Source organism: Lepisma saccharinum, chromosome 3 (genome assembly GCF_977018435.1).
Source record: "Lepisma saccharinum chromosome 3, izLepSacc3.1, whole genome shotgun sequence".
Lineage (NCBI taxonomy): Eukaryota > Metazoa > Arthropoda > Insecta > Zygentoma > Lepismatidae > Lepisma > Lepisma saccharinum.
In genome coordinates this window covers 82,360,408-82,504,586 of record NC_139231.1, presented here as the reverse complement: position 1 = coordinate 82,504,586, position 144,179 = coordinate 82,360,408, and the positions used below count along the sequence as shown (strand labels likewise).

Sequence of the window (144,179 nt, the reverse complement as noted above, 5' to 3'; positions counted from 1 at the left end):
AGAAATTGAAGGAACGATTTGAATTTGAATTGTGTTTTAAGTTAGGTTAATCGGGATTGAACCTACAGTTTAAAGTGGGATCCGAACCACTATGTGCCTCCACCCGGTATCGAACCCGGTATCCCTTGATTAGAAGACAATGACGTTACCAGTACGCCATTGGGGAGGCCTCTTGAAGGAATAAGAAAGAAACAGAGGCTGAATGAAAAGGAGAGAAATGAAACGGGAAAGAAAGTATTAGAAAACAGACAAAGGAAAGAAAGAAGAAGTTGAAATAGAGAGATAAAATTAAGGAATATGGAAAGAGGGAGAGACAAAGAAACTAAATTAAAGAAGACGTATGTAAAAACTTAGAAGATAAAAAGAAGGTTAATTTGATTGATTTGGCTTATTTTAATTCGCTTATCTGCCACTTTTGCTAATCGCGAAGATGAGGATGAGGTGATATGATTATATTGATGAAGGGACGCTCGCGAAGAAAACATATGGATTCGAACCTTGACCTCTGGTGTCATAGCTCCTTGTGCTAACCACTCCGGCATGGAGGTCGGGAAGAAGAAAGAGAAAAACCCGAATATAAAATATGGAAGGTGGTAAGATATTTAATTAAGGACGGTTGAAACAAAGACAGGGAGATCGAGAGAACGATGGAAAGAAAGAGGAAAAGAAACAAAATTAGGGAAAGGGGAGAGAAAGATAGATGAAAGAGAGAGAAAGAAAAGAAAGGAGAAGAGACAAAAGAGAAAAGGTTAGAGAAAGAGCAAGAAAGGGAGGAATGCTAAAATGAAAGAGAGAAACAGAACGGGAAAAAAAAGAAGGAATTAATACCTTGGCAGACATCTGAAATATTTCGCCACCCTTGTGCTCCACTCGAACATAATTCTCAGATGCGCATGCTGTTATGTCGGTCTCTGGCGAGCGGAACACTGGCGTGTGGGCGTGACTAATTCCGCCAGACGAAGGAATCTTTACGAAGCGATCACTTCCTTGTATATCCCAGTCAGATAGGGCTTTCCGGTTGATTAGGTAAGTTATTTGTTTCCTGCATTTCCAAGGATTTTAATTCTTATGTAAGATTGTTAGTTTTGTAGCTCTGTAAATATGAATTTCCGACCTTTCTTTTTCTTTCCAAGTGCAAGATAGTTTAAAGTGGCTCACCTTTTCACAATCTAGATTGATTTAGTTTATTTTACTTCGCGTTTTGTGCCTCTTGGCTAATTTGCGAAGATGGGGATGAGTGATGAAATGATGAAATTGATGAATGGACATTCACAAACATTCGAATCCTGGATCCTTGGCATCGCAGCGCGATGTGCTAACCACTGAGCCGCAGGGTCCGGCTTTCACAATCTAGATTTCCGAGTTTAATGTTACAAGTGCACTGTTATTCGCAACATTCTCTATTTTTATCGGTACGCGACTAAATTTGTGGAGGGTCCCCCAATATCACAGGTCCTTGTATAACTATTCCTCTTGGGCCTCGCCGATGTCATAGTTGGATCGCGGGTTCAATCCCCGGTGGAGGAACATTACCCAGTGGTTCGGATCCCACTTTAAACTTTTGGTCCAGCCCCGAGTACCCTGTGAGAGCACTTAAACTAACTGCCAAATTTGCCGCTGTGTCTTGCATACAATGCTGTTGTCTATTGTCTGGAACATGGATCCTTCGGCGATTGAGTCGACCACTCGACACACTGGGCAACATGTGTATGAACATAGATATGCAAGTACCATGTATGTATGATGCAAACATATTCATGAGAAGATGCTTATATAATAACCCACTATTTACGTGCTTGATGAGTGTGTGAGTATGTAGGTGAATATACATAGTATACAGTATATCAGGGAGCAACCTGTCGAAAAATGACTTATGTAGTCCGTTCGTGTCGTATATACCTTAATAGCGTCAGTGTAAAAAAAATCAAAGTCACCCGTGACGGCCCTGTATCATCCAAAAACAAATGTTTCACAGTTTCTCTCATTTACCTCGTAAAAATGGTTTACTGTAGAGACGACTGTTTAATCAAAGATTCAACGTAAATTTCTCTACCAAAAGAGTGCAACTCGATCTTATCCTTATAATTTATCTGATAATTACGGGACTTCTGATAACTTATCGGCTAACGCCGTCACGTCTCGTAATCAAGAGTCCCGGGTTCGATCCTAGTTGGAGGTCAGTTTAAATTGTAGGACTAATCCCGATTACTTTATCAGAATATAAAGTGCACTTTACATGCACGTTAGTACGGAAAATTGAAAATTTCGACCATTGTATCAACCGTAGAAAATAAGTTTTAACTTATTGATAAATATCAAGGTTCCCCTGAATCTCAATTTTTTAAATGAAATCCAATGTTGTAACTTTATCTTATCTTGTGAGTGAACAATCTAAAATTGTCATTTGCATAAAAATTCAAATAGTATAAGTAATTAAGTTAGAAGGTATTTTATGTTGTTCTTTTTTAAATTTTTTATTCGCTTTTGTTTTTTATTGTGTCCCAACCGTGACACCAAAAAGCAATTAATATCTCCTTTAACTGATCCATTTCTGCCTCAATTCCAATAGAATATACAAAGGTCAATTACCTTCTCTCTTTGTCTTAAATAATTTATTTTTCATCATTTAGCAATTCACAGTAATTAAAATAAATTTCTTATTAAGTAAAGAGGCAGTGTTTCGTCTGTCCCACTCGTGACCCAAAATTGTTCACTTATAGCTATAAATCTGGGAAAGTATTTCAAGGGTAGTTGTGTTTAATCAACAGTATTAAGTTTCATATTTCACTGCACAGAAACTTTAAGAAAAATATTGCAGTAGAATAGTACTTTAATATACTGTCCCGTCCGTGACAATGGAATGTCCCCTCCAGAAAGTACCTGCTAAAAATGCCTAAATGTACAAATCACAACTAGGAATTTTAGTGACAACTTTCCTAATTGTGCAGAACCTCTCCTATTTGCTTTATATTAAACGCTAGAGAACGTTAATAATAATTTTGAAAAGTGGCAGTTACGTATTTCTTTCGCTAAGTATTGACTTGGAATTTATCCAAGTCTTAAAACAAGGGAAATGAATTTTCCGTCTGTCGGTTTCCGAGCTTCATAATGCAAACCGGTTGACGCGTCGACTTCCGTTTCTCGCGAACTTTCTTCGATCTCCCCCATCTGCCCCGCCGAGTTTTCCGAATCGAATATCTCCGCCTGTATTCTTTCTTCGCGCCAATCTGTGCAGAAACGGGGGTGAAAGGGGGGGAGGGGGGTCGATCCGTTTCTTAAGCTGTCTCTTGCAGTTGCTTTTCTCACAATTCAAAATGTAATATAAACCCCAATATTTTCGCCCATCGAAATTCTGGGGGGGATTCGCATCAAATAAATCTTTCGTGTTCTATTACTACAGGGTGAACCGAAACTTTTCTTCTAAGTTTCTATTAGGCACAGTAGATTTATGGGGTGTTGTCGAGATGTGACTTAGAACGATTCAGTTGTCTGTGAAATGCCTGTCCTGCCTCGATTTGTATCATTCTCAGTGTCGTCTCCAATGATTGATTGAGTTGCTTTATTTTACTTCGCTTTTTGTGCCACTTTTGGCTAATTTGGGAAGATGGGGATGAGTGATGATTAGCATGGCCCTTAGTTATATGTGATTTTTTGAACTTAAATATTTTTCATCGCCCAACCCTTAAAATTGTTCCAATATTTCAGCTCAATCAGATAATATTAAAGTGCCCCCCAAAGTCCCTAAAGTTTCAGACTTAAACGAAATCTATATTGCTTTAAGACTAAACTAATATTTCATTTTTTAATCATGTTTTTTTCGAAATAAGTACAGAATTTTATTAAAACAGAATTTAATTTGCAATAAAATAGTGTAGGTTGTAGAACCATCCACAAGATTCTAAAACTATATAGAAAATATAAACTATATAGAAAATTCTGTTGTCTATATGTGGCGGCAGCGTCACTCAACATCATCTTAGTCAAGTCTTAAAGTCAGTAGGACAGTTTTGTAAGTTCAGAAACAGATTTCAAGTTGCAACAGATATATTCATTAAGATTTTAGTGAGAGATATCTTACAACGCTCTGAGAATACAATTAAATCTGTCGACAGAAAGAACACTTCCAACACAGACAAGAAGAATTTAAAGGAAAATTCAGCTAGCAGATTGCAATGCTTTGGTGTTACACTGGAATAACAAGCTGCTTCCAGCTCTATGTGGCGTAAAAAAATGATAGGTTAGCCAGAATTGTAACTTTTCAAGGCAAGGAAATATTAGGTGTACCTGAAATTCCACACGTACAGGGGGAAATCAAGCAGCAGCTGTTTGCCAAACAGTTGGAAAATATGGCATGGAAGAAAAAGTATAGGCGTTGTGTTTCCATCGCATGGTGCTCATATTAAACATGTATTGAAGTATTCGCAAGAAACTTCTAGGTTGACTAGAACTTGGCAATATAAATTTGGTGTTACTATTTCAATAGCTCTTGTATGAGTTTGGGTTTTCTTAGAATGTAAATACACTAAGTGTTTCCAAATTACATGCAAATGTTATCACAAGATTGATTGACTTAGGTTAAAAACCAATATTCTAAGATACTCAGAACAGCAAGGCATGAGTATAATTTACTGACTGGTAACACATACAATCCTTGGAGCTGTGCGCACTGTCGGTTGATGGCAAAGAATACTTATGCCTTTAAAATATATTATTCCAAAATCAATTTAAACTGACAAAAAAGAGAACAATTCAATCACAAGATTATGTATTTTTCTTATCAGACTACATTTACAAGCTTGGTTCCTAGCACTACTGGCTGTGAAAACTCCATATCTAGATTACAATTTTTACTCAATTTAATCGGGTATACGATCAGAAATTAGTAGTGTTGCTGTGAAAAAAATTTGCAAACCTTTTATGGTATCTCTCACCAAGGAAATGCAGCATTCGCATTCTATGATGATGAAGTTCCACTAGACATTAAACAAAGAATGGATATAGAAGACAGCCATGTAGGAAATCAAATGGAACGATGCATAGTTGCAACTGAAAGCCTCAACTGTTTAAAAGAAAAACACTTCTTTAACACTTAGAGTGCTAATCACGTATATATACGGAGTTCCCGAACTTCTCTAGTGTGCGGATCACGTATATATACGGAGTTGAATTCAAAATTTATTTCAACGGTCATTTTCCGAACATTTACGGAGTTAGCAATCCTGAGTAATGTTTGGACATCGTACTTCCTAATACTGCCACTAGATGCTGGGCAAATGCTCATAACGGTTCTGTTCGCGATGTTGTCTGATAGCGATATGCTTCCTTCCCTTTTCTAGTGCCGGCGATTAGGGGGGGCAGTTGCCCACACAATTTTCGCCACTTTTGCCCCCACACTATGCTAAATCTTATATACAAAGGGAAATATGCTGTCTTTGCTCCCCTAGTTTTGGCACCTTGCCACCCCCCCCTTCCCAAGTTTTGGGATCCAATTCGCCGCCACTGCATGTCATATATATATCTTGTCAACTTTTTTATTTTTGGTACATTTCATATCATTTATGATGAAAAGTTCAAGGTAGCCATGTGGTTATAATGTAACATATCATATATCAAAATAAAGAGGAAGAATCAAACTTTTCAACAGCGTGTGATACACACACACACACACACATATATATATATATATATATATATATATATATATATATATATATATATATATATATATATATATTACATTTTTAGTTTTTAAGATACGATTTTTTTAAAAGTAGTGAAAATGGTCAGCATTCTTGGGACGGAAAGCGACTTAGAGGTCAGCACTCTAAGTGTTAATTTTACTTCCGCTGGAATTTTTAACCAACACAAATTTTCTACAAAACTGCCCGTTTACGTGGAAAGATGATGTCAACTTCCACCATGGGTTGGAAACACTGGGAAACATAGTTAACGATGTGGTTGAGAGAGGAGTGAAGGTAATTCAAGAATATCAAGACATTCTGGCCAAGAACGAAAAAGAAAAGCAATACATTTTTCAGATTGTTACTGAACATAGACAAAACTGCCCAAATGCTACCAAAACTGGCTTAGTGCAGCAGTAAAGTCTGGTACCTTATTACATTTTAATTGTTATTATTTTATGAAGTATGTATTTTTCTTTTGGTTTCAATGTTTGCTCAATACTTTGGCTAAAGTTTCTTATAGATAATTGTATACGGAAAACAATTATATTAAAAATTGTCTCTGTTATGCTAGAGAACTATTTTGGTGAAATTTGAACGGCTTTGGGGGTCACCTTAAAATAGTGCAATTGAGCTGAAATTTTTCAATGTATGTACACTTTCTTATATATTGGAACAAAATTAGAGGTTGGGAGCATAGAATTTCAAAAGTTCAAAAATAAGGGCCACCCTAGTGATGATATGATGAAATTGATGAATGGACACTCATAAACATCCATGCCCAGGCCAGGAATCGAAACCGATTACTTTGATTGTAGACGTGGAAATTCCAGTTGATTAATATTTACGCTGCAATTTTTCCGTTAGCCTTTTTCATTGAGCCTGACAGACACAAAATTACCTGCATATGGTTAAATTGATTGATAGTAAGCAACACTGCTGCCTTCCGAACACTTACTTCGGCTGTACTTCCGGCCACGAAGCTGGACTTCAACTCAAACGAGTGTGCCACTTTTTTGAACAGAAGTGTACAATGTTCTGCTTCAAATCGTCCAAAGTCTGGGGGCGTGTGGCGTAAACTGTCTTTTAAGTAACCCCATAGGAAGAAGTCCGGGGTTGTCAAATCCGGAGATATCGGTAGCCACAGGTTGTTGAAAATTATCCGGTCGTAAAAAAAAAACTTTCAGCGAACTCCATGGATTTGTTCGATGTATGGCATGTGGCTCCTTTACGCAGCTCTGCGTCATTCAAATATGAAGCACCTACTGTATCCATGCAACGACAGAGACAGTTTAAGCGACGAAAGCTACCAAATTCTGCACAGTTGCGTACGCTCTTGAGGATGTATGAATCTCCCAGATGTCCTGCGTCATGTGATACTAACTTGGAGAATTACGAGATATTCTTGTTTCAATAAAACTGCAAAGAAATGTGTTAGTTTATATGAATCACCATTTATATAGTGACGTGATGATATAGCTGTTAACAGAACTATCTTTTTTTGTATTACTTTGACTGGAACAGCATACGACCTTTAACGCTTTAACACATCGATAATGATTAGTCAGAACAAAAACTGCAGAAGTGGCTATTCAGCTCGATATTCCAAATGACAAAAGTTTACGTCATTGCCACATTACAAGAAATAATGTAATTGAGCCTTTCTGTTTACATTTGAAGCGTTTACCAATCAAAAACTACTTTGTTTGTTTAAAGTGTCTTTTGTTTCTACATGAGAGTAACCAATTGAATTTTTACTGAATGGGTAAGGAATGGCTGCCATAATTACATTTTAATTTCCAAGGCAAATATAAACCTTAATTCCAGGGGGAAGCTAGAACAATGGCGTTACCTAGCGGGAGAAATGTGAGTTAAAGGCAAGAATCCTTTTGCCACTTCGAACGCTTTTGAAAAGCGTGGTTTTAACAAAACCTCGTTTCGGTGGGTTCAATAATATTACTTAATTAATGAGGATACAGGAGTCTTCTAAAAGTGAGCTGTTTCAAAGAGCTTTTGTTTCGTAAATTGCCCTTCGATTCTTATATAAGTGAAAGTTCGGGCACGAAGGATTTTATCTACGTGATGTTTGCTGCAGTTAGAAGTGTGTTCCAAAGTAGCTGCCGTGGTAATTTCAAAAGGAATTAAAACTCCATTTTTAACTTGAGCTAGCATTTTCCCTTTCTTCAATGCTATTTCAACAGTTCTATTAGCCTAGGCGTACGTTATAAACAGGACCGGACTGGGAACATGAAAATGGCTGTAGAATTTGTTCATTCTGTAACATTCTATTTCCGTTCTATCATTACCTATTAACGTAGAGCACACCCAGGAACATATCAATCCATTTGAGAGAGAATGCATGAATAAGATTAGTATATTATTAGTCTTTCCCACTACCCGATAAATTTGCTGTTGGCTGAACAATTGGTTCGCAGGTGAGCTAGTTGTCACTTGAATTTTCCTTATGAATTTATGGAAAATTGTTCAAGAGTTGAAATTCAACTGCAAAATATAATAATAATGAAGTCAATTACGTTATATTAATAGCCCGTGGCATAACAGCCTATGACCTATCAACTGTCGGCCTCATTGAAAGGGAGAGAAACAGGAAACATCCAACCAGTTACGGGGTGACGTGTGGTCAGCACGACGAACCCCAGTCGTTGTTGTAGGTTTTCATGACCGGGTTACGCTACTCATTCGTAGCTCCCCAATTTCCTCGTAGTGGTGGGTGGTCACCGGTCCCATACACAGGCCGAAATATCTCAGGAGAAAAGTTGTTACGCTTCTGCCAGGAGACTTGAACCTGCGCGCGTCCAGTAGCCGGACCCAAAGCTTGACGCCTTACATTACACTGCCACGGTGCGGGACCTGGGACTCAAATATATATATCTACTGCGTGTAAAATAATTATCAATTTCAAGCTTTACATGGTAATTGTAAACAAAGTATTATTTTGTTTTAATCTTGTGCTACCGTGTATGAGCAAAATGCACAAACTTGATATTCTTAGCGTGTGATTTGAAATCAAATCAGCAAGCGTAAATGGGTTCTTGACCGTAAGGAACCTTTCTATCTTTAAAGTATTTCAATTCGGTCCCGGAACTTTTTTCCGGATCAATTTAAATACGGTCCAAATTCTGTATTGAAATGCAACAATACGGACCGAATTTAAAGGTTCCGGTTCTGTTATGGAACCTAATAAAGCTCATTAGAATTTATGAGTTTCTGGATCTTTAACAACCCTGTTTATAATGTGTGAAATTTACACGTGTAAGAGATTACAACAGTGTGAATAAGGTGTTTTGTGTGTGCAGCTTTTCTGTGACTATAGGAACATTTCACGCCTAAGCGACACGTGTCGCTTTAGGATTTCACTAATCGAACGCAGGCTTACGCTGCTGTTGTAAGAATTAGGTCGAATATGGAAAATTGTTACTTAACTCTTCTTTAAAACTCACGTAATAATAAACTTCTCATAAACGAACTTTCTTAATCAATTTACATAGAACTAAATGTAATAGTTCGTTTCGCATTTTCACTTTGAAGAGAGAGTCTCAATCCACTGAAATATGCTAAATGGGGAACTTTCAGAAAAAGAGGAATAAATGGAGGAAAAGAGAATAAGAAAGACACAGAACCAACCTCCCTGGCGGAAAGGTTAATACAGCACTAGTAAGCCAGGAGTCCCGGGTTCGAATACCTTTGTGTGTGTCCCTTCATCACTTTAATCACATCACTCATCGTCGCGATTAATCAAAAGTGGAAGAAAAGCGAAGTAAAATAAACCAAATCAATCAATCAAGAAAGAAAGACACGAGAAACCGGGGAAGAGAGAAATACGTAAACAGTAATAGAGAAATAGAGAAGCAGAGAAAGAGGAAGAAAGGCACAGAGAAATAGAGAAACACAGAAAATGGTGTATTTTTTACGTAATATGTTTTTAGTCGTAACAGGATCCCCAACTCGTGTGTTTCTACAATAATATTGCTACTCAAGCTTCCCCTTAGAAACGAAAGATGAGAAATTCTCCCGCCAAAGGAACTTTCCTTTCATGTCACTTGGTTTGTCCGTATTACCTGCTGTGCTCCCTTCAATTAAATAAAGAATTTTTCCTTCCGCAATATATCGTTCTCTTGATTGCAGTTTTCGAGGCATTTAAAAATGAAAATAAAACACGATCTCTTCTAATTAGCTCTGCTGTCTTTTAATTTCGTCAAGAAACAAGATTAAATTCTCGTGGTACACTATGAAAAATTAATCTTGAATGTTTAAGGCGTTTTCTTTCACATCAGAGTTTGTTTCATCACAGAAATAAAAAATATATACTTTTTGAGAGCTCGGTGAAAATACGTAGTACTACAGAAGTGCTGTTTTTTTTTTTTTTGTTCTTTTCGGAAATGCTTTCGAAATTACGTTTCTATTGTGTCATTGTACACATTACACGTATTTTCTTTGTATCTTAAACATGTCCATGGCTACAACGCAAAACAAAGCTGATTATACGAATTTAATTGAATCCGATTCAAAGAGTGTTATACAAGAGTTGCCAGTTATACAAGGGCGCCAGTTACCCCACCAGATGGCATAACAGTCGTTGTCATGCAATTTCAGTGCGTTCAGATTAGTCAAAATTATTTTATCTCAAAGTTTATTGACTCTTGACTAAACCAATCTTTGTTTCTGACATGTTCACTCGTTTTTATACAAAGTGTTCTTAGCAGTTTAGCAATTAATTAATGATACTCATCAACTGCCAAATAGGAGCATATAGGCACAGATTTAGGGGGGTGGGGCCTGAAATAATAACCCGAGGGCGACCACTGTGGGCCCCTGGTCATTGTCCACTGTTAACTTAGCAATATTTCTTTTAAACGGATAGCTTAGTAAGCTTTCTTTCTGCAATATTTTAATTAGTTTTGTATGTAATATCCGTGAAGTTCCTGAGATCTAAGGGAAATGACAGGAGGCAGACTTGCCCTGTTCTCTAAACCAAATTCCGTGATGCAACATCCGTTTGAGGGTCAGGCTGCTATTGATTGGGTGACACAGAATCTAGTCCCATCGCCGCTGTTTTCTGGATACCTAGACTGAAGTCCGCTCCTATTGCTTTCTAGCTTCCAAATTATCCTCACTACCCGGGATCGAACACGCTTGCGCTAAAGGTTTACGCTGGGGAGCTCTCAGAAGGTTGCCCATTTTTGACATTTTTCAAAACTCTAGTTTTGGAGCTCATAGTGTTGGAGTATCACTTGTGCAACAATTTGACAATATTTTTCTTTTTAAATATAGTGCATGGTTTAAGAAGTACCAGGGTGGATGATAAAAGTCATGATTTTTATTTAAAAAATCATTTTGATGATTTTTTTAAATCAATTTTTTTAAAAAAGAACAACACTAAATTGTTTTTTTTTTAAAAAAAAAAAAGAAGAAAGGCCTCTTCTGGTTATCGACCCTGTAAAATATTTGAACAGTTTGATTAAAGCAAATAACAAATTATATGTAAATATAGATTTTTCTGTTTCTGCTATGTATGAAATTACTATGGAAATGTTTGTTAAGTGTATTAATGAAACTATAATAATTTCAGTAACTTTTCTTCCAGTGGAAATATAACATTCCTGATGTACTATATAATTATAACTTAAAATATTTTTATAGTCTTTGTAACTGAATTTTGGTTATATTTTTATGATAGCTTACAAAATATCAGTTGCCATGTTTATTTACAGTTTAATGATAATGACACTATTTACTGTTTAACATGATTAGTATTTTGTATATTATTCTACACAAAATGTTTGCTATTTTTTGCTATAAAAATTATTGAACTTTAAATCAAGATAAATTTAAGGGTGTTTACGGTGTACATATTACATTTCCTTTCACCCCATCAATACATATATTTTTGTTTCCTTTCTTAGAGCCTAATAAATATCATTAAATGATTACGAGATTAATATACTTTCACCAAAAGTGATTCTGATATCTACAAAATTCTTATCTACATTATTCTATAGATTTACTCCCATTCCATCGCTTCTCGAAAAGTGGGCGTGGTTTGTCCCGATCCATCGCTCCTGGTAACGAAAGTGTTTTTTCCCCCGATCCATCGCTTCCGAAAATAAGGAAATGAACACTCACAGAATGTATATAAAAATCTGTGCCACACGCACAAACAAAACTAACAAACGTTGTTACATACATAAATATGTAAAAAGAAGTAAATAAACTACTGAGCATTTCATAAATAAATAATAAATAATAAGCAAATAAATAAATAAATAAATAAATGAACAGTAGGTACACAATAAATGTAAAAAATGATTTTGCTATCACGAAAGTAATCTCGACCCTACTGTACGCGTATATGATGACGTGATATACGCCTAGAAGTTTGCAATAGACGAGATTGTTATAGTTGTACATCCCATTCAAGCTAGGCGGCTCCAATAGGAGCCCTGTCACGTTTTTCCTTTGCAAGTAGCAAATCGTCAACGTCCCTAACCTAACCTAAAATTTTGATCGTCTCAAGGAAGTCTGCACACACACACACGATAGGGTTGGCGTGAACAACTGCATACAACTGACGCTTCTAGGGAGATGGATCTGAAACACCTGACCCGGAAAAACCACTTTCGTTATCAGGAGCGATGAATCGGGACAAACCACGCCCACTTTTCGAGAAGCGATGGATCAGGAAGCGATGAAACGAGAAGACACCATTCTATAAATGATTTTTTTTCAAAATATTTAAATCTGGATTTAAATCAACCTGATTTAAATCAATCCACCTTGGGAAGTACTGAGAAGGGGCCAAAGGGGGGGGGGGGGGCAGGCCAACATTATTGTGACCTCGGTAACTGTCGCAGTATTTGAGCTATTGAGCTGAAACTTTCATTGGCGCTAGATACCTCGGAAATCCGGTCTGATTTAGCATTTGAGTGAAATCTGTAAACGTGTTTCAAGATGAAAGACTCTGAACCCAGCTTTAACAAAATTTGGAAAATATTTTTGTTAATGGGTTTAACAGTGTGGAGCTAATATTTCCCTCCCGAGAAAGATTTACAGCTTGTGATAGGCAGATAACGAGGCACGTGACTTATTCAACCTTCCTACCATTGGCTTCAAACTTGCACGAAAAATCGGTCAGGCGTGACTAGAAAACTCCACAACTATAAACATATTCTGATGTAATTACTCCTTTCCTCTAGGTTTCTAGGTCAGCGTATCATTTTTCATCTCGTTGTATGCAGTCAAACTTTACTGCATCGCAGCGAGGCAGTGTTATTAAATATGCGACATAAAAACTGCTACACAGAAAGGTTACATGAAGGTCAGAACAACCCTTCGAGATGATAATTGCTGAAGCGTCATATATTTTTCAAAGGTTAATTTGTAGTTATGAGAACATTACCATTTGAGGTACGTTTAATGCTGAAGTTCCACGACAAGTGAATGATGGAAAGTGAAATGGCTCATTCCCCCCCTCTCTCCCCTCTCTTTCTCGTTTTTCTTCCCCTCCCCTTCTCTCCCTATTTCTCCCTCTCTTTCGTTGTAGGTATCGTCCTTTAACACCCACAAACTTTTCCAGTGCGTAGAAGACATCCAGATGGGCAACTCTTGGTAACGTTCAGGCCTTGTTTCGACGCTACGAGAACTCGAAAGACGTCATTTTCTATCCTGTATGCATGCAGCCGTGTAGCGCAAATCCAGGGTTGCCAGTAAACTTTTTTTCTGTTGGAAAAAGACAAATTATTTAGTACGCTACTGACATACTGTGTGACCAACCAGTGTTATCCGACTTATAAAGTTGAATTGTTGTTTTTAAGTCCACTTTATGCACACCAAACCACTGTGTAATGTGCCTGCACTGGGTATCAAACCCGGGAACCCTTGATTACAAGACGATGACGTTACCACTACGCCATCGGCAAGGGTCCCGACCTATAAAGTGTGAAGTCTTAGGGAAAATTCACACCGAAGAAACACGCGACACGCGACATGCAACATGCGACATGCAACACGCGACACGAGTGTTTCACACCGAAGAGACAAGATGCACGCGGCAAGCGACACTGGTTTCTTTGCTCAGTTTACATGATGGTACCGATATAATTGCATTAATTAGTTTATTAGTCACCCGAAAATAACGTAACAAGAGACATTGTTACATGTTGCATGTTAAATTGTAAAATTTGTGCAAGTTATTGAAACTTGGGAGAGGCATGTTGTGCACGAGAAAATTGAGAAATAATATGCACTGACCTCAAACTGTATACGCTAGACTTTTCAGCCTGAATAAAGCGAATACCTAAACACTAGAGACACTAGTCAATACCCTTAGCCGAAGAATTTTCCTCGTAAATCTTTACAGTATTTAAGATTTTATGCATAATTTAACATGTACCCATGAAATTAAATATTGATAAATAATTGATTGATTGATTGATTTAGTTTATTTTACTTCGCGTTTTGTGCCTCTTGGCTAATTTGCGAAGATGAGGATGAGTGATGAAATGATGAAATTGATGAATGGACATTCACAAACAACCAAGCCCGACCGGGATTCGAACCCGGGATCCTTGGCGTCGCAGCGCGATGTGCTAACCACTCGGCCACAGGGTCGGGCAAATATTGATAAATAAATTCTAGTATAATCATAAGAGTAATAATAGTTTGATTACGTGTGTAGGATTGTTGACAAATATAAAAATATGGAAGACAAAGTGGTAACGTCGTCTCCTTGTAGTTAAGAGATCCCGGGTTCGATAACCGGGGAGGCACTGGGCAGATCCAGTTCTGATTAGTCTATTTGTGCATAAAATGGACTTAAAAAACGAAAACTCACAACTCAAATATGATATTGGGATTATGATAGTTGTCAACCAGTTTCAGCAGAACATTTCGGTGCTCAGTATAGTTGATACGAAGGCATGGTATCGGGTTGCGGCACGGCGGTTGAAAAACAATGCACAAGAGTACTTTACCATGTTGACTAATATATTTTGGACTAAAGTGCCTCCATAAGCTGACTTTTTTAAATAAAAGCAGTCAGGTAAATGTCCAAAACACGGCCTATTTTCACGATGTTGAAGGCAAATTACAGCCGATAGATAACTGCATCAAAAAACTTGATAAAGCGAAATGAACGTTGTGTTTAAAACTTCAAACAATGTTAAAACATTGTACATATCGATACTTTATTATATCAACAAATTAGACGTTCAAACATAATGCCGGTTGGGCTCTCTACTAGAGTCTAAATACAGCTCGTTGGAATGAAGCATTCGCTGCGTATGCGCGAACAACAAACTGAAGCAACACGATGCACGGTATTGAGAAAACGGCACAGTCCGAGATGCACGTAAAGTCCAGCGCTGATATTTCTGCCGTGCGATGCGCGAAACAACTAAAGAAGCAGTGTTGCTAATGGAGCAGATAGAAAAATCGCTGCAGTGCGCCGATGCATAGCTGTTACGTACAACAATAAAATTAGAGAATTCAGGTCTATCTAACGTTGAGTTTTAAACGTCATGCATTATACCAGGACTAGGATTAATATGTACTAATAAGTGGCTTTGTATGTAGCTACATACATATGGACTAAAAATTCGCAAAATATGAACTAACACATAAGTAAAATTACCAAAAATGCTGCAAAGAAAACTTCTTCATACGATTCCTTATTTGAGTGATTTCAAACAAAATAAAAAAAATATATATATTATTTTTCATTGCATTAATGCACTGGTGGCGTTCTAACTTTTCACTCCCAAAACCCGTATACACTGGTATGGAACTGCAACGGCAGATAATAACATGCCAACGTGTTAAACCGCTACAATTGCACCATAACACTCCTCCTCAAGCAGTATTATTATTTCCTCTCTGAGATCGGCGACAGTCGGTTGCCTTTGTTGTACATTTACAAAGGATGCCGGTTTCCACAACAATAACAAGTACATATACTGCTACTAGACGATAAGCTGCGCGGCTTTTTCTTTTGTTATGAACCAGGGCCGGCGCTAGTCATTTTGCCTCCCTGGGAGGTGGCAGCAGGTGCCGCTCTATTCCGACCCCCCCCCCCCCCGGTCATTACGCAGCAACGGAAAATTGAAAATCAATATATTCCTAACTAAAACATCAAAATATAAAATAAATAATGAGACGACTTATGCTATTTCAATACTATTCAGCGCAAAAGAATATCTCGCTCGATCACAGTTTTCAATAGGCTTATTTTTTTCTTCTCTTCAAATTTTGCCGCTCTGGGCGATGGCACGGTTCGCCCTCCCCTTCCGCCGGCCCTGCTATGAACTTGGTCACCCATCAAAGCATGGCAATTTTAACACAGAAAACAATATGTATCGCATTAAGCAGCAAAAATGACAGCCTCCTCTATGCAATTTCTACAAGAACACGTGCCGGAGCCAGAGTTGAAATGATGTTGGAGCCACATAATTTATTTATTTTGAATAATTCCAAAATTATGAAATATGAACAATTTGTGAATTAAACCTGTTGAAATATGTAAAATTAAGTATATTTTCCTTAAATATGTAAAAGTAAGTATTTATTAAAGTTATTGGGATGCTAGCACCTTCACTGGCTTCCTCCTTCATGAACTCGTGCACATTGCTTAGAATTTCCCGAACTTGGCTATGCAAGGTTTTTGATTTCAACTTCGACAGAACTGGAGGCATTATGGAATTTAACGTTCATTAGCAAACACACACTTTTACATACACACACACAATACACGCACACAACGTCAAACCGGTCAAATACTTAGTATAAAATAAAAATATGGTGCTTCCAATCCAACAAAACTCGCCGCCACTTTACCTGCCTTTCCCCTTCCGTGACAGAAATAGTGCTTCATTATTACAGTTGGCAACACTAGTTACTAGCTAGCCAATGAACATGCACTGCATAAAAGAAGCAACCACTACGCCGTGCTATATTGCCACATTACCGTCCCTGCCGAACGGTGGGAACCGCGAGCTGGAGCGCTATTCAATTGTTTTCAATGATGTTTGCGCGAGTGTGTCCAGGAATGGAATGACAATATGGCAACAATAGCGAAGGTTTTCGAGCAGGGTAGAACACGTGATACTAAGAGTGAGGGAGACGAAACGAAAATTCGTTTCTACGCAACGGCAAATTTATGTGTGATGCACTCTAAGCGACACACGACACGTGCATCTTGCCTTGTCTCTTCAGTTCGAAAGGTTGCATTGATTACTGAGTGTTGGTTTCCAAGCGACACGTGTTTCGTGTCGCATGTCACGTGTCGCGTGTTTCTTCGGTGTGGATTCTCCCTTAGACTAAAACGTATGGAATCGTTATCTAATGCAATATCATTAAAAAGGAAGTGAAATGTAATGCACGAATGTAGGCTATATGAATAATTTAGAGGGAAGTCTTGTCTGCTGACCTACGTAGCATATTACCGCTTTTAGTATGTGAGTGGTTAGAGCGATCTTGACTTCCGACGCCCATGCTATTTTGGAACGAAACTGAATTTTGTAGGTTTCTAATTTTAATTACCATTTCGAATATTTTTTTTAAAAAAAATTGTCTGAATGAACAAACGATTGTGACGGTCCTGTGAATCCGCACAATATAATTATATGTTTATTGAAATTATTAATTTCATATTATAAAAAACACTTTATATTAACGTTTAAAAAAATGTATAATTATTACTTTGTACAACGTTAATTATGTTTTATGTTATTTATTGCACTATACGCTGTATAAACGAGATATTTGGAATTCTAACGTTCCTATAGCAACAAGAATCAATAGTCATTATGTGGTAGTGTGTCTGACAAAAATGGAAATATAGGTAATAGTGAACTGCATATTGCTTAGTTATTTCACTAATATATAGACCTATAGAAGTTGTATCTTCACCTTCGCGTTTTATTTCAAATATTTATGAACTAAATGTGATCGTGCAAATTATTGACTTGTGAACGTCACAGTATAATTGGTGGTCCAGTATTGTGGAACGTTATCAGCACGATCTTGAGTGATGTGTTTTGCGTAAGTGTTAACTTACACCATTGTTCTCGTGAGTCTAGTTTGTACATAAATTTATATTATGTACGCATCAAGTAATCCTTATAATCTGAGATCCAAAATAAGTCTTACAGCTAGATCTATCAATTGTGGTGATGAACCTGATGAATCACAAAATAAGAATGGTGCCATGAATATGGTGAAGTGCTGCAAAGACCCCGATAAGGAAAGGTTGGTAGCTTGTGAAAATTGTGGCCATTGGTATCATTTACAATGTTTGGGTTTGTCCGATAAGCATTGGGAATTATACCAGTTAAATGAAAATTATTTCTGTACAGATTGTGATCCTTCTTATGATCCGTTCAGTATTGAAGCTTTCTTGGAATGGAAAAGAAGTCAAGAAAATGTTCAAGAAATTGACATTCGTCCTTCTGTGTTGGCAGAGACGTCAACGGGGCAAAGTAATGTTCCTTTTCAAATGTTTGATCTACTTGCAGAGTTAAGGAAAATCAGCGAGTCACAACAGGTGGAATTTACAAAAATTAGGGAAACTCAAGATTCTATGAGGCAAACTCAAGAGTCTCAACAGCTTGAGTTTACAAAAATGAGGCAAACTCAAGATTCTATGAGGCAAACTCAAGAGTCTCAACAGCTTGAGTTTACAAAAATGAGGCAAACTCAAGAGTCTCAACAGCTTGAGTTTACAAAAATCAGGGAATCTCAACAGGAAATTCAAACTTCACAGCAACTACTCAAGCTTGACTTCCACGAATTGAGTACATCATTACGAAAGGAATTAGCTGAAGTTGCCGAGTCCTGCAAATTAGCAACACGTTCATTACATCAGGAAATGGAAAGAGAAGTGCAAGGACTAACAGAGAAAATCGAGGAAGTCAACACTACTTGTACAGAGAATTCTGATAAACTTTCTGGATTGAATGATCAGATTACAGAATGCCAGAACAATGTTTCAGGGTTGTCTCGGCAAGTTCAAAGACTTGAAGCCGTTGTGAGCAAGGACGAAATAACTAAGCGCGTGGAAGCATGTGAGGAAAATATTTCTAAGTTAACATCTAATATGTCGACTAATGTTGAATCAAGTAATCCTGTACAAGTTTACAGTTCTCATGTGAATAGTAACTGTCAACCTGGTATTCCTGCACGGAACCTAACCTCTCCTAAATCATCTGATTCTTCAGCGTGTGATGTTTCTGATGATGAACACAATCGCATTGCTTCACAAAGAGACAAACGTTCTAGAAATAATCGAATGAGAACTAGTAATACTAACAAGTTATGTCCATCAACCCGTTCTTTATATTCTGATGGTTCTGGTCAGGAAAGAAAGAGGCAAGTAAACCAAAAGTCAGCAAATCCGCAGAATCATCGACGTGACTATCCTGACAATTGTATGCGTTTGCTTACTCAAGAACCTCGACGGTTGGTAAGATTGAATGAACTTACTGTTCTTCCTAAATATTCTGGAGATCCTGAAAAATCAAGCCCACGTAAGTTTATTAAAACTTTAACGTCCTACTTAGACTTACTGCAAGTTCCTGACATGCAAAGGCTTGAATGTATTACTAATTGTTTTCAAGGACCTGCAGAAGGTTGGTATAATACTCATGTCGATTCGTTTACATCATACAAACAGTTTGTTGACGAATTTCTGAATCACTACACGTCTTATTCGTTAACTCAGGCTCAATTATCTGAACTTAGAAGTCGTAAATATGATCCTAAATCGACAAGTAGTATGGAAGTTTTTGCTATTCGTACGCATTCAGCATATTATAATTTAGTTGATCGTCCGAATGATGCAGAAGTTATTGATATTTTAATCAATCAGTTGCCCACATCTATTGCACAAACAATATTAGCTGCTAGATTAGTTAAAATGGATGATGTAATTGCGTTACTAAAGAGGTTGGATTTAGTGAATTCAAGATCAAACAAGAGTTTTAATGTTCATGATAATGTACGTGAAAAAAATTTCCGACATGATGGGAATAATTCTAAAAGTTTTACCGACAATAATAGTGCAAGGACAAAACTGAGAGTTCAAAGTGTTGCTAAAAGTTCATCGTTTGTGAACGATGATGAACCTAATGGAAATCAAGGTTCAAGACGTAACGTAAGACCTAATGATACTGTTCATTTTGTTTCTTCTAGCGATGAAAATAAAAGAAATAAGATTCCACGTACAGATGTTCCGTTTGTTGCTGAAAACCAACAATCAAACTCCAGCCAGAAGACGATGATATTTAATAGAAATAATAATTTTGGGAAACCTAACCTAACTAACAGACCATATAATCGTTACAGACGTAATGGTGCAGGAACTCAAAATTTCCGGCAAAATAGAAGTCCACAAAGCTCACGATACTTCAACAATAATGGTAGATTTATGAGCAACAGTTTCAATGCCAGAAACGAGCAAGAACAACAGCAATTTACACTGCGTCCTAACTCTCAGTTCTCTAACAATAATTTCCACTCATTCCAACCATGCAGTGTATGTGCCAATTGCGGATATTCGTCTTCTCAGTTGTCAACGGGAAACAGTTGCAATGCAACTGCAGTGGCGAATACTCCATTAAATGAAAATGCTCCATCTTTCGATCCAAGAGAAACTTCTTGTAAACAGTTCATTTCTTCTGTCCCTGAAGCAACATTAAACGAACGTCGCGGGTGAACGTGGACCAGTTTGCTCGCACTAACATAATGGAGGGTCCGTCTAAATCATATCGTAGTGATAATATAGGCACAACTTGTCAGTATGCTGTATTAAGTAATTCCGTTTTATCTGAAGTTGATCATTGTTATCCACTTTCAATATTTTTTCAATTAGATTGGTACGAAGATGAACCTACTTGGATTTTAAATGATACTGGTATACCTACTCCTATTACTGATCAACCTCTGATCACAGGAACAGTTTGCGGTATTACGATACAGTGTGTCATCGACAGTGGAAGCCAGTGTAATTTAGTCAGTTATGAATTATGGTGCAGTATAAAATCAATTATTCCGAGTGCCAAACTGGATACAGTGGATCAACTTAAGTTATTGCCGTTTGCAGGACATCAGAAGTTTCGTGTTGCTGGTCGGAAGATTATAAGTATTTCAATTAACTCGGAAGTTTTTACTTTGGAGATGTTCGTATTGAAGCAACTGCATGCTGAATTAATTCTCGGAATACCATTTTTAAGGCAATACAAAGCTGTACTCGATTTTAGAAGAAACGAAATTAGTTTGATGGCGTCTACTGGTTCCGAATTGGTTCAGCCATTTAATTCTAGCAAAATCACAACTGATAGGGATCGCTGCCAGATGCAGGAAGTTACTATAGTCAAAGAAGCAGAAAATTTACTTGTCGTTTCTCTAGATCAGATCACAACGAAGGTGCGGTCGTGTGAATCACTCAACACGGAGCAGCAGTCTCAGCTTGAGAATATAATAATAGAATATCATAGTTTGTTTTCTGATCGACCCCGATCTGCATTCGTAGAACCTTATCAAATTGAACTAGATACAAAGGAACCAATTAAGGCACCTATATACCCAGTACCGTTCGCCAAAAGAGCAGCGTTAGAAAAGGAACTAGAAAAATGGAAAGCCTGGGGAATAATTAGAGAGATGTCTTCGCCTTATTTAAACCCAGTACATATCGTCCCAAAATCTAATGGTGAGTGGCGTCCAGTGGTGGATTTTCGTCGCCTAAACCAACATGTAATTTCACCACTTACCCATGTTGAACCGATAAACGAGCTACTTCAACATTTTAAGGGTGCAAGATATTTTTCTTCGATTGATCTCTCCTGTGGATATTTTCAAATACCACTTACGCCCGACTCATATAAGTACACAGCTTTTTCGTATCGAGGACGACAGCACGTGTTTTGTTACTTGCCATTTGGTATCAAATCAGCTGTTTCTGTTTTTGTTGAAAGAATGAATAAGGTGTTTGGACCAGAGACTCATTCATTTCTGATGATATATGTGGATGACATTTTAATATTTAGCCCAACAATAGAGAAACATTTTGAACATCTTGATTATGTTCTACAGACATTGCAGAAGACGAACATGTCCATAAAATTTGCCAAATGCAAATTTTTCCAAACGGAAATTAAGTTTTTGGGTCATGTGGTGTCTGGTTCCGAGATTAAGGTCGATCATGATAAAGACTCAGCTATTCTACAGTTTCCTGTTCCTCAAAACAAAAGGTCACTTCGCAAATTTTTAGGACTGGCAAATTGGAGGAATCGTTTTATACAGGGATTTTCAGATATCGCTAGTCCATTATATCATCTTTTACGCAAGAATGTGCCATTTTATTGGACACCTCAGTGTCAAGAAGCTTTCTTGTTATTAAAGAATGCTCTAATTTCAGCACCAGCATTGAGTCAACCCGACTTTGAGTTGAGGTTTTGTGTTTCTGTTGATGCAAGCCAGAAAGGATTAGGTTGTGTACTTTGGCAAGTTGATAATGATGAAATTCGTGTCATACAATACGGCAGTCGTTCTCTTAGAGGAGCAGAGATTACATATAGTACACACGAATTGGAATGTTTAGCTATATTATTTGCTCTGGAGAAATTTGCTATATATCTTAAAGGAACTGATTTCAACTTATATTCAGATCATAAGTCGTTGTCTTGGCTTAAAACTGCACAATCACTTAATTCTCGTCTTACGAGATGGGCTCTCAAATTGCAGTGTTTTGATTTCACGTTATATCATGTCCCAGGAGTTTCGAATAATATTGCTGATACGTTGAGCAGATTTCCGCCTTGTACTACTTATTCTGCACTTGATGATAAATTATATATCAATCAAGTAATTGTGGAAGATTCACAAGATGATACTTCGTCTATTTGGTTAAAAGCTCAACGAGCAGATGAAAAATGCAATAATGTAATTTCTCACCTGGAAGATAGTACAACTGATAAAAACTTTTCAAAGTATCTTCTTCACAACAAAATTCTTTTTTATAAACCCAATTCAGATGAAATTTGTAAACTTGTAGTGCCACGTGAGCTTATACCTTTGGTATTGCACAAAATGCATGATTTAAATGGACATTTTGGTTATCAGAAGGTTTTAGCAGCTTGTAGAAGGGCATATTTTTGGCCGTGCATGAGAAAATCAATTAGAAATTACCTGAAAGATTGCTTAGAATGTGCACGAACAAAGATTGTAGGTCGGCCGTTGCGTAGAGATGAATATCACGTCGTTTCTCACCAACCTCACGATTTCCTCTCTATTGATTTAATCGGAAAATTACCAAGATCACGTACATATGAATATCTCCTCACAATTGTAGACGTTATGTCAAAGTTTGTTATGATTTACCCGTTAAGAAAAGCGACTGCCAGGGAAATTATCAATCGTTTTGAAGAACAATATTTTAAACATTACCCTGTATGTAATGTATTATTATCAGATTGTGGAAGCCAATTTACATCAAATGAGTGGAAAGCCTACATGGATTCAAGGAAAATTAAGCATATTACTACCACTACATACAATCCGAAATCTAATCCTATTGAGAGGTACAATAAGGAGATTGTTAGATTACTGCGATTATTCTGCAATGATAATCACACCAGTTGGTATCCAAGAATAAATTCTATTATTCAGTTATTAAATCATTCATGCTCTGCAGTTACCGGATTATCTCCTAGTGAACTTTTCTTACATGAAGATATGAAGGACTCAATATTTGAAGAAATCAGCTGGCCAGAACAAATTAAATCTTTGCCATGGAAACGCAAATTGTTTTTAGCAGAAATCAAGACTAGACAATCTAGAAGAAGTAGGAAGATTAAGAATGCATTGAACTCGATCAAACTTCAAACAGGAGATTTGGTTATGATAAAAAATAGGCAAGTTAGTTCCAAAATTAACAGCCAGATTCATAAATTGTTCAACTTGTATATTGGGCCATTTCTTGTCAAGGAAATTAAGGACAATAATGCAATTCTTTACACAATGAACCAGCAATATTATGACAAGGTGAACTTTTCAAATCTTCGCGTGTTTAACTGTTCGGAAGAAAAGAGGAATCAACTCTTGTCTGAGAATTAAATTTATGAGAGTAGATACTTGAAAAATGAAACCATTCTGTTCATTATTTTGTACAATTGAATGTTGTATTATGTTTTGATTTGTTATTACCAGTTAGGCACAAATCTGTTTATGTGCACGTTGTTGTCGAATGTCAGATAATATTGTCCATTTGTAACTTTGTTGTAGTTATGTTGATACACATCTGACTGATTTATAAATGAAAACTCCTCCTCCTTGTTTCGTAGTTTTCATTTTCCCGGAGGAGGGGAATGTTGTGACGGTCCTGTGAATCCGCACAATATAATTATATGTTTATTGAAATTATTAATTTCATATTATAAAAAACACTTTATATTAACGTTTAAAAAAATGTATAATTATTACTTTGTACAACGTTAATTATGTTTTATGTTATTTATTGCACTATACGCTGTATAAACGAGATATTTGGAATTCTAACGTTCCTATAGCAACAAGAATCAATAGTCATTATGTGGTAGTGTGTCTGACAAAAATGGAAATATAGGTAATAGTGAACTGCATATTGCTTAGTTATTTCACTAATATATAGACCTATAGAAGTTGTATCTTCACCTTCGCGTTTTATTTCAAATATTTATGAACTAAATGTGATCGTGCAAATTATTGACTTGTGAACGTCACACGATACAGAAAACATTAATATTTTACGCAGTTAAAAATATTAGAACTACCAAGAATTGACATTTGAATGCAAAGATTCACTATTTTGTACAACTTCAGTTCTAGCGAAAGTACTGAATACGTGTTTTCTTTTTCTTTGCGGTGGCTCAGTCGGTAACGCGTCTGACTACCATGCTCAAGGTCCCGGGTTCGATCCCCGGCCGGTTCAAATCCCGGAACTTTTCTAACGGTGGAAGCGGCCCCGGCGCCCACCCAGCGTCGAATAACATGGGTACCTGGGGGAAACCCTGGGGGGTAAAGGCGGTCAGGGGCGTGATGCTGATCACATCACCCCCACTCACGACCGGATCAAGAAAGTGTGGGGCGTTACCCCCACACCCCCTATACGCCTTCATGGCGTGGTGCTATGCACAGGGGAACGCTTTACCTTTTACCTTTTTTTTCTTTTACTCGTTTTACATTATTATACAAAGAAGGAAAGATGTGGTTACCGTCGATCATTGTCTTAGAGACGGAGATTTTGCGGTAGGCACGAATTTTCAATCGTGTCCGTGTACAAATAAGGATCATAAGCTGGATGGTGCCATACTGACGAATACTAGTCTCGATATTATCTCTATACGAGACTAAGAAACGAGAATGCAACGTTGAAAAATGAAGTTGGACGAGACTAACTCAAATCGATTGGATTTTTTTTGTTCACTCATAGTGAGAATTTTTCCTAATTTGATACAGTTTCGTGTAAGACTATGGACCAAGGGCGAGTCGAGAGTTTTTTGGAGTTTCAAAAGTTCCCAAAATATTTTTGAAATAGCATTGCTAATAATGAAGTATGAAGAATTGAGCGGCTCTGGAGTAAAACTTGATAACCCACACTCCGTTCAAAATTGAGTTAACATTAGATGCAGTTGCTGCACAGTCTCAGATTGCTGTACAATAGTGAGTGAAGTTCCTTCAGTATCTGGTGATGGTCAGAAACACAAGGGAACTTCTGGATACCCTATAAGCCACAATGTAATGGGCAATCTTTCACCTGCGCTTTTCTCAGTTTCATACTTTTCTGGGTTATCGAGTTTTACTCCAGAGCCGCTCAATTAAGCTTTAAATATTTATATCTCAATGATTTTCACTTCGTGCCGGCCCACAGATTGAAAGGACAGAACGAAAACCTCACTGAACATGGTTAGTCATGCAAATTAAGGAAAATCAATTTGATTTGACCCGGGAAGTGCCGGAGAAAGTGTCATCACACATTTCAAGTTTTTGCAGAGCACTATGTTGATATCGAATTGGAAAATTGCCAGTCCACACTTTACATATTTCTTAGCATCTCAGCTTGTAGAGATTTTTGGTGAGAAAATAGCATCATGTTCAGGATGCGTACTAAAATATTCTCTAGAAGAAGCCTTCTTAATTTGCCCGATATGTTACAACACAACTACATGCTTCAGAAACGCAATACTATAAATATATTGCGTTCAATTTTAAACAGAATCAATTGACGAGTACTGCATAATTGTTTGCGTGTGTAGTTTGTAGTTGGAACTCGAGTTCTGTCTTGTTCCGTTGAGAAAGCTCTTGGAGGGGAAGGTAGGAAACATGTTATTATAAAATACATTGTACAGTCGTGGAAATAAATACTTCCTCCACATAAAACTATCGGTACTAAGGCTCTATGGGGGAAATAATTTTTTCTGCGATGGGTCCTGTTTTAAATTGAACTCCCTTTATATGAAACAATAATGCCAAGTAATTTTTTTTCTGGGCACCCCCTCCTCCCCCGCTGCTATGGACAAGTATTCTAAGTGTTCCGGTGTAATCGAGAAGTAACGATTCGATCCCCGACAAGACAATTACTTTTCATCACTATATTTGTTACTTAGGAAGTTGCATGGAAATGGGATCATTTACTTTATGCATAATGCTGACTATCTATAAGATGGCAAATTGAACGGAATTTGATAACTACTGTACCGTGAAATCGTGAAATTCAAGGGCGTGTCGTCCCTGGAAATGTATTGTCACACACATATAATTCCATTTCAGAAACAGTATAGTTTCGGACAAACTTAAAAAACCCAGGCCTTGTTTTCAATCTTTACGAGGCGAATGGCCACCGAAATTATAATTTGTGTTAATTATTATATGAGGATAATTACAAGTGAGGCTGATATAGATCGTTGCAGGGACATAATAATATTCAACTGAAGCAGTACTTTGGGGAAAAAATCGTCCCAGAGAAAAATCCTGAGGATGCCCTTTGCGAAATCTAACTCGGATCGCACACATGGTAGCCGAACGCCTTGCCGTCTGGCACATAGCCGTTTCCTACATATCCGTATACGAACACCAACGCGGCAATCTCTCAAAGACTTACCTTGTGGCACGTAGACGTGACGCAAAGAAGAGCAGGAAACGATAACACGAGCAAGATGCACGTCGCCCCCTGTCTATCGGAGTTTGTGATTCCTTTCTTGCAGTCAACGTAACTTTAGACTGAAATTGCCAACGAGAAGCGCGTTGGCGCTCGGAGAACTGCGCACGCGCAGTGACTAGCCATTCGTTTCGGCCAATCACGTTGACAACTCCATCTCTAGCCGTACTTTTTTCATCCTGAAACACACGCAACCACACAGAGCAGCATGCGTCGGACCAGATGAATCTTTCTCATCCGTCACTGTACTTCAACGGCTTCTTTCCGAACGATATTCCGATACTGAGCGTTGTAATTGGCGCGACTTGTTGGTCCCACGATCAACGTCAACGCGTTCGTTTTTAAGGATTCCTGCAACAACGAAATATAATGATTACGGTAGCGTTTACCACTGACTGGGAGAATTTGATCGTTAACGAAGGTTCAGACGCTATCTGCATTTCCTTCTCACTTTCTTTCCACTAACCATCCTCGCATCGGTTAACCTAACAGTAAAAATTAACAACCTTAAATAATTCCACAAACAGTAGAGCAGTAACTTCATTTTAAATATTACTTCAATTCTCGGGCAGTATTCTATTTCCGGAAATTCATTTAGTGTGCTTCCTGATTGAACAAATTTCCCTCAGCGGGGATTTAATTCTCTCTCTACTCTCATTATCAGAAAATTTATCACGTCCTCTATTACACGGCTAGCTGTTGCCCACCCTTGTCCCGTGAGTGAAAACCCTCCTTTAGAAAGAGAGCAGAATATAGAAAGAAATAAAGGTAGACGAGAGCTGGAATAAAGAAGAAAGGGGAGAAAGTAGGAAGTAGAAGAAAGGCAAAATTATTTTTGTTAAGTTAATCTCGGGAATTGTCCTACAGAAGTGGGATCCGAACCACAGTGTAATGTGCCTCCACCGAGGATCGAACCTGGGACCCCTTGATTCAAGGCGAGGTTATTACCAATACGCCGTTTGGGAGGCAGAAAAGAGGGGAGGAAATAGATAAGAGAAATATAAAGAGGAGAAAGCAGAGGATAATGAAGAACAAGTGACCAATAGATTATTTTGTTTTGTATGTTTCTTGCTGTACGTCGTTTTTCTGCCTCTTTAGGCTAATCACGACGATAAGAATGAATGATGATTAGATGAAATTGGTGAAGGACACTTACAAAGGAGCCCCGATGCAGAGTCCAGGATTCGAACCTCGGACCGTTGCTGGTGAAATAGGAAGCCCAGCACTCAGAGAGCTCAGCTACGGAGGCGATGAAAGGATAGAGTGAAGAGAATGAGGAAGGAAGGATAGCAGGAATAAGAAGAGAAAAGAATGAATGAGGACAAAGAGAGATGAAGAGGAGAAGAGGAAGAGAACGAAGAAAGGATAGGAAAAAAATGATTAATTGATTTGAAGGGACACTCATAAAGAACACCCATGCCCAGGACGAGAATAGAACTTGTTAGCGTTGTGTTAACCACTCCGCCACGAAGATCGGCGGATAGTAAAAGAAGAGAATGAAGATGTGATAGTAAGATGAAGATAAAGTGCAGGAGAAGTGGAGAACGAAAGAAAGGAGGAGAGGGAGAAAGCACACTTAGAGAAAGGACAGTGGAGACAAAGCAGGAAAGAAAGGAAGTAGGTTTAATGAGTACATACAGAACTCAAAATGTATCAATTGACAAATATGTTTACTCAAGTAACGCATCAAAGTGCATCAACTACTTTTGATAAACTTTTGACAAATGGGTCAAAGAGTATTTTATCATTTCCTCGTGATCCAATAAATATGATTACACATTGATGCATGTATATTGCTTGTATCATTTTTCATTAATCGCGAAGATGAGGATGAGTGATGACTAGATGAAATTTGATGAAGGGATACTCGCAAAAGAACACCAGATCGGACTTCAACCCGGGATCGTCGATGGCGAGATCGAAAGCCTGCCACTTAACCAGGAAGCTCACCGAACCAGCTTGATCTGGTGCATTGCGAATTCTCTGTGTATAGAAAGGTAGAAATTGGAAGAAAAACGACAAGAGAAGAAAGAAAGGAAGGAGAGATAATGCAAGAAAAGAAATGGAATGAAACAAGAAAGGAATTGGAGGAAATGAAGCAAGGGAGGGAGATGGTAACAAATTATAATTAGTTTATTATTTTTATCCCTTGGTTTGTTCCTTTCTTTTAGACGTTCCATCCACGATTATAATTGATTTTCTAACATGGATGCAACTAGCAAGGGACACTCACCCCCCCCCCCCGAAAACGAGTGGTGAAAATTTTCATTCCGTTCATTGTGGTTTTTTTACGTGGAAATTGAGATCAATGTTATTTCCTTTTCAAATAATTTAAAATAATGCGTTGTCCTTCCTGGGAAAGTATTGTTTACCTCTCAGGAAAAAGTGTTATTGGTCCTTCCCCTAGAAAAGTGTTATTTGTCCCCCCCGGAACAAATTATTGTTTGTCCCCTCTAGAAATGTGTTGTTTGCCCCCAGGAAAAAGTGTTGTTTGTTTTACCGCCATTAGAAAAGTGTTGTTTGTCGCTGTGGAGAAAAGGTTTGTTCAATGCCCCTGTGAAAAATGTGTGTCCCCCCCTCCACCCTGTAAAAAAGTCTGGATACGCCCATGCTTTCTAACGTACCGAGAAATCATGTACTAAAACACTTCTGTATTGTCTGTTGTTTCATTAATTTGCTCGTTTGAGGCTAGGGGCGTCTCCTTTGTTATAACAACAGGGCAAAGATAAAGGACATCCCTATAATGCATGTTGTATTGCAGCATGAGCCAATTATAATTTTCTTTGATGGAATGTTACACCGAGAGAGCTCTTTGCGATCCATTCTAGGTTTGTATCAAGTCCAAATGTTTCCCTGTGGCTATGTGGAACTTACAGGTAGCAAGATTCAGAAAGTTGCTACGTAACGTTTGAATCCAATCAAGCGCTGTAATTCCAGTGCGGGGTGATCAAAGCGTGTTGACCAAGTTATAGAAGCTCGTGACGTCAGAAAGGGCAATATAATATATCAAAACTTTTTCCTTAAGTTCCTCGGCGAGTACTTCATTGTAGAACTGCTGGTTCCATTTCGAAAGAGACTTGCCGCATGACTTAGCAGGTAAAACCAATTCAATTGCACATTACAGATAATGGCCATATTTGATTTTGACCGCCATCTTGGTTTTACACCACTTGTGACCTCGAAGACATGCCATTTTGATATATTGAAGACCTAATTCTTAAATTTCAAAATAAATCCGCTCCGGTAAAAGTTTTCCTACTCCCCCCGCCCCGCCCCTCTATAATAGTTAACTTAAATAGCTACTTGCTTTCAACTGTCGTGTAAGAACAAATACATGCTCTGGAACTCAGCGGAATATCTGTTCAATTTTCGAACGTATTTCAACAGATTTAAAATAAACGAGCACCGTATGTGTAAAAATGTACCCTATGAATTTTCACTTGCGGTTGTGTGTTAAGCATATCATTTTGTTTGGAAACTACATTTCCATGTACAACATAAGTCACAATCAATATCGCAACATGTGTCAATGTAATTTTTGGGACACCCTGTAGACAAGAAAGTGACGTGATACGCATTTTTTTTACCTGATTTTTGGATTCAGTGGGTTGGAATTGTTTAAGAATACCCATAAGCGTAACTTCTATCAAAAGTGTGTTGGCTAGTGTTATCCAAGTTCGAATTAAAGAGAGTCCACTGTAAAAGATAGACGCACCTATATGGCAGCTTTCTACTTATGATAATTTTTGAAACATTGCAATAACGAAATTAAAATTATCTTATTGTTAACTGTAACTAAAGAAATTTTATATTCAAAGAAGATTTCTACTAGTTAAAGGTTTAATTATAGAAAACCAAAAGTTCAAATTCCAAGTTATTAATAGATTGCCGTGGCAAAAAGTAAAAAAAAACTCCTGGTATATTGGGGTGACTTTTGGGAATGCACCCAACAGTCAACCTCACTTCCACGTAGTACACTCCGGTAACTGCTGGCCAACGAGGCTCTGGCGTCTGGACCTACGGCCAGTATAATTCTCTGTAGGGTTGTGTGTTGTCCTGTGTTTTGTCCCTGTATGTGCTAAGTGACCCTTTACTGCCTCAGCTTTTAACTTACATAAAGATATTGTAGTCCTCAGATACACATGTTAATTTTAGCTGCGGTAAGAATCTTGGCTCCGTGCATTACCTTCTCAATCTGAAAGCCTGATGGCTTGCTCCGTTCACGTGACTAAACGTCATCAACTGGAGGCGAGATAGCTGCCATGTTTGATTTGCTTCTTCGGAATCATTGTTGGACCTTTTTAGTGAATATGGAATTGTAATGCAAATTTAAGAACTGTAATCGAGTTTACATGACAGTAGTCGGGATTCTACTTAGTGCCAAACAATAGACCCTTTAATTGACATTAATGGCTTTTTTATTTATTTTCGAGGGGTGACGCTATTGTTAATTAATCTAACGCCACGTGTCGGGGATGGAGGTGGAGATGAGTCATCGATGACTCATGCACACGTGTGAGTTTGAAATTAATGGTTTTCCATTAGTGCACAAAAGATACTGTTATGTATTCCGTTTTTACCCTAACCTAACCCTAATGTTGTATTTTATATATGCGTTTCTGCCGGATATGAGTCACAGATGATTTATACAGACGTGGGAACTTGGAATTAATGGTTTTTCCATTAATGTACAAAAGACACTATTGTGGAGTTCGTTTTTTACTCTAACCTAAGCCTATTGTTGTACTTTATATATGAGTTTCAGCCGGATATGAGTCACAGATGATTTATACAAACGTTGGAGTTTGGAATTAATGGTTTTTCCATTAATGTACAAAATACACTATTATGGAGTTCGTTTTTTTACTCTAACCTAACACTATTGTTGTACTTTATATACGAGTTTCAGCCGGATATGAGTCACAGATGATTTATACAGACGTGGGAACTTGGAATTAATGTTTTTGCCATTAATGTACAAAAGACACTTTCGGCCTATTCTAAGGCGTCACGTCCGGCCATTTTGGCGTCGATGATGTCATGTGGCGACGGTGGTGGATTATATTAGCTATAATTAAGGATCTGGATTTACCCGAATTCAACTGGTGCCGACGCGTTCGATCGGAGGTAGAAGATATTATAACACATGTTCGCTTTAAAGGCGAAGAAATTGAACGAAGTAGCCTATATGAAAACGAAGTATTCGGGCAGAATGCATGTTATTAATAATAATTGCTTTTAAAAAAAAGGGAACAATACTGGAAGAACCTGTTACGAGCTTGCATTCTTCGTCACCCCTAAACCGCGAGCGATCATTGACGCGCGAGGGGGAAGAAAGGTTCTCCATTGTTATGTCCCCCATCGGTTTTTTTTCGGAGCTGTATGGTAGGCAGACAGGTGCCGCCTATATTTTTACACGTGGGTATTGATTTTTTTGAGGTTCTAATTTTATTTGGCAGAAGTAATTTACGCGTTCTTTTTTCTTCCGCCTTTCGTAACATTGCAAAGATTATTTAACCTAAGGCGTAAGTAATTTGGCTGAACTAGGAACAATCAGTTCCAGTATCTACAGGTTAAAGTGGATGCGAACCACTATTTGCCCTTATTTCTAGCTTGCGAACCACGGACCCTTTGATTATTGACTTATAAACATCAGGATTTACGTAAAATTGACCAGATTTTTTACTGTTAGGGCCATTATTTCGCATTTTTTGTGTATTTTTACTCAGAAAACGCTATTTGAACGATTCAAGCAAGAGTTCGCATGGCAATTTAGACACACAAACTGTGTTTCTTCAACTTTAGCTGAAGTTTAGGTTTATTTTTTACTCTAATATCACAATTTCATCTATTCAGGCAACATTTTTTTTATTAAATTTTGGACTCACAAAGTCATTCTTTCAACTTTTAACTTGCTATTTTAAAAGTTTATTTCCATTAAACTGTGTTTCTTCAACTTTAGCTGAAGTTTAGGTTTATTTTTTACTCTAATATCACAATTTCATCTATTCTGGCAGGAGTGTTTATTGCAGTTTAGACTTGCAAAGATAATTTTTCAACTTCTTTTATTAATTTTTCTATTTATTGCCTTTTGTATCTTATATTATTAATTTTTTACTTTGAGTTTTGTTCTTTATTTAAAAAATTTCTCTAATCACGAAGGAAGAAGTACTTTTAAGAAAAACTGTACACACAAACTTTATTATTACTATTATTATTAATATTATTATTATTGTTGTTTTTTGTTTTGATGTAGTTGTTGAATCTTGTTGTTGTTGTTGTTAGGGTTTATTGACTTCCAGTACGCTATTTTCGGTTTGCTTCGTAGGTAAGTTTGTTTATTTTAGAGTTTCCTCGGTATTTTCTTACTGTTAGGGTAGGTAAAGTTTCCTAAATATATGAGTAGGGTTCCATATATTCTTGTTCTTGCATGTTTTTCATATGATGTGATCACCACAACTCTCCAAGTGCCTTACTGCATGTTTCCATTTTATTGAGGCTTAGTGATTCCTAGTATTTAGCGCATTTCATTTACATTTCTTGTAATTAACTTATGTTTCTTATAATTAACAAACTAAACTAATTACTTTGGCATGTTAAAAACATTATTTTTTACTATTTCCTATTCTATCAGGTTCTATATTGCTGTTTTTATCAATTTATGTAAGACCACACTCTGGTAAATACAAATATATTCTCTTTTATACACACGCACGCCACACACACACACACACATTTACACACTTATACGAACATACATCTGACGTTTTTCAATATTTTGCTATGAAGTTTGCATCGACGCTATTCAAACAAGGGCAGGCAATGTGTATTTATGAGTATTAGTAATCCCAAAGTGCTGTTTTTTGGTGTCCAAGTTCATGGATTGGATACTTTTTTGGGAACTTAGCAGTTTTTTATGTTATGAAGGAGATTGTTGTAGAATATTTTGCATGGTCTTTTGTGACATTGAGTGGCTGCTGTAATGGTAGTAAGTATCTTTCCTTCTTGTGTTGATGTTATTGTGTAGGTTTCCTATTTTCGGTCAGGTTGCAGCACTTAGAATAATCGCTATTGTCTTATTGATCTATGAAGCTCCATTGAATAATCATTTGCATGGGGCCCTATACTCCCCGCTGTACTTTGTTCTGGGAGCTATCTTTTGAAGCCTTAGCATTCTGCTAGTACAGTATTATTAACGTAGAGGTAAATTTGTTCGTGAAAATGTGTATTTTTCTGATTAACTATAGTCGCTTAGTTGTTCTAGCAGGTATAAGTAGTTACTGCTGATGTTGTTAATTTCCTATTCGCAGATGCTATGTATGATGTAGAGTATTTGGGTAATTATAATTCTGTACTGTAAATAGCCTTGGCTGTCCCTTTTATTCTTATGTTGTTGAGTTTCTCCATAAGCATGCCCTGTTTTACTCTATTCTATGCCTTGTTGCTGCTAGATATGTGTGGTATGTTGCTGGTTCATATCTGAGTTAGCTTGTTTGACTACCTATTATTTTTGCTATGGCTATTACAAGACACAAAACAAATAGATTCAGTAAACAAATAAAAATAATAAGGAAATAAACAAGAAAGCAATCAACAATAAAGTTAAAAAAGGATAGCACTGAAGTCAAACAACCTAACTCAGATAACAAGCAGCAACAAGGATAAACAGAAACCAACATGGAATTCAGAAAGGGACATCAATAGTCACAGCCATAGCAAAAATAATAGGTAGTCAAACAACCTAACTCAGATAACAAGCAGCAACAAGGATAAACAGAAACCAACATGGAATTCAGAAAGGAACATCAATACCCACAGCCATAGCAAAAATAATAGGTAGTCAAACAAGCTAACTCAGATATGAACCAGCAACATACCACACATATCTAGCAGCAACAAGGCATAGAATAGAGTAAAACAGAGCATGCTTATGGAGAAACTCAACAACATAAGAATAAAAGGGACAGCCAAGGCTATTTACAGTACAGAATTATAATTACCCAAATACTCTACATCATACATAGCATCTGCGAATAGGAAATTAACAACATCAGCAGTAACTACTTATACCTGCTAGAACAACTAAGCGACTATAGTTAATCAGAAAAATACATATTTTCACGAACTAATTTACCTCTACGTTAATAATACTGTACTAGCAGAATGCTAAGGCTTCAAAAGATAGCTCCCAGAACAAAGTACAGCGGGGAGTATAGGGCCACATGCAAATGATTATTCAAAGGAGCTTCATAGATCAATAAGACAATAGCGATTATTCTAAGTGCTGCAACTTGACCGAAAATAGGAAACCTACACAATAACATCAACACAAGAAGGGAAGATACTTACTACCATTACAGCAGCCACTCAATGTCACAAAAGACCATGCAAAATATTCTACAATAATCTCCTTCATAACATAATAAACTGCAAAGTTCCCAAAAAAGTATCCAATCCATGAAAGAAATCTGCTTGAAAAGGGAGAACTCTACAGTCTCGCAGAATTATAGGAAAATAACAGCAAAACTTGGAAGCATACACACTCAATAATGCTCAATATGCATACACTTCACATGCAACCCCCTGCAAAAGGCACATAGCAGACTCTCATCTGAACTTGGACACCAAAAAACAGCACTTTGGGATTACTAATCCTCATAAATACACATTGCCTGCCCTTGTTTGAATAGCGTCGATGCAAACGTCATAGCAAAATATTGAAAAACGTCAGATGTATGTTCGTATAAGTGTGTAAATGTGTGTGTGTGTGTGGCGTGCGTGTGTATAAAAGAGAATATATTTGTATTTACCAGAGTGTGGTCTTACATAAATTGATAAAAACAGCAATATAGAACCTGATAGAATAGGAAATAGTAAAAAATAATGTTTTTAACATGCCAGAGTAATTAGTTTAGTTTGTTAATTATAAGAAACATAAGTTAATTACAAGAAATGTAAATGAAATGCGCTAAATACTAGGAATCACTAAGCCTCAATAAAATGGAAACATGCAGTAAGGCACTTGGAGAGTTGTGGTGATCACATCATATGAAAAACATGCAAGAACAAGAATATATGGAACCCTACTCATATATTTAGGAAACTTTACCTACCCTAACAGTAAGAAAATACCGAGGAAACTCTAAAATAAACAAACTTTCCTACGAAGCAAACCGAAAATAGCGTAGAGTGCCACACACGTAAATTTGCCGTTGCGTAGAAACGAATTTTCGTTTCGTCTCCCTCTCTCTTAGCATCATGTGTTCTACCCTGCTCGAAAACCTTCGCTATTGTTGCCACATTGTCATTCCATTCCTGGACACACTCGCGCAAACATCATTGAAAACAATTAAATAGCGCTCCAACTAGCGGTTCCCACCGTTCGGTAGGGACGCTAATGTGGCAATATAGCACGGCGTAGTGCTTGCTTCTTTTATGCAGTGCATGTTCATTGGCTAGCTAGTAACTAGTGTTGCCAACTGTAATAATGAGGCACTATTTCTGTCACGGAAGGGGAAAAGGCAGGTAAAGTGGCGGTGAGTTTTGTTGGATTGGAAGCACCATATTTTTATTTTATACTAAGTATTTGACCGGTTTGACGTTGTGTGCGTGTATTGCGTGTGTTTATGTAAAAGTGTGTGTTTGCTAATGAACGTTAAATTCCATAATGCCTCCAGTTCTGTCGAAGTTGAAATCAAAAACCTTGCATAGCCAAGCTCGGGAAATTCTAAGCAACGTGCACGAGTTCATGAAGGAGGAAGCCAGTCATGGTGTTAGCATCCCAATAAAGCATTTTGGCAAGAGAGCAGCGAACAGCAGCAACAAATTGTTCATATTTCATAATTTTGGAATTATTCAAAATAAATAAATTATGTGGCTCCAACATCATTTCAACTCTGGCTCCGGCACGTGTTCTTGTAGAAATTGCATAGAGGAGGCTGTCATTTTTGCTGCTTAATGCGATACATATTGTTTTCTGTGTTAAAATTGCCATGCTTTGATGGGTGACCAAGTTCATAGCAGGGCCGGCGGAAGGGGAGGGCGAATCGTCCCATCGCCCAGAGCGGCAAAATTTGAAGAGAAGAAAAAAATAAGCCTATTGAAAACTGTGATCGAGCGAGATATTCTTTTGCGCTGAATAGTATTGAAATAGCATAAGAAGTCTCATTATTTATTTTATATTTTGATCTTTTAGTTAGGAATATATTGATTTTCAATTTTCCGTTGCTGCGTAATGACCGGGGGGGGGGGGGTCGAAATAGAGCGGCATCTGCCGCCACCTCCCAGGGAGGCAAAATTACTAGCGCCGGCCCTGGTTCATAACAAAAGAAAAAGCCGCGCAGCTTATCGTCTAGTGGCAGTATATGTACTTGTTATTGTTGTGGAAGCCGGCATGCTTTGTAAATGTACAACAAAGGCAACCGACTGTCGCCGATCTCAGAGAGGAAATAATAATACTGCTTCAGGAGGAGTGTTATGGTGCAATTGTAGCGGTTTAACACGTTGGCATGTTATTATCTGCCGTTGCAGTTCCATACCAGTGTATACGGGTTTTGGGAGTGAAAAGTTAGAACGCCACCAGTGCATTAATGCAATGAAAAATAATATATATATTTTTTTATTTTGTTTGAAATCACTCAAATAAGGAATCGTATGAAGAAGTCTTCTTTGCAGCATTTTTGGTAATTTTACTTATGTGTTAGTTCATATTTTGCGAATTTTTAGTCCATATGTATGTAGCTACATACATAGTCACTTGTTAGTACATATTAATCCTAGTCCTGGTATAATGCATGACGTTTAAAACTCAACGTTAGATAGACCTGAATTCTCTAATTTTATTGTTGTACGTAACAGCTGTGCATCGGCGCACCGCAGCGATTTTTCTATCTGCTCCATTAGCAACACTGCTTCTTTAGTTCTGTCGCGCATTGCACGGCAGAATTATCTGCGCTGGACTCTACTGGAAGTCAATAAACCCTAACAACAACAACAAGATTCAACAACTACATCAAAACAAAAAACAACAATAATAATAATATTAATAATAATAGTAATAATAAAGTTTGTGTGTACAGTTTTACTTAAAAGTACTTCTTCCTTCGTGGTTAGAGAAATTTTTTAAATAAAGAACAAAACTCAAAGTAAAAAATTAAAAATATAAGATACAAAAGGCAATAAATAGAAAAATTAATTAAAGAAGTTGAAAAAATTATCTTTGCAAGTCTAAACTGCAATAAACACTCCTGCCAGAATAGATGAAATTGTGATATTAGAGTAAAAAATAAACCTAAACTTCAGCTAAAGTTGAAGAAACACAGTTTAATGGAAATAAACTTTTAAAATAGCAAGTTAAAAGTTGAAAGAATGACTTTGTGAGTCCAAAATTTAATAAAAAAAATGTTGCCTGAATAGATGAAATTGTGATATTAGAGTAAAAATAAACCTAAACTTCAGCTAAAGTTGAAGAAACACAGTTTGTGTGTCTAAATTGCCATGCGAACTCTTGCTTGAATCGTTCAAAATAGCGTTTTCTGAGTAAAAATACACAAAAAATGCGAAATAATGGCCCTAACAGTAAAAAATCTGGTCAATTTTACGTAAATCCTGATGTTTATAAGTCAATAATCAAAGGGTCCGTGGTTCGCAAGCTAGAAATAAGGGCAAATAGTGGTTCGCATCCACTTTAACCTGTAGATACTGGAACTGATTGCTCCTAGTTCAGCCAAATTACTTACGCCTTAGGTTAAATAATCTTTGCAATGTTACGAAAGGCGGAAGAAAAAAGAACGTGTAAATTACTTCTGCCAAATAAAATTGGAACCTCAAAAAAATCAATACCCACGTGTAAAAATATTGGCGGCACCTGTCTGCCTACCATACAGCTCCGAAAAAAAACCGATGGGGGACATAACAATGGAGAACCTTTCTTCCCCCTCGCGCGTCAATGATCGCTCGCGGTTTAGGGGTGACGAAGAATGCAAGCTCGTAACAGGTTCTTCCAGTATTGTTCCCTTTTTTTTAAAAGCAATTATTATTAATAACATGCATTCTGCCCGAATACTTCGTTTTCATATAGGCTACTTCGTTCAATTTCTTCGCCTTTAAAGCGAACATGTGTTATAATATCTTCTACCTCCGATCGAACGCGTCGGCACCAGTTGAATTCGGGTAAATCCAGATCCTTAATTATAGCTAATATAATCCACCACCGTCGCCACATGACATCATCGACGCCAAAATGGCCGGACGTGACGCCTTAGAATAGGCCGAAAGTGTCTTTTGTACATTAATGGCAAAAACATTAATTCCAAGTTCCCACGTCTGTATAAATCATCTGTGACTCATATCCGGCTGAAACTCGTATATAAAGTACAACAATAGTGTTAGGTTAGAGTAAAAAAACGAACTCCATAATAGTGTATTTTGTACATTAATGGAAAAACCATTAATTCCAAACTCCAACGTTTGTATAAATCATCCGTGACTCATATCCGGCTGAAACTTATATATAAAGTACAAGAATAGGCTTAGGTTAGAGTAAAAAACGAACTCCACAATAGAGTCATTCCATGCGAAATCAACACAGGCTTTGACCTGACCATCTCCGATTTTCATGAAATTTGGGGAGTTGAAACTATGCATGGAACTTAGTAAGTATAAAAATTTTTAGTTTCGTGCGTCTTGTAATTGTTAAATTATTCAAGGTCAAAGTTTGCAGAAATTGCCCTTTTTGAGACCGCTTAGCTATACTAAATCTGCTGTAACTCCGCCACTATTTTGCCTAGGAAGCTCAAATAAAGCCTATTATACAGGGAATTGAACAAGCTTTCCAGTAATATATAAGAAGCATACCTTTGGATAAAAATATAATTTTGTCACGTGACCTTGACTTTTGACCTTGAATATCTCAAAACATGTCATCACCAAAAATCGTGAAAAAAATATATTTGGTCCCTCATACCATACTCTATAACATACCAAAAAATCATTTTGGGACTGCAATGGGATCAGATGATACAAAATAATATGTGTAACTATGTGACTGATAAAAGCCCCATTACATTTACTATGAAGAGTCAAATGTTCCTTAACACCCCCTACAAAATGTGAAGGAGTTATCCTGGGTATAATTGGTCATGAAAGAAATAGGTTAGGCACAGGGAGATCCCTGGCCGTGTGTGTCAAGCGCAGATCCAGCATATTGTTGACTGCCATATTGAATTCAACGCAAAAATTTCAAAGGAAAGGGGGTAATGTGATATATCAAATCAGGCTAGAATTTCACGAGAAATGAAGTGACGAAGGATTTTCCAACGTATCTTATGCCAGCAAAAAGTTATAAGCATATCTTTCACTTACGATATATGCACATTATAATGTTGTCAATGTTCCTGTGAGCACACTCGTTGACGTCTCTCACACTCGCATAGAACATTTGGTAATGTAGCATGTGCAACAACATCGCAAGCAGCAACTATGCCTTCTCTCAGATGGTCAATATCAGGGACTTTTAGTGCATGCACCATTCTCTTCAAATGTTTCTGAAGGTAAAAGTCCTCCTAAGATGTTAGATCTGGGGAATGTGCAGGCCTTTTAATAGATCCCCGTGTGCCCATCAATCTATCTAGAAAATTACCATGAAGAAATTGCGAAAATGTCTATATAGTGTGGTCACACTCTGTCCTGTTTCAAAACTCTCGAAAAGTGCCATATCCCGTAAGCAAGGGTGAAAAAACCTGTTCACTTAACAAATTCAAGAAGCCCTCAACATTTAAGGTTCCGTTGTTGAATATGGACCAACCATTTCCGTTCGCCATACATTATACCACATAATTAGCTTACCAGCAACAACCATTCGACTGAGCAAATCACAGGTATTGCATATTATTTTTATTAACTTCACCGTGAACATAAAAATTTGCCTCGTCACTGAAGAATTTTTCATTCCAATGGAAGTGTCACGTAATTGTTTGAGATACTTTTCCCAATATTCTTCACTATTCAACTATTTGGTGAATGTAGCTGATTAAAATCATATGCAATGGTGCCTATACTTCTTTCTCTCCCAAGATGTCAGCGTGATCTCGATGAGTTCCTAACACATTTAGAGCATTCCAATGCTTTGTTTTTAACACCTCGAAAAGGAGAAAATGGTTACAAGCATGCAGTAATAAATTTTTGCTGGTTAAATATATGTTGGATAAACCTTCGTCACTTCATTTCTCGTGAAATTCTAGCCTGATTTGATATATCACATAACCCCCTTTCCTTTGAAATTTTTGCGTTGAATTCAATATGGCAGTCAACAATATGCCGGATCTGCGCTTGACACACACGGCTAGGGATCTCCCTGTGCCTAACCTATTTCTTCCATGACCAATTATACCCAGGATAACTCCTTCACATTTTGTAGGGGGTGTTAAGGGACTTTTGACTCTTCATAGTTCATGTAATGGGGCTTTTTTCAGTCACATAGTTACACATATTATTTTGTATCTTCTGATCCCATTGCAGTCCCAGAATGATTTTTTGGTATGTTTTAGACTATGGTATGAGGGACCAAATATATTTTTTTCACGATTTTTGGTGGACATGTTTTGAGATATTCAAGGTCAAAAGTCAAGGTCACGTGACAAAATTATATTTTTATCCAAAGGTATACTTGTTATATATCACTGGAAAGCTTATTCATTTCCCTGTACAATATGCTTTATTTGAGCTTCCTAGGTGAAATAGGGGCGGAGTTATAGCACATTTAGTATAGCTAAGCGGGCTCAAAAAAGGCAATTTCTGCAAACTTTGACCTTGAATAATTTAACAATTACAAGACGCACGAGACTAAAAATTTTCATAGTTACTAAGTTCTATGCATAGTTTCAAGTCCCCAAATTTCATGAAAATCGGAGATGGTCAGGTTAAAAATTGCACATATCTGTGTTGATTTGGCATGGAATGACTCATTAGTGTCTTTTGTACATTAATGGAAAAACCATTAATTCCAAGTTCCCACGTCTGTATAAATCATCTGTGACTCATAACCGGCAGAAACGCATATATAAAATACAACAATAGGGTTAGGTTAGGGTAAAAACGGAATACATAACAGTATCTTTTGTGCACTAATGGAAAACCATTAATTTCAAACTCACACGTGTGCATGAGTCATCGATGACTCATCTCCTCCTCCATCCCCGACACGTGGCGTTAGATTAATTAACAATAGCGTCACCCCTCGAAAATGAATAAAAAGCCATTAATGTCAATTAAAGGGTCTATTGTTTGGCACTAAGTAGAATCCCGACTACTCATGACGTGTAAATATGCTTAAATGTGGAAGAGGTATGGTGTATAAGTCTTGTGTACTCAATTGCAGAGGCAATTACAATGAAAAAGGTAAGAGTAACATTCACATTTCTTCAAGATGTTGCTGAAAATGAGAAATTTGTAGGGCAATTCCATGTGATTCAGTCACTACGAAAATATACAAGTAACAAATGTATTATACTAAAAAATAAATAATAGTAATAGTTCATGATGTAAACATTTCATGTGTCCGAAATAGGCATCAAATATACTCGTAAATGTGGACAACATGTCAAATTTTTTTTTAGAATTATCAAATAATTTACCCTGAATTACAAACGTTGGTTAATATTACGTCTACCAAAGCAATTTGTTAGTGTAAATTTTATGCAAGCATTCGATAAATTATTCATATTATTTACACAAATTTTCAGTTTCAAAATGTGCTTAATGAAAGAAAGCTATACAACGGGCAAAGTTGATACATGTGTACATTTATTCTTATTTTATCCCGCTTTATGCTTCTTTATGCTAATCGGAGGCTAATGGAAGATATGTTGTACATTTAAATAGAAAGGTGCAATGTGTAACAAGAACGTCGATGAAATACTCGTGTGTAAAACTATCCAAGAATATATATGTTACTTATGTTTCAAATACAAATGTTTTCACACAGGAAGCATTTTGTTACCTAGCTATGTTAATATGAACTACAAATGTATTAAATTTTTAAAACTGTTTCATATGAACTGCTTTTTATTTTTTGTCTTTGTGAAGCTTCAATGTTCGTAACTTTGATTATTAAATCAGTGATAATGTTTATTGTTTCATAATTTATTAACATTCTTCACGATTTTTCTAACGGAATGTAAAAAACAGTGTAAGGAAATATTCCAAATTTTTATTTCCCAAGTGAACGTTAAAATGGAAATATTAATCTGCTTTTTTCTCAATGAAACTCTTAAGTTATTGTCACAAATCTTACTAACGACAATGAAAAGATTCAATTTGTTTATTATCTTTCGTTCAATAAAGTCAATAGGATCGAAATTACAATGTGACAAATTATTTACGTTTAGTCTTTATACACAGAAATGTAACATTGCCCTTGTACCAATTTCTTTCGCTTTTGCTGCAAGAATATAGAAATTAAGGTTTTGTATTGAGATTGTATAGCTACACAGAATATCTGCAGTATCTGGTTGATTAATTTTGGGTAAACTTAAAGACAATTTAATTGATTAGGTAACTTGGAAAGTTTACGGTCAACCTAACATGTTTTTTATTTAATCAATTGATTTTACATACAAAAGTTCATACAAAAGCGGTTACGAGTTTTACTGTAGCTGACCAATATTCCCGATAATATTTTTCAAAGATATACAATGTTTAAATATTTCCGACAGGAAGTTTCTAACGGTTTTCAACTCTTTCTTTGTGCTATGGTAGGAATTTTTGTGGTGGCCATAGTGACTTCGTCAATGAAAATTTTGGTGTAAATATTCAATATTATACATTTTTCTTCTAACTATATTCGTCGGGAGGGTAAATGTCAAAATTTAACTTCATAAGAGAAATAAATATACCTTAATTATTTACGGTAAAATTACGTCAAGGAGTTTACAGCGTTAAGACGATCCCCTCCAGATGATGACGTCTTGACTAAGCGCTGTGGCCTGAACCTCAAGATGGTCTTGCTCCGTGCCGGTTGCAAATAGCCTAAGTACTGACGCACCCACAATTTAAATTTCAATCAATCCTGGTATATAATGGGCGAAATTTTGGCAATAAAGGGAGACATGTAGGGTTTCACTCACTCGTATGTCTTGAACTCCATGTCCTGTCAATCTGGTTTCGCTCGTTGGTTGATGAGGACATCGCTGACTGAAGCTCTTTGCGGAAACTTGGAAGGGGGAGAGGTTTTGATCTAAACCTAACCGAGACGTTTCGCTCAGACATCGCCATAGTAGAAGGGATAATACTTTAGACCTAACAATGGACCCGTTAATTGACATTAATGGCTTTTTTATTCATTTTCGAGGGGTGACGCTATTGTTATTTAATCTAGCGCCACGTGTCGTGGCTGGAGGAGGGGTGACGCTATTGTTATTTAATCTAGCGCCACGTGTCGTGGCTGGAGGAGGGGTGACGCTATTGTTATTTAATCTAGCGCCACGTGTCGTGGGTGGAGGAGGAGATGAGTCATCGATGACTCATGCACACGTGTGAGTTTGAAATTAGTGGTTTTCCATTAGTGCACAAAAGACACTATTATGTATTCCGTTTTTGACCTAAGCTAACACTATTGTTGTATTTTATTAATGCGTTTCTGCCGGATATGAGTCACAGATGATTTATACTGACGTTGGAGTTTGGAATTAATGGTTTCTCCATTAAGGTACAAAAGACACTATTATGGAGTTCGTTTTCGTACTATTCTAACACTATTGTTGTATTTTATTAATGCGTTTCTGCCGGATATGAGTCATGGGTGCTTTATACAGATGTGGGAACTTGGAATTAATGGTTTTTCCATTATTGTACAAAAGACATTTTCGGCCATTTTGGCGTCGGTGGTGAGTTATATTTGGTATAATTAAGGATCCGGATTTACCCGTATTCAACCGGTGCCGACGCGTTCGATCGGAGGTAGAAGATATTATAACACATGTTCGCTTTAAAGGCGAAGAAATTGAACGATGTATCCTATATGAAAACGAAGTATGCGAGCAGAATCCATGTTATTAATATTAACCTGTTACGGAAGAACCTGTTATGTGGTTGCATTCATCGGCACCCCCAAACCGCGCGCGTTCATGGATACGCGTGGGGAAAAAAGGTTCTCTATTGTTACGGCCCCCATCGCTTGGTCTTCTTCCGAAGTTGAATGGAAGTCAAGTGTCGCCAAATTTTTACACACGAGTATTGATTTTCTTTGAGGTTCCAATTTTATTTGGTGGAAGTAATCTACGCGGTATTTCTGCCGCCTTTTGTAACATTGCAAAGACTATTTAATCTAAGGCGTAACGAATTTGGCTGAACTAGGAACATTCAGTTCCAGTATCTACAGGTTAAAGTGGATGCGATCCACTATTTGCTCTTATTTCTGGGTTGCGAACCACGGCCCATTTGATTATTGGGTTATAAACATCAGGATTCATGTAAAATTGACCAGATGTTTTTACTGTTAGAGACAATATTTCGCATTTTTTGTGTATTTTTACTCAGAAAACGCTATTTGAACGATTCAAGCAAGAGTTCGCATGGGAATTTAGACACACAAACTGTGTTTCTTCAACTTTAGCTGAAATTTAGGTTTATTTTTTTACTCTAATATCACAATTTCTTCTATTCAGGCAACATTTTTTATTAAATTTTGGACTCACAAAGACATTTTTCAACTTTTAACTTGTTATTTTAAAAGTTTATTTCCATTTTTTACTCTAATATCACAATTTCTTCTATTCAGGCAACATTTTTTATTAAATTTTGGACTCACAAAGACATTTTTCAACTTTTAACTTGCTATTTTAAAAGTTTATTTCCATTTTTTACTCTAATATCACAATTTGATCTATTCTTGCAGAAGTGTTTATTGCAATTTTGACTTGCAAAGATAATTTTTTCAACTTCTTTTATTATTTTTTCTATTTATTGCCTTTTGTATCTTATATTTTTAATTCTTAACTTTGAGTTTTGTTCTTTATTTAAAAAATTTCTCTAATCACTAAGGAAGAAGTACTTTTAAGTAAAACTGTACCCACAAAGTTTATTATTACTATTATTATTAGTATTATTATTATTATTATTATTATTATTGTTTTTGTTTTGATGTAGTTGTTGAATCTTGTTGTTGTTGTTAGGGTTTATTGACTTCCACTACGCTATTTTTGGTTTGCTTCGTAGGAAAGTTTGTTTATTTTAGAGTTTCCTCGGTATTTTCTTACTGTTAGGGTAGGTAAAGTTTCCTAAATATATGAGTAGGGTTCCATATATTCTTGTTCTTGCATGTTTTTCATATGATGTGATCACAACAACTCTCCAAGTGCTTTTACTGCATGTTTCCATTTTTATTGAGGCTTAGTGATTCCTAGAGCCACTTTATGCATGAGAGAAAGCTTGAAAATTTCGATCTCAGATAGCCGTCAACCTTATGTCAGAGTATTTTCGAGTATATTTTAGACTTATTATGGGGCAGTAGAATATCACGGCTTGCTTATTTTTTAAGTATGTTGCGCAGTTATTGTATTTTTGCTTTTGCTTTCTAGATAAACTGTATGAAATGTTTAATATTTGTACTTTTTTTTGCACTTATAAGAGGCCAAACTTTTACTGTAACTAAAATTATTATGTCTCTAAGCACTGAAACCCCTTTACAAAGAGTACTATAACTGAATGTTTATTAATATTGTTTCTTTCATCCCTTAAATATAACTACTTAACAATATAATGACAAATCACAGGACAAGACGATGTTAGCAGATGACTACGTGGCTCTTAAGTCCACCTGCCAAACTTTTCTTACCATGCTATTTACCCTTATAGTCTTTTATTCGGGGTACGTTTCAAGTACTACTTGACTTTTTGAGTGTTTGATTAACACCAGGGGTTATTTGTATCTGTTATGCTGTATTATTTGAGGTTTCTTTTTTTATTCTACAATCACTATATGTCCCTGAGAACTAAATTTCCACTGACTGAAGCTTAAAGCTTAGGCTCTACAGCATGTTGAATGGTTAAGCACTGGTCAATATGAATTTTACAGAGGCTAGTAGGAGGCATAGGAACACACGCCAGAGCCTTATTAGCGTGCAAGAAGCATTTTCAGGGAGTACTACGAGGAAACGAAGTTGATTTTTTTGAGGGCTTTACCAGTTACACAGCCAATATTTGCTATTTCAAGTAACTACATGTACCAAAACATTTTACAGCCCAACACTAACTAGACTTCAATTTATATTTTATTAGGTGCTAAATGTAGCAAGAACACTGATTGTACATACTTTTGAGAATCCAACTATTTCAGGATTTTTTCTATGTACGCATATTTTTATTGATTACTAACTTTAACAGACCAATCAGGAAGACGCCAAAATTCACTAAACTTAGTACTATAGTGTATGTGATTGCATGAAAAGTAGAAATTATAGCAACCACAAGATTTCGCTTTTCTTGCTTTTGGGACTAATCGTGACGCTGAGGATGAATGGATGGCCAAAAATCTTAAGGACTGGATGTATTTTACCACTACAGACGCTTATGTAGAAACACTAGAGTACTGTTGGCTTTCAAAATTGAGGTTATACTGTACTGTTTTTTAAATATTTCGTATTTGGCACGTTACAGTTATATCCATTTCAGGACAAATATTGCTAAAACTCTCAAATTTACTGGTACAAGTTGATATTTCTGCTATCAGAGGAATTAACAACCCTATTTTACAAACAAATGGTATTGTTTACACTTTATTTACTTCAATCTGAGACTAATATTTTACAGTAATTGAATCATTCAGCCCTAGTCAATATTTTACTGCATCAGAAAGTTTGTTATTAATCTAATAAGTATGCTATTTTGTGATATTCTAATGCAAACGTTGTTTAATTCACTGGTTATAATGCAAACTTTTGCACAAATTCGTTATATTCACTACCTTCAAACCAAACAATTGTACTTATTTAGCGCATTTCATTTATATTTCTTGTAATTAACTTATGTTTCTTATAATTAACAAACTAAACTAATTACTTTGGCATGTTAAAAACCTTATTTTTTACTATTTCCTATTCTATCAGGTTCTATATTGCTGTTTTTATCAATTATGTAAGACCACACTCTGGTAAATGCACATATATATTCTCTTTTATACACACGCACGCCACACACACACACACACACACATTTACACACTTATACGAACATACATCTGACGTTTTTCAATATTTTGCTATGAAGTTTGCATCCACGCTATTCAAACAAGGGCAGGCAATGTAGTATTTATGAGTATTAGTAATCCCAAAGTGGTGTTTTTGGTGTCCAAGTTCAGATGAGAGGCTGTTATGTGCCTTTTGCAGGGGATTGCATGTGAAGTGTATGCATATTGAGCATTATTGAGTGTGTAGGCTTCCAAGTTTTGCTGTTATTTTCCTATAGTTCTGTGAGACTGTAGAGAGTTCTCCCTTTTCAACCAGTTTTCTTTCATTGATTGGATACTTTTTGTGAACTTAGCAGTTTTTTATGTTATGAAGCAGATTGTTGTAGAATATTTTGCATGGTCTTTTGTGATATTGAGTGCCTGCTGTAACGGAAGTAAGTATCTTTCCTTCTTGTGTTGATGTTCTCGTGTAGGTTTCCTATTTTCGGTCAAGTTGCAGTAGGGAACTTAGCAGTTTTTATGTTATGAAGCAGATTGTTGTAGAATATTTTGCATGGTCTTTTGTGATATTGAGTGGGTGCTGTAATGGTAGTAAGTATCTTTCATTTTTGTGTTGATGTTCTTGTGTAGGTTTCCTATTTTCTGTCAAGTTGCAGTACTTAGAATAATCGCTACTGTCTTATTGATCTACGAAGCTCCTTTGAATAATCATTTGCATGTGACCCTATACTCCACGTTGTACTTTGTTCTGGGAGCTATCTTTTGAAGCCTTGGCATTCTGCTAGTACAGTATTATTATCGTAGAGGTAAATTAGTTCGTGAAAATATGTATTTTTCTGATTAACTATAGTCGCTTAGTTGTTCTAGCAGGTATAAGTAGTTACTGCTGATGTTGTTAATTTTCTATTCGCAGGGGCTATGTATGATGTAGCGTATTTGTGTTGGCTGTCCCTTTTATTCCTATGTTGTTGAGTTTCTCCATAAGCATGTCCTGTTTTACTCTATTCTATGCCTTGTTGCTGCTAGATATCTGAGGTATGTTGCTGGTTCATATCTGAGGTAGCTTGTTTGACTATCTATTATTTTTGCTATGGCTGTGGCTATTGATGTCCCTTTCTGAATTCCATGTTGGTTTCTGTTTATCCTTGTTGCTGCTTGTTATCTGAGTTAGGTTGTTTGACTTCAGGATTATCCTTTTTTAACTTTATTGTTGATTGCTGTTTTGTTTATTTCCTTATTTGTTTTTATTTGTTTACTGAATCTATTTGTTTTGTGTCTTGTAATATTATTTACTATAGTAACAAAATTATTTTCCTTCCATCCCACATTTATTATTCTGAGCAACAGAACTTCTCCTTCTTTCCTATATATTTGATTATTTCTGGTGTAAAGTACATTTTTTTCAAAGTGAATGTTTTAAAAGTACAATTTAATGTATTAAAAGTACAATTTTTACAAAGTTAATGTTTAAAAAGTACAATTCTTTCAAAGTTAATGTTTTAAAAGTACAATTTTTACAAAGTTAATGTTTTAAAAATACTATTCTTTCAAAGTTGATGTTTTAAGAGTACAATTCTTCGGCTATTTGAACTTTTGTACAATTTTGTTATTATTGTTAAAATAAATATGTTAGTTGATATAAAATTACAGTAAATTTTCAGGAATTTATATATTAAATTTCAAAATAGTGTTACTTGCTAAAGATAGCGGACAAAATAAATTAAACTTTGACAAATACTGAACAAGAAATATACAAGTATGGTGATAAATATCAATCTTTAAAAATAATTTTGTTACTATAGTAAATAATATTACAAGACACAAAACAAATAGATTCAGTAAACAAATAAAAACAAATAAGGAAATAAACAAAACAGCAATCAACAATAAAGTTAAAAAAGGATAATCCTGAAGTCAAACAACCTAACTCAGATAACAAGCAGCAACAAGGATAAACAGAAACCAACATGGAATTCAGAAAGGGACATCAATAGCCACAGCCATAGCAAAAATAATAGATAGTCAAACAAGCTACCTCAGATATGAACCAGCAACATACCTCAGATATCTAGCAGCAACAAGGCATAGAATAGAGTAAAACAGGACATGCTTATGGAGAAACTCAACAACATAGGAATAAAAGGGACAGCCAACACAAATACGCTACATCATACATAGCCCCTGCGAATAGAAAATTAACAACATCAGCAGTAACTACTTATACCTGCTAGAACAACTAAGCGACTATAGTTAATCAGAAAAATACATATTTTCACGAACTAATTTACCTCTACGATAATAATACTGTACTAGCAGAATGCCAAGGCTTCAAAAGATAGCTCCCAGAACAAAGTACAACGTGGAGTATAGGGTCACATGCAAATGATTATTCAAAGGAGCTTCGTAGATCAATAAGACAGTAGCGATTATTCTAAGTACTGCAACTTGACAGAAAATAGGAAACCTACACAAGAACATCAACACAAAAAGGAAAGATACTTACTACCATTACAGCACCCACTCAATATCACAAAAGACTATGCAAAATATTCTACAACAATCTGCTTCATAACATAAAAACTGCTAAGTTCCCTACTGCAACTTGACCGAAAATAGGAAACCTACACGAGAACATCAACACAAGAAGGAAAGATACTTACTTCCGTTACAGCAGGCACTCAATATCACAAAAGACCATGCAAAATATTCTACAACAATCTGCTTCATAACATAAAAAACTGCTAAGTTCACAAAAAGTATCCAATCAATGAAAGAAAACTGGTTGAAAAGGGAGAACTCTCTACAGTCTCACAGAATTATAGGAAAATAACAGCAAAACTTGGAAGCCTACACACTCAATAATGCTCAATATGCATACACTTCACATGCAATCCCCTGCAAAAGGCACATAACAGCCTCTCATCTGAACTTGGACACCAAAAACACCACTTTGGGATTACTAATACTCATAAATACTACATTGCCTGCCCTTGTTTGAATAGCGTGGATGCAAACTTCATAGCAAAATATTGAAAAACGTCAGATGTATGTTCGTATAAGTGTGTAAATGTGTGTGTGTGTGTGTGTGTGGCGTGCGTGTGTATAAAAGAGAATATATATGTGCATTTACCAGAGTGTGGTCTTACATAATTGATAAAAACAGCAATATAGAACCTGATAGAATAGGAAATAGTAAAAAATAAGGTTTTTAACATGCCAAAGTAATTAGTTTAGTTTGTTAATTATAAGAAACATAAGTTAATTACAAGAAATATAAATGAAATGCGCTAAATAAGTACAATTGTTTGGTTTGAAGGTAGTGAATATAACGAATTTGTGCAAAAGTTTGCATTATAACCAGTGAATTAAACAACGTTTGCATTAGAATATCACAAAATAGCATACTTATTAGATTAATAACAAACTTTCTGATGCAGTAAAATATTGACTAGGGCTGAATGATTCAATTACTGTAAAATATTAGTCTCAGATTGAAGTAAATAAAGTGTAAACAATACCATTTGTTTGTAAAATAGGGTTGTTAATTCCTCTGATAGCAGAAATATCAACTTGTACCAGTAAATTTGAGAGTTTTAGCAATATTTGTCCTGAAATGGATATAACTGTAACGTGCCAAATACGAAATATTTAAAAAACAGTACAGTATAACCTCAATTTTGAAAGCCAACAGTACTCTAGTGTTTCTACATAAGCGTCTGTAGTGGTAAAATACATCCAGTCCTTAAGATTTTTGGCCATCCATTCATCCTCAGCGTCACGATTAGTCCCAAAAGCAAGAAAAGCGAAATCTTGTGGTTGCTATAATTTCTACTTTTCATGCAATCACATACACTATAGTACTAAGTTTAGTGAATTTTGGCGTCTTCCTGATTGGTCTGTTAAAGTTAGTAATCAATAAAAATATGCGTACATAGAAAAAATCCTGAAATAGTTGGATTCTCAAAAGTATGTACAATCAGTGTTCTTGCTACATTTAGCACCTAATAAAATATAAATTGAAGTCTAGTTAGTGTTGGGCTGTAAAATGTTTTGGTACATGTAGTTACTTGAAATAGCAAATATTGGCTGTGTAACTGGTAAAGCCCTCAAAAAAATCAACTTCGTTTCCTCGTAGTACTCCCTGAAAATGCTTCTTGCACGCTAATAAGGCTCTGGCGTGTGTTCCTATGCCTCCTACTAGCCTCTGTAAAATTCATATTGACCAGTGCTTAACCATTCAACATGCTGTAGAGCCTAAGCTTTAAGCTTCAGTCAGTGGAAATTTAGTTCTCAGGGACATATAGTGATTGTAGAATAAAAAAAGAAACCTCAAATAATACAGCATAACAGATACAAATAACCCCTGGTGTTAATCAAACACTCAAAAAGTCAAGTAGTACTTGAAACGTACCCCGAATAAAAGACTATAAGGGTAAATAGCATGGTAAGAAAAGTTTGGCAGGTGGACTTAAGAGCCACGTAGTCATCTGCTAACATCGTCTTGTCCTGTGATTTGTCATTATATTGTTAAGTAGTTATATTTAAGGGATGAAAGAAACAATATTAATAAACATTCAGTTATAGTACTCTTTGTAAAGGGGTTTCAGTGCTTAGAGACATAATAATTTTAGTTACAGTAAAAGTTTGGCCTCTTATAAGTGCAAAAAAAAGTACAAATATTAAACATTTCATACAGTTTATCTAGAAAGCAAAAGCAAAAATACAATAACTGCGCAACATACTTAAAAAATAAGCAAGCCGTGATATTCTACTGCCCCATAATAAGTCTAAAATATACTCGAAAATACTCTGACATAAGGTTGACGGCTATCTGAGATCGAAATTTTCAAGCTTTCTCTCATGCATAAAGTGGCTCTAGGAATCACTAAGCCTCAATAAAAATGGAAACATGCAGTAAAAGCACTTGGAGAGTTGTTGTGATCACATCATATGAAAAACATGCAAGAACAAGAATATATGGAACCCTACTCATATATTTAGGAAACTTTACCTACCCTAACAGTAAGAAAATACCGAGGAAACTCTAAAATAAACAAACTTTCCTACGAAGCAAACCAAAAATAGCGTAGTGGAAGTCAATAAACCCTAACAACAACAACAAGATTCAACAACTACATCAAAACAAAAACAATAATAATAATAATAATAATAATAATACTAATAATAATAGTAATAATAAACTTTGTGGGTACAGTTTTACTTAAAAGTACTTCTTCCTTAGTGATTAGAGAAATTTTTTAAATAAAGAACAAAACTCAAAGTTAAGAATTAAAAATATAAGATACAAAAGGCAATAAATAGAAAAAATAATAAAAGAAGTTGAAAAAATTATCTTTGCAAGTCAAAATTGCAATAAACACTTCTGCAAGAATAGATCAAATTGTGATATTAGAGTAAAAAATGGAAATAAACTTTTAAAATAGCAAGTTAAAAGTTGAAAAATGTCTTTGTGAGTCCAAAATTTAATAAAAAATGTTGCCTGAATAGAAGAAATTGTGATATTAGAGTAAAAAATGGAAATAAACTTTTAAAATAACAAGTTAAAAGTTGAAAAATGTCTTTGTGAGTCCAAAATTTAATAAAAAATGTTGCCTGAATAGAAGAAATTGTGATATTAGAGTAAAAAAATAAACCTAAATTTCAGCTAAAGTTGAAGAAACACAGTTTGTGTGTCTAAATTCCCATGCGAACTCTTGCTTGAATCGTTCAAATAGCGTTTTCTGAGTAAAAATACACAAAAAATGCGAAATATTGTCTCTAACAGTAAAAACATCTGGTCAATTTTACATGAATCCTGATGTTTATAACCCAATAATCAAATGGGCCGTGGTTCGCAACCCAGAAATAAGAGCAAATAGTGGATCGCATCCACTTTAACCTGTAGATACTGGAACTGAATGTTCCTAGTTCAGCCAAATTCGTTACGCCTTAGATTAAATAGTCTTTGCAATGTTACAAAAGGCGGCAGAAATACCGCGTAGATTACTTCCACCAAATAAAATTGGAACCTCAAAGAAAATCAATACTCGTGTGTAAAAATTTGGCGACACTTGACTTCCATTCAACTTCGGAAGAAGACCAAGCGATGGGGGCCGTAACAATAGAGAACCTTTTTTCCCCACGCGTATCCATGAACGCGCGCGGTTTGGGGGTGCCGATGAATGCAACCACATAACAGGTTCTTCCGTAACAGGTTAATATTAATAACATGGATTCTGCTCGCATACTTCGTTTTCATATAGGATACATCGTTCAATTTCTTCGCCTTTAAAGCGAACATGTGTTATAATATCTTCTACCTCCGATCGAACGCGTCGGCACCGGTTGAATACGGGTAAATCCGGATCCTTAATTATACCAAATATAACTCACCACCGACGCCAAAATGGCCGAAAATGTCTTTTGTACAATAATGGAAAAACCATTAATTCCAAGTTCCCACATCTGTATAAAGCACCCATGACTCATATCCGGCAGAAACGCATTAATAAAATACAACAATAGTGTTAGAATAGTACGAAAACGAACTCCATAATAGTGTCTTTTGTACCTTAATGGAGAAACCATTAATTCCAAACTCCAACGTCAGTATAAATCATCTGTGACTCATATCCGGCAGAAACGCATTAATAAAATACAACAATAGTGTTAGCTTAGGTCAAAAACGGAATACATAATAGTGTCTTTTGTGCACTAATGGAAAACCATTAATTTCAAACTCACACGTGTGCATGAGTCATCGATGACTCATCTCCTCCTCCACCCACGACACGTGGCGCTAGATTAAATAACAATAGCGTCACCCCTCCTCCAGCCACGACACGTGGCGCTAGATTAAATAACAATAGCGTCACCCCTCCTCCAGCCACGACACGTGGCGCTAGATTAAATAACAATAGCGTCACCCCTCGAAAATGAATAAAAAAGCCATTAATGTCAATTAACGGGTCTATTGTTAGGTCTAAAGTATTATCCCTTCTACTCGCCATCGCACGTCCGAAATTTAGGTGGCTCCGGGTTGTAACTCGAGCACCTGATTCGCCTGCTAATTAACTTTTTCCTGATTTACAGATAGGCTATGTCATCAACAAATCTATGCTACACTGAAACTCTGTTATATGAACGTGCAGTATAATCTAAGCAAAGGTCTATAATCAAAATGTATATCCTCCCTTTACGGATAGTATTCTGTGGTTGGTGACGTCGGAAGGTTGATATCCTAAATAAGGTGGCGATAAGAATAAATACACGAGCTTTATGGACATAAAGGCTAATCGGATCTGGACCTACAGTTTAAAATGGGACCCGAACCACTATGTGTCTCCACCGGGTATCAATACCGGTAGTCCTTGATTACAAGGCGACGACGTTACCACTGCGCTATGGGAGAGGTCAGATTGTTATAAGAATGATAGAATCTAGAAACTATCATGAATTGCATTAAACTGTTCAGGAATAGAACAGATAAATCCCGACGTGTATTAAATTCTGACAACTGACCAGGTGCTGTCTTTAGCCCTCACACCAGTACGATAAAGAAAGGTGGAGTCCAGAGAAGCCAGATGTGGTGGGTACGTGACAAATAGTAAAAAATAAAAATCAGTATGGACCAACTTGAAACGGGTAACGAACGAACAAGTGTGGAAAGATAATTGTGTGAATTTTATTTTTTAAGATGGTTATTGTTGATAATAATCCCGCGACGGATGATCTCAGGAGGAAATTAATTCCGACAATGCCCCTGCATGGAGCCCGGCTCTGGGGTTCACCCAGACTCTAACAAATGCATTGCACTGTCCTGAACGCGGTGCTGATCACATCACCTTCAATATGGCAAAGATTGAGAATGTGCCTTCATGACACTGTACACCCAACGGCGAAAGAAACAGTAGGCGAATTGTCCACTACCATTTTCATTCGGTCTGAATTACACAATGTGATGACACTGAATTGAAATAAGGACGTCAACTAACAGAGAACAATGCCTGCTTCGAACCAACATCGTTTCATTCCTTAAAACACCACAGGATGTAGAATAAAAAAAGTAATGAAAATAGCGGTGGACAATTCCCTTACCATTATCTTTGCCGTTTATTGTACAATCCCTTTACTGTACTACCTTTAATAATGATGTTGGTTACATCTCCCTTCAAAAAGGAAGTCAATATAACATTTCTTGTTTCCACACCTGAATCTAGCAATGGATGACCTCATTCCCCCGCAACTCCAACACAAGCAAGTCAATTCACAAACTTACATTTCCGTGTATTTTCTTTCTAAGAAAAAAAAACCTTTGGGGGGGGGACACTAATTCATATGGTGCATTTACACTCATATTTATTCTGTACTGAACAGCATCTTCATTTTAACTAAGAACGAGTATAATTTCCTTGGGGGTTAATGTCTCACCTGGTTACCTTGGTGGAGTCCTGCTCTTTCCCCTGGATGGTCGTTAGGCGGGCGCCTGGAGGACGCAGCGGCACAGGTAGGATGTGGCTCCCCTGTGGGGTGACACGTCGTCGCATGTCACACGCCCATCCTGGCGTTCCCGCGGGATTTCTCTCCGAGGGAGGCTCATTTCGGAGTTTACGTCTGTTTTTACCGCCGCATAAAGTGAAGACTTGACGCGTCTCCTCGACCTGATGCTACGGATAGTTACGTTTGCATTTAACCGGAAGTACGGGCCTTAACTTTTTGGCTTTCGATATAAAACCGAAGAACGTTCATAGTTATCAGAAACTGTATAAAAATGATATGCTTGAACACATTTTTGCATATATAAATAATAAATTGCGATATATCGCGGATTTAATCTATTAGTGTTTTTCGCGACTTTTGACCACTTTAACATGGACAAGTTCACAGTTGTCTCATTTACAGTAAAGGCGTACAGGAAATGGGATGCATTGCTGTCCTCGCCGAAAACTATCAGTTCAGATACCACGTTTAACAGAAACCTCAAGAAAATTTTTGTTGGAACCTAACTGGATGGCACATAGTGGTTCGGATTCTAATTTAAACTGTAGGCCCAGTCCCAATTAGCCTTTCAGTACATAAAGTGGACTTTAAAAAACTAAAAAACCAACGGTATGAGAAAAGGTCAAGGCATGTTTGTCATTCTTTTCTCATTATTGTCATTAATATGTGCTACGAATTCATATTGTACTTTCTCTTTACCATAAAATACCGTCACTATTAGTGTTATATGTATTTTCTGTGTTTGTATTATTGTCACTTTTTATTAAACCCGGGAGCAGTGGCTCGTAGAATTGTGAAGCGAGCGGTGGCGTCTGGGTGTGTTTGACTGGAAACCTTTCTCTACCTGCCGTTCCTGAAGCACCTACATTTTCCACACTAGTTCGATAACAAGTTCTAACGTCTTACCAAACATAAGAATATGTTGTAAATGGTATTTTTAACATTTAGAAAGCGTAGAATAGAATGAAAAAGAAATGTGTTGAAAAGTCTGGATATTTCATATAGCATGGGATCAGAGAACACAGAAAAGCTTCATGGGGAAAATCCCATCTGATTCTATATTCTGCCAATAAATAACATGTTTTGGTACAAATATGATGCTACTACTATATTCCAACAACCATGTGACAACTTCCGAAAGTTTTCTTCTCTAAAAAGAAAATACATGGAAGAATAAGTAAGTATGTGTATTTTACGTTGGGGGTGGGGGGGGGGGAGTTCCATTGCTAGATACCGATGAGGGCACGATCGAGCTCTCCTCTCTTCAGTACGTTTCAGCATCGTCCTTATTTATTTTATGACACGCGCCGATCTCCGTGGTGGAGTAGTTAGCACAGCGCGCTACGACGCCAGGGGTTCTGTCTGAGTTCGAATTCCGGCCTGTTCATGGTTGTTCTTTGTGAGTGTCCCTTCATAAATTTCATATTATCACTCATCGTCATCTTCTTGGTAGCCAAAAGTGGCAGAAAAGCGAAGTAAAATAACCAACTCAATCAACTTATTGTGACACACATTCTATTCCTGTACTCACTGCACGGCAACAAGAACTGCTTATACTCTTAGGTTGAGACCTCCACAATCCACGGCAACAAGAACTGCTTATACTCTTAGGTTGAGACCTCCACAATCCACGAAATAGTGGGGTGCGATCCTAAACCAGACATCCTGGGTACTTTGTATTATTTTGCTCCAATATTTACACACCCTTTTATTTTTGTAATAAATTCTTGTTTGTATGGCATAGTAACAAGACTAAAAAGAATTTCACTTTGTTTTGGCATCGGGTTCCTGTTTTTTTTTTTTGGTAAGTTGTTTGTAATATAAATTACATGACATTTTCGACTGTTTTAATAAACGCGATTTTAAACAGTGCGCCAGGGTGGGCTATGACCATGTGTATTATTCCTCGTGTATTTTATCTCCTCTCTGACTTTCTAATTGATAATGGTAGGTAAGAGTGCCACAAGAGTCGTGACGATAAATATGAAAGATGAAGGAATAGGCATAGTGAAACGTCCATATCTTATCTAAAAACTGAAGTTTGGGTCTCTGGCTTCGTAGCACGTCGCAAGGAGTGTCGAACTGATCAGTCGATCCCCCTGGAAATTGGCATAATTCGTTTCAAATTATAAGAGCTTATTATTTTGACAGTCAACAACAGAAATAAGGTTCATTACTTGCATTCCAGCAAAATAACCAAAGTAAAATATGAGTTAGGTGGAAGAGAGTGAAAAATGCAAGAACCAGGTCAGAACTTGAGGTTTTCATGTTCATCCAAACAATAAATGGTTCTATGAGTTTTCTAAAATCCAAAAATGATATTTCATGGAAGAAGTCGCACAACGTATAATGAGTAGAATTTCCTCCTTTTAAAGATATGTCTTGCACGGGTTGTTTAAAAGTTGATAGTAAAATAGAATAATTATGCATTATTAAATGTAGGAAATGAGAAAAACCTATCTGATATTCGACCAAAATAATACTATTGTATTTTGATGTTAACCGCCAGACCTGCAAGAGTTCTGGCAACACCCTTGTTTGTTATAAAATAAATTGATCTCATTCGCGAGTTCATTTAGGAATCCACAAACACTGAAATGTTGATTCGACAGCTTCTGTTTGATACCCACATGCAGCATCGCATTGACACACAACGCACACCTTCAATTCGTGTCTCTTGGCCTATTTCTTGCAAAATGTGAGCACTGGTTTCTGCGCTTCATTGCCAATGCCCTCTACCGTGAAAAAAATACAAGCTTACATCCTTCCCGAGGCAGGCAACTGTGGGTGTGTGCTGTCTGCATGAATTTCTTTGTCACGATCAGATGACCATTAAACAGGTAAGTTCTCTGCACATTCTCAATTTGTATTAATGCAATAGAGACTATATTGTCATAAAAGATAATAATAAAAACCATAGAACGGCTTACGATACGTAGTTTCTGAACAATTTTCGACTTTGTGAGCTGTCCTATTGAACCGTTTGAAACGAAATGTACTCAGCATGAAAAGCTTACAAGCTAGAGCCTTTGGCTTTGAGCATGCTACGTTAACCATACCGCTATGAAGGCTGGCAGGTATTTGCAATTTTCTGATTTTACGTCATTTGTCTTCCTGTGTAGGCTAATCGTAATAATCACGATGAATGGTGGTCAGATGAAATCGATGAGTGGGCACATACAAAAGAAACTCTCATAGCCATAGTCTCAGACTTTATGGGGTCAAGGCACTTTCTGCCCACCCGTCCTCAAGAAGTACATACATTGTACATAAAAATATATTGTCAATATTTCCCCCTCCCCTCCAATACACGGAAACATCAGTGAGTCTACTGTGCCGATGACCCTCCGTACACCCGCGAGAAAGTGGAAAATTTTGTATTGTTACTAGTGAGGATATTGTTTGATATGAACGCTTGCCGTTGCTGTTAGCTGACGGAGGTACGTTATAACAGAATAATTAGCCTTTATATGATATATTTATAATGTCATGACGTCATATCTGTGTGATATGATTTGCAAATGGAGTGTTACTTTTTGTGCGTTTTTATTTTATTGTACATACGTAAATTATTTGACTCACCAAAGAATAGAAAATATTTTTGAAAGCAGTTGTACGTACTTGTATGTTTCAGTGTATGTAATGTAGGATTATCGTGAGTATCAGTTGTTGAAAGTGGACTATGCTGATGTGACGTCAGCAGTGTCACATTATCTGCTGGTGGTGCATTTACTCATGCAGGTAAAACATTCTTTGGTGAAGTTCGTGCATGGACCGGTGGAAGCCATAATAGGAAGCGAGAAGCTCATAGTTTAGCGGCATAGTAAAAGAAATGTGTGAGGTGTAGAGGACGATATCACAGGAATGTGACAATGACGTTAAGAGTACGTTCGAAGATATGCCATTAGTGTAAAAACTGAAAAGTGATTTCTTTGCCACTGTACACATTTCGTCCCAAAAATGAATATATTCAAGGTATGTGTGTGTCTATTTCTTGCTGATATGATCGGGTTCATTTGATAAGGAGTGTTAGATTTAATGCTGTTAAGTTCGTTGGTGGCTACAGTAGTTTTGAGTTTTTGCCTGGTCTGGTGGCGTTAACATTTGCACGTTCTTTTTGAGTGCATGCAAACGTTTTCTTCTTTTACGGATAAAAAACTGTAAAAATATTCCGGAATACGATAAATTTCTCTTCATTTTGAGACTAAAAATGGACCCCAGTTCCTTTTGTTTTATTGCGATTTCATCATGCTACGAATTCAATTTTAACATGGTTCGATTTCGATTTACTTCTGTTCATACTGCGGAGTTTTAGCGATTACTTAAGATTTTGTTCAATATATGCTTTCGTAGTTAGGCAAGGCAAGCCAGGTTTGGTTCTCTTAGCATTAAAATAAAGTCTCTAAATGCATTCTACTGAGGTTCCGATTTACGATTAATTCCCACTAGTCTACGATACTTAGTCGCTTGCCAACAGAAAACACGTTGTCCATGTGAAGCGCGCATGCTTGCGTAAGGTAATTTTTATTTAAGTTGTTTTTTCAACATAAATAAGTTTATTTCGAAATCCAAACAGTGCTCATTACTTTAAGGAAGGTTCAAATTTCGTGTGACAATGGTTGCCAAAATTCTACGATAATTAGTTTTCCTGCTAGGAGAATTTGAAAAAAAAAATGTTAAAACAATCTGAACCGTTAACCCAAATGTGTGTTACTTGTGGTTCCGCGCCCAAGTTTTAGTTTAAATAAACCATCGGAATTTATCAATTAAAGAGAATCTGCCCCGGAACTGTGAATCTGTAGGGCATTGTTCCATACATTGAGGGAAGTTTCCGTTCTTGAGGATTCGTAGCGTCGAAACAAGGGAGCAAAAAGAAAACGTTAAGAATAGTTGTTTACCTTGACCAATATTGTGAATTCCTGCAGAATTGTTTTCATTAAAAGTTTAGTATCCCCGAAAAGTCTGAAATTCCTTTCTTTTCTTCTTTTTCACACTGGTACTTACGTATTCTGCATTCCTAAGGATTCTTGAAGGTGCCATTTCGTTTTTTTTTCACGCAGATAATCTCAATTTTCGACATCGAGTAATTCCTGTTTGTTCGTTTTCGCTTGCGTTACACGTAATATGGCTGAGAAATCTTGACTAGCGTTGTCGATGATCAGTGGTTATGCAGTGTTGCAACCTTAAAAATACCTACTTTCCTGTTACTGATTTTGTATTTTTTTCCAGGTTCGAAAACCCCACGAACCATGCACGTAGCCCCACAAACCATTCATAAATAGCCCCACGAACCATGCACGGCAAGGTTAGGTTCGGTACGGTTAGGCAAACATAGTTAAATTTGTCATTTTCAAAATTGTCATGTTCTTGGAAAACATCGGTGTGGTTGGAAAACCTGACTGGGGGTTACATCATCGAACGCACGCAACATTTGATTCACGTAGTGGAAGGACATAGAGGCAACAGCTTTCGTGCATTGGAGAGACATTAATCTTCAAAAACACATGATTTACTGGCGAAATAAAGTACGCGATGGAAAAAAAAACACTTCCACGACCTTTCAAAAGTGTACTGAAAGTCAGTTCGGTAAGTACTTTCTCCTGTAACATTGAAGAAATATGTTTCAGGCATACTAAAATTTTACCGGGCCCCACATATTTTCGATATCTGCCATCTTGGAGGTAATGTGATAATCACCACCCTCCAGGTACCATTTGATTTCAGGCTGGGTGAGCTTTGGAGCCGCTTTATGCGGGGACAAAGCCGGAAGAATTCCGACCTTAGATCACCCACCCTGGGTTTCCCGCTTGGCAGTCAGCCTATAATCAAATCAGGCTAGAATTTCACGAGAAATGCAGTGGTGAAGGTTCCTTCAACCTATATTTAATCACGAAAAAGTGATGACTGCATGATTGTAACAAATGTATCATTTTCCAGGTGTGAGAAAACAGTGTCATATATATATCACAACACATCAATGTCGTTGGTGTGTTCGAAGCAGACGTAATGTGGTTCCCCTAAGCCTAACCTGTTTCTATCATGAATTGTATCCAACCTAACTCCTTTACTTTTCATAGGGGGTGTTATTAAAGGACTTTTGAATGACCCTGTAGGCCCTTGTATGTGACTTTGTCAACATGTGATCAAGAATTACACACACACACAATTATATATGTGTAATACTATATATATATATATATATATATATATATATATATATATATATATATATATATATATATATATACACATACACACACACACAGGGTGTCTCATCTAACATTGCGACCTGAAATATTTCGTGAACAACAACAAATGAAAAACTGCTTTCGCAGATATAGGTATGAGAGGGGCTCATGAAATTAGTGGACACAATACATACGTTCAACTACGTAAGGAAGTACGATTTTCAACACAAACTTACTTATTTTTTTAATGGAAACCCCATTTTATTTTCAGCTCATTTGAAAGTTTGGCGTTTGTTACATTGTAATACGTCAAGTAGTTCCCAAGTAAATGTAACCTGAAATTGACGCTTGAAACAAACCTTTTTCAAAAGTTGATTCGTGTGTCGTAACATGCATGTCCCCCTTTTGACGCCATTCGTGTATCGTAACAAACATGTTACTCTTCTGCATAGTATGCGTTGTGCTTAGGAAAGTTGTTACGTTCCCAACAACTGCGGGTTGTACATAAGTAAACTCTAACAAATTATCTGAAAGGTTCTGATACATCTTTCTGTTATCAAATAAGGGTTAATTAAAAGTATAAATTTTAAACATTCCGCCATCAGTTACATTAACATCTTTCTAATTTTTAATTGGCGTTCATTTATTTACGTCATAATTTTTAGTACATTGGAACAATCAACTCTTCTCTCGTTTGGTCATGACAAATCTTTAAGTTTTCAACTTTGAAACTTTGCAGCTTATACATTTTTCCTTCAAATTGATTTATCAAATAAAGCAAGGGCGTAACAAAGTACACTGATTTACCAGATGTTTGTGATAGTGTATACGTACGTCAGAACTGTTTCTGAGAAAATAGTATTTTCAGACTCTGAAAAGGCCGGGATGACACTTATCTATGGCGAGTGTAGGAAAAAAGCAGCACATGCTTGCAGGCTGTATGCATGACGACATTTGCGCTCGGCTCTGCCGACCGGCATATTGAGGGATGCGACTTCACGCTCAACTTCAGGTTACATTTACTTGAGAACTACTTGACGTATTACAATGTAACAAACGCCATTCTTAATGATTTTTTCCGTACTTTCAAATAAGCTGAAAATAAAATGGGGTTTCCATTAAAAGAAAACTAATTTTGTTTTGAAAATCGTAGATACTTCCTTACGTAGTTGAACGTAGTGTGTCCACTAATTTCATGAGCCCCTCTCATACCTATATATCTGCGAAAGCAGTTTTTCAATATTTGTTGTTCACGAAATATTTCAGGTCGCAAAATTACATGAGACACCATACATACATATATATATATATATGTATGTGTGTGTGTGTGTGTGTTTGTGTTTGAAGATAGGTAGGTAGAGGGGGCATTTGGTAATGTTTTGCGGGGGGGCCAAGATTTGTAGATCCGGCAATGCTAGTATGTTTACAATTTTGACAAAATATATTGTGTATTTTATCGCGTCGAAAGCCGGAAATAGTTCATTTGGTAACGTCCGCTTTAGATGTTGCTGTGAGCCATGATATAAGGTCGTTTGTTGTAGTCCCAGTGATTCGATAATAAAGCGGCAGAGGGTCTAATGGATTCCACCAGAAGCCACTCAGGCGTCGGCCATCAGCAACTACTTCCATATCAAGAGACCTCTTGCGGCGTTTACGAGAAGCTAAATGGATTAACCGATTTGCCTAACTAAATTACAAGGTTAGCAAACCGGGTCCTTCCGCATCAGTGGCAAAATGGCATAAAAAAACAAACATCAGTTTGTTTACTCTGTGCAGATACCTAAATTGAAATGAACGAGCATTTGGTCATTGCGCTTACGTTTGTTACCGAAGTAATTACTCCCACTTTGTTATCGGCAGTGGCGGGTTCCAGGAATGTCGTAAAGGGGTAGGTGAGGACAAATCCATACACCCAAGAAGGATTGATGGGGTTGCTGCAGCTCTTCAAATTCATGAGCGGGAAAAGGAATATTTTTAGGAAAACTTTGGGGAAAGCATACATTGGGAAGTACGAAAGCTTCACTACAGCGAAAGTTCCTGCAATATCTTATCACTGCAGTTATAATATAAATTTCGTACTAATTTTCCAACTGATCCGTACTAACGGAATTGATAGGTTTCCTCTACGATTTCTCTTACTCTCACAGTACATATCTAGGGTGCTCGGGAAAAGGTTCATAAGTCACAAGCTACCATATTCTGTTACTTTCTTCTAAGTCTCAATGAATCAATTAAAGAAAATATTCTAAACAGTGATCATCCAACATCTCGTATCATGCCTGTAATGTTTGCTATTGAAAGAATAAACATAAATGTTTTTACATGAGTGCTTTTTCTTCGAACAGCCCATATATATGAATGTCAGTTAACCGAAGAGTACAGTGGCGTTTAGAAGGGACCCCATTCTTACACCCCCACACCCTAGCAGTCTAGAAAAGTTTGATAATTCAAAGAACTTTTATCCCTGAATAAAGTTTATATTTAATGAATAGTTTTCATGTGTCTTTTCGTTTGTTCTGGAAAATCCTATTCATTTTTCTTATAAGGGTTCAAACTCTCCCAGAATAAATTTCAGGGTACTATACACTGTGCATATTTTCGGAAAAGCACCAGTCCTATTTACGGAAAATGTAAATAAAAATAATATAATAGATGGTGTTAATTACGTTTATACTTTTTAAAATTTATTTTACGTCGGTTTTTTTTGCATGGCTGCCCTGTTTTCGAGTGGAGACGAGTCCTTGGTGAGACCGGGGACAAAGTCCCACCCCATACATCACCAATCTCCCAGGGATATCCATTAGATATCCACAATGTCCAGATCAGATCCATGGATATTATGGATATCCATTGGATGTCCATTAGATATCCAATTCTGGATAACCTTGGGACGTCTATTGGATATCCAGAACTGGATATCTAAAACTCGACCAATTCTTGATATCTAATACACAGTCTAAACGTGTGTAGAACTGGCTGTCAGAAACATTGTTCAATTCCGAATATCCAATACGTAGCCAGATCTCTTCCAAAACTGGATATCCAAAACATATCCCGATCTTGTCTAAAGCGGGATATCCCAAACACATCCAATTCTGGATATCCAAAACATATACCGATCTTGTCCAAAGCGGGATATCCAAAACACATCCAATTCTGGATATCTAATACATGTCTAGAACTGATCCAGAACTTGTTATCCAACAATGAACGTAAATAGGATGTGTTTGGAGTATTAGAAAATGGTCATAGTATTCCCGTTGTGTATACTTTCTCATGTTTTGTTAGGCATGCATATTTTGTTTTTGACGAAAACATAAAATGTGAAGTAACACATTGTAATGTTAATTTTTTTGAGTGAGTGAGTGAGTGAGTGAGTGTGTGTGTGTGTGTGTGTTTGTGTTTGTTTGTTTGTTTGTTTGTTTGTTTTTTTTATATTGTGTAGTAGTTGTGGTGTGTGTGTTTATATTGTGTTATAGTTGTGATGTGTTTGTGTGTGTCTTGTGTAGTAGTTGTGATGTGTTTGTGTGTCTTGTGTAGTAGTTGTGCTGTCTAATGTGTTTATGTTCGTCTTGTGTAGTAATTGTGCTGTCTAATATGTTTGTGTTTGTCTTGTGTAGTAGTTCCTCCATTCATATCGGGGGTTAGGCGTAGAGCTGACAACTCTGCACTGTAAAAAGACATGTCAAGAAACAGAAATATAAGGCCATGGATGTTCCCAAGGTAAAATATTCCGGAGGTAAAATAGTCCCCCGTTCGGATCTCCGGGTGGGGACTACTTTGGGAGGTCCCTGGACTAAGGATAAGATCTACGTTAGGAATAAGGATATTAAATTAGGCACCTGGAATGTTCTGAGCCTTTACCGGCCTGGGGCATTTCAGTGTACAGTTAATGAGATAGTGAAGTATAAATTAGATGTAGTAGCTGTCCAGGAAGTTAGGTGGCCAGGAGAAGGGAATTGTAAAACTAAAAATTATACTTTTTTCTATGGTGGTACTGAAAATCATAATTTTGGAACAGGCTTTTTCATAAATAATAGAATTATCTCGGCTCTTAAAACAATAGAATTTATTAATGATAGGATATCATATGCAGTTTTACAGGGTAGGTGGTGTAAAATTATTTTAATAAACATACATGCACCAACGGAAGATAAAGATGATAATACTAAAGATGATTTTTATACAGAGTTAGAACAGGTCTTTGATAAATTTTCTCAGTATGATATGAAAATTCTGTTAGGTGACTGTAATGCACAGATTGGCAAAAAAGAGACATTTAAACCCACGATTGGTAAAGAAAGTCTTCATGAATTAAGTAATGATAATGGTATAAGATTGATTACTTTTGCAACCTCAAAGAATTTAATTGTGAAAAGTACCACTTTTAAACATAAAGATATCCATAAATATACCTGGTCTTCTCCAGATGGTAAAACTCATAATCAGATAGACCATATTCTCATTGATAAGAGAAGGCATACTAGTATAATTGACGTTCGTACACATAGAGGTGCTGACTGTGCCAGTGACCATTATTTAGTAATTGCTAAATTAAGAGAAAGACTCTCAGTGATAAATCATAAGCAACAAAATCTAAAAGTTTTAAAATTTGATACAGGAAAGTTTGCTGATGAAAGAATTAAGAAAGATTACCAAATTAAACTGTCAAATAGATTTGATGTTTTGCAGGATTTAAATGATGATGAAAATATAAATGAAACCGACGTAAATAAGAATTGGGAGCACATACGTAATGCAATAGAATCAGCAGCTAAAGAAACTATAGGATACCATAAACCAAGAAAAAGTAAGCCATGGTTTGATAATGAATGTCATAATCTAATAGAAATAAGAAATCAGGCTAGACTTAGGTGGTTAAATAACTCGGATGATACAAATCTAAGCAATTATAATACAATAAAGCGAGAAGTTAACCGCACGTTTAGAAGTAAAAAAAGAGATTACTTGAAAAGCAAAATTAACGAAATTGAAACAAACAGCAAAAATAAAAATATCAGAGATTTATATAAAGGTGTAAATGAATTTAGAAAGGGGTGGCAACCTAAAGTAAACTTGATAAAAGATAAAGACGGTGATTTTCTAGCTGACCCAAGCGATATTCTAAATAGATGGAAGAACTACTTTAATGACCTTTTAAATGTCCATGTAGGAGATAAATCAGAAGTGAATGAAGTACACACAGCAGAACCTTTAGTTCCAGAACCTAACTTGACTGAAGTTAAAGATGCTATTAAAAGGCTTAAGAATAACAAAGCACCTGGCATTGATTTAATACCAGCTGAGTTAATTAAATATGGTGGAAATTCATTAATATGTCAAATTCATAAATTAATTTGTTTAATATGGAATAAAGAAGAAATCCCTCAACAGTGGAAAGAATCCATAATTGTTCCTGTGTTTAAAAAAGGTGATAAAATGAACTGCAATAATTACCGTGGAATTTCTCTACTCTCAACAACATACAAAATATTGTCTAACATTCTTTTAACAAGACTAACCCCATATGCTAATGAAATTATAGGTGATTATGAATGTGGATTTAAACGTAACAGATCAACTACAGATCAAATTTTTCACATCAGACAGACACTTGAAAAAAGTGGGAATATAATCAAAATGTCCATCAGCTATTCATTGATTTCAAAAAAGCATATGATTCGGTCAAAAGAGATAAATTATATAATATATTAGTAGAGTTTGGAATACCTAAGAAGCTTGTTAGTATGATAAAAATATGCACCAGTGAAACAGAAAGTAAAATTCGTGTGGGTAATAATATGTCTGACAAATTTATAATTCATGATGGGTTAAAACAAGGAGATGCATTATCTCCATTGCTCTTTAATTTTGCCTTAGAATATGCTGTTAGGAAGGTAAAAGAAACTAAAGAAGGACTAAAATTAAATGGTGTGACTCAGTTGTTAGCATATGCAGATGATGTAGACTTACTGGGGGATGATATAAATACGATTAAGAATAATGCTAAAATATTTTTCAAAACTGCTAAAGAGATAGGTTTGGAAGTTAACAAAGAGAAAACTAAATATATGCTTACAGGCCGAAACCAAGTGTTAGGTAATAATCAAAATCTAATTATTGATAACAACTCGTTTGAACCAGTTTCCAAATTCAAATACTTAGGAGTAATATTAACAAATGAAAATTATATTAAAGAGGAAATAAAAAGTAGGCTTAATTCAGGAAATGCATGTTACTTCTCTCTTCATAAACTTTTGTCTTCTCGTTTAATATCTAAGAAACTAAAAGTTAAAATATACAAAACAGTAATTTTGCCTGTAGTATTATACGGGTGTGAAACTTGGTCCCTTACATTAAAAGAGGAACATAAATTGAGAGTATTTGAAAATAAGATTCTTAGGAAAATATTTGGACCTAAAAGGGATGAGGAGACAGGTGAGTGGAGAAGGTTACATAATTTAGAACTACATAATTTGTATTCATGTCCAGATATTATTAGAATAATTAAATCAAGAAGACTTAGGTGGGCAGGCCATGTGGCACGAATGGGAGAGGAAAGAGGAGTTTACAGGATTCTTGTTGGGAAACCAGATGGTAAGAGACCTGTAGGAAGGCCAAGACGAAGATGGAGGGACAACGTTGAGATGGACCTAAAGGAAATCGGTAGGGATGGAAAAGAGTATATAGATCTTGCTCAAGATAGGGACAGATGGAAGGCCTGTGTTGCTGCAGCCATGAACCTTCGGGTTTAAGAAGGCTAGAGAGTTAGTTAGTTTAGTTAGTTATACTTTCTCATACTTTATCTTGGAAGTGATCCGGAAATGTCCAAAACATATCCATTTCTGGATATTATGTATGCGGACAAATGGATATCCAAGGGACGTCCAATGGATATATATTGGATATCCAGAACTTCCGACCCACATATCCAAGGGATATCCAATGGATGTATTTTGGACATTTGTGTGCTGTGTGGGTTGCAGTCGCTAGATGGCACTGGCAAAATGTAGAAAAGAAAAGTTTTCGTAACACAAGTAATGGTATATTTGATTATAGATATAATGAAAAATTGCGTTTTAACACGCTTCGAAAGATGTGTGAACATTAAGCTACAAGGATGAGAAGAACATTGAAAGCAGTGAATAAAAATTAATCTCCCATGACCAACCCTTCTGATTCATGACTATACTATAATCAGAAGCTATAGCCTGTACATTATCAGTGCTTAGTTACAGATCGCTTAGTTCATTGAACTATCCAACTTGACTAGTGCCTATTTTAAGAGGAAACAAGAAAATTAACAACAAACATTGGTGGTTGACTGTTGCATGCATTGCATCTTTTCATATCGAAATAATATCCAAATGTACTATGTAGTCCAAAAATTGTACTTTTCGTGTCCATACAATATCCAAAGTATGTACAAAAATGTCTAAATCAAAGCATAATGTACAGATTACGTCCCACTTGATGTCCAAAAGTGATCCAAAATGTAGAAAACATATCCATTTCTGGATATCTCCGGGATATCACGTATGCGGACAAATGGATATCCAGTGGATGTCTTTTGGACATTCCTGGATATGTATTGGATATCCAGAACTTCCGACACAAATATCCAAAAGATATCCAGTGGATATCTTTTGGACATTTGTGTGCTGTGTGGGACGGTAAGTCTCGAGAGATCATACACCGTAGTTCGAACCCTTGGTAAGAATGTACTACATAGTTTTTGTTCTCGCATCTGTTTCATCATTCATCCTCATCGTCGCGATTATACTAGTGTAACCACAATAAAAATGGGACCAGGGAATTTCCGAACATGTTGATCTCTAAGAAAGATCGAGACCAGACTGCTAGAGTCGAGACTAGTTAAGATGAGATCCGATAGTCTCGTCTCGGTAGTGAATGGAATATATGATATATAAACATTACACTTGAATCTATTTTGACATATGCTTGTGTTGTGTGGTAACATAGCGCTACATATAAATCGACTCCGAAGTGTACAGAACAAGACCCTACGAATAATAACAGATGCAGATATATACGTTTGTTTCAAATATGCAGATACGAGACATGGTCGACCAAGAGACCCTATATTCGACTTTAGGCAGTAAAAAAAAAAAAAAAATCTGGACGAAACAGTCTCACCATCCAAACCATACAATCCACAATACAAGTCAAAGGGAACCAAGAAGACCTATCCAAAAAATGCTGTGTGTTGATCCATAAGAATATGTAACTTCACATACTACGTATCAATTAAGTACTCGTCAAACCCCCAGCCGTTATAAGAGATATCAGTGACCGGGTTACGCTACTCACTCGTAGCTACCCAATTTTCTCACGATGGTGGGTTGCCACCGGTCCTATACACAGGCCGAGTGCCCAGAGACTGAATCCAGGATTTTTTTTAAATCCCAACGTTCCAAACAGTAAAAATATCAATTTCCTGACCAGATCGGGAAATGTTCGGTGTGAGAAATGATGTAAATTTATCGACAATGCAAATCTCGAATCCTACACGTCATTTCACAGTCTCACACGTTAATCCCCCTCCCCTTTCCGAGTATATTAAATTATTAACCAACATATCTGTTCATTTTATATACACACCTATTCATTGTATAAAATTTTCACAAAATTCTGCAACTGTAAACCTGTAGTCAAAATGTATCCAGCTATGGCTTTATCTACGTATATACATATTATTACTTATATCTTTGTCGTATCATTATATTTTTTCAAAAATTTGCTTGCCTATTTCATTGCGTATTGCAGAATTCACAAAAATTCAAACAAGTTCAAAAGGTGACCAGAGAATCGGCGTTCAAACAATCCGTGTTACAAATTGTGCAGAATGTAGAGTTTAGATATATGAAGTGCAACAACGAAGGAGAGTTCTTGATGGAAAGAACAGATGTCGCGTGACAGTGCGCTTCCTTCTTAAAATGCATGCTGTAAAAAAAATATAATCTTTGCAGATCTAAATACAATGTTGTGCATAGTATTTTAAAGGTTTTAATCTCTGTTATTTGTTATATTTGAGGAAAAGTATAAAATAAAGCAGAAAAAGCATTAAGCATAAAGTGTCAAAGGGAGCCAAGAAGACCTATCCAAAAAAATGTTGTGTATTGATCCATAAGAATATGTAACTTCACATACCACGTATCAATTAATTAAGTACTCCATCTAAATGTAGAATAAGTAGATCGGATCTACTCTACACCTATGTATATGTGACTCTTGTCATGTATATTAGAGATTCTTTGGTTAATTACATGGCCACGCATCATATCGAAAAAGATGTTCTAGTGGTCAAGAATGTTTGCTATTTTTCACAGTGTAGTGAATTTACATTGTTATGTACCTGTACTGGGATTTGAGAAAATTGAATATTTGGAAGTCTAAAATTGTATTGAGTTGTGGTTAACATGTTTTTGCTTTGTTTCTAAAGAATTACATTCTCATATGCCGGAAGTTTTGTAAAAAAATAAAAAATAAAGTAATGTGGCCATTCCACATCCAGGTTGATGTCTGAAACATTAATTTTTACATGCATAAATAATTAAAGCAAGTCTAAATCTCTTGTTAAAGTATAGCTTCAGTTCTCATCTTAACCGGCCTTGTGGTTTTCATTGAATAAAAATATATATTTTCTTATTTTAAAACTATGCTTAATTAGGGGGTGATTAAATAAATGTTAAGAAAAAGGGGGGGAAAAGGTCAAGAAAAAGTCAAGAATTTTGGATTTGTTATTTTGGTATACACCCAGACAGGGCATCAAAGTTCCTGAAACTTCAATTTAAACAAAACCGCCATGATATTCTTGATCTTAAAATGGCTTTGATATGCGATGAGTGGCTTAGTGGTTACAGATTTTATGTTGTTTAGTTGAGCTGACCACAAGTTGTTTTCGGCTTGTTTTTATAAACGTGTATCTATATTTTCAGAGACCAAAGACCAGACCGAGAAGAGAACGAAGCAAGAACAATTGAAGAGTTTGTCGAGAACGAGCCAGGAACGTCTTCGACAGCGAATTTCTTTCGACTGGGCTCAACGGTGGACGAAACATTTTTGAGGTAGGTTCTACTTCGGTTGCCTGGGTATTTGGGTGATTGTATTTCTCCCTCCTTCCCACTCTCTTGCTATTCCTCTTTTTATTTCAACGTTATTTGTTCTACCACAAGAGATTCTGAAAATAGGCTATCACACTTTTAAGGTGAGCTAGAGCCCACCCGTTGGCTACGCCAGTGTGCTATGGACCCGTTCCGAAAGTCGCACGAGTTTAACGCGTTAAACGAGTTATGGTAACTGGCTGTCCCATAAGTGCTTCCGTGCGTTTCGTGAGGTTCATTATACTGTCCCAAAAGTCGCATTCCGTGCGTTTCGTGCAAGAACGAGATTCACCAAACGCACGGGCCAGGAAGCTGGTTTGTTTGGTGAGAATCGTCTGTTGCTTGCTAACGCGCGTGCTGATGGATTCAAACTGCACTAGTTCGGAAAATGTATTATAATTTAACAGATAGCGATATAAAGCAACATGCACAAGATGAGTATGCATTAACCGTTCTTAGAATGTGTTGAAAATGAGTGAGTGTGTCCACAATAGAGTTTATTTTTGTCGTAAGGATATTCATTCCGCTGGACGCCATGCGGAAACTTTCTCTAAACAATACGCTGCGCCTGCGCTTTCGCAGTCCCATAAGTGTCCCATAAGTCTGTAAAATAACTGGTTTCACCAGATTCACGAGGCCAGTTATTTTCGTTGAATGCGTTCGTTTCGTTAAGACTTTCGGAACGCACCCTATGTTCACCCTTCACGAGACGAGACCAGATTTGATTCCAAAAATCAACAGATTCGTGTGCTTTAAAAGAGTATTGTTAACGATATAGACTCTGCCAATTTCCCGGGCAACACCCAATCAGTTTTGTGCATGTCCAACGCCGAGCGCATTGCTACTGATGGAAAAAATAAAAATAGTCCTCCACGGGCAAATATGGCGGCGGCAGTTAATACAGGCACGTCTCGCAGCGTGAAATTGGGAACACTTCAGTTCTATTCCAAGGCTTCTAATTAATCCTTAATTAAACGTTGCGTAACAACCTGGAACAATGCTCAAAGTAAATTACGTGCTGATTTGTTCTGGGTTTTTTACGCAAGTCGCAGCAGTGACAAAGCATGCTGCCCCACCTGTCAGGAAGCTACTAAAGTGTAAATCACCAACCCTGAGACCTTCTGTAAACAAACCGTCTCGCCGATTCGATGTATCACTGAACACGGAGACCTTCGCACGCATACAACTCGCCATGTTGAAAGTGACACTACTTCCTTGCTGTTCACATGATTATTTTTAGAAAATAACCAATGTTATAAAATGTCATTATGTACACAAATCTCTAAGCTTATTGAAAGTTACAATGCATATTCCTACAAAATGTTCACACTTATCTTGCCTTGCCATGTCACCAAGTTTTTTGGCGGAACAAAAATCGTTATTAGGATGATTGTCAAAGTTTCCAACCGCAATAAATTTACGAACTTTCTATGTCTTGTTTTGATCATCATCATCATCAATATATTTATTGGACTTACACATTGCATATGGCTGTTTATGCCCATCATATATTTTATTTACATAAGATACAATTTACATAAAAACTAACTAACTCTCTAGCCTTCTTAAACCAGAAGGTTCATGGCTGCAGCAACACAGGCCTTCCATCTGTCCCTATCCTGAGCAAGATCTATATACTCTTTTCCATCCCTACATATTTCCTTTAGGTCCATCTCAACGTTGTCCCTCTCATCTTCGTCTTGGCCTTCCTACAGGTCTCTTACCATCAGGTTTCCCAACAAGAATCCTGTAAACTCCTCTTTCCTCTCCCATTCGTGCCACATGGCCTGCCCACCTAAGTCTTCTTGATATAATTATTCTAATAATATCTGGATATGAATACAAATTATGTAGTTCTAATTTATGTAACCTTCTCCACTGACCTGTCTCCTCATCCCTTTTAGGTCCAAATATTTTCCTAAGGATCTTATTTTCAAATACTCTCAATTTATGTTTATCTTTCAATGTAAGGGACCCAGTTTGGTACAGTCATGTTCAAAAAATCTATCGCATGGATTTTTTCTGAGTCCAACGTCTTACGAAATTATGTTGGTAGCTCTGAAACAAGAAAGTGTTGTGAAATATACGAATCTCTAATCAGAGTGAAGTTCGATTCGGAGGAGCAGGAGGCGTGACTCACGGTCTTGTCCACAGGAAGTTCAACCAATGCAGCATTTCCATATATAAGATAACGTCCCCATTGGTTAAATATTGTTTCAATAATGTGAATCGGCAGAAAGATTGCGCAAAAGTATACTTTGTCGTTTTAATTGCCTTTAATCGTTTCAAATTAGTATTAAATTGTCCAAATTATAGTTCACGAGCTTAATATAATGTATTCATGTATGTGTTTGACAATCATATATCACTCATTAGAATAATTTTCACATTGTTTTCACTACGTGAGATGACATTTCATTTACATTTACGATAAAATAGTGGTTTGGGTGTAATAACAGTTTTCATTAATTAATTTAGAGATGCATTTTTATTTGTTCAGTTAATGATTAGGTTAATTCGTTATTTCTCGCGAAAAGAGGGAACCTCAACTGAAAGAAAATACACAACTTGTATTATTGAGGTCAAGAGTTCGTTTTAACATCACTTTTTGCACACATAGGCTAATCACGACTCGGCATACATTTAAATTGGAATCTGAAACATTATGCGACCTGACTGGAACTCGGAAAAGGACACACTGATTACAAGACGTCGATACATTACCACTTGGTCTGGCGAACACCAATAATAATGAGGGGTTGTGGGAGTGGGAGAGGGTGGTTTCTGATATCTTCTATAGCGGCTGAGGGTTCGACGTGCTGACCAACGTCACCTCGTTGCCAGTTGAAGATAACTCTAGGTCGGGAGATAGCCCATGGCCCTTCGAGGTTTTAAAATATGAAAACTATTCCTTCCGTAAATCTAATTTCTCGTCATTGTTACGTGAGATTTCTTTTCAGTATGACTCCTGCAATACTAATTAGTTCCTAAGTGAGATAATGCGATGGACAGATAGATATTAAAATATGAGTTCACTGTTTAAAAAACAAGCATTAACACATTTTTATATTCACATACCTCTTAACAAATTCCTGAGCACGTCACTACAAATGAACCAATCTAGTGCACACTAGAGCCTTGGCTTATCGATATCTACCTATCTACCTACAATTACAGTCAAACCACAACCTCAATTTTCGAAGCTGTAGCCTCTCCATGTAAAACGATTGCGTCGTAAATATAGTAGATTTTGCTTAAATGTTCTGTGACATTCATACCACCTTTATTTCATTTGCTACAAAGGAGCGTTTGGGTGTGTTGTTTATAAAGAGGCGGGTGGGGATTATATTTCTAATGCATATTGAACGAATTGGTCTTGACACATAATCATGCCGTAAGAAGGAACAAGCTCGTGGTGTAGTGGTTATCGCACTGGGTAGTCACTCTAATGGTCGTAGGTTCAAATCCCCACGGTGGCAAAAACTTTTCGTAAACTTTATTCGTTCCCATTGTTACTATTTGAATTAGTCTTCTTTGAAACTAACAACGGAAGATTATACAATTAACTCTCTCTCTTTCAAAATGGTAATATGAGGACAGGTTTCTTATTAAAAGAATTGGAAATTTTAGTGGTCTCAACGCATCTAAAATCCAAAATACTAGATCGACGTTATTTTCTACTGAATTCTAAATCCACGTTATACACAGATAGGCTAATGGAGCCTGGACCTACAGTTTAAAGTGAGATACGAACCACTATGTGTCTTCTCTTGTTATCCTGCACTGAACCCCATTTTTAAAACAAATTTACATTAAATATGGTATTTATAAGATAATCATCATTGATTTGATTGTTTTTATTACTGAACGTCAAATAAAACATTTTCCACAATCGCCTCTTCGTCCCATCTCTCCCAATATCTTTCTGTCCCTCTCTTTTCCCCCTTCCCCACCCCCCACACACATGTATCAAAATAAATATTTCTTAGGTTTGTATGTGTATAAATATAACATTAAATACCCCCAAAAATACTATTTATTTTCTACTTTCCGTCACCCCTCTCCCACTCCCACAACCCCTCATTATTATTGGCGTTCGCCAGACCAAGTGGTAATGTATCGACGTCTTGTAATCAGTGTGTCCTTTTCCGAGTTCCAGTCAGGTCGCATAATGTTTCAGATTCCAATTTAAATGTATCCCGAGTCGTGATTAGCCTATGTGTGCAAAAAGTGATGTTAAAACGAACTCTTGGCCTCAATAATACAAGTTGTGTATTTTCTTTCAGTTGAGGTTCCCTCTTTTCGCGAGAAATAACGAATTAACCTAATCATTAACTGAACAAATAGAAATGCATCTCTAAATTAATTAATGAAAACTGTTATTACACCCAAACCACTATTTTATCGTAAATGTAAATGAAATGTCATCTCACGTAGTGAAAACAATGTGAAAATTATTCTAATGAGTGATATATGATTGTCAAACACATACATGAATACATTATATTAAGCTCGTGAACTATAATTTGGACAATTTAATACTAATTTGAAACGATTAAAGGCAATTAAAACGACAAAGTATACTTTTGCGCAATCTTTCTGCCGATTCACATTATTGAAACAATATTTAACCAATGGGGACGTTATCTCATATATGGAAATGCTGCATTGGTTGAACTTCCTGTGGACAAGACCGTGAGTCACGCCTCCTGCTCCTCCGAATCGAACTTCACTCTGATTGGAGCATCGTATATTTCACAACACTTCCTTGTTTCAGAGCTACCAACATAATTTCGTAAGACGTTGGACTTAGAAAAAATCCATGCGACAGATTTTTTGAACATGACTGTACCAGTTTCATAGATCGGAGACACATTAAAATCGCATATTTTGTGTTTCGCATGGTTTGTACTTACCAATTGTGTATTGCGGAACATAGTTCAAGTGGCCATTATGCTTTTTACACGGAAACAAACTCAATTTTTCACATTCTGAGTATTTTTTTTATTCCTTTCTTCGCTTCCGGAACACACACTATGGCGGGCACATCTTGACTCAAGTTGTGGGTATGCAGTGTTTCAACCTTCTTCACCGAAAAATACCTACTATCGTGTTCGTCACCGGTGGAAATTATACATTATGCACGGGTAGCTGACGGATAGGCCCACGAACTATTATGTACCATAGCTGACCGATAGCCCCACGAACCATTCACGGATAGCCCCACGAACCATTTCCGATAAGGTTAGGTTTGGTTACGTTAGACAAGCATAGTAAAAAGAAAAAGGTGGTTGAAACACTGACAGGGGCTTACGTCATCAAACGTACGCAGCATCCGGTTGTCATAGGGCAAGCAAATGAAGGCAATGGCAATTGTGCGTCGGTGAGATATTTCTCTTGAAAAATACATGATTTCTCGGTCAAATATATTCCACGATGAAAGAAAATACCTCGACGAACGTTGTAAACCTTAAAGAAACTCATTTCCGTAAGTAGTTTCTTGTGTAAAATTGAAGAAATGTGTCTCCGATGTATGAAACTGTTATACCAAGTTTCACACCCATATAATACTACAGGCAAAATTACTGTTTTGTATATTTTAAATTTACATAAAATCTACAAACAAATTTCAAATACACTCCTATCTATATCAAACCTTAGAAATGTACATTACCATGTTATATCATTTTGTCTAAAAAAATGCAAGTAAAATATATTCAATTCGCATGCAAGAAAGAAGCCAATTTTATGGGAAATGATTACTGGTGCAAAGAGTTAATCATAAAGGTGAAGCAATAAGTACAAAAGAAAGAGCATTGGGAGACGTCATTTGCTGCAGCGTATCCCATAGGTACTAAAATTGGTCGTTGTTTTACCTTACTTAATGAATCCTGTAACAATGCTGGATCTTTGTGTGGATTATTTTACTTCTATGAGTTTGCAATGCTTTCTGCATGCACGTGGTTTTGTTTACGGGTCATTCCACATCAAATCAACGCAAAAAACTAAGATAAAAAATATAGCTCTGATATTTCATTGCTTACCTACTAAAAAAATATCCTATACATTGATTTCCCTTCAAAATTGAATATCAGTGAGTCTTGACCCTAAAATTCAGCCATTTGCATTAGATGTGGTGAAAAAAGATACGGAACATAAAATGTAGTTTGAAATGTACTGAAAACAATGTTTTTTACCCTAGATTTCTATAATTTTTCTTAGCTGAGTTATCATAATTATCGCAACTGTCCGCATAGGCCAAAAATGTTGCAAGTCATGAAACAAAAATGGCCGCCATTTTCAAACTAAGTATAGTTTTAGAAAAATAATGCCTGTTTTGAACTACCCTTGTACAGGGGTTACAACGACAAACAAATGAAAAATCTTTAAAATGGTCGAGCGACCAGTGCTGGACCATTTGGTACGGATTGACCCTGAAATTTTAGGCAATTTCCAAAAAAACGGAAAATTTTCGTTAGAAGGAATAAAATAAACAAATTTGATTTTTTGTAGAGATAGAGCATATCTTTGCATTGATGTACTGATTTGATTTTCAACATCAAAAGTTTTTGGTTCCATCATACCCACATGATGAAAATTCAGATTTTCGTAACCTACTTTTCCCACAACGAAAATTAGGCTACAAATCCATTATTAGTCTTTTTATAGGCATATGTAAATTTTTTTGAGTGCTAATGTATTTTTTCTGAAATCCTCATTATTTCATTGGACTTTGTCTAAAATTTCAGAGAGATCTGATGTTTGGTTAAGGAGAAAAGAAATAAAATATAAGCAAGGGTATCTTGTGTCGAGGGTCTCAAAAGTGACAGGCAACACTGATTTGATGACATTTCAAAGTGCTGTAAAATGAAAACCGTTTGAGATATTGAAAAAAATTTAGGGGGTTTCTTTCTACTTTAAAGGAAAGCTGTATACCAAATTTCATCGAAATCGAAGTTGGTGGGTGTCCTGACCTTGTTGAAATGGCGTGGAATGACCCTTACAGAAGGTGTCAGGGTTGGTGATTTGAACTTTAGATGAAGCTTTCTAGTTTGCAGCCATCCAGGATATAACTGCTTATTCTCCATTTACTGTAAGAATAAAGTTAATGTAAACAAAAGCACGTGACTTCTGAGAAATAGCTCCTTCCCTGTGTGTTGGTTCTCATGTTTTGCCCATGAATATATTGGTCGTAGCTGAACAGGCCATAATGCAATTCCCAGGATTTCTATAGCTAAATGCAGCTTGAATGATATGACTTTATCACATCTGCTATATTCATGCGCGTAAGACTTCTGCACAAGTGCCATTGGAATAACCAATGAGATTTCTCATAAGCCACGTGTATTTGTTGCACCGATACTAGCCGATACCATTGTTTTTGAGTTGCTAGAAGCGAGGCCAAAACCAATTGTCTTTTTCCATTTCAAAGTTTCGTTCACCTTTTCCAACTTACCTTTGTTTTTTTAAAAAAATGAAAAATATTTGTGCATTTGTTAAATGAACCTGTACTCAAGTTTCGAGGAACAGCAAGTGCGTGACACAAAGATCTGTACGCAGATAAGACTCGCAGTCAAGTATCTTGCAAATCAAGCCTAACGTGAAATTATCCCCATAGGAGTTCGCTGTTTCTGTTTAGTTCTCTCCGAACGAAGTCTACCAGCTTTTTTGTTCGTACAGATGCGGTCTCGTGTAACACAATAACCCAATGAGGTCCCGAAAGCCAACGATGCACCTGTTGGTATTTCTTCCGCACTTTCTTTGGTGTTTGCAAACATCCCTCTCTTTAGTGACCTCCCGCAGTCAAAAAGGTCATCGTCTTTGAAAGTGGTGGACGTGTCTCAGACATAGTACATAGCATATACCTGGAAATCTAAATACCTGGGCTAATCACCCTTTACCTTTCCAACTTTAGACTTTCGTTTGTCCAGACTGGGTTTCAGCAGGCGTGTTTCGGCACAAGAAACGCGGCAGGGGAATAATTTTCTTTGAACGACAGATGACGGCAATTAGTTTCTGGAAAGTGTAATGATTGGTCTGGATTTCCTCCCACGCCAAGCGATAGAAGTGTTGTCACGTACACAAACTGCGTTGCTTTTCTTTGAAATAAAGGACCATAGATGGCAGCATGCAAGAGGAACAACGGTTATAAAAGATGCTGCATAAATAAGTTTGGAAAGTGGGTAAGAGATGGCACCACCCAGGAGAACTTATACGATTGTAAATAGAGACAACGGAAAGAGCAGATGTGATGAAATAACGATTGTATATATTAATACTAATTATAAGGAAATAAATAAATAAGTTTAAAATAATAACAGGATATAAATAAGGAGAAAAGGGGAATTATCATTCAGTAATGACATAAGCGATTAATATACAAAAGTAAAGAAGTCGAATTGCAATTTCGATTTTGTGTCTATTACAGTTCCCACGAACTGAGAGTTTCGTGCGGCTTTTGGGTTGTTTTCCCCAGGTGTAGCGCCATTTCTCGGCAGCACCCAAGCACATTTGGAGGCGCATACATTGTAGCTCCAAGTTAAGGTTAGCGCCGGCCAGGCGGCGATCTTTAACTAACCCCTTTCTCTTTGTTTATTTGGAAGATCGATATTTACGTCAATTGGTATAAAGGGATGCCAAAGAAACGAGGAAAGAGAGGAGGTAGAAAAACAAGAGAATCTATTCTGGCAAGACGAGTAAGGGAAGGAGGAGAAATAATACAACCTCCAATTATCAATTATGATCCACTGGGTCTTTTGCACGACGTTTCTAAACAAGAACGTGGATATAAGTTGCAGCATATAGATATACATACCGTTCCAGGGAGTGTATACAAAGATATAAAGGGAAGCTCATTTAATGATCCACGGACAAAGAATAATCCAGATAGCAAGGATATAAAATGTTCCTTAGAAAAATCAAGGAACGAAACAAAAGATGTAAATAAAGAGTAACGAAAGGATGAGGAATAAAGATGTAAATATACAGAAGAAGGAATATTAGCGATTATAAGAAGAAGAAGCCTTATTAATTGCAAGAAGAAGGCAATTTAATGATTAAATACAAGGAGAAGAAGATTCATTAATCATAAGAAGAAGATGCCATATTAATTATAAGAAGAAGATGCCATATTGATCATAAGAAGAAGAGGCTATAAGAAGAAGAAGACATATTGATTATAAGAAGAGGCTATAAGAAGAAGACGCCATATTAATTATAAGAAGATGACATACTGATTATAAGAAGAAGAGGCCATAAGAAGAAGATGCCATATTAATTATAAGAAGAAGATGACATACTGATTATAAGAAGAAGATGCCATATTGATTATAAGAAGAAGCCCAAGGAAGATTAGTTAGAATTAATAAAAAATAAAAATAGAAGAAAATTACTGTATGAAAAGACTTCAAAAGTTATTTAATATTTGTACATAATTAATCAAGAATATAGTACGAATTGTACCCTCAGTAGTGTGTTAAATCCATTGTTTCTTTCCATATATTTGTAGCGTTAGTAACCCTGATCTGTGCCCAGAGGTATCTCATTGTATCTCCCCTGTGCTAAGCTGGTAGGTGTTTACGCGAGGGACGTGGCAGTGTGCATTTAATTTTTCTTAGAAAAAAAATCATTTGCCGAAAGTATATCGAAAGCAAAGTTACTTCGGAATATCACTGTACTGAAGTCAATCGCCTGATATAGAAGCAAGAGACAGGTAAGTTCTCACTCTCCCCTTATATTTCGTTTACTAATTATTATTCTCTTTGTTAAAGGACGAAAAAGAGACGAGATTGGTTTCACATTACAGCTTTGCTGCTAGTTTTAGACGTCGTGTCCGGGGCTGGTAAATCGCCAATTATTCGTGTTCACGGATGATTTATGTTAGTTTGAGAAGAGTGATCCCTTAGTTTCAGAGGAGGTTGAAGAGGCATGATGTCATTTTTCAACATTGGGGGAGAGGAGGTCGACGACCACACAATTTCCTTGCTCTTAGCTTAACTTAATATTTCTCTAATATTTGAAACATCTGATGGATTGTCACTTTAAAAAAAAATGTAAAGTTGAGATGCATCGTTGCAACAGAGCATCGTTTGATGGATTAATTTATTCATCGCCCCTCGTATCGGTGGGTATCGGTGAGAGTATCGGCATCGGTATCGGTTCAAAGTGGTATCGGCTCAGTCCTAATAATAACCCGTGGCTTGACAGCCCTTGAAGGGCCTAGGCCGATCTCCTGACTGCTAGTTTCCCTCATAGGGAGGTCATAAACTGGGCGTGCCCCCCTGTATTTTCGACACTACGATGGTTGAATTCGTGATATGAACACATACCTGATGGTTTAAGTGTTCGCAATGCAAGTGTGAATAAAAGCTTTTTCCGGGCGGTGACGTTCCCCTCAACGTTCTGAATAGTGTTGCCCACGGGACGAGACGGGACAGGCTTTTAAAAATTCGAGACGAGACGAGATTGACCATGTGTCATAAGACAAACGAATATTTTCGAGACGAGACAGCATTTCCACGAGACGAGACACGCCAAAGTCTCGTCTCGTGGGCAACACTAGTTCTGAAGGGCCTCCGAAAAGTCCCAGAGGTGGTTAATCAATGACACAGGTATGTGTTCATATCAAGTAATCCAACTATTACCTTCGCAGTGTCGAAAATGAAGGGGGTACGCCCACTTTGTGACCACCCTATAGAGGTGTGGAGATCTTCAACCAGTAATGGGGTGGCGTGTGGTCAGAACGTCGAACCGCCAGCCGTTATAAGAGATATCCGTGACCGGTTACCCTACTCACTCGTAGCTACCCAATTTTCTCACGATGGTGGGTTGCCGCCGGTCGTATACACAGACCGAGCCCAGAGACTGAACCCAGGATTTTTTTTAATCCCAACGTTCCAAATAACAATTTCCTGACCAGATCGGGAAATTTTCGGTGTGGGAAATGATGGAAATTTATCGACACTGCAAATCTCGAATCCTACACGTCATTTCACAGTCTCACACGTTAATCCCCCTCCCCTTTCCGAGTATATTAAATTATTAACCAACATATCTGTTCATTCTATATACACACCTATTCATCGTATAAAATTTTCACAAAATTCTGCAACTGTAAACCTGTAGCCAAAATATATCCAGCTATGGCTTTATCTATATACATATTATTACTTATATCTTTGTCGTATCATTACATTTTTCAAAAAATTTCTCGCCTATTTCATTGCGTATTGCAGAATTCACAAAATTTCAAAGAAGTTCAAAAGGTGACCAGAGAATCGGCGTTCAAACAATCCGTGTTACAAATTGTGCAGAATGTAGAGTTTAGATATATGAAGTGCAACAACGAAGGAGAGTTCTTGATGGAAAGAACAGATGTCGCTTGACAGTGCGCTTCCTTCCTTCTTAAAATGCATGGTGTAAAAAAATTATAATCTTTGCAGATCTAAATACAATATTGTGCATAGTATTTTAAATGTTTTAATCTCTGTTATTTGATATATTTGAAGATATGAAAAAAGCACAAAAAGCAAGTAGTGTAATTGATGCTACTATTGGCGCGATAAATGATGAACCCCCCTCAGGCAGATTTGCCTACACTTAAAACTTGCTCAACATGCCCATATGAGCTTTTTGCTCAAGTGTGGTACTCCGTCTAATCCAAGATTTTTGTAAAAATGCCCTCAGGAATTTCCTGTGAAATGATGAGACCCCTGAGATTGATTTGACTACACTTGCAAAAGCCACATCTGTGAGATTGTTGTTCATAAGCTTGTCAAAAATATGCCCCTCTTGATATTTTTTTTTGGCTACACTTAAAACTAAGCCAAGATACACACACACACACACACACACACACACACACACACACACACACACACACACACACACACACACACACACACACACACACACACACACACACACACACACACACACACACACACAAAGCACATTGTTGAACCCAACTGATATTTTTTATTAAGTATAGAGTTTTGATTTGAACCCCAAGAAATTTTATATAAATACCAAAGCCAAAAATATTCACACACATACACACACTAAATATACAAAACACACTGCTGAACCCAACTGATATTTTTTTATTAAGCATAGAATTTTGATTTGAACCCCAAGAAATTTTATATAATAAACCAACAACAAAAATGCCTAATCAAAAATATTGTAATCAATGCAATAAGAATATATCCAGCCCCAATTGGGTTAAGCACCAAAAGAATTGTAATCCAGGCAAAAGCAGAATTCTCACAAAAACATGCCCAAAATGCTATAGAAAATATAACATGAAATATTTCACTTATGCTTGTTCTGCACAGTCATCAACATTTCCAAACAAAATTGAATGGAAATATTTGTGTGATTGCCCTGTATAACTTAGATTGCAAGGCCATATTTTCTAATTCTCTAGACCAGGAGCTAGACCCTGTGCACCAGAAACGGGCCATAAAATGCCTCTCCACAAATTATGTGAGCATCATGGAGCACACAATACACTTTACAATTTTGAGAATCTCAATTTAAATTCAGGAACAAGAGATTTGGATTTGATGTATCTGGAAATATCCCTTTTTTCAAAAAATGTTTGCATCTTGAATCAACCTGCAAACAATATTACATGTTAGGCTGGGCTATCTCAACAGCAGAGGCATGCAGCTTAGTGGTTTCCCGCACTCACACTCTGTAAATACATTCCATGATTTTATTATCCTATTAAAGCACCCAATGCTGCAATTTTTAAATTTTTGCTGAAGAAGATACATGATTATCTCAGTCATGTTCAACATCTGAGAATTGTATGCATCAAAATATTGCAGGTGATGATTGAAATCTGCACCACTATACAACATCTCACTGTCTGTTGTGACAAATTCTGACCTATGGAACCTGTCCATATGCATCAGCAAAAATCTGAAATGTTTCCAGTTTGAGCTCTGATTGGGAAGGATCTCAAAATCATAGAATCTCCCCACACTTGCATGATTTGAAAACCATCCGCCATAATAGGAAAAATCAATATAATAATAAAAAACAACAAACTGTCCCACAATTCTCCTGCAAGAATTATACTTGTGGCACTCAAAATCAGTGATGTATCTCAAGTTTAGATATTTGAAGCTTTGTGTGCTGTACAGTGCCCAGTGGAACTCTGTCTTATTGTTGATTGAAAATATTGAGAATCTAATTTTGAAATCAGGAATAAGAGATTCAGACCTAATATATTTTGCAACATTTCTTCTATCAAAAAATGACATGTAGCTATTACTCCAAGAATATGTGAATATTGCTCCTACCCAAAAAACTGTGCACAAGACCCAAACTGAACAATCCCTGTTGTGGAAATTGGTACTCACAACAAAATCCAACCCAGAATATATGAATCCTACGTTTGTAGTTATAAACTCAAATATGTCAAAATAACATTTAACAATATTATGATTGAGTTTGAAGTCTGATCAAAGGGCATATATAAATTGTACATGCATTTGTGAACCATGTAATTGTTCCTGAAGCCCAACAATTCTCTTATGTGTGAATTCAACCTTTCCCAAATATCCCAGATTCAGGAATCATACAATTCTGGCATATCTATTATCATAGATTTATCAACATGACTACTGTATATTCTTAATTTTAATAGCATCTGGAATTTTATCATAATCTACATATATACTCTGCTCATCCATGTTGAAATTGACGGGTGTGCAGGGCTTATTGTACAGGCCGGGATCCTTTAATTTCATATCATGTTACATGTTGCTTGCAGGTTGATAGATCTCAACAGGTTCTATGTTGAAACTGCCGGGTGTGCAGGGCTTATTGTACAGGCCGGGATCCTTGGATCTTCTACCCTGTTGCATGTTGCTTGCAGGTTGAATTCATGTCCACTGTCAAGCAACCATCTGAACTCTGTTTCATTCCTAACTGCAAACAGATCATATTCCCGACAAGTCAGAAAAAAAAAAAAACAAGCCTGAAATCACACAGCAGTGAATCTGATTTTATGTATTTTGAGAGGTTCCTCCTGTCAAAAAACATTCCTACATTAACTGCTCTATAGATATGTTAAGATTCGAAGGTTGCAGAAAATTGCACCTCAAAGGTTCAAAATATCTTAAATCATGAAATTTTATCTTCTGGCTCAGCAGATACAGAATAATCTCATTTGCATTGATAACACTTGTGATGTATTTTCCTCCCCTAACAAAATCCACACCAGAAAACACCAAGCCTGTATCTGTAGTTACAAATTCAAAATCATCATAAGATTTCAAATGAATATCACAATTTAAATGTTTCCAGTTCTCAGATATGTTAAATGGGATATTAAAACAATACAGTGCTTCAAAATATTTTGTTGTGAACCAGTAATTTTTTCTGTAACAATCATAAAAACCTACAAAGAGCCCAACAATTCTCCTGTGCAGCAGATATATGTATTGTTCCTTCCTGCCCAACAATCCCAGATGCATGCTTCCAAATTCACGGCCACAGTCAAGCACCCACCTGAATTCTGTCTCATTTCTAACAGCAAACACATCATATTCACATAAATTGGAAAATACAAGCTTGAACCTATCTACAAGTGATTCTGATTTTACATATTGTGACAAGTTCCTTCTGTCAAAAAACATAGTGCAATCAGTGCTGTGTGTCATCCCTCTAGGACAATGACACATTCAAAAATGCAATGCTGTAATTTTTTAAGGGCATGTTCAACACTATGCCTGAGGATATTGTTCCTCTGCTGCTGATAATCTCTGTTTATTTCCAAATCCCACTGCCGGGGATACATGTTTGATTGTTTGCATTGCGGGATTGATTCCCACTGTACCAACCTATGTATGTATTATTGGGAGTTTAGATAATTGTTTCCCGCACCTGCATGTTTCATTCCAAGAGGTTTTGTCTAGGCACAGTGCAAGGCACTTACTGCTGCAATTTCTGAATTTTTGCTTCAGAAAATACAGAACAAGCTCATTCAGGCATTTGTGCTTTAAATACCCAACAAGATCCGGGTGGAAATCATCTGCACTGAACAAGTGCCCATCATCTGTGGTCACAAATTCAATATTCCTATTAAACAGATTGGGATTGGAAATTATTCTGTTCAAAAATTTAAAATGCACCCAATTTAAGCTCTGATCAGCCATGAGCTCTAAATCATAATCTTCATACCCATCACAACAATTGCTGTACCAACATTCATCAAACAATTTCAACCTGCAGAAATAATAATAGCTCCCAGTGTGGTGATGCACAAACAATCCACAAATTCTCTTAAACTTGTTGTACATACATTTTTCAAACTTGCTGATGCTCTTCAGTGACAAGTATTGAAAATTCTTGTCACTATCAAGCACCCAGTGCATTTCAGTCTCATTCTGAACTGTAAACAGGTCATACTCGGACAGGTTCAGGAACCTAAGCCTAAAATCCCCGACAAGTGATTTAGATTTAATGTATTTTGAAATTGATCTCCTGTCAAAAAATTCTGCATTATGACAGGCACAATGGCATTGTGAACAATCCCCTGCCGCATTGGCATGTATTTTGTATGTTGTGTGCTTCAAGTGACAGGCATATGCATTCATGCTCAGAGTTTTTAAATTTTTGCCTAAACTTAAACATGAGAATTTCATTGAAGTTTGTATGTTTTAAAAATTTGCTCATGCCTGGCTTAAAATCTTCAGGTAGGTATAAATTGCCCTCATCTGTAGTGACATATTCAAGAGGATTCAGGTCCACATAAACTCTGTTTGAGATTTTATAATGGACCCAGTTTAGACTCTGCGGCATAATTATGTCCATTCTGTGCACAAAACAATTCTTATTGCAATTGTTGTACCAGTAATCATCATACATTGCAAATCCACAATGCCAATGATAACACTCTACAGAATAATGCACAAAAAATCCAACAATTCTTTTGCATGTATTGAACATGGATATTTCAAATCTTGTCAGGGATTTCAGGGACAGGTAGTGAAAAGCAAAATCACTTGAAAGCACCCACTGCATCTCAGTTTCATTCTGCACAGAGAACAGGTCATGCTCAGAGAGTCCAGAGAACCTATGCCTGAAATCCCCAACAAGTGATTCTGATTTTATGTATTTGTAAATAGATCTTCTGTCAAAAAATTCCATACTTTTGATTCAATCTTTTCTCCCATTGCTCTGCTTTCCCTGCTGTTTCTGCTCTCTCTCTGCTGTTTCTGCTCTATCTGAAATTAAATTTTTAATCTAGATAATTGTTTCCCACAATTGCATGTTCCGCAGAGATTGCTCCCACCTAGAATCTTTGCAATGCAATCAGAGTCACAGTGTTTGAATTTTTCTCTTATGAAATACATAATAATCTCATTCAAGTATATATCAATTTCAAAATACATTAAATCTAAATCACTTGTCGGGGATTTTAGGCTTAGGTTCCTGAACCTGTCCGAGTATGACCTGTTTACAGTTCAGAATGAGACTGAAATGCACTGGGTGCTTGATAGTGACAAGAATTTTCAATACTTGTCACTGAAGAGCATCAGCAAGTTTGAAAAATGTATGTACAACAAGTTTAAGAGAATTTGTGGATTGTTTGTGCATCACCACACTGGGAGCTATTATTATTTCTGCAGGTTGAAATTGTTTGATGAATGTTGGTACAGCAATTGTTGTGATGGGTATGAAGATTATGATTTAGAGCTCATGGCTGATCAGAGCTTAAATTGGGTGCATTTTAAATTTTTGAACAGAATAATTTCCAATCCCAATCTGTTTAATAGGAATATTGAATTTGTGACCACAGATGATGGGCACTTGTTCAGTGCAGATGATTTCCACCCGGATCTTGTTGGGTATTTAAAGCACAAATGCCTGAATGAGCTTGTTCTGTATTTTCTGAAGCAAAAATTCAGAAATTGCAGCAGTAAGTGCCTTGCACTGTGCCTAGACAAAACCTCTTGGAATGAAACATGCAGGTGCGGGAAACAATTATCTAAACTCCCAATAATACATACATAGGTTGGTACAGTGGGAATCAATCCCGCAATGCAAACAATCAAACATGTATCCCCGGCAGTGGGATTTGGAAATAAACAGAGATTATCAGCAGCAGAGGAACAATATCCTCAGGCATAGTGTTGAACATGCCCTTAAAAAATTACAGCATTGCATTTTTGAATGTGTCATTGTCCTAGAGGGATGACACACAGCACTGATTGCACTATGTTTTTTGACAGAAGGAACTTGTCACAATATGTAAAATCAGAATCACTTGTAGATAGGTTCAAGCTTGTATTTTCCAATTTATGTGAATATGATGTGTTTGCTGTTAGAAATGAGACAGAATTCAGGTGGGTGCTTGACTGTGGCCGTGAATTTGGAAGCATGCATCTGGGATTGTTGGGCAGGAAGGAACAATACATATATCTGCTGCACAGGAGAATTGTTGGGCTCTTTGTAGGTTTTTATGATTGTTACAGAAAAAATTACTGGTTCACAACAAAATATTTTGAAGCACTGTATTGTTTTAATATCCCATTTAACATATCTGAGAACTGGAAACATTTAAATTGTGATATTCATTTGAAATCTTATGATGATTTTGAATTTGTAACTACAGATACAGGCTTGGTGTTTTCTGGTGTGGATTTTGTTAGGGGAGGAAAATACATCACAAGTGTTATCAATGCAAATGAGATTATTCTGTATCTGCTGAGCCAGAAGATAAAATTTCATGATTTAAGATATCTTGAACCTTTGAGGTGCAATTTTCTGCAACCTTCAAATCTTAACATATCTATAGAGCAGTTAATGTAGGAATGTTTTTTGACAGGAGGAACCTCTCAAAATACATAAAATCAGATTCACTGCTGTGTGATTTCAGGCTTGTTTTTTTTTTTTTCTGACTTGTCGGGAATATGATCTGTTTGCAGTTAGGAATGAAACAGAGTTCAGGTGGTTGCTTGACAGTGGACATGAATTCAACCTGCAAGCAACATGCAACAGGGTAGAAGATCCAAGGATCCCGGCCTGTACAATAAGCCCTGCACACCCGGCAGTTTCAACATAGAACCTGTTGAGATCTATCAACCTGCAAGCAACATGTAACATGATATGAAATTAAAGGATCCCGGCCTGTACAATAAGCCCTGCACACCCGGCAATTTCAACATAGAACCTGTTGAGATCGATCAGCCCCCAAGCAACATGCAACAGGGTAAGAAATTCAAGGATCCAGGCCTCTACAATAAGCCCTGCACACCCGTCAATTTCAACATGGATGAGCAGAGTATATATGTAGATTATGATAAAATTCCAGATGCTATTAAAATTAAGAATAAACAGTAGTCATGTTGATAAATCTATGATAATAGATATGCCAGAATTGTATGATTCCTGAATCTGGGATATTTGGGAAAGGTTGAATTCACACATAAGAGAATTGTTGGGCTTCAGGAACAATTACTTGGTTCACAAATGCATGTACAATTTATATATGCCCTTTGATCAGTTCAAACTCAATCATAATATTGTTAAATGTTATTTTGACATATTTGAGTTTATAACTACAAACGTAGGATTCATATATTCTGGGTTGGATTTTGTTGTGAGTACCAATTTCCACAACAGGGATTGTTCAGTTTGGGTCTTGTGCACAGTTTTTTGGGTAGGAGCAATATTCACATATTCTTGGAGTAATAGCTACATGTCATTTTTTGATAGAAGAAATGTTGCAAAATATATTAGGTCTGAATCTCTTATTCCTGATTTCAAAATTAGATTCTCAATATTTTCAATCAACAATAAGACAGAGTTCCGCTGGGCACTGCACAGCACACAAAGCTTCAAATATCTAAACTTGAGATACATCACTGATTTTGAGTGCCACAAGTATAATTCTTGCAGGAGAATTGTGGGACAGTTTGTTGTTTTTTTATTATTATATTGATTTTTCCTATTATGGCGGATGGTTTTCAAATCATGCAAGTGTGGGGAGATTCTATGATTTTGAGATCCTTCCCAATCAGAGCTCAAACTGGAAACATTTCAGATTTTTGCTGATGCATCTGGACAGGTTCCATAGGTCAGAATTTGTCACAACAGATAGTGAGATGTTGTATAGTGGTGCAGATTTCAATCATCACCTGCAATATTTTGATGCATACAATTCTCAGATGTTGAACATGACTGAGATAATCATGTATCTTCTTCAGCAAAAATTTAAAAATTGCAGCATTGGGTGCTTTAATAGGATAATAAAATCATGGAATGTATTTACAGAGTGTGAGTGCGGGAAACCACTAAGCTGCATGCCTCTGCTGTTGAGATAGCCCAGCCTAACATGTAATATTGTTTGCAGGTTGATTCAAGATGCAAACATTTTTTGAAAAAAGGGATATTTCCAGATACATCAAATCCAAATCTCTTGTTCCTGAATTTAAATTGAGATTCTCAAAATTGTAAAGTGTATTGTGTGCTCCATGATGCTCACATAATTTGTGGAGAGGCATTTTATGGCCCGTTTCTGGTGCACAGGGTCTAGCTCCTGGTCTAGAAAATTACAAAATATGGCCTTGCAATCTAAGTTATACAGGGCAATCACACAAATATTTCCATTCAATTTTGTTTGGAAATGTTGATGACTGTGCAGAACAAGCATAAGTGAAATATTTCATGTTATATTTTCTATAGCATTTTGGGCATGTTTTTGTGAGAATTCTGCTTTTGCCTGGATTACAATTCTTTTGGTGCTTAACCCAATTGGGGCTGGATATATTCTTATTGCATTGATTACAATATTTTTGATTAGGCATTTTTGTTGTTGGTTTATTATATAAAATTTCTTGGGGTTCAAATCAAAATTCTATGCTTAATAAAAAAATATCAGTTGGGTTCAGCAGTGTGTTTTGTATATTTAGTGTGTGTATGTGTGTGAATATTTTTGGCTTTGGTATTTATATAAAATTTCTTGGGGTTCAAATCAAAACTCTATACTTAATAAAAAATATCAGTTGGGTTCAACAATGTGCTTTGTGTGTGTGTGTGTGTGTGTGTGTATCTTGGCTTAGTTTTAAGTGTAGCCAAAAAAAATATCAAGAGGGGTATATTTTTGACAAGATTATGGACAACAATCTCACAGATGTGGCTTTTGCAAGTGTAGTCAAATCAATCTCAGGGGGCTCATCATTTCACAGGAAATTCCTGAGGGCATTTTTACAAAAATCTTGGATTAGACGGAGTACCACACTTGAGCAAAAAGCTCATATGGGCATGTTGAGCAAGTTTTAAGTGTAGGCAAATCTGCCTGAGGGGGGTTCATCATTTATCGCGCCAATAGTAGCATCAATTACACTACTAAAGCATTAAGCATAAAGTGTAAAATAATAACGTAAAGTATAAAATCCGAGGGAGAGAGCGTGAGTCCAACATGGCAACAGCGCCCTGACTAGGCGTGACCTTGAGGCTCGAATTTTTCTGTTCCGCAGTATAGTTGCAAAATGCTTGTATAACATTTTCTAGTTGTGTAATTCTCTAATGCCACTTTTTTGTAATTTGGTTATCTCTTTTATCTTGTATACTTAAGTACACTATATAATTTGTTAATGTAATCCTACAGAACAATTTTTAACATATATAAAATAGAAAGATAGGCTATAAGCAAATTATAACAATGACGACAATGATAAAATTATGAAACAACAGTATCGATACAATTGCAGCTCATTGTTGTCGATCGTTATGGAAGCATTCTAAATGATCCTTGGAACTGTCGTCAGTCAGACATTAAGGTAAGACATATACTATATGCCTACTTTGTTTAAGTTTTTCTGAGTTTCATTTTTTTGTTTTAAGTCCACTTTATGCATAGATAGGCTAATCGGGACTGGACCTACAATTTAATGTTTCATCGAACCTTGATTACAAGGCGACGACGTTACCACTAACGAGGAGGCCTACTGTTGAAACCAGAAGTCATTATCAAGCTTTGTATCATTAAATTCTTTCTTGTGGATTCCTTTGTTTAGATGATTCTAAACATATATATTTTCTTTTAATTTTTTAAAACTCATTACAATTTAGTCTATATTCCACGTTTGATTTTGCCTCCGTTATTGAATCTATTTTTAGGCCCGTAGACTAATGCGTTTTTGGATATTTTCTTCTTAATGCCATGGTTTATAATATATACATCCTACAAATTTTGAAATGAAGAAAGAAAAATTCATTAAAAATAATATAGGCATAGGGAATATTCGAAGATTCGTAATTTGCATTTCTGATTTTTAAAAAAAGTTTAGTATATTTAAGTATATTTCAGTTAACTCTTAGTATCTGAAGACATTTTTAAAAACTTACTATTTCTGCTACTTTGGGAAACAGAAAATTCTAGCAGTTACCAGAATATAAATCTAGATCGAAACTTATTATTATTAAAATTATTATAATTATAATTAAAATAAATGATGTGTGCGGTAGGTTCTCAGTAGAAAAATGTCTAACATAAATTATTTAACTCTGCTTGAAAAGAAAAATACATCGTTGTAAACTATGTACAGGGTGTCTCAAAAGTAATAACGCAAACTGCAGGTGCAAGTACACGATAATAGAAGCAAAAAAGTCTTAGTAAACATGGGTCTGCAAACGAACCGTTTTCGAGATAATCGCGAATGTGTGGGTACAAGACGTCACTGACTTCAGTTTTTGTAAAAGTCGTCCTAGTTGGTAAAATACCAATAATACAGTATGAAAAATCAGGAGATCTCATTGCTTTTATTAAACATTCTACTTACTTTAACAAGGAATACAGCACTACTTTAGTATGTTCTACGTTACAATTACTGTACACTTGTACCTGTTAAAGAAGGTGTTCAAAGTGTCGTCCTTCCATCTGGATGCAATACTGTACGTGATTCCGCATTGAGTTTCGAAATCTTTCGAACACCTTCGGATCATTTTGGAATTGGTCACAAGCATTTACAATTCTCTGTTCCAGTTCTTCAACCGTGTCAATGGGAGTGTTGTACACTACGCTTTTGAGGTGACCCCAGACACAAAAATCCAAAGGATTTAGATCTGGTGACCTTGGAGGAAACTGTACAGGCCCGCCTCGACCTATCCATCTTTGATGATATCTGCGTGTTAGATGTAGTCTCACAGCGGCAGCAAAATGTGCCGGTGCTCTATCATGCATGTACCACATACTCTGACGTGGATCAAGGGGAACATTCTCAAGCAATCCTGGAAGATCATGCCGCAAAAACCGAAGGTACCTCGGTCCATTGAGTCTTCTTGGCAGAATGTGTGGTCCAATGAGACGATCACTTAGTACCCCAAACCACACATTCAATGAGAAACGTTGCTGATGTGGTGTGGGTTTAGTACACTCTAAACATGAGAATTATGAAAATTAAAAATACCATCGCGTGTGAACCCCGCTTAGTCTGTAAATAAAATGTTACTTGCAAAACGAGGGTTGAGTACAACCTGGTGTTGCATCCACTGACAAAACGTCGCTCTAGGAACCCAATCCGTATCACTGAGACACTGAACTCGTTGGAGGTGGTAAGGGTAGAGTGAATTGCGATGTAAAATTCTCCATACACTAATGCGGCTTACTGTCACATGTGTGGCAATTCTCCTCGTCGAGGTTCCTGGAGAGTGTTTTGTATTTTGTATTGTACATTTAAGTAAAATTTACAAAATATTTTAAAATCCGACTGATATCTCAGAAAGAAAATAATTTGAATTTAACTTTTCTTGCTTTCATTGGAGCAAAATCTTATATTATCCTTACCTCTGCCAAGTTTGACGCATATTCTGATTTTGTTGTCTCTCTAACAAAAGCATGACTGGCGTCCTAGACTTCAGCGCCCCCTAGCCTACCCCTCGCTACGGGCCTGCTTTTGTTAATCAATTTCTACTCCTGCTTAACGTTTCAACTCAATCAATCAATTATCTGTCATGTCATAAAACTAACTAGCTCCGTTGTTGTGGTTTATTTTTTTCTTTAGATGTTGGGTCTATAGAGAAATAAACAAAATATCTTCTTTGAAAATTTTTGTTATTGAACCTTCTCTTATATTATGCGTAATGTGTGTTCAAATCCTCCATCTTTTTACGAATTATGATTTATTTAAGTTGTTACGTTAAGTTAAAAAAATCTGCAAAACTCATTTCTATATATTTGCTGGGCTTTATATTATCCTTATTGGCTTCAGTTCAAAACTCTCTCAGAAAATTATATAAATTCGTCCAAATAATGAGTTTTCCATTTTGTCTCCAGATATTTTTTTCCTTTTATCTTTGCGACTAAGGACCTTCTCTCGCGCAAGCTCCTGAACACTATGTTCATTAAGAACCTACCCTACTGTGGTTCGGGAGGGTGTGGGGGGATCGTGCAAGATAAAAATAATTGTTTGCATGCTGTATATCATCAGTTTATTGGACGCTCATGCTTCCAATCGAGCAACTAATCTGATTTTTCTTGACTTCATGGATTGTTTTTACATACTTAAAAATATCCAAAATTGCGGAAATTGTATTCTAAATAAAGTGCTACACACGCACGCACGCACGCACGCACACACACACACACGCACACAGAGACAGACAAAAAAAATAGTGCTCAACAAATATTTCAATCCAAAATAGTTGAAATGCACTATTCATTTAATTAAAAAATGAAATCATGAAGTGAAAACATTATTTCATATGAAACACTAAATTCACTACAGCGTCAACATTCGGTGAAAAGTAAACAATAGATAATTTTGACAGAGTCAGTGGCGCGATTAGATGGGGCAGTTGAATACCTAATTTTTGCCACTTTTTGCCTCGCACTGCCCTACTCACTGGCATCAACGTTGTCATTACCGAGACTGACCACTATTCACTTCGTAAAAGCCAAGATCGCACCTTAGCTTTTCACAGTTGAAATTTTGATAAAAAGTGGGGCTCATTTTAGGGCCAACACGGTACTACTGATCAATGCATTCTTTGTTTAATTTTCAGGGGAATTGCCGTATTGTGTTCGGAGAGAAATATGGCTGGGAAGCGTTTGCACGATGCTGTGGGCGACAACAACGAGGCTGTGGACCAAGGTGAGTGTAAATCTGTGACGTTCAACCAGGGACGTAGCTAGGTTGATCAGTTTGGGGGGGCCCAAACGTAAGATTTTATCTATCAAAGTATTATAAATTAACAAACTATTTATACTACACCATATAGGCCTATGCTTTATACATACATTCATTATAAATGTGTGTGTGTGTGTGTGTGTGTGTGTGTGTGTGTGTGTGTGTGTATATATATAGTCTTGGAAAGAAAAAGATGAAGGGCCCCCTCGGTGGCGCATGGTAGCATCGTTGCCTTGTAATCAAGGGGTTCCGGGTCGATACCCGGTGGATGGTCATAGTGGTTCGGATCCCACTTTACACTAGAACCAGTCCCGATTAGCCTTACTGTGTATAAAGTGGACTTAAAACGCCAACTCAATCAATCAATAAATTGGAAAGGGACATCATTTTCTTCTGTAGCCCCCAACAGTCTACGGATATACTCTCGCGAAATACACAGCCATTATTCGGGAAACTAAATGCAGAATGAACTCATTAGCTTAATGACTTATACACCAAGAACAATGTTATTAGTCTTTAGATTTGTAAATTTGCTGGAGAAAAATTGAGAAGTAGATAAAACCCTTTTCCGTGGTTTTAGATATAAAGTGCTGGAACCAGGTTTACAAGTATTGGCAACAGTGCAAATATGAAATGTGTGCGTAATGAGTTCAAGCTAGGCATCTCATGTATACAGTCCATACCGGAATCGAATCCGGCATCTCTTAGTTAAAGGGCGGGCCCAAGTCTTCTATGGCATCTGATTGTTCACTTGGGAAATGATGACGATAAGAAATTATATTTCTTATTATTTCTTAAAATTAATCTTATTTGTGTGTGGAAAACTGAATATATGATGGCACTGGATAAAACAAAGTTCCCACACGCTCAAATAATTACGCTCTCGTCTTTGGTTCGGCAGGTTCAACAACCGGCCCGGTTCGACTCCCGATGGAGGCACATAGTTGTTCGGATCTCACTTTAAACTGTAGGTCTAGTCCCGATTAGCCTTACTGTGCATAAAGTGGACATAAAACACCAGTTCAATTAATCAATCAATCGAAAGGTTCAAGGTTCGATCGCTGGTGGTCAGGCCGGTAGCCAGAATTTGATTTCGGAAGAGGCTTATCCCTTATCGGCAGCCACCAGCTAATGGCGAAAAGGTTGGGGGGAGGGGTAAATGCGCTGAAGATGAATTTATTGTTGTATTGCAACTACCATATACAAGATGTTTAATCCTGTTAATGAAGTAAATTTAATTACTATTACACATTATTAAAATCAGATATTTGTAGGATTTCGGGAAAGGACTGCAGCTACCAAGCCCCTTCCCTGGGCATGTGCCTGCTTGTATTAGTTCCAAAATTTCTGTGCTGTTCCAACATCGTGAGGACAATTTGGGAAGTACTTGAAAGCGATATGGAAGCAAATTCTGCTCTCGAAACTATGGGATTCGATGTGATGACTACGTGCAACCAAATTTTAAAAAAAACTCTTCACAGGCCTTGTCCCTCGATATTAATTTTACTGACTAATTGCAAGTTTTTCTTGGCCTCCTCGATGACGCAGTGGTAGCGTCGCCGCCTTGCAATCAAGGGGTCCCGGATTTGATACCCGGTGGAGGCATATAGTGGTTCGGATCCCCGATTAGCCTTACTGTGCATACAGTGGACTTAAAACACGAACTCGATAATTGGAAGGTTTTAGAACTAAACATGGCTTTTTATGCATCGTACAACTTTGCTTCTTTTCACCCTACTTTTACAGTTTTTCTTCCTAAGAATTCCACTGAGTATAACACGCTACAAAACCAGAGGTCCAAGGTTCGGACATTGGACATGCATGGTTGTATCATGTCTGTCCCATCGTCATTCCTTCGGCTCATCATTCAACCTCATCGTCGCATTTAACCCAAGAGATAGAAAAGCGGCGTAATATATAAATATATAAATGATTGATTTGGTTTATTTTACTTCGCTTTTCTGACACTTTTTGGCTAATCGTGAAGATGACAATGAGTGATGTGAAATTGATGAGAGGACCATCATAAAGAACACATACGCACAGTCCGGGATTCGAACCAGGACCCCTGGCATCGTAATGCACTTTGTTAACCACTGCACAAAAAATAGAAACAGAAAATGCTTGATAAGTTATTTGCTTCTCCATAACTCATGATCATATTAAAAAACAATTGCTACATACCAAGTTTCCTTCCTTAATTGAAACGTGGTTTATTCTTCATTATACATGAGATCAACCACCCTGGGAGTCGAACCCAGGATCTTGTGTGGTAGTCAGATTCTTTTAGAACGTCAATATGTTGGACATTTGGTCGATCAGTCGATCCTGATCCATTGTTTCCAGAGGAAGACAATATGGCAGCTTTTCATTCGACATTTTACTCGCGATGTAGGAAAACGAGATCACAAACACTCCTTGCAGGGCAGGTCATTAGCAGGAGCGTTGAGTGCATGTGAGAAGAACCACTATGTCATTCATTCCTGCTCCGAAAAAGGGACAAGCAATAGAATTCTGTTCTTATAATTTAAAACGAATGGGGATATCTTTTCTGAACCATAAAATAATTAACGCAGAAAGTTGTAGCCACCGTAGCTAAATCTTCCGGTTTGTGTCGTCCTTTCGGCGCCCATGGAGCCAGTGCAGGGCCAGATGAAGAGAAAGTGCGGGTTTGGGGGATTCCTGGATCTGGTGTGCAGCAGGGAGGAAAAGTGCATTTTCAAAAGGTCTCAGACTTCCCTGACCGGGGCGGACCACAAAACCATTAACTGCATCCTATGCCAATACATCTGTTTGTGTTCAACAAGCAAGAAACAGGGAAATAAGAAAGAAATGCCTTGCTTGGGTTAGTGCTACTGAAAATTGAAGAAGTGTTTCAAACTGCAAGCAAAATTTACTGAAGAATTATTTTGCAATATTTATCATCAAAGTAAAAATTCCAGCAAATACAGAACAGTTTCCCGGGGCCAGGTGGACGTTTGCCGGGGCCAGTGCCCCCGCGTGCCCCCCCTAACGACGTCCCTGCGTTCAACCATAAATTACTTTTCTATCAGTGTCGTGCAGTGGAATTCGCTGGGAGAGGGAAAATTCTTTTTATCAAGACTTTCGTATTTTGCCGGATTAACCACACATTAAACAAAATGAAAGAAAGTTCAGGACCAAAGGAAATTAGGACCCCTTCCCCCAAAATAACATGCCTTTGGTACGCCACTAGTTTGTAGACAGGGCAACTATTTCCAGAAAACAAAAAACGATGTGTGTAAAATCACATTATCCGGTTAGGCTAATCGGTACTGAATCTACAGTTTAAAATGGAATATGTCCCATCATCACCATTGCATAATACGCATTTATATCTCCCTTCCTCATGTTTTACTGTATTGTCTCTCCATCCCCCTAGCCTCATCCATGCCAACCCCTTTCTTGCCACCATGCCCACCTTCTTGATGTACGCTACTTGTCCCCATTCCCGCGGTCCCCTTCTTTGGAGTTCGAGCGATCTCTTAGTTTCACATTCCGCTATTATTTCCTGCCCTATCTATATCCTCTAATCTTTGTTTCACTAATTGCAATGTCCCCTGGTCGACGTGTTCCCCCTCCCAGATCCATCCCAGTCCAATTTCGTATAGTTTACCTCTGATCTCTTTCGCCCATCTTTCCATTTCCTCCCCTTGTACCTGTTGCATCAGCGCTTGCCCTTTTACCGAGTTCTCTCTTCTCGATATTAATGTCGCCCAGTACTTAACCCTTCTGAACATACCCCACGTATTCTCCCTTACCAGTCCAAGTTCCCGTAGTACGCCGCAGTTTGCAGTGCCCATGCTGATATACAAAGCCCTCTTGTAAAATGTGCATTGGATTCTGTTTAGTACATCGCCCCCCTTTGCTCCCTATATCTCCACTCCAACCCGTACCCTATTGTCCCTATTAATAATTGTACGATACAGTTTTTCCACAAAATGTATATCGTATTTCTCCAATTTCCATACTGTCCGCATTATTTCATTTGTTATTGCCCCAGCCTTTCCTTGTACCGTTTGCATATGTCTTGTCCGTGTCACTGCCATAGTGAGAACTAATCCCAAGTATTTTATTCTTTTTACCCTTTCTAATTCTTGCCCTCTGAAAGTCCACCTTTCGTCTTTTCCATATACATATCCGTTCTTGAACACCATAATTTTTGTTTTTGTGAGATTTACTTGCAGTTTGGATTCTCTGCTGTATCTTTCCAACCCGTCCAGAGCTCTTTGTAGGCAGGCATTTGTCTCAGATCAGAACCACATCATCTGCGAACAGGAGCGCCGGTAACCTTGTCGTCCCGACCTTCGGGGTGTCGGCTTGTTCACCCTCTATATACGCCACTATATCATTTATATAGAGAGTGAAGAGCAGGGGTGACAGAACACATCCTTGCTTTACCCCCGCTTCCGATTTTCGTTTCTCTGTCACGGTATCCACTTGACACCGTACAGAGAATTCGACCCTTGAATATATTGCCTTTATTGAGTTTATCATCATGGCCGACATTCCTATTTCCCACAGTTTGTCCCAAAGTTTTTCTCTATTTACAGCATCGAATGCCTTTTGGAAGTCGACAAAACAAGTATATAGCTTCCCTCTCTTTTTCTTCAGGTTTTCTTCCATCAATGTTTGGAGTGTAAATATATTGTCCAACGTGGTGCTTTTATCTCTAAATCTGGTTTGTAATGGCGTTATTATGTCAGTCCATTTTTTTAATTTTCCAGTATAGTATGCTCGTGTAGAATTTACTCAATACTGGAAGTAACGAGACCCTCTATAGTTGTTTGGATTGTCCATATCCCCCTTTCCTTTGTAAATGGGACAGATGATAGACTGGTTCCAGCACTCGGGGAATAATCCCCTGTTGTACATATTATTAAATAAACGTGTAGCTACTCCCACCATATTGGGCCTTTGTAGTCCTGTTTTTACCATTTCCCCCAAAATTCCATCCGCCCCTGCAGCCTTCCCGCTTTTGAAGTCCGCTTTTCCGTCTCTGTTATTTCATTGTCTAGGACAGGAATATGTGTCCCCAGGATTGGTTGGAAAATTCCATTTACGCCATTGTTGATATGGTGGTTGCCAGCAGGCGAAGCGCCGCAAGCGATGAACAAATACTCTCTCCTGCAGGGCGCGCAAAGGTCGGGGAAGAGGGGGCGACACTCGGGAGGGATTCTTATTAACTTCCTATTTTGCCGGATTAACCACACATTAAACAAAAAGAAAGAAAGGCCAGGCTCTATGGTATTGTTGGTCCCTTTACTTCCCCTTAACTTCTTTATCACCCTTCTCCCTCATATCGCTCTACTGTCTTTTGTCTCCATTGCTGCTTCTAGCATCTCCGTATTTTTTTTTATTTTCCAATCTGCTTCGCCTGTTCTATGATTTGTTTATATTTTCTTCTGAGTTCTACATACAGATGTCTTTTATTTTCACTATTTAATATACTAAAATCTCTGTGCTTTTTGCAAAGCATTTTTTGTTTCCCTGCATTTTCCGTTGTACCACCCTCTTCTCGTTGGTTATTTTATTTTGTGCACTCGTATATGCCTCCCTGCTCTTGTTATAGTGTGCTGCAGCACACTCTTTCGGCTACTTTCCACCTTCCCATTTTCCATTTCTCTCTCTATTTGCTCTGCCATCATCAACGTAAGCCCGTCCCCCATGATTTCTCCCATCCTTTCCCTTTCCGCCTCGTTCCATTTAAATTTCGGAATTTTTCTAGTTTGTACCTCTTTTCCCCTTTTCTGTGCTCTCTGTTCTCCCAGGCTCACCTCATGTGGTTCTGATCTCAGTGACAATATGATTGGGAAGTGGTGCGAATCTATTCTGTCTCCTACATAGAAGTCCCCTCAGCTCCCCTATTATTTCCCTGGAACACATAGCACAATCAATGACACTTTTCCCCGATTGAGCTACAAATGTGTACTCCCCTCCCGATCTCCAAAATATTTCCCATTTAATATGTCTAGGTTCGTCGCTTCGCACATTTGTAATAGCTGCCTGCCGTCCGTATTAGTCTTATCCTTGCTTTTACTTCCCCTTCCCCCTCCCCTTCCGATATGACTTCTTCGTCTCCAATTCTGGCGTTCATATCTCCTAATATTATAATGCGTGCTGTTGGGTCGCTATCTGTTATATCCTCTACGTATTTTATTAAGTCCTCAAAGAATTTTTCTTAGTGAAATTTTGAATTTTTCGGTTGCCTGTAGGCTACTATTATATATAAATGCCAGTTTCCAATATTTATCCTTGACGCTAATAACCCCCTTACACCTGTATCTATCTCCTCCACGTTCTTCCTGATACCTTTCTCTTCAGGGGAATTGCCGTATTGTGTTCGGAGAGAAATATGGCTGGGGAGCGTTTGCACGATGCTGTGGGCGACAACCACCAGGCTGTGGACCAAGGTGAGTGATGAATGAACACTCACAAACATTCACGCACAGGGCAAGATTCGAACCCGGGACCCCTGGCGTCGTAGAGCTATGTGCTAACCACTCCGCCACCGGGACCGGCAAAATGTTATTTGAAAAGACGGATGTACTGAAGATCATTAATCGGCAAACTCTAAAGGACTGGTTAGAGTACAGTGCATATCACCATACTTTGTGTAAGTTATTTAGACTACACAGTGTTTATTTATTCTTAGTTAGTTTTCAAACATAAGTAGTATTTATCAGTGGCGAAGCTAAGGCGTAAATACTGGGTAGGCTGAAAATTGTGCTTACCTTATATTTTTTTTATACAGCAGGTCCATGCGTCCATGTCGCAAAAGTATCAATTACTCTTTCCTTGAAGCCTTGATCAATAGAAAGTTCTTGAACCAGTTTTTTTCACTGGCTATTGCACCGAGAGAACTTAATCTTGCATTTTTCATTGAATTACGGAGATAATTTTTACTCTCTTGAGGGTGCTCTTGAGGAAGCTGTTGTAACAGGGAATGTCAAGACCAACTTGATAAGTTGTGTTACTTCTTTGTAGATTGTTTGAAGATCATTGCTAACTAAATTTTAGAAGTTCTGCAGGAGGTAAATGCTTTTCTTCAACAGCATAGATATTCTTTAATTCATTTTCTAATTGTTCTTTGTTGAAAAATGTATATGTGGACAGAAGGTTATTTAATTTCATCACAGGAAAATGTAGTTTATATCCCCCAAAGCTATCTTGGTCTAGCAATTCAACAAATTTTATCTTTTCAGGATCTCCAAAACGTATTTCCATTTGTACAGTCAGTGTGTCCAAGATTTCGTAGGTTAAGCATCTGAGAGCCACGAAGTCTTGTTCATTTACACTTATTTCACTGCAAATCCTCTTTAAGAGTTTTCAACACATAATTTCACAGTATTATATTTTTATAACATTAATACACTATGTGACACACACACACACACAAACACACGCGCGCATGCACTTGAAGTAAATTAACATTCAACAATTCAGCGCGTGAACGACGCACTTTGCACAAGAAGACTAGAAGCACAACAGGTTGGTTCTGAGGCTAGCCGCTTTCACCCAGCGAATCGGCAGTCCCCTCCCCTCCCACCTACACAGAGCTCACGCTGTAGCTACCTTTTACCGTGAGAACCGAACGCGCTCTCCTCTTTCTGGCCTGACTGCCGAGACATCTGGAAGGATCGGCGGAACCAAACGTTCGGATTGCATAGTTTAATTCGTTTTAACGAACTTTGATTGTGACAGGGTACAACAACAATATAATTTAAACATTTTTTGGGTAGGCTAAGCCTCATAGGACCTCCGCCACTGATATTTATGAAGAAACCGTTTTTATATTATAATGTGTACATTTTGCCCTCCCGTCTTGTGCCGCTTTATGAAAATATCCCGTTATCTTGTTTTAAAAATCTGCTCATAAGCATATATAACCATGTTTTATCATGCATTTTCATGAAATTGAGCTTCAATCCCCCCGCAGGTGACGCAGAGATCAACAACCCTGAGAAGAGATTCCGGGCCCAAGCCAACGAAGAAGACCCTAAACCTGGTCTCTGTGGCATGCTACTGAAGGTAGATTTTTATCATAAACTAGCTGATTGCCAGGAGTTTTCCAGGTGTTAAATTAATTCTAACTATAGCGTAAAATGCAACTAATTTTATTTAGAGCTATTTAAAAGCATAAGTACAGTATACAAATTATATAGTACTATCTTTTACAAATTCACTATAATATAATTTTAACAACAATTTATGAGCAACATTTTTAGTTCCACCTCCAAGAGCAAGAATGAAAAAATGAAACTGCATTGGGAGTGTAACTATTCATCTTAGCGGCCCCGAAAACTATGGATTCCACTCTAATATCGGTCGTTTTACATGTCACCCCCTTCCCACCCCCACCCCTAGAGGTGCCAGAGGTATCTTGAAGTTGAACGGCATTTGGAGTGTCATTTCATCTTGGCGACCCAGAAAACTGTGGATTCCACACTAATATCGGTCGTTTTCGATTATTTTTACGTCACCCACTTCCCACCCCACCCCCTAGGGGGTGCCAGGGGTGTCTTGGAGTTGAACGGCATTGGGAGTGTCACTATTAATCTTGGCGACCCCGAAAACTATTGATTCCACTCTAATATCGGTCGTCTTACATGTCACCCAACCCACCCCGGGGGTGCCAGGGGTGTCTTGGAGTTAAACGGCATTGGAAGTGTCACTATTCATCATAGCGACCCTGGAAACTATGGATTCCACACTAATATCGGTCGTTTTGCATGTCACTCCCTTCCCCCACCCTAGGGGTGCCAGGGGTGTCTTGGAGTTGAACGGCATTGGGAGAGTCATTATTCATCTTGGCGACCCCGAAAACTGTGGATTCCACACTAATATCGGTAGTTTTCGATTTTTTTACATGCCACCCCCTTCCTACCCCCTACCTAGGGGTGCTAGGGGTGTCTTACCCCCTCAGTATTTCATTCCAGGTTGCAAGTTATATGTGTACCACGTTTGGTCATCTCGAATGCCACCAATTAGCTTAGCGACTCCAAAAACTATGGATTCGACACTAATCTTGGTCATTTTTGACATTTTAATTTTCACCCCCTCTCACCCCCATCCCGATAGGTGATGAACTTGAAGTGGAATGGTATTAGGAGTGTCACTATTCATCTTAGCGACCCCGAAAACTATGGATTTCACACTAATATCGGTCGTTTCAGATTATTTTTGTCACCCCCTCCCACCCCCACCCCTAGGGGTGCCAGGGGTGTCTTACCCCCACAGTATTTCTTTCGAGATTGCAACTGATACGTTTTCCAAGTTTGGTTGAAATCGCTCCAGGCGTTCGAGAGTTATGCGGGAACAAACATACACACATACTTCCATTTTTATATATTAGATTATAAAAACTATAAATGTAAAAATAATTTTGGAAAAAATTGTACAGTAGGAAAATATTATTTTCGATTCTAATGATATATGAATTGAATTTAATATTTTAATATAGCTCTCACAGAAAGCTGCTTATGTTATTTAGAAGACATTAAGAAGTTAAGAAAACATTTTGGAAGACGATAATGACATTAAGTAAACAGGACTTCCTGCAATGTATGATCATGGAATACGTATTGTTATTTAATACATATTTTAGAAAATTTGTGGCTCTTGCAATACAATTAAAGTTTATTTGTAAAAATTATAATTTAAATGAATAGCTATTATGCTGTGGAATGCAAATTCAGTGTTCACCAAATAATTATGCTTTCCCTGATTCCGGATTAATGGAAATCGTTGGTAGAAACCATAGGTGCGGGGAGGAAATTGCCACTAGGTTATCCTAGGCTACATCCTAGAGGCCGCACAAAAATGAGACGCTGAAGGGGCAGAAGTGAAAAAGACTATTGACTATTAAAATTCCTTAATATTGTGATAATTGAAATTAAATTAATTGACTTCAAACCTCTCATCCATAAGTTTGATGGCATGAAAGCCACAAAGAAATAGTTTTTAGTTAGTGTTCGCTTGTTAAATCTAAGTGTGTTATTTTATCGAAGTTTATTGAATAATTTTTTAATGAGATGACTATATTTTAAAATTTGCAAATGTTATTGATACAAAGTATGCAGTTATTGGAAGTAAAGTACCATGATAACAAAAATGTTAATAATAATGATAATACCGTAATAATAATGATGATGTCGGCAAGATCCAAAACAAAGGATAGAATAGGGCTTAGAGGCCCCATTTTTATAAATCCCCCACTGCATAGGCGCGAGTTAAGAGTTACTAATAACCAGTGGCGTAGCTTGGACATTTCGGGTGGGAACGCCAAGTCCGAAGGAAGGTCGGCCCTTTCTTGCTTAATAACTTACTTATGGTATTAGTCGCCACAGGTATTATTTGCCTGAGGTCAGCTGGGTTTTCAATAAAACATCATCCATGCATGTTTGAGCTAGAAAATTAGATGCCTCACTATGACACAAATGTTTTGATCTGGTGTTTTATACCTTTTTTCATACTTTTCTGCATGACGCAAGTCATTAAAAACCTACCTGAATCACAAGCGCCTCTGAATAACAGTAGACGTCATTGTTGTGGGTGATCCAACTACTGATTGATTTGGATTATTTTACTTCGCTTATCTACCACTTTTGGTTAATCGCGAATATGAATATGAGTGATGATTGTAACGAACCTGAGAGTTTATTTTATATTTGTAAGAAGTTAAGATTTTTAAATGTTTGTTACTTCAAATAATGTGCAAGTTGTCACAGACAATTATAGTTAGACTGATACAGTTGTAGTTGGAACTTTTATATATGTTTATAAAGACGTCAAAATCTGTTCGTGTTGACGTCACTTTCTCATCTCAGCCGAGGAAGTGAACCCACCTAAATGTTCCTCACCTGACGACAGACGGAGTTTGAAAAACAGGTGAAGGTGAAGAATAATAAGAACTTGGAAACGGAGAGAATTGAAGTATAGATTTTGGTTTTTCGAGTTTTCTTCTTGCCGATAAGTTGAAAGTAAACAATTAATTATGTAATTTGACTTTCGTTATATGTGAGTGAATTGCCCAACGTTAGTATTGAATGTTCTAGTGTTTTATTGGCAAGTGATTAGGATATATAAGCGATTATAAAACTGTGTTTAACTTTGAAAAGAATGTTGTGTTTTCTTTTCTACCTAGCAAGCCCTGATGAGTGATAAAAGCGTCTCATGTTCCCGACAAAAGTAGCAGCGGACTAACTTTGGAACGACTGGTGTCCAACTGGAGGACGTTGCGTGATATTGAAGGGACACTCACAAAGAACACCCGTGCTCACGCCGGGATTCGAATCAAGAGCCTCTGTCGTCTTGGCGCACTGTGCAAAACACTATGACACTGAGGTGGGCGGATGATCCAACTATCGTAAACTCAACTGACGTAACAGTGCCGATTAGTAATTCGTTTATTACATCTTGAGAATGTTGCATTTTAAAATAATTTTGTCCAGAGACCATTCGATGTTTAGAGTTTTCAAATGAATGCTAAACATTTCCATTCACACAATATTAAGCAGTTAGATACTAACGATATAATAATAATAATAATAATAATAATAAAAGAATAATTTTGCGGGTTAAGTGGTAGAGCAGCCACAGGCTGAATTTCTACCACAAGGAATTGACCAACTTATTTGACAAAACCTGTGTTGATCTTTTAGTTTTTAATGCACATCGCTGTTCGTGTGATAAATTATACAATGCAGTGGCCATTAGGAAGTGGTATATTTGAGTTTGGTAAAGTTACGTCAGTCAATATTGCGTATTGTAACATCACATAGCACGAGTGGCATGAGCGCGAAGAAGCGGGTAGGAATTCTACCGCTGTCGTCTGCTTCAGAAGGCAGGAAGGGTCACATGAACCAATCACGGTAGACCTCTGCTTCGTACGCTGGCGTACGGGAGAGTATTTACGCGCGTGCTGTAGAGATCCAAGCTTTCCCTCCAGAAAGACAGCAAGGAATATAGAGTCCTTTATGCCGAACCTGCTCGGCGTCCAGCCAGGAAAGGCATTGAAAAAAAATGTTAGAACGAGTTATGTTAGTGGAGCGTTGCAAGCGTATCGCGAAAAGTAGCTATTATAATGCCATGAAGAAAAATGACCTAAAAATTTTGAAATATTTGTAAAACAAATTTATAAACTACGAAAAATTCCAATTACAAATTAACGTTACAGTATCCATCACATGTTCATTGCGTATGGTAGTACAAGTAAGAAAGTTCACTTTTTGTCATCTTTCACACTTTAAGTACTCAGTTGATGTACACAACGAAAATCATATGCAAATTTTCAAAAGTGAATGATTGTCGGTTGTCTGACGAGAGCCTTGTACATGGAAAAATTTCTTTCGACTTCCACCGACACAAGAGGAGCGTACTTGAAATAAACAATATCACTTGCTGCTAAGTCACTTTCAATTCCATGGAATGCATATTATTTCCCTGACAAAATGTCCGATACAGAGCACAAAACTTTGTACCCCTTGTTTTTTAACAATAATCCGTCTGGCGACGATATACGTATTTACTGATAGAGGGGGAAATCACATTCTTTGAGCTGAATTGTTACACAACAGCTTGTATCAACAATACTGCACAGAATTTCTTTGTTTCTTCAAACACAGTCGTTCAGTGCGCTGAAGGCAATGAGACGAGAGTCTGGAACCTATCTCGTTCAAAGGGTTACATTTTTACGTAAAATGCCCCTTCTTTCACCAAAATGTAGAAAAAATTCATAATATGGCTTTTAAAAGGCCGAAGAATGACTTAAACGGTTTAAAAAGTTTTAAAAAATTACCTTTACTCTAAAAAGGGTAAAAAAAGTGCCCTAACAAAGGCATCCTTTTTTATTCACTTTCGTGTAAAACACATTCCTATCTACTTATGCAATGTTTCTGCCTTACCAAAAAAAGATGCATTTGCATTTGCGCATAGGCGCCGACTCCATGGGGCTTGGGGGGCTCGAGCCCCCCAATATTAACGAATGTGGGGCAGAGCCCCCCAAATAATTTTGCTTAAGATGATCTAATGTATTATTTTGCTTCTCTTGTAAAGTTTACTCTGAATTGTGCCACATGAACTTTAAATACACATTTAAAATTTTCTACACCATCAACTTTGGGGCGCTAAACCATCAACTTTGGGGAGGCTATGACCAGAGACAGCAAAACACATGACTTATTACTATATACTAAGTATATAATTATGAGTATTGTTAAAATTTTTACTAAAAAGAGTTTCAAAAGACGATGTGAATGAACTAGGGTAGTGGATGGGACGTTCGGGCTACAAATGGCTCTCACATGACATTCAGAACGAGGTCATTGCTATATTAGGGAGATATGTTTTGCGCTCCTTGGTAGCAGATATATACTGCTGGACAAAAAAAAAACGGACACTTGCATTTTTTGTGATAACCAGAGCTAGGAATTTTAGGTGCTGCACCTTAAATTTTTTTTGTGTGAAAATGGGTAAAAAAGTGATTCATCCCTAAAATAAGCACTTATTGAACTCTACTCATGGTGTTTCGGTTGCACCTTTTTGCACCTTTTTCACAATCTCAGAACCTTTTGCACCTTTTCGCCCTTTTTGCATCTTTATCATTTTTTTAAATACAACTTGCGCACTGTTTAACCCCACCCACATTCGAGACACCGCTTCTTGTTTACCGCACAACAATGAATCGGCTTTCTTCAGTTCTTGGACGTTAATGTAGTAAGCGCTCGGACTTTAAACAGTGCCAACAATGACGCGTTACAATTGCTAGAAGTTGTGCTCTTTTTGTCCTATACTGTATTGTTTACGGATTGTTGTAGGAAAGCTGTTTTGTTTTCGTTTCCTTCTCCCGTCTCAGCGAGCAAGGTAACTGCAGTCTGTGATCGACGCATCAGATTGGCTTGTTCACCATGCCAAAACATAAAGTAAATGTTGGGAAACTGCAGGACATTGTTAAACAGTTTAGCGGGGACAGCATCATGAGTGATGGATCTGTTCTGAGGTGTGATGTGTGTGATATTTCTATTGCTGTAGATGACAAACACCAACGCACTCGGGTTGTGCAGCATCTACAAAGTGGGAAGCACGTCTGGAATAAAGAACTACGAGATGGTAAAGGTGGTAAGCGACAGTAATTCATTGGTGAGGCGCTTGTATCTTCGAGTTCCAGAAATACAAGGGCATTTATAGCGTGTGCAATACTTCTTTCGAAAGTTAACAATCCTGTCATGAAATCATATTTGCAAAAATATACTGGGAAGTCTGTTCCAGATGAGAGCACCTTAAGGAAATCTTTACCTTCAACCTCTTTATGAAGCTAAAATCTCGCAGATCAGGCAAGTAGTAGTTGACCATCCAGTCTATTTCATACTAGATGAAACCACAGATAGGTAAAACAGGTACGTTTCGAACATCTTAGTAGCACCTCTCAATGGGCATCAAATGAAACCCATGCTTTTAAAAACTTATTTTCTTTGCAAAACAGATAATGCAAGTGTAATGCAAAGTTTCAATGATGCATGTTTTGTATTGTGGCCGGAGGGCGTAAAATATGGTAGTGTGTGGTTAGTTCTTACGGACCAAGCATCTTACATGTTAGCTGCATTTTCTAATCTGAAGAATATGTATCCTAACTTAAAACATGTGGCCTGCATTGTTCATGCTTTGCATCGAGTTTGTGAAGCTCTTAAAGATGAATATACATATATGAACGAATTTGTTTCTGGCATTAAGAAAAAAGTGAAAAAGGCTCCTAGAATACAGAAGTACGTAGAAATTACGAAACTTTCATTACCACCCTCTCCCATCCTCACTAAATGGGGTACATGGTTAAAAGCTGCAGTGTTTATTTGCAATCATTTCCATACAATATCGAAATTTTTAGATGCTTTGCCTAGTGATTCCTCAGCTGTAGAAAAAGCCAAAAAACTTGCACTTAAACAGGAATTTCAAGATGAACTCTATATTGTACATGGCTTCTCTTTCCTTACTACTGCAATTACAAAACTGGAGGAGCAGTGTTCTGAAAAGGAAGCACAGTGGGCTGTTTTGAGGGATGTGCAACGAGAGCTCCAAGGGATCGGGAAAGAGAAGTTAGAACAAAGTTTAGCCAAGAACCCTGATGTTCAAAAAGTCACAACCAACAAGGATGTGGATTACTGGTTGAAAACAAAATACGCACCACTTGTGTCTGTTGACGTTGAACGTTCTTTTTCAACTTACAAGTATCTCCTTAGTGACCGCAGATGTAACCTCACTCAGAAGAACGTAGAAATTTTGAATGTAATCTATTTTAACAGTTTTCTAGATGACTAATTCTAAGCAAGTAAGAAGAAGCATGTTTTCCTTTCTGTCGCTTTCTAATGTATCAGAGAATTTTCTTTGCTTAGTTATATTAAACTATTTAAAACCAGCGAATACTGTGTTTATCCAGACAAATTGAATCATATATGTATGCACTGCTCACAATAAATTTTACATCTGAAAATTAGCACCTATTTTAGCACCTTTTTTGTACAAAAATTGGCACCTTTTTTGCACCTTTATTGGCAAATTTTTGCACCTAAAATTCCTAGCTCTGGTGATAACGCAATGAGTCGATAAAAGCTCTGGTACAAGGGCTAACTAAATGTTTCAGAAACTGAATTAAGTACGAATGCATAAACAAAGTCCGAGCCTATGAATGGTGCATATGGTACTACATGATCTGCCGAACATTCTGTAATATACCTGCGAGCTGTTATTGCAATTCAGATGTCAAATATTAAAGTGTCCGGTTTTCATTGTCCAGCAGTATATATTAAAAGTCGGAAATATTTTGCTATTATGGTTGACGAAACTTGTGATATAGCCATCCGTGGACATTTAATATTCTGCATTCGAACTGTGAATAAAAATTTTGATATTTTTGAGGAATTCATGGGCTTTTATTATGGGTGTGCGGGACGGGATCGGGACGGGGAAAATTTTCAATTAAGTCGGGAAATTTTCGGGACGGGAAATGTTCAAAATTTCCCGAAGCTCTGAAAATCTCGAATTCTACACGTCACTTTCCCTTTAAGTGGTTTCTGGATTAAAAACTAACAATTTACGATAAGTTCCAGAAATTGACAATGCAGAAAACGTCGAGAAATAACGACATCTTAAAATGAGCATTCGGTATTTCCCGACTGCTCGGGATCCCGAAAAGTCGGAAAATCATTTCCCGAAGTCGGGATCGGGACGGGAATTTTTTTTCCCAATCCCGGTCCCGATTTTTCGGGATCCCGCACACCCCTAGCTTTTATGAGATTCCGAACACTGAAGCCAAAACTTTAAAAAGGGCGAGAGTGAGTCATTCATTAATTTATTTCAGTGATCAGAGCCCCCCCAATAATTTTGACAAGTCGGCGCCCCTGCTAATAATTAAATACAGACAGTCTTTAACCGAATGGTGTTCTTGGCAGTGGCGACTCGTGGCTTTTTTGAAGTGTAGGAAGAAGTTATGGTCAACTGAGAAAGGTTTGAAACATACGTTCAATTACAGTCGCACAAATCGCTCGTACTATCCATTGCATTTAGAATGTTACCTGCAGGCCCACGCACAATGTAGCGCAAGTGACCCACCTTGAACTATGAAATGTTTTAATGTGAACCTATAAAAACCAACGAAAATAGTATTGACAATATTTCAGATTTTGCAAGAATTTCGATTTTGTCCCCTCTCCTGTCGTGTGGATTGAGGATAATAAAAAGTGCTGTTTAAACGCTGAAATTATGCTACATGTTTCTAAATTGTGCTAGGATTTATTATTAATTACTTTTTCGGATAACTGCAGTTTTAAGATCAATTATGCATATACTTTTCGAGTTTTAAAACTTGCGTTACTTATTATTCACTACACAAAATTGTGTAGAATGGCTCAACAAACGAAATGGGTAAAATCTCCTCAGGAACAAAATTGACACGATAAAGAAAAGATAGAGGATGGATCGTCGCATGGTTGTAAAAAAAAAAAAAAGCGTGTCCCTGTGTATCCATACTCTCTTTTATTTGAGACAAGCCCGCTGGTGAAGTATAAATAAGATTTGGACGTAATTTTATTTCTGTTTCCTGAAAACCTATTCCTTTGAATTCGATTTCGTAATTTTATAACGCGGATTATTATTAAACTCCTAAAAAGTAGAGAACTGGAAGCAAGTATAAATCAACTGTAGGAAGCTCCTCACTTCCTACATGGAGGAATCGCCCCTGGCTCTTGGTGGACATTTTGGATCCACCAGCCACACATTTTGGTGAAATTGTGTGAGATTTGAGTCTAACTATCCACAAATGTGTTTTACACACATTCTGAAATGACTTGATTCTTTAAAAACTTAATTTTCTTTCCACTACAGCCCGACGATCCAGATTGGTCCAAATTGTGGGACTCCCTCAAATGTCCAGTCTGTTTGGCCGTCTGCACCGCGCCGATCCACCAGTGTCAAAAAGGCCACAACATATGCCAAGGTTGCAAGGTTAAGGTATTTGTCTGCCCCCTGTGTTCATCCAAGTATCATGAAACCCGAAACTTCTCGCTCGAGAGCATGATCGAAACAATACCTCTGCCCTGCAATTACAGGGACGAAGGCTGCACGTTCAAGGGAGAACAACGAAAGAGGAAAGAACATGAGTTGTTGTGCGAATGGCAACCGTACAGATGCCCAGTCGTAATGTGCGAAGCGTCCAGGAGCGAGGACGCAATCATCGACCATCTGATCACTCAGCACAAGTGGACGTTCTTCGATGAGACAGACAAGGTGAAGGATGGCGCATACGAGGACTTGCTGACGATTCCGATCCCGCCGCCAGGGAACCACGGCGTCGTGCAGTTCTTGAAGGTGGAGCAGTGGGGCGTGTTCCTGCTGATCGCTTCCGCTTGCTACATGACTGTGACGTGGGCGATGCAGATCATAGCTTCCAGGGCTCAGGCGAAGAACTACGAGTACCAGGTGGAGGTCTGCACTCTCGAGGAACATCGCAGGAAGGTCTCGTACACTGGATCCGTCTCCTCCCTGCTGTCGACAGTCGACTCTGTGATCGAGGAGGGATCGTGCCTCACGACCAAGTCAAAGTTACTGCGTGCAACTTGCCCCCCGGAGGAGGACGGGAAATGCAAAATGTCCCTGAAAATCAGAAAAGTCGCTTGACTATCTCCTACTTTTAAAAATTTAATTAATTTCTGTCCGTTACTAGCAATTACAAAATATTCTTCACTGTGAGACTTGTCGTTAATTTTCTTGTTTAGAAAAAATATTGAAAAGAATGTTTAGATTACAACTCCATTGCTAAAGTAACTACAATTGTGATCTAGTCAATTTGAGTTCAAATTCACCTAAATTGCATATATCAGAGTAACTGTGTAATAAAATCTAAATCTAACCATTAACAATTTTTAAGATTTTGTGTAACTGTGTAATAAGGGGTGACCTTCGCTGAAGGCAGCCTAAAACCAACTTTGCATCCGGGTAACTGCAATGTTGCAGGACGACGAACTGGGTTATGCAGAATCAGAAGGTCGCGAGGCTGGCAACTGACAAGGAGGTAGAGCAAGAGGTGTGTGTGTGTGATAAGTGTCCTAATTGTATGCATAGTGTAACAGTATAAGTATAATAGAACGTGTGATTGTGCTGCGTACCATCAGTTGTTTTGTTTACTAGATTGTTGTTTAACATTGATTTACTGAGAAAGGTATCACTTTTAATGTTGCATTTGTTATAATGAAAAGTTATTCTAGAAACGTGAGAATTACATAGTTACGTAATGGAAAAGGCTAATAAAAGGTTGAAAATTTTAAATCAAGCTTTTAATTTGTTTTTATCACAGGGTGTGGCACCGAAATTTATAATTTTGCTTGTAACCTGTGATGGCAACAACATGCAATCACCTTAATTTGCACTATGATATACAACAGAGATTATATTAAAGACAGATAATGAATTCACCTGTAGTCAAAAATCTGATCAAAGAAGTTGGGTATGCATCGAAGGAAGAAGAGCCACCTGCTTTCGTAAGCTACAGGTTCAAACTTACGAGACTGCAACTTGTCACTCCTACGTTTCTAGTTTTACGTGTTGGGAATCAAACAGGATCTTTCGCTACATATTCTTCTTCTCCTCACTGTGTCAAGATTACCAATTTTCCCTCTTTAATTATTACAGATTCAGTATTGTATTTTTTGAGACCAATCATGCTCTGCAAAAAGGGATAACTGTAACAACCAGTAGCGAAGCGTGACATCTTCACGTAGTCATCGCAAGATTTGCCAAGCGTCAGGATCGATCTTTCAACGGGGGGATATTTATCTGCGATAAACGCAAAGGCCATTTCCAATTCAATGTAAAAGCTCATACCACATATCTTACGACTACAAAATGCATAATTTTATCCCATACGATGAGAATTATTACATATGATTATATCATTCAATATATGTTTTCCCCTCTTAAGTTAAAATAGCAGACATTCGCAGTGGCGTGCCCAGGATTTTCGAAAGGGAGGAATAAGTGGTTGTTTTTTTTTTTAGTAATCATTCCTCATTTTGCCATCTTTTTCTACCTTTGACGATCTTATTTTTATATTGAGCCTAAGCAGGGATTATGACCATCACCAACCCCTCCTAGAGCACGACACTGGTCACTCAGAAGAATCTTGATGACTCAAGAGAAACCCTGCCGCAGCTGTAACCATGGGGATTGGGGCTGAAAGAAGGCCTGTTATGACCCAGCCTTCAAGAGGGGGGAGGGGGAAGTAGAGGTTGTTGGACCATGTTGTAGGGTCTGCCTGTTCGGAAGCGTTCGACTGTTCTCGGCACCGGCAGAGACCAGAGAGATTCGCACCACTCTGCGATGAGCTCAGCCGTCCAACCTAATCTGTGCGTCCAACACCATATATCTAATCTGTGCCATTGCCTTCAATAGGAAACTTGCGGGAGGGTTCGGTGCGAGGGATAGTACCGGGCTCTCATTTCGATGCGTTAAACTTTAGCGAATCTCTTGCATATTCCGAGCTGTTTCATGCTGTCGCTTGGCTAATTTCGCAACAAAATTGCCAATATCCTGACTTCTTTTCTTTTTGGTTCTTCTCTAAACATTGTTAAAATGCAATATTTTTAATATTTTGCTTGGTCATCGCCGCATCCCCCGATCTCGCCTCTGGTAACAACAACAAATAAAAAATGAAAAAAATAATAATTTTGTTTACATTGCTATACTTGTTTCACATTTTCATTAATAAAAGTAATTACAGATATACTAAAATTCAAGTAAACTCAATAAATAAGATGAAATTATGTACTAGGGATGGCAAATCTGCCTGAATCGAGGAAGTGCATCTAGCTAGGTGTGATTAGCCTCTACAACATGTTTACGTTGTTTGGAATATCATTTGACAAAGCATTTATTTGTAATATAAATAGCTGTATCTAATGACGCTCTTCAAGCACTGAGAGAAATAACATTCAGTACATATACAAAACCGAAATCCTTCGTATCTCTGAGCAATCTTCGGTGGACAATATGAAGAGCCGATCAGGGTTTCATTTTGTGTGTGTGTGTGTGTGTGTATTGCAACAGTTCTTTAATTCAAAGACATTTTACAATTATATTTTGTTATTTAGTTTTGTGCATAATCTGAAAAGAATGAAGAAAACTTCTGTTGTGTTACTCTATTCAATGTTGATGTTATTTTGTTTGTTATTCGTAACTATAGTGACTGTAGAAATTGGTTAATATACTAATGTGTTAAGTAACATTTGAAAAGTTATTTTTATTTAAAATATTGCAACAAATTGCTCCACACTGGGGACAGTTGCAATAAATTGGCGACCCCCAGCCAGGATTCGAAAATTGTAAGTTGATAAGAACTGAACTGATAATGCTACAATGAAGAAAAGAGAAGTGCCTTACGTGCTTCGAAGTAGTGTGTGCCTTCAACCGGATCTCAGTGATGTTGCTGAAGTAAGCAACGAAGAGGACAATTCTGGTAAGCAAATGGAGGATTTACTCTGTTGTAAGGACAGATTTTCTGACACTCGCATGATTGAATGCACGTCATGCAAGAAATGGGAACACGTAAATTGTAGGGGTCTTACAGTTATTCACTGGGTAATATTCAGCTCTATGAAAGAAGACTATTACTGTAAGGCATGCAAGCCAGAATTCAATCCATTCACTCTAAAATCATATTTGGATACAGTAAATCCCAATATTGACCAAATTTTATCTGCTTTTCACTTGAGTTTGGCCCAACATGAGAATAGGTTGCAAGACAAGTTGCTCCAGAATACCGAAACTCTGGAGAATAGGTTACTCCAGAATACTGAAGCTCTGGAAATTAGGTTACTTCAGAATACTGAAGCTCTGGAGAATAGGTTGCAAGACAAGTTGCTCCAGAATACCGAAACGCTGGAGAATAGGTTACTTGAGAACACTGAAGCTCTGGAAAATAGGTTGCAAGAGAAGTTGCTCCAGAATACCGAAACGCTGGAGAATAGGTTACTTCAGAACACTGAAGCTTTGGAGAATAGGTTACAAGATAGACTTGATCAGAACACTGAAACGCTGCGCGAAAGTTTACAAACAAACTGTGAAGTTTGGGGCACAAAATTGGTTAGGTTGCAGCAAAGTACTGAAAAACTGAATGAAGGGCTCCAACATGTAGAAAATAAGTTGCAGCAGGTTTCTGATGCTTGTCAATCAGCTAATAGGTTACTAAATGAACGTATAAATGATGAAGTAACGTTATTAAATTCGAAAGTCAGTGATCTGGAATCAAAACTAGACCATCAGGATGATGAGTTAAAACAACACTTATCAAACCAGTTGTGCCAACATGAAACTTCTATAAGTACACTACAAACAAATATGAATACTACGCAGGTAAAGTTGCAAGAATTTGATTCTATGCTTAAGGATTTAAATGAGAAATGCATTAGCTTAGAGCAAAGCGATGTTATTTGTACTAGTATGGTTAGAGACGTTCTACAACCAGATAAAGAATTAAGTAATGCACTTATTAATGAACATAGGCACATAGCATGCCAAACTGATACAAGATTAAATTCTAAATTAAAGCATGTTGTTTTTAGTGAACACAATAAATGCGAAACATTTCATACAGGTTCTTCTGGCTATGATACATCTGATGCTGAACTGAATTCTGCAAAGGAAAATGTAACCAAATTGTGCAAGGGCAAATCTGCTCACAATAAAAGTAGAAATAAATTTGGTAAAGCTTTCACTTCACAAGGCAAAAATACATATGCATTGCGGCATTGTGTTCTAGATAATACTGAATTTACTAATAGCAATCCTACTGTTGACAAAATCCATTGTACATGTTCACTAAATAACCATTCATGTCTTTCTTCGTTGAACAACTCTTTGCTGTATGATAATGAGCACGTACATACTTGTGATATTGAAAATAATGCACCTAGTTCTTTATGTGCTACAGACACATCAAAGCAAATTTGTTCTACATCTAACAGAAATTCCATACCTTCTAGAACTTATGTTGCTTGTGATAATAAAGAAAATTTCACAGGTCTTGGAACTTCAGTATGTGGTTGCCAACGTCAAAGTACATGTCATTCCTTAATCCATGATCAGTTTCCTGATGACTTAAATGTAAATCATTGTCCTTGTACTAGAACAAACTGTACTTATAACCCGATGTGGCTTAATAATGATTCTACATGGAATTCTTATAATCAGTCTGATAAATGCTCTAATAGATTTTCACGAGTTAGTGAACTCAGTCAATTGCCACGTTTTGGAGGAGATGTTTCAAAACAGTCTGCTAGAGAATTTATCGAACAACTAACTACAATGTTGAACATAATTGGTGTTCCTTCCAAGTATAAATTATGTATAATTCGTAAGTGTTTTTATAATGTAGGCGCTTACTGGTTCAACAGTGAAAAGAAGAGTTTCATTTCTTATGAGGACTTTGTACATAAATTTCTTGATCAGTTTGCATCTAATGAGTTATTAGAAAGTCAGTTGACATTGTTACGATCTAGAAAATACAACCCAGCTTCAGGTTTGTCATTGGAAGCATACGCTTTAAAAACGTACTCTGCTTATTGTAACCTTGTGGAAACTCCAAACAAAGTTGAAGTAATACGGATGATTTTGAAGCAGCTACCTGAGTCAATTTCAAAGAATGTGGGCTGCCATAATATTACAGATCTTAAGCAACTGACGCAGAAATTAAGGACTATTGATTTGTATTCGAGCGAAAAGAATAAAAGTTTATCTTTGCCCGGTGATAATACAGATTCTGATGACAGGGCTAATAAGAAGAGAAGTTTCGACAGACCAAAATACTTCGTCAGGCAAGTAAATGTTGAGCGGAATTCTTATGATTCTACAACACAGACTGAAAATGCAGGAATTAATGTAAATAATCGCCCATTTCACAGAAGATTTGAACGCAATCCCTCAAGAAGGCAGTTTGTAAGGTCTGAAATAACTAATAATAACGTGAATAATTCTAACTTCAGACGTGAAGATTATCCATCCAGATCTAATAATAATGGAAGTGCTGGTGTTAGAAGAAATGCAAATGTTGATGAACAATCATCTTATATTAGTGGTCAGTATTCACTTAATTGTAATACTAATCAGAATAGTGGCAGTGTTTGTAATAATTCTCGTAATTCGATAAATTACTCGGATGCTAGAACGGATAATACTGTTTCATCTGAAAGATTAGGTGAGTTTATTTGAACAGTGAGTTGATCATCGCTGTTACAAGAAAGTTCATTGTTTCTTATTATCGTGAGTAAAACAGCATGAATTTATTATATTTGTTCTGTTTATTTATGTTTTGTTGATCATCATATTATCTTTTATGTAAGAACTTATGTTTGACTTCTCCTCTCACAACTGTGTGACTTATTTCAATGTATCAAAGACAAGTGTTTGACGCGAATAAAAGCAGAACGCGCCAAGAAAAATATACAAAGTGTCTCGCTGGAAGAACGATAAGAAGGAATATATGTAATGTAGGATAAAATGAATGTAATATGGTATACCATTATAATGAAGGACTTCATTTGCACATATAGCTTCAAAGGGAAGAAGTGCACTCATGAAGAATATAACCCTTTAAATGGATATAAGATGGTTATGAAATAGTAATGGTAATGAGATTGCAGTAAAGAAGAAATCTACTGAAGATGGCTGTAAAGAAGATGTGAAAGGAATAAGATTGGTGCCAAAGAAATAGTAGAAGAAGAAGTGAAGATGATACATTGAAGATGTTACGTTTGAAAAATATACGTATTTCTACATCAAAGTATGATATCAAGGGTTTCAACCGGAGGAGGAGGCTATTGCAACAGTTCTTTAATTCAAAGACATTTTACAATTATATTTTGTTATTTAGTTTTGTGCATAATCTGAAAAGAATGAAGAAAACTTCTGTTGTGTTACTCTATTCAATGTTGATGTTATTTTGTTTGTTATTCGTAACTATAGTGACTGTAGAAATTGGTTAATATACTAATGTGTTAAGTAACATTTGAAAAGTTATTTTTATTTAAAATATTGCAACAAATTGCTCCACACTGGGGACAGTTGCAGTGTGTGTGTGTGTGTTTTAGGGTGACATGCCAATTCCTTGTTTATGTGAAAAGGTGAATTTTAATGTAAAAAAAAAAGCATGTGCGCATCACAGTTAAAGATTTTCGCATGAACAAAAAAATCCAAAACACAATCTGAAGCCTCCGTACCGGAGTGGTTAACATAGCGTGCTACCAGGTCAGAGGTCCCGGGTTAGAATCCCAGCTTGGGCATGGGTGTTATTTGTAAGTCTCCTTCCATCAATTTCATCACTCAACAATCATCCTCATCGTCGAGATTAATCAAAAGTGGAAGAAAAGCGACGTAAAATATCAAAACTGACTTTTGTCACTTTATTTTTCTTGCTCTAAAGTCAGTCTTAGACTTTTTGATTGATTAATTGATTTAGTTTATTTTACTTCGCGTTTTGTGCCTCTTGGCTAATTTGCGAAGATGGGGATGCGTGATGTAATTGATGAATGGACATTCACAAACAACCAAGCCTGAGCGGGATTCGAACCCTTGGCGTCGGAGTGCGATATGCTAATCACTCGGCCACAGGGTCCGGCAGTTTTAGACTTTTGTAGCTAACTCTACCATGCGATTATTGGACATGTAATTTAGTTTCCTTATAAGGGAAAAGGCACACGTGGTTCACAACAAATTTTGTGGGACGCTGACTGCCTTAGAGCGTCACGTTTGTTCAGTACTTGAAATATACTGCTGGACAAAAAAAACCGGACACTTGCATTTTTTGTGATACCGCATACATTCTGATTCGAAGGCTAACTAAATTATTGGAAATATATTCAACAGAAAACAAACTTTGAGGATGTTCTACATACATTAATAAGTTAAATTAGAACAAAAACGAAAGTTACAGAAAACTACCAAACTGAGAGCGTAATTCATAAGTAATTGCAATTCAGATGTCAAATATTAAAGTGTCCGGTTTTCTTTGTCCAGCAGTATATAAATCTCTTCACAGCGCCAAGTGTATTTTCCAAACAGTTGTTGCGGAAGGTTATAAATAAACAGGGTGTCTACTAGTCAAGAACAATAAAGAAGTAGGAAAAGAACTGCATAAAAAAGCAAAAAATTATACTTCTCGTCAAGAAATTTTGCTATTACAATGATTCATTGATTGAATTAGTTTCCTTCACTTTTCTGCCCCTTTTAGCTAATCATGAAGATGAGGATGAATGGTGGTAAAATAAGATGAAGGGACAATCACAAATATATATGGACGATCAATAAGAGCCCCACATAAAATTATACTGGCTGAGTGTCCAGACGCCAGAGCCTCGCTAGTCTTCCAAATGCAGTCCAGCAGTGGCGTGCGGGGACATTTAGACTAGGGTACGCAACATGGGCCAACCGAAATGGATTATGGGGGCCAGAACCCCCTCCCCTCCCGTGCCATTATGTTATTCAGAAAATAACTTCTACAATTTTATAATTGGAAATTTCTCATCCTTGTATCAATATCCAAATGTAACGAGGTAAAATATATGTATGATATTTTATATTCGCAAATATATTCTGATAGTAGCTACGTAGAGACCAACAATTCAACTTCTATTATTTCCTTCATGCAGTGCGATGAACATTGAACGGGAAGGAAATGGCACTCAGTCAACCACTCTGTAGAGATATTTTTTTTCTTCTCAAAATGCCTAATATACTGCTTACCATCCTTCACAACTCCTGCCTGAAACAATTCTTGCAAATCAGGAACAGACCTTCCATTTCGGATTGTTTACAATTTTTTTGTAAATGCCGAAAATCTCTTCTCCAGAACGTCATCAATAACTCTCGGTCCTCCTATTTTATCACTTCACTGCAACGACAAACAATAGAGATCCTGTAATGTAAATAATATGAACTAAATACTCGCTGCAAATTTCACACGACAGAAGATAGCAAAAGTCAACATCCCACGGTACGGTGTGTCCGGTCCGCTATGCCCGAAAACAGCGCGTTCTTGAGGACGAATGAATCTGAGTTGCCCCTCTACAAAGTATTTTGTAGAAGGGAGATAATTAAGGACAAGTAGAAAATACGTGAGCATACATCCCAGAACACTTCAAAAGCTAAAATAAATTATGATAGGCGCAATATAATATCCCGTACTCTGTGCGAAACTTGCAAATTGTTCACATATTTTCTCCTCGACACAGTGACGACGCCAAGAGGGGGGCTTCACGCAAGACCCAATCCGCAGTCGGCCAGTCCATTCTGGTCCTCACCTCCCTATACGAAAAAAAACAACTTGCTAGCATAACTTTAAACCTCATATAATTTTTTTATGTGATAGTTTACGCATATATTAAATATGATCTTCCACCACTACATATTCTTGCCCTCCTTTGTGAATCCTGTATCATTTTTTATAATGTATTTTTATTGCAACCCAACACAGTGATATATCTACGCGTGGCTGCTAATTGCTAGTAAGCTAAGCATTCCAGAAAAAAAAAATAGATGTTGACTCTGTCAACACTGCATACGCGCTCAAAATCTTGGGTACCCTAGATTCTTAGAACCGGGAAAGAAGTGAGAGGGTAAGCGCGGGCAGACCCAAACACGTGGTCGGGCTGATATGAGCCAATGGGATTTCCTTCCGAATTTCTAGGGTACCAAACATAAGAAACAGCGTCTTTCTGCGGAAATTGGCAGGAACGAGGATCGGGTGGATGCCGAAGTCACAATCGGGATCATTCGGGACTGTCTTCAGGAAGGCCAGGCTATGTAGGCTACACGAGACGGGCAGCAGCGTGTTCGTGCGGAAATCGGAATTTCTTGCAGTTGAACTGCTTTCGGAGCGATCATTGTTCGATTTTCATGTTCGGGGAAGACGAAAAAATGTTTATTTTTTTCTTATTGTGTTGTGGGTACGCACCCGCATTGCATACTTGCGTACCCCGAATGCACGCCGCTGCAGTCCAGGATGCATTACCCATACAGCACACGAAGTCAGAATCATGTTTCTGAAAGGTTACGAAGTCTCATTTACATAACATACTTCAGTGTTTCCCTGTCATGGTTGCTTTAACGTTGCGTGGTGCTTTCATATTTTGCGCTCGTTACATCTTACACAGGGATCTTTCAACGTAGTTACGTGCGATAGCCGACTCGTTGCTTTGCTTCCCATCATCCACTGCGCGAAAGAAGTTGAACGACGCTGCGCACCGACGAAACCAAATACAGATGAGTATAGTGGAGCCCAAGTTAAGAGTTCAGTATGGGCCCTTATGGGCTTTTACTTTTGAGATCACCACCCCTAAACAAGTGTGTTTCTGTCAGAAACAAAAGTCGTTATCATTCGAAGAGAAAATAATAAATAAGCAAAAACCAGAGGAAATATAAGGCTTTGATGGTTTACACCTTCTTTTGCAATTCGGACCATCAAAAAAAGACGTTTTCCTTTCTTGTGTTTACCGCGATTTGGGGAGTTAAAACTAACAGCCGTCCGACGGTTGCCACTTGCTGCAAACACGTGTTGGGAAGAGGGAAGGGGGTGGGGAATGGCCAGGCAAAAGTTCGTGAATAGGCGGCTCCTGTCGGGGGTCAAGTGGTTTGTTGTTTGCGTACGCGCTTTCTCATTTTGGGTATTTCTTGAAGGAATTTATTATTATAATTATTCTACAACAGGAAAATGGCAAGGGGTGGTATTATCAAGCATAAAAGTGTCCAGAGTCTTACAAGTAAAGAGAGACAAATTGTAATAAATATAAATATACTTCAAGCAGAAAAATCCCGGTAAAAGTGTTAGTTGGACTGCAAGCGAAAATGCTGAAACGACTGGAATTTCGTTCAAAACTGTTTACAAAATTAATAGCGAAGCGATTAAAGGTCCTCTTGCAACACCAAACGAGCAGAAAAAACGTCAAGAGGTACGCAAAATCCAACGACTTCGAATATAACTTTAATACGAGGCGATGTGCGGCGAAACTTCCCAGGCACATTGTATATAATACATTGCCGGATTTTTCGGGAGGAGGTTCACTTGCCCCTCCCAAAATGATGACTAAGTATTATGAAAAGTATTGAGAGCGTTATATTAAAAGATATAAAAAAAATGATCGAGCCATTTTTCCTAGATAGTTAAAAGAATGTCAGTCTCCTTTCTGTAATTATCCTTCATATGAGTAAAAATACAATAGAACTCCTTTTATTTCACACCTCTACTAATAATTGATTGATTGAGTTTTAAGTCCAATTTTATGCGCAGATAGGTTAGTTGGGACTGGACCTACAGTTTTATGTGAGATACGAAGTACTATGTGCCTCCAGCAGGTATCGAACCCTGGATCACTTGATTATAATGCGACGACGGAAATTCTGCTAATGCTATCCCCTTATAATCGAAGGACCCTGGGTTCAGTTTCCTGGTGGAGGTACATTCTACGATGAATTATACATTGAAGGCTCAGTTCCGATTAGTTCATCTGACCACAAATTACACCTAGAACGAACCCTTGCAATTATATTGATGTGAATGACGTGACGTGTCCAATGGGCATATATGCTGGTCATAACTCCTCCTTGGATAAGTATTCCTAAAAGAAGAGGGTCAACAGCAGGAGAAGATGGCATATGAGGACCAGCTACTAAAAAGTATACGTACTACCCCCTCCCCCTTCGAAAACACTGGGCACAACACTGATATAAGGGCACTCTTTGATGTGTCGAATAAGTTGCAAATCTGCACATTATATTTCCAATATTACGTAATACTTACAGCATATTCTGTGCACGTCCCAGAAAAAAATAATCTAGACCCGCCTATGACTGTCGAGCTGCTGCTGTGCAAAACGAATAGAGGGACAAAACAATAAAGACACAACAAGACTTTCTGTGCGGCCTTACGAGTTGCTTGCGAGCACTTACAGGTCGGGGGGAGAGATTTGCTTTGGTGTATGCCGGTAATGAACACGGTTTTGTCTTAAACGAGACAGTGTGCCGAGAAATGTGAAACAGGCCTCTCCGATGGCACAGTGGTAACGTCCTGGTTTGATACCCTTTGGAGGCATATAGTGGTTCGGATCCCAGTTTAAACTGTAGGTCCAGTCCCGATTAGCCTTTCTGTGCAAAAAGTGGACTTAAAGGGAAAAAACACGGCCAACGTACACGATGAAATGGACAGCAAGACGTATGACAAGTATATTCGGGAAGAGTTATTTGCAAATCTCCCTCCATGGACCGTCATTACTCTGTACTACAGCCGCATGAAAGAACAGCTTCCCATCAAATCATGGCGAAAGGATTTGTATTCTTGTATTGAACAGTACCCGTTCCGTTAATCACTAACTTTTGTTGCGGCGTGTACTACAGCAGAAGTTCGATGCACGCCGGAGTCTTCTTCCACTGCGCACCATGCGGCAACACTGTCCCCATAAGCCCCATACTGAACTCTTAAGTTGGGCTCACCAATAGCGTGGCAGTGTTGCCAGGTCTACTGATTTCGCAGGAGATTTCCTGATTTTCAGCACGGTCTACTGATCTCCTGACAAGTTTCATGAAAATGTGGAAATCTCCTGATTTTTTGCTTCCTTAAATATTTATAATGACCAATTATTTTTAAAAAATTGAAAGTTTATTTAAAATTTACATATTCAGCTGATGGAATGCAAAGATCCATGAATATTCTGCAGAGAGAGAGAGAGAGAGAGAGGTAGGTGGTGGAGGAGGGTTATACCATAGAAAATGGTTATACCAGGCTTGATGACATTGGGAAAGTCGCGCGGTTTCTTGAGCCCATTGTGCATTGGGAACTCCAACACGGGTGTCCCATCTGGTGCGTTTTTTGTCAAAGGGGAGGTAACTGAAAACTGGTTACAACTAAATACCAATGTTGCCACCCACACATAGGAACAAGTTTTCCGTTTTATGGTAGTGTTTATTAAAACTCGGATAAAAAGGGAGTCCACATAACGAATGCAGCTAAAGGTTATGGTTACAAAAGCTCTTAGTAAAATGTCGATTTATTGATTTGGTTTATTTTACTTCGCATTTCTGCCACTTTTGGCTAATCGCGAAGACGAGGATGAATGATGATATGATGAAATTGATAAAGAGATAACCGTGCCCAGGCCGAGATTCGATCCCGACACGGCCGGACCCTGGGGTCGAGTGGTTAGCACATCGCGCTGCTACGCCAAGGGTTCCGGGTTCGAATCCCGCTCGGGCTTGGTTGTTTGTGAATGTCCATTCATCAATTTCATCATTTCATCACTCATCCCCATCGAATTTGCCAAGAAGCACAAAACGCAAAGTAAAATAAACTAAATCAATCGATCCCGAGACGAGTTCCCTGATGTCATAGCGCTGTGCTAACTACTCAGCCACGGAGGTCGGCTTAGTAAACTGCTGTTGCAGACTTATGCCTATGCTTGTACGTCGCAGTCTCTTAACTTAGAAATAATGGTTCATGTTTTTATTTAAGCCATTTCTGAGCGTAACTGCTACTACAATTGGTCTTATGTCCCTTTATACTCAATCAATACTGTGGCGGTAGAAATTCTCTTTCCCGATTTTAGATCAGATAATCCTCGAATGCAAAAGGCGATTTAATTAACATTTACATTGTCTGGAGTGACTGGGAAAAAAGTTGAAGAAAAAACCTGCGACTTGTCTGATACTGGTTCCCGGGTTCGAATCCCGGACTGGGCATGGGTGCTCTTTGTGAGTGTCCCTTCATCAATTTCACATCTTTATGATTAGACAAATGTGGCAGATGCGAAGTAAAATAAACCAAATCAATCAATCAATCTGTGTAATACTGGTTGGTTACATTCCTTGATTGAAAGTAAAATTTTAAATCAAGGATATTTCGGGGGTTCAGGCATGATAGCCCTTTTCCATTACCATTAATGCGAGTATACTTTGAATGTGTTGTTAAAAAAAACTGTGGGCGTTCTTACATCCTCTAACGTTGTCTAATTTTAAATAAAATCAAGCTAAGGTGTTATTAGGTAGAGTAATTCAAAAATTTATCCCCGAATGCGTAATGGCTGAAGCTCTAGTCTTAGTTAACACAAAATTCACGAAATGTTTCCATAAACTTTTAAACGCCAAGTACATAAATCCATGCACAGTCACAACCATTTATTTTAGAATATTTCTGAGAGATGAACAGAAAATCGAGGTCGGATTTTTTCCAGTACTGTCACTTGCACCCCCTCTGTTTTGGCACTCGATCATCGCCACTGGTTGGGGGAAACTGTATCTTTACCTTAGGTGAATTAAGGGGGTGAAGTTATCGTACCACTTGAAGTACAAATTCATAATAAAATTTGTATTAACATAACAGTATTATCTTTTGACAACTAAAATTAATAATTAACGTTCAATATTGATAGTGGGAAGATTTTCCCACTCAACCCCCCCCAGAACGTTGATAATACACTATTATTAGTTCTTCTGATTTTTTAAGCAGATCTCCTGATTTTTCAGGGGACGATCTCCCGATTTTTGAAAATATGACCTGGCAACGCTGTAGCGTGGTTTGAGCTTTGTTTCATGGAACAATCGTCTTTGTAAAGGCAGAGGTAAGTGTATTAATATTTACTTTTTTAACAGTAGTCTTTTTTACGACGAAAATACAGAATTCACAACATGAAATAAATTAAATATAGGCTACTATAATTAATTCTGCTTCCTCCATGATTGGAAACAAAGTGCGAAAAGTATGTTACTTTTATTGTGAAATTAAAGTAGGGTGTGTGAACATACATATGTTATATATATATATACAGAACAAAACAGAATTACTTACGTACCGTGTAATACCTATTTCTACGTGCAACGTAATCAAGGATGTAGAGTTTGTTATCATTCTGCCGAGCGTGGCTGACTATCGCGGGACCGTTTACCCATTGTACCCCTCGAGAATTACGTAAAAAATTTTTTAATCGACAGCTTTCAATGTTTTATGTAATGCAAAAGTGGTTCCAGCTTTAGGAAAGCTCAAATAACGGATATATTTGATACCATAGAATGGCACACGTAAGATAAAATCTTCAATTTCTAAGTATTTTCGCCACTTTTTGTTGGTAAACATTGTTTGTATGTACAGTAAAATAGCGAAAGAACACGCCGAAAATGACTATCAGTACCAAACCTAACAATCCTAACCTAACTACATAAAATTATAGCTGCTTTTGTGGAAAGTCGTTTTGGGTGCTATATTCACTTGTGTGAAGTCTTCGGGCTGTTCTGCTTCACAGTAAAGTAACATGCTAAGGAAACAAACGTACTTTGCTTCACAATAACACATTTCCGAAAGCTAAAATCAACTGAAAACGTTCATAAACAAGAAAATCTTCATAAACAATGCAAGATATTTCACTTTCTTTTGGGGTACAGAGGGACAAGTGAACATTTGGTCTCACTGCAGAACATGGGCGGCTTTTTTCCTCTAAATAGACAAACAAAATTTATATCCCCTGAAAGTACGTACCTTCTACTTCCATTTTCCGGTGTTCCTTTTACGATTTCTATTATATTATTGCGCGTAAAAAATGTTTTTCCTGCTACTAAAAGCAATGCATTTCTCCATTTGTTCGTGTCCATATTGTTTACGCGCTCAAGTGTTGTGCGATAAGTGAGACCCTTCGTTTCGCGGCATTCGAGTTGATTTGTCGCTCCGGATTCCACCCACAGACGCACAGTTTCTTTCATTATTTCAGATGAGGAATGCTTACAAGGTTGGGTTCCAATAGCATAAATACAATAAAAAATGTTTTTCCTGCTACTAAAAGCAATGCATTTCTCCATTCGTTCGTGTCCATATTGTTTACGCACAGTTTCTTTCATTATTTCTTCGAGGAATGCCTACAAGGTTAGGTTAGGCCTGTTAGGTTAGGTTTCATTAGCATAAATACAATGACTAATTATTATTTAGGCTAAGTGAACTAAACCTAGCTACCTAACAACATAGGCATTTTTTACTTTCGCTAGATTTGTGCAGGAATATGCCTTTTCCTTCGTTGCTACGATTTCAATACCGCCCAACCTGGACACATTTTTCTGGTTTTTTTAAAGAAATTTTTTTTTCCGCACCTTAAAACTTACTTTCCCCGATTACTAACTACAAAACGTTACCAAAAAATTATGAATCACGTTCCTCCTAAGCAGCCCATATTCTGCAGTCTTACCGAACATTTCCAGCGCGCACAAATAAAATAACATGGAAGAATACTGGAAAGTGTTCCGTTGTGGACTGCTGCTGCTGCTAATGTCACTTGACGTTGGTATGAATAATTATTACAGACCAAAATGCTTTCATTGTTAGGTTAGGCAGCTCAAATTTGAAGCATTAAAATTCTTCCGTAAATACTTTACAATGCCCGCAATGTAGGTGTGAAGGGCTATTACATTCCTAAATGCATTTGTTAGGTTAGGCAGGCCAGGTTTAGGGCTGTTGTGATAGCAATTCCATATGCTATTCTCATCACCTGTTGAAGAAGCTGTGGCCTAAATATACACCTTTTGCATTTACATTATACCTCCCCCCCTAATTTTGCACAAAACTTACCCTATTCTTGGAAAAGAAAATTTTCTATCTTTCGTGTGTATAGTGAAGAGGTGTAGAATACCTTGTACCATATAAGTTGTTACCTTCCCAGCCTCTATCTAAAAATATTCACGTTTCAACTAATTCATTCTGCGATATAGTTACAATGTGTAAATTGAGGGCAGCACCATTGTCATGCAGTTTTTTGAATTTTACACACTGGCTAGATGAGTAGGTAGCAACAGCTATGCCTGCTTCGAGATATGTGCTGACATGTAACAATAACCTTTTTTGCCCTTTTGTAGGCATAAACCTGAGCTGCCTAACCTACTCATGTGTGCATCCTATTTATAGCAGGAATAAATATGTGAATAGTATAGGTAAGTCAAGTTTAGGTTATTTCACCTATTGGATGCATACGTCAGTAGGTTAGGCAGGTCAGGTTTACGCATACTGTATAAATGGCCCAAAAATATTTTTTGTTACATGTTCGCACATGTCTCCAAGCTGTTTTTCCCAACTCTATTTTTGATTACATTGCTTGCAAAAATATAATTGTCACATTCTTTCAAACTTATGCAATCAGACTTTGTTTTAAAATATGGATGGGATCTACAACATGCACGAAGTAAAATTGTAAATTATTTTTGAATCTCGATTCTTGTTAGTTCAGCTCCTTTGGTGGCAATAATAAAATTAGCCGTTGATAACACAAAATGTACATGACACTCTTAATCAAAATTCTGTTTACATTTAAGTATACAATTATAGACAAAACAGACATGGTACTGGCTACCATAGCCCTCTGAAAGATACAGCATGCCATGACTTGCAGTAGTGTCACAGTGCTGTGACTGGTTACATGTATATTATTACAGGGTATGACTGAAGATGACCGGACCCCTCTCAGATTTTCTTCATATTTGGCATACTTACTAATTGGGGCCTGCTAATGATGAATCTGAAGATAAAAATTTGTCGGAAATGTCTAGAAATTGCAAAATATTTGCGAACCATTGACGCTAGCCCAACAAACCATTGATGTGTGGTTAGGTTAGGCAAACATAGTTAAAATTTCATGTCGTAGTAGTATCAGGAATATATATATATTTGCTTGTGCAACAAAAAATTTTGCGAAAATAGACTGTTTCCATTCCGAAAACTAACTCCTTATTTTCACTTATTTTGCAATTTCTAGACATTTCCGACAACTTTTAACTTCAGATTCGTGATTACGAGGCCTCAATTAGTGAGTATGCCACATATGAAGAAAATCGGAGAAGGGTCCGGTCATCTTCAGTCGTTCCTATTACAGTGACCAACTGTGCCAGGTGATGAAGCTAATGCTTTTATTATTATTATTATTGAATCTGGTCTCATTATTCATTGTAATATGAGGAATGTTTGTTACGAGATACACACTAATTCATAAGAGATTGTGTTGTATTATTAGTTTCCATGCTGCTTGTTAGGTTAGGCAGTTATGTGCATGGGTTAAGTAAGCACCACTCTGAAAATTTGGAATGACCATATCACTAGATATTTAGTCAGCTTTTCCAATATTTTCACCATTAATCAAAACTTAATTTCTAATTTTATTTATTATTTACTTGCACCAGTCGTTAAGTTACTCAGTTAGGCTCATCACTTGTAAGCAGAGAATGCATGTTTTCCTTTCATTGTATCTGGCAGTACTGTTTTTAAATTTTGTGATCTACATTTTGAGAGCAAAAGTATGTTCTCTACTCATTTTTTTCTCCAGTCTTTTGAGGATGGAGGTATGACTTATTTTCTGGTGAGGCTTGAGATGCCCTGCATACATAGGCATGTGGTTAAAATCAAACCAAATTGTTCCAAGGAAGGTCAGCAATCGAGGAGAGGAGAATATCAAAAAAATTCAATCAGTTTTATTTGCATGCATAGGTTCACCCAGGAATTTTTGTATGAGAGGGGTTGGGGGTTGTCAACCAAATGAAAATGTGAGTCTGCTAGTTAGGTGGACCTTCGTGGTACTGAATGGTTAATATGTAGTTATATAAACATCATAGCCAGGAACATGCCTCTTATAAAAAAATAATTGAAAAAAATACACCTAATATATTTCTTATTCTCAAGCAACAATTTTAGTGCTGGATGAATTGAAAGTCCATCAAAAGTGTGCTACGATTGATAAATGCTGCTGTGCCATTCCAGACAATTGAATCCTATTATTTTAAAATGCTACAAGGATGAATAATTTTCCATTATTAAATTGTGGGGGAAAAGTAATTTGCTGTAATGGTAATAATGGTCCCACGGTTGGGGGGGAATGAATGTTCAATTGCAATGTTATGGGGGAAATGAAACATTAACTCCAACCTTGCATGTGGGGTAGGTTCCACCACTACCCTTTTTATACTCTACATTAATTCCACTATCAGTCACCCATCAAAATAATCCTGTCAGTTCATTACTGACTGTTGACTGTTGCATGTAATGGTTGTGTTCGGGCTGGGGTAGAATATACCCAATGTCCAAGGTTGCATTATTGTTTCTTCAATTTGTCTTCTATGCACTACCGAGAATTTCACATGTTAATTCATATGTAATTTATTTGAGTACTCATCCACATTAGGAATCCAATTTAAATAGAAATAAATTACTACTGATTTAATTCATAAAATTTCTTCTTTTAGGATCTGTTCACCAACACTGGCCAAATGCTAGAGCAAGAGGTGTCTAATATGGCAGAAGTGCGTGTGCGGGTCAAACTCAGAAACAACAAACAAAACAAGTAAGTTATAATGATGTAATGGAAACTGGAATAATTTGCATTTTTTTTACTCTCAAAAGTCATGAAAAGCAATACACTGATTCAGATTAACATATTTACACTGCAGTTACAGAAACCTAACTACGAATTAGATATTTGCCGGGCTTGTGGTTGTGCTAGTTTTAAAGTGTAATCTACCATCACATTCTCCTTGATTTACAGTGAGAACATTGGCATCAGCAAGATATAGATATCTGCCATTGCTCCCATCAGCCATTGTTCCTCCCACCAGACAGCTTGCTAAAGGCATATATAGCAAGAAAACTTGGTGAAACTTTTTCCCTCCATATGGCAAGCATAAAAATTCATAGAAAAAAAACATTTTCGCAAGCACCCCTCCACCCTAGTTGTCTCACTGTCACCATGTTAAACTACATGAGCATCCCCAAACTAACCCCAAGGCTCTATCAAACATCCCCATCTAACATTTTCCACTTCAAACTCAGAATCCAGAAACAATGAAATGCAAATTTATTTTCCAAATCAGCCTTGCAAATGTTGGTTAAATTACATAGCAGACATATATTCCTGTTTGTCCTTTTGTGTGACTTTCGCACAGCATAAGAAAGTGTTCATTGCGGTTTGAAGTGTTTTTTTGTTTAGGTTCACTTTATGCACAGATAAGCTAATTGGGTCTAGACCTACAGTTTAAAGTGGAAACCGAACTGCTAGGTGCCTCCACCGGAAATTGAACCTGGGACCCCTTAATTACAAGGCAACGACGTTACCACTATGCCAGTAGGGAGGTAATAAAGTGTTTGTGTTATCATTTTTTATGTGAGATGCAGAATTTTTTCCAAGAATGGTTTTGGTTCTTTGAGAAATTGTACAAACATACAGAGCTCATAATTAATTTATTTTCTCCCTTTCCAAAATTGAGCCTATTGTATTCTTAAATCACAGACATTAGAAAAAGAAGTCTCATTTTGGCACATCTATCCCTTCCCTTAGATGTGGCATAGTGAGTTTGAGATGCTTGACTGAAGGAATTGCCGTAAAAGTTTTGATATAAATGTATAGAATAACTGTCATTCCATGTTTGTTTTATAATCTCATAGAGTTGGAAGTGGTCAGAAAAACTGGCTTTTTTGGGGAAAAAAACAAGTTTTTTTTCTCCGTAGCTATTTTTGGTTGAGCTTTTTCACAAAAGTGAATGCAGGAGTTGGCAGTACTTTTCCTGTTGCATGGTTTTCGTATATCTCCCTACTGTAAAATGGGCACTCATTTCTAAATATAAAATACAATTTTCAATATGAAATTTGTAGCTAGATATAAACAATGTTTTCAAAAAAGCTGGCTTTTTTTGAATGGGCTGCTCTTTCAGAGTGTAATCTTCATATTTCGGTAGGCTTATTAACCCTTAGTTCGCCGTCGTAACACATATGTTACAAAAAAAGTATGTCCCTTGTAGCCGCTGTAACACATATGTTACAAACAGCTTTAGATACAATTATCGAGGGTTTGCCACACTTATATGTGTATATTGAGGTTGAAACACTGACAGTTCGTTCGGGAACTTGTTTTGCAATCTTGTTTCGAAAATTTCAAATTCCCCCCCTCCTTTCTCGGAATATGTCACGTGTTTGGGCTCACCCAAACACGTGTTCGCTCTTCAGTTGACAGACACAAAGAGCCGAGTCAACAGGGAAGAAAGATTCACAGTAGCTACACCAGATGCAAGTACGAACGAAAAAAGCAAAAGTTCGGGTTTTCTCCCCTAAGTAGCTGGAGAAGAGGGGGCAAAGTACACATTTTTATGATTTTTTCATTGAAATTCGGGGGATGCAGCCCCCGCCCGTAACCCCCCCCCCCCATGGTTGGGACATCCAAATTTTACATGGTTGCATGCACTGATCTTCTGCCTGCAAAACAAAAGTTATCCAAAGTAGATTGGTCCCATGGTGTCAGTTATAACAATTTTATGAATAATATGCAAATTGGCTAAAATTCGATCGAGTTTTAAGTTTTGCCTTATTATTCAAATTGTATTGCACCCACGAACATGAATCAAGTTTCATTCTGTTGCGGAAGGTCTATTCTTTGAGAAAAAAAGCAAAAGTTCCGGTTTTCTCCCCAAAGTAGCTGGAGAAGAGGGGGCAAACTCCACATTTTTATGTTTTTTCATTGAAATTCGGGGGATGCAGCCCCCGCCCGTAACCCCATTACGGTTGGGGCATCCAAATTTTACATGGTTGCATGCACCGATGTATTGCCTGCAAAACAAAAGTTATCCGAAGTAGATTGGTCCCATAGTGCCAGAGTTATTACGATTTTTCTCCATTATGTATACAAATTCAAATTTCCCGCTCAAAGCCTCGCCGACACTGGGCTTACTTTCGTCAGACCGTGCGGCGTACTAAGGGTTAAATATATCTATGTAGTATAAAAATATTCACATAACTAGAGTAGTTTTGTGTGTGTTTTTAATGTAACCTAATAGTATTATATGATTTTCAATGCTTGATTTTGTTATAGGATAATTTACATGAAGCAAAAAATAATATACTCCTCTATCTTTTGAGAATCTTGTATGAAATCTCTTTACATTAAAGTTTGTGTTCGGTAAAATACATTTGTATTCTGGCTTTCCAGTACATAATGTATAATTTGGTTAAATGGCGGCTAAACCTTGACATGGAGCAACTAGTGATATAATTTTGCTACTTGTTGCAGTGGTTCTCACCTTTGAGATCACAGCCTACTAAATTTATTTCTTAAAAGTAGATGCCCTGATCACAAGAATTTCATTCATAAATACATTTCTGATCTTTAAAGTTTGTGTAAATTAACATGCACTCTCAATGAATATTCAATATTAATATATAAACTATGGCATAATCATCAAAAGTAATACATAGTTCAATTATGTATAGGCTTGCTGTCAAATATGAAATTAGATTTAAATTAGTTGTCAACCCCTGGGTGCAACGGACCTTTTGTTGAAATGCACTGGCATTAAAACTGAAGCAGAAGCAAATAAGACTGACCGCAAATGGCAAAAAAATATTTAAGAGATCGGGACTGGACCTACAGTTTGAAATTAGATACTAAGCACTCTGCCTCCATTGAGGATTGAACCTCAGACCCCTTCTTATTACAAGGCAAGAGCATTTAATTTATTCCACTCCAGAGGTCCATTTATTTTTATGAAAGGTACCTTATATAAAAATCTGCCCTTTTTCCAACAACAGTACTTGCAAATTGTTCTCTCTGATTTGCAGGCTAAACTAAATCTTAATCTTGGATGAAGTAGCTAATAATCTTGTTAAGTATAGAGAAAGAACATTCAGACCGAAGCAACGCATGGTAGTGGGGGTGTCACATTGAAACCATTTTATTATTGAATCACTGCTTCCTTTGCTGATTATATATGGCTAGTTATTTATTAATTATAATAATTACAGAAATTACTATCAAATAAAAAATAATAACCAATTATTACATGAGTGTGTCACATATATTTTATCATTCCCTAAAACTTGCAAAACCCATGATTTTTATTAATGATTTTTTGTTTGTAGAAGTGCAGTTGTTTATTAAATATAATTATTACAATAATTACCATCATTACCAACTAATTGTACACTGTCACTGGCATGAGTATCTCGAATAAGATGACGCATGATATGTCCCCCAAGTGCATTTTGCCTCCTAATTACATTACATTTATGTTTTTATGAGCAGAAGTAATACAGAAATATTAGGAACATTCCAGGGAACCATGTAATTTATTTTCAGACAGTTGAAAAATCTAAAAAATAAGAGGTGGTTGGACTGCAAACCCCCTCCCCCTCTTCCTCGGTAAGCTAGGATTAAAATTGTAGCTGAACCACTATGCAATATGTGCCCACTGAGATTGGCCAATATATGTCTCTTGGCTGCTGCTGCATCATGTAAAATTTTTGTAGCTAGTTGTAAAATATGTGAGTACAAACCTGTAAACTCCTAATAATAACTTCAAGTGAAATAGGTTAGCTGCAATTGGTAAAAAGCCAAAATTTCTGTTGTTTTTTCTTTTTAAAAAAAGCCTGCTTTTTATCGAAAAAAGAAACCGTTCATTCAAAAAGCTAGATTTTTTGCAACTCTATCATCTCACAAGAAAACTTGGCATGTTATGCAGTAGCTTGTTGCACAGCCCAGAATGCCAAAATTTCATCTTCAAACATTGGTCAAATCACAATTTCCCGATAACTTATTGATCACTTTTCACATTGTGCAACGTTTTTATTTTCAAATTAAATGTCTTCCAAATTTGTGCAATATTGTTGATTGATTGAATTGGCTTATTTTACTTTGTATTTCTGCCACTTTTGACTAATCGCAAAGATGGGGATGCTGAAATTGATGAATGGACACTCACAAATACCTATGCCAGGCTTCGGTCCGGGACCCTTGGCATCATAGCATGTTGTGATAACTACTCCACTCCATCATGGAGGCAGCTGGAGTATTCTTTCTGTGATGAAGTTGGTCTTTTTTGTTGATGAAAGTCATCTTTGTTTAGAAGCCCTAGTGTGGCATAGGTATTCTTTTGCAGATATTATCACACACAATATATTTTAGAAATAAAATTGAAGTTAAGAATATTTGGTATATGGGAACTAGAAGTTAAAAAAATCTGGCTTGTTATTTTACTGATGCAAAATATTTTTCTTTAAATGAAAGTTCTGACTAGAATGTTAATTCCGAATTGATGTTACACATGACCGTATTTCCTTTACAGGAAGGAACTGAATGTTATTCCACTCCAACATGAGGGTATATTGCAGAACCTGCAATGGAATTCTTCTGAACTACAGAAAAAAGTGTATTTAAACAACAAAAATAAAAATAAAGGATATATTTTATGAAAAAATGTTTTTTTTTCATAATAACCATAACCACATAATGTATGTGTAATTTTTGAACTTCAATGCTGACATGAATTGCTTGGTTGGTTGGTTGATTTGGTGTTTTAAGTTCACTTTATGTACAGTAAGTCTAATTGGGACTTGACCTACAGTTTAAAGTAGGATGTGAACCACTATGTGCCTCCACCAGATATCAAACTTGGGATCCTTGATTACAAGGCAATGACGTTACCACTGTGCCATCGGGGAAGCCCTTGGACATGAATTGTGCCTGAGCACTCGCTGGCATCATAACTGTATCAAAGTATTTTTATTTATATTTGTTTGGTTGTTATTGTTGCTTTAAACACACTATACACAGATATGTACCTCCACTGTGTATCGAACTAGACACCCCTTGATTACAATGCTCTCATTTATATTTCTTACAGTGTAGGCTCAAACCGGCCAAACATCATAACAATTCATGGTGGTTGCGGTAAACGCGGTTTAAAATTACTTACGTGAAATTTAAAAGATTTCGTAATTCCGCGTTGCACAATTTAATGGTTCAATCCTATTAATTTCGAAGATCCACTGTCTTCATTCACAAAAGGGTATGGCGTTTGAAGTCATCTCCGCTTCAAACGCCGTACCCTTTTGTGAATGAAGACAGTGGATCTTCGAAATTAATAGGATTGAACCATTAAATTGTGCAACGCGGAATTACGAAATCTTTTAAATTTCACGTAAGTAATCATAACAACTGTCTGGCGTTTTCTCATTTTTGTAATGTTACTGCACAAAAATTCCTGAAGTTTAGCTTTTATCCATTTTGCATTTCTCTTGTGAACAGGTAGTTTTTCCCAGTTTTTTAAATTTTTTTACTGGTTCATTAACTGAATCTCTTTTCATGGTCAATGTGTGTCTCCATTCTCCAGTTATGTAAGTATAAGAGACATTGTCTTCCAATTCAGGTTACTTTAGGACCCTTTGCATGATCTCCAGAGGTATTTCAAGTTATAGAATAATACATAATACTTCACAATTAATATTATTAGAATGCAGACTTGTCAAGAATTTCAAGTAGGTACGTACAAGGTTTTGATAAACTACAAACATGCAAGTGTTCTATTTAATTATTTTATTTGAGATGAAAGGCTGAAGTCACGTCTTGATTCTTTTGTTATTAACAGGAATATTACAAAACAGCAATATGTTACACCAGAATATACCAGAATTTAAACATGGTAATTTTTAGTATATGGAAGTTATATACTTTAAAACCACATACTCAATTTGTAACATTTGAAATCTAATTTGGAATATTCCTGTGTAATACTGATAGTTTGACCACTGTGTAGGTTGAAAAACCATGAAAGTTGAACATTATCCCTGTTATCCCTGAGAAATGCAGACAGAATCGAATTATCAGATGACCATGATTCTGCAAAATGTTTTACTTCCTGCCAGCCTCTCATCAATTGGTAAAGGGGATGGATAGTGACTGGAGCATGATGCTGATAACATCACTCAAATCCAATCTTCTTCATGACATGGTGTTACAAACCAGGGAGAGTTTTATTATAGCATGTAAAACACTATTTTATACAAATTTGATGTTATTTTAGAATTTAGTGATTTAGTTGTCAATATTTCATTTTCATTTGAGTTTCTTTTTTTTTTTTTTAGCTCTATCTGTTAATTGATATTAATGAATTAATATCCAGTACTTTTATGCAGTTTTTCTCCCCTTATATTAATTGCTACAATTAAGATATGTGGTCAATTCATGAGAGGTAAAATAAATACATTTAGATATCTTGCCTAAACCTAGTTTTCTAAGTAAAATCCTGTGAATTGTATTTTCAGGAAATGATTTACAAGCTAATATTGTAATAATTTTTGAAGGGGCTTAACCCCAATAACCCCCCCTCAAATATGCCATCCATGAATACATGCAATATAACCACAATGTAAAATACCATTGCAGTAATGTAACTGACATATTATGCAACCTAATGGAAATGTCTCTGTAATGTCGGTAATGTTACATTTACATGTTTCTGTAACATTATCAATGTTGTGTTATGTTCGCGGACATTTCCACATTACTGAAACTTACCCGAAACATTTTTGTAATGTTCTGCAACATTGCCGCAATGTTACAATGTTTCACGACTTATGTGTTGCTAACGTATCTGAAACCATGTTGTGCTGTATGGGTAATAGATACACCTTCAGTTTTCTAACATCTTAACTAGCTTTTTGGTAGGGGGTTGTAATTAAATAAATATTTATTTTCATAATTGCTATTTCCAACTCTACCCAAGTAGTGGTCGAATAAGTAAATGTTAAGAAAAAAAGGCCCAGAAAGTCAAGAATTTTGGATTTGTTGTTTTCATAAACACCCTGTTAAATCACTTTGACTGATTTCGTTAAAATACAATAGCAATACCAGGGACTTAACTGCTGCGAAAATTATAGATCGAAAAATCTAATTTTAAGGCAGTTGGAATAATAAAATCATGGTTGGAATTACTACCACAACACTTTTTCCTTGTCTTCTTCTAATACGTAGCGTAAAAGGTAGGCATGCGCATGTGCTAGTGCAACGTCATAACAATGACGTCAGACTTGAACTTAAATGTGGATCTTGAATCTTAAGGGCCAAACAACACGATTCAGGAGCTCGTGTTTTAAATGGCGGCGTAGCAACATCATTACTTAAAAACTTGAACGAAGAAAGAAGTAATTTATTGCGAAAGACTGCCCTCCAAAAATAGGCCCAATAAAATTGGAAATAATTAATTTAAAACTAAAGATTGCCTCACATTCGGTACATTTTAAAATTGTATCAGAATTCTTAGGTGACAGATTAATCAACACACTTGAGCAACAAACTGTTGTGGCAGCAATACATTCAAACCTCTCCTGCAACAAACTGTTGTGGCAGCAATACATTCAAACCTCTCCTGCAACAAAGTGTTGTGGCAGCAATACATTCAAACCTCTCCTGCAACGAAGTGTTGTGGCAGCAATACATACCCGTTTCGTATCATTCCCACTAAATGCTTGCCACATGTGGAGAAATATTTCATTTTAAACTTTATTTCTACATATTTTCAAGGAGTTCTGCCACTATTTTGTGAAATAATGGTTAAATTTTAAAGAGCGTCTCCCATCAACCCAGAGTGTTGTGGCAGCAATGCATACTCGTTTCTTATCTTTTCCACAACATACATGCCATATGTTTTGAAATATCAGGTTTAAATTTCATATCTACACTCTTCAATGATTTCCGTCATTTCTTTTATTTTTCTATGTCGGATAAAATTTAATGTTAAAAACGTCTTCCTTCAAACCGCTCCTACAATGAAGTGTTGTTTCAGCAATACCCTATCCGTTTCGTATCTTTCAAAACTAAATGCATGCCACATGAAGAAAATATTTTACTTAAACATAATTTCTGCTTTTAAATGGATTTTCTCAAGGAATTATGCCATCAATTTGTGGAATAACGAATATTTACAAAGAGCGGCTTCCTTCAGACCACTTCAGCAACAAACTGTTGTGGCAGCAATACATTCAAACCTCTCCTGCAACAAACTGTTGTGGCAGCAATACATTCAAACCTCTCCTGCAACAAAGTGTTGTGGCAGCAATACATTCAAACCTCTCCTGCAACGAAGTGTTGTGGCAGCAATACATACCAGTTTCGTATCATTCCCACTAAATGCTTGCCACATGTGGAGAAATATTTCATTTTAAACTTTATTTCTACATATTTTCAAGGAGTTCTGCCACTATTTTGTGAAATAATGGTTAAATTTTAAAGAGCGTCTCCCATCAACCCAGAGTGTTGTGGCAGCAATGCATACTCGTTTCTTATCTTTTCCACAACATACATGCCATATGTTTTGAAATATCAGGTTTAAATTTCATATCTACACTCTTCAATGATTTCCGTCATTTCTTTTATTTTTCTATGTCGGATAAAATTTAATGTTAAAAACGTCTTCCTTCAAACCGCTCCTACAATGAAGTGTTGTTTCAGCAATACCCTATCCGTTTCGTATCTTTCAAAACTAAATGCATGCCACATGAAGAAAATATTTTATTTAAACATAATTTCTGCTTTTAAATGGATTTTCTCAAGGAATTATGCCATCAATTTGTGGAATAACGAATATTTACAAAGAGCGGCTTCCTTCAGACCACTTCAGCAACAAACTGTTGTGGCAGCAATACATTCAAACCTCTCCTGCAACAAACTGTTGTGGCAGCAATACATTCAAACCTCTCCTGCAACAAAGTGTTGTGGCAGCAATACATTCAAACCTCTCCTGCAACGAAGTGTTGTGGCAGCAATACATACCCGTTTCGTATCATTCCCACTAAATGCTTGCCACATGTGGAGAAATATTTCATTTTAAACTTTATTTCTACATATTTTCAAGGAGTTCTGCCACTATTTTGTGAAATAATTGTTAAATTTTAAAGAGCGTCTCCCATCAACCCAGAGTGTTGTGGCAGCAATGCATACTCGTTTCTTATCTTTTCCACAACATACATGCCATATGTTTTGAAATATCAGGTTTAAATTTCATATCTACACTCTTCAATGATTTCCGTCATTTCTTTTATTTTTCTATGTCGGATAAAATTTAATGTTAAAAACGTCTTCCTTCAAACCGCTCCTACAATGATTTGTTTTGGCAGCAATTTATGGCCGTTCATTCAAAGCACTCCTGTAACAGTGTGTTGTGGCTGCAATGCATATTCATTGCTTATATTTCCCACTGCATGGTTGTTGTATGGGAAAAAAAAAACAATTTCAATTCAGAACTCTTTCCTATCATTCCCATTGCTGGTATAACACTATTAGATAGATACCTCATGAAAGAGACATTTCCGTATTTAGAAGAAATTCCACCATTATTTTATTGAGTAATGAATATTTTTAAAGATCGCCTTCTTTAAAACATAATATCTATTAAAATGAGCCCTTCCAAATAAAAACAACAACTTAATTGTAGCATATTTTGTATTGCTTTTCGACACTGTTGGCTAGTCATGTAAATAACGTCTATACCTTGGCCAAGATCCGAAGCAAGAACCTGTTGCAACCGCCATATGAGCCAATCCCACTCATTAGCAGTGCATGTATTGTCATGAAATATTTTACTTATCACTACCAGGAGCAAGCAGGACCAAAAATATGATTTTCATTTCGTGCAAATTCGTATGTAATGTGTGTGAACCAATATACATTTTTTGGATATTCTAATCTTTAATTCTGATTGACGTGTACAATTACTGTCAGATTAAATATTATAGATTCTCCAGTTTGGACTCCATTTAAAAATTATGCAATAGACCTACATACAA

The 144,179-nt window shown here is 37.1% G+C and overlaps 1 protein-coding gene across 4 annotated transcripts; it reads left to right on the top strand.

Annotated features, from left to right (window-relative positions):
* Positions 1-59,316: 59,316 nt before the first annotated feature.
* Positions 59,317-115,279, top strand: LOC145985867 (E3 ubiquitin-protein ligase SIAH1B-like). Of its 4 annotated transcripts, none has more exons than XM_083119974.1 (6): positions 59,317-59,403; positions 72,711-72,839; positions 93,608-93,676; positions 96,900-96,988; positions 104,982-105,073; positions 114,416-115,279. In XM_083119974.1, the coding sequence occupies exons 3-6, from the start codon at positions 93,642-93,644 to the stop codon at positions 115,205-115,207; spliced, it is 1,008 nt and encodes a 335-aa protein (XP_082976100.1). In that variant the 5' UTR covers positions 59,317-59,403; positions 72,711-72,839; positions 93,608-93,641; the 3' UTR covers positions 115,208-115,279. The 4 variants fall into 4 exon arrangements, with proteins under 4 accessions (XP_082976100.1, XP_082976104.1, XP_082976103.1 ...); XM_083119975.1 differs by lacking the exon at positions 59,317-59,403 and adding an exon at positions 59,919-60,003; XM_083119978.1 differs by lacking the exons at positions 93,608-93,676; positions 96,900-96,988 and adding an exon at positions 103,367-103,455.
* The last annotated feature ends 28,900 nt before the right edge of the window (positions 115,280-144,179 follow it).

Bases quoted from the DNA above. Each gene is read 5' to 3' on its own strand.
- LOC145985867 (XM_083119974.1), top strand. From the start codon at position 93,642: ATGATCCTTGGAACTGTCGTCAGTCAGACATTAAG. The intron at 93,677-96,899 runs GTAAGACATATA...TTTAATTTTCAG, and splicing joins GTCGTCAGTCAGACATTAAG to GGGAATTGCCGTATTGTGTT. The intron at 96,989-104,981 runs GTGAGTGTAAAT...ATCCCCCCGCAG, and splicing joins CAACGAGGCTGTGGACCAAG to GTGACGCAGAGATCAACAAC.